This window comes from Gavia stellata, chromosome 34 (assembly GCF_030936135.1).
Source record: "Gavia stellata isolate bGavSte3 chromosome 34, bGavSte3.hap2, whole genome shotgun sequence".
Lineage (NCBI taxonomy): Eukaryota > Metazoa > Chordata > Aves > Gaviiformes > Gaviidae > Gavia > Gavia stellata.
The window spans coordinates 1,909,756-2,049,328 of NC_082627.1; the positions used below are offsets into that span (position 1 = coordinate 1,909,756).

Here is a 139,573-nt window from a genome sequence, read left to right on the forward strand (position 1 = left end):
GCACCAACCCCCCGAGCAGGTAACCTGTCCTCCTCACCAGCGTTGCGACTTCTCGGGCTCAGGCTGTGACCCAGAGCCAGAGGGAAGGGGATCCTTGCTGGGGTGTGAAGCTCCCGAGAGGAGGCACTGGGTAGCAGTGGAGGGGGTTGGGGAGGGCTCTCATTTTCCCATCAGGGTGGGAGCTTTGCCATCACTCACCCCTGGGGTTCCCTACCCCCGCTGTAATGGGGGTCAGTACTGGGGTGCCCTGGCCCCCCACCTCTCCCGAGCCTGGTGCTGCCCTTTCTGTGTTCCTGCCCACGCAGATCCCACGCGGGGCCGTCCGACCGGCAGCAGGAGTGTCTCATTGCCCGTCATCATCTGCATCATCCTGGGAGCCCTTCTCTGCCTGCTCCTGGCCCTCCTGGCAGGGCAAGTGCGAAGCGCCAGGGCTGGGCGCAGAGGTGGGTCCTTTCCCCACGGTCCCAGGGGAAGATGCCTCCTGGCAGGGCCAGGGGTGCTGTGGGGTGTCAGTGAGTGGTACAGGTAAAGCTGCGGGGAGGAGAGAGTGTGCTGCCTGCTGTCCCAATGTCCCATTGATGGGCTGGCCATGGGCCGTCGGCAGCAAGGCGTCGTAGAGAGAGTGCAGACGCGGGAGGAGCCAGGGATGGGGTGAAGAGAGAAATGGCAGAGCTGGGCTGGGGGAGATGGGAACAGAGGGGAAACAGAGGAGGACATGCCACCAGAAGTGCTCTGGACAGCTCTGGAGGGGGCTCTGTGTCAGGGGAGATGCCAGGAGGAACGTGGGGCAGCAGGGTCCATCCCCGTGGTTTCAGGCCCCTGGGCTGTTCCTCCATCCAACCCTGACCTCTTCTCCTCAGGGTATGGGCCGTGCTATGGATCCATGGGGCAGAGAGGAGGCAGGTCCAGGGGGAGAGGAAAGGTGGAGCTGCTCCAAGCTCAGCACCACGGACCTGACCCAGAGGCCAGAGGGGCACAAGGGCTATCTCTGAGGGGATGGTGGGAGGGTGTCGCTGTCCCAGACCATCTCCATGGGGACATTGCCCTCACTGAGGAAGTGGCAGTGGGGACTGGACAGTGCAGCGGGGATATGCTGTGGCGACAGCCCTGGGGTGGCCCAGGGGAACAGGGCTGGGGGAGCAGAGCGGGATCCCATCCCCTCTCTGTGTGTCCCTGGGCCAGCCCTGCCTCTGTCCGCAGTCTCCGAGAGAGCTTGGGAGCCCTTCCCTGAGGCCGTCTATGAGGAGATTGGTTACAGCCCAGCTTTGGAGAAGCAGGCAAGGTTCAGCGGCTCAGGTGGGTGTGCGTCCCTCCTGGAGGGCACATGTGCAGGGCTCTTTCCCCACTTCCTCACCCAGGGATGACCCCCTGCAGCCCCCTGACCCACAGTCCCTGCAGCGCTGGGGCTGTGGGGGCTGCGGGGAGAGCAGCCAGGTCCTTGGCCCAGGCCAGAAGCTTCCTCCCCACCAGCTCTGCCCGTCCCAGCTGGGGACAGCCCCTCACTGCCTGCCCCTGCATCCTGAGGGCTGAGGGAAGGGGCTGTCCCAGGGCATGTCTGGGAGCCCCTTTGAGACAGGGTTTGTCCCAGGGGAGCAGGGTGAGTCCTGAGCCCTCCTCTCCACTCAGCCCTGGCTCTGTGGGTCCCCCGTCCCCAGCAGCACTGACCATGAGCTGGGTCAGCAGAGCACACTCCCATCACACCTGCTGCACCTCTCGCCAGGCTCCTATTCAGAGGGGTCCTTGACCAAGCTGCAGCCCTACCCTGGGGACAGCAAGGAGGAGGATGGTCCAGGGTCAGCACCAGGTAACAGGGGGCCAGAAGGGGTGGATCTCTCCTCCCTGCAGACGTGTGGGGAACAGCAGTGTCACTGAGTGTCACCGTCAGAGTTGGTGAGGACATGGGGAGTCTTCTGTGGTGCTGCCAACACCAGTGCCTGAGCCCCATGTCCCTGTGCATCCTCCTGTCATTGCTCTGCAGGACATATCTTCTCACTGTCACCAGCTCCCCTCTCCTTTCAGACATCCCTGTCCTGGCCAGAGGTGACCCAGTGGATGGCTACGATGATGCCAGGGAGGCTTCTGACCCTGGGGAGGATCCTGCCCCTGGGCAGGAAGGCTGGGAAATGCCCAGGGCACCAGAGGAGGGAGAAGGGCCCAGGGGTGCACCTGGAGGTAAGAGGGAAAGATAGCGCTGCCGGTTCCTGGGGTGCCATCCCTGGTGCCAGAAGAATTGCTGTCGTACTGAAAGCTCAACCTCCTGGGACGGGGGAACCTGTCCATTCGAGTTTTGCTTGGGGGGACCATGGGTGGGAGAGGGAGCTGAACATCTCAGGACTGCTGAGGAGAAGGGAGGAAGGTGATGTACTGATGAGGAGGGGCAGCCCATGGGATGAACGTGCAATGGCCTGCCTTGCTGCTTGCAGGGACAAACCTGCACTCCCCGAGAAGTGCTGGGGCCCCTGGAGCTGAGGGAGATGCCTGGTGCCTGTCCCCAGAGAGCACGGGCTATGACAATGCTGAAGAGGTGTCTCTGGCACATCCCCCTGAGGACACAAAGGCTGTGACAGCAGAGCTCAGTGCACAGCAGTCCCTGAGCCGCGGGCCAGGAGAGCCCGTCCCTGCCGTGCAGCTGGGTGCAGCCGGGAGGGAGGAGAGGTCTGTGCATCTGGGAGAGCCGTGAGCACCAGGGAACTGTCTCCCTTTTCCATGGGCAGCAGAAACAGCCGGGCATGTCCTCCATTTTTATTCCCCTGCTTTTACATGATTCTTATTCTTTTACATGTTCTTATTAAAAGGCTTTGGGGTTTGAGCCAGAGCTGGCGCTTGCCTGCCCAGGTGTCGGGCTGTCTCCCTGAGGCTGACTGGGGGGAGCAGAGCACCAAGACATGGCAGTGGGGAAGGGGCACGTCTTGGGGACAGTGGGCTTGGGGTCAGGCTGTGGGGCTGTGAGAGCTCATGGTCCCTGGGGAATATTCCTGCTGACAGAGACATTTCCAGCCTGACAGCCACAGTTTCCAGCAAAAATGGCTCTCTGCAAGGTCCCGTGATACACCCCAGCGGGAGCACCCACCTCCTCACCCCGGGGTTCCCCAGTTGCTCTTTCCCCTGGCCCTGCCTGGGCCACACTGGTGCCACGGCACCGAGGTCACGACAGAGCTGCCATATTGGGGTGAGCTGTAGACCCACAGAAGGGAGTCCTAAGGTGGCTGTGGTGCCTTGAACACCCGAGCCAGCCCCAGGGGGGATCACAGCCCATGCATTACCTCCCACAGTGGTCCCTAGAGTTTTCCTGCTGGCAACCCCTGGCCCCAGAGCCAGCCCCTCCATCCCCAGCCCTGGGCGCATCTCTCCCTGTGGAGATGCAGGGCTGGAGCCTGCCCCGGTGGGAGTTTCCCAGGGGATGGAGGCTGTGTTTGCAGTCCCCATGTATGTCATCCACCACTTGGGGGTCTCACCTGGTAACGCTGCTCTCCCGTGGACTTTCCACAGCCGTACTCTGCCCAGAATGGGGCAGCATTGCAGAGGGTTGGGGTCTCACCATCATGCCACTCTGGTAGGTGCTTGGGGGTTGCAGGAGCAAGCACAGGTCTGGGGCACAGTGATGATCCTGCATTGCTCCAGGGAATGGACCCAGCCTGCAGGGCCAGACTGTTCAGGCCCCAAAATGTCATGGAATGGGCTCTTTCTGCTCAGATGAGCTGCCACCTCACACACACCCAGGGCCGGTGGCTCATCTCCCCAAGGAGGAGGCAAACCTCTGCCAGGTGCCAGAGTAAGGGAGAAACCTTACACTTGCGGGAGGGCAGAGCCGGCAGGGAGGTGGCATGGGACAGGTGCTGGGCTCTTCTCCACAGTACCCACCAGGGGTGGCTTGAGTTCGCAGGTCAGTGCCCATACTGGCACCCACCATCATGTTCAGAAGATATCCCCACACCCCTTCTTCTTTGCTTCACTTTTGTACATTATTTCTCAGAATCTGGGCCCACCGTTCCTGGGCCTGGGCACCCTGCAGTGAAACGCCATGGCTCACACCCCATTTTGGTTGCAGGCGGTTTTGCCAGGGGAGCAGCCAAGGCACCATGTCCTTGCCCTCCCGGTCTGTGCAAGGCTGTGCACTGGCTTGTGCCTCCCTGTTCCCACCAGCATGGGGTGGACGGTGAAACCAAACCCCCCAGGAACAAGAGGTGGGCACCGGCCCCACCAGTCCCACCTCTGCAGGGCTGTGCCTGACCTCGGGAGCTCCGGGTTCCCTGAGCTGAGGCTCTGCTCGAGCAGGGGGTGATGGCAGAGGGAAAAGGACCTGGAGACAGGGTCAGGGTAAGAAATGTCACTCTTCAGCTCAGACACCCTGACCCTCTGGCACCGACGGCTGCTTCCCACGTGGTATGGGTTCTCCACCTGGAGACAGGATAATCTCACACCCGTCCCTCTGGAAAGCCACAGGGGAAGTGTGGCCCTGGTGCCAAAGGACACCTGGGCTGGACCAGCACCCTCACATCCCATCTCTCAGTGCAGCCAGGAAGGATTGCCAGCACCCAGGGTACTGCTGATGTCTATCCCCTCCCTGAGGGCCACCCCTCGCCTTCCCACAGGGGCTGTGCTGCCAAGCAGGGACCCCGGCTGGTGTGTGGGGTGGGTCTGTGGTGCAGGGCAGTGACCTGCACTCAGGTCCAGCACAGCTGCCTGCCTCTCCTCTGGGAGGGGGCTCAGCAGAGGCAGCACACACAGCCCTCCTGACCCCATGACCAGGCCCTGGGAGGGCAGGGCAGGCCCACAGCACCTGGAGAGGAGCAGAGCCCCAGCTCCAGCCCTTGCCCACCGGAGCCTAGTGAGTCAGAGCAAAAACACCCCTGAAGATGGAACCCGGAACCTCTTGCATGGGAAGCGGGTGCTCTTCCACTGACCTACACCCCCTTGACACCTGCCAGCAGGCGGAAAACTCTCCTCCCATGGCATATCTACGATAAGCACAGCCCTCTTGTCCCCTGGGTGCCCAGGGACCCTCAGCAGAAAACAGCATTTGAACCCTCCTGAGATGGGGGAAGTCCAGACTGCCTCCCCACTGGGGCCTGATCCTGGCACGGGGATGCACTGCCGAGCACGGCCCCTTCACCGTCTCTGCAGGGTGATGGGGCAGAAGGCGGCTCTTGCTGCAGGCACCGCTCCCACCCTCTGGCCTACCCTGAGCCCCCTCTGCCACCCACAGAAACAACCCTCTGTGTCACAACTGTCCCCAACTCCACATCAGGAGCAGAACAACAGGGTGAGGGAAAGACCCTCCCTGGGATGAGGTGCCCCCACGCTCTGATGGCACCCCAGGGCATGCGGAAGGGGGACATGGGGACAGAAATCTCACACCCCCCTCATGCAGGCACCAGGTCTCCCCTGCACCCCTCTGCCCCCCAGCACCCCTGGAGATGGGGTGAAGGGTAAGCTTCCATCTCCCTGGGGCTGCGGGTTTGGGTTGGGCTCAGGGACCTTCCCATTCCTGCAGCACTGAGCACTGTCCTGAGGGCAAAGCCGTGCCCTGGGACAGCCCTGGCTGGGGTCTCTGGGGCAGGGTGGGTGCGCATGTTCAGCTCTTAATTGAGAGGTCGATGGATTGAGCACACGCAGGGATGGTGTCCTCGCGGTGCTACAGCTGGGACCATTGTCTTGCCCAATGCCATAGAATTTTCCCCACGGAGGCCCTGCCTGGCAGAGAGGGTTTGGGGGAATCCAAACCAGAGCACAGTCACTGTGAACTTCTGGAGTGGTTGAGTGGAGTGAAGGGGATGGACTACTCATCTGTTCTGCTTTACACACATGGCCCCAAAGCTCAAGAACAACCTTGAAGGACTTTTGGAGCAGTGATAGCTCTGCAGACACCTTCCCTGTGGCCAAGCATTTTCAAGCTCGTGCTCAAAGCTGGCAAGACAGTAACCTTGCTTGGACAGATGGTCTCTCCTTCTCCCTCCTTCACTTGTGCTCAGTCAGGACAAAAGCCAAACTTCTCTGAAGGAGAATCCCTAGGGAACTGGCTGAGACATCAGAGCTGCAGGGGTCTAGGACATGCCCATTGCTTTGGGACTATAGTCCAGGATGTGCCATTCCTTGGCCTGACTGGCTGACCTGGGAGAGGCTGAGACTGGAGACAGAGGGGGATGTGCTGGGTTGCCATCATCACTGTGTTCCTAATGGTCAAGCAGGGTTCCATAGCAGCAGGAGGTTGCAAGAGGGGACCCCAGCATCTTGTTGGAGCTCATGAGCAGGTCTTTCTTCCTCTGGGCAGGGACTGATGGCTCTGAGGGTCTGCAGCTGGGCTGGACTGTGCAGTCTAGTGGGTGAGCAGGTTGGGATAAGCAATGGGGGACAACTGAGACACTTGTGCTGTAGGCCCTGGGTCTGGTGCTGAGTGATTCTGTGATTCTGTGATTCTGTGGAATGGAAAACAGAGACACATGTGCGATGCCAGGATGTGCACAGGAAAGTAAATGTGGAGAGGTAAAGTGACATCCAGTGTTTGAGCTGGGGCTGTTGTGAAGACACTGTGACAGTTGGTGACCTTCTGTGCAGGACTCCAGGCAGCCACTGATGGCATTTCTGTCCCGACTTGTGCCCTTGCAGCAGGAAGGAACTGATGCAGAGGGATGTTCATGTGGGGCCCCAGAGGGATCCCCCTGTGCTTCGTGTGCCCTAGCTGATGCCCAGAGAGGAGCACATATGTATTTCACCGATCATTGTGGCAGGGGGCAACGGGGGCCAAGAAACTCTGCTCGGGACAGCGCATGACTAAACAACACTGGTGCCCAGGCACTACAGTGGATGATCCTCAGCACGGCTTTGTCAACTGTCCTGGGCACATCAGAGGTCTCGCTGCGACAGACACCTGGAGGGAGGATGCTGCCTTTCAGGCCTCAGCTCCAGGGAGTGCCTCTCCCTGGGACTCAGGGGATGGCGGCCTCTGGTCTGGGAACTGAGGAGCAGGTGAAGGTGTGTGAGGAGGGGAGCAGTCAGTGCAGCATCGAGAATGGCAAAGAGGAGAGAGACAGGGTCTTTGCGGAGACCCCGCAGAGGAGAGATCCCGGTCACTTTGGAGCAAGGAAGTTGGGACAGCAGGAGACCACCCCAACGGAGCACTGACTGGAGAGTCCTGCCCAGGGAGAGGCTGGGGACTTGTGCTGCTGGAGGAAGGCTCCTTCTAAGCTGCAGATCTGCAGCTGCAGAGCAGGGACTGTACTCTGGCAAGAGGTGAAGGAGCAAGCAGGGCTGGGGCAGGCTGGAAGAAGGCGGACGGGCTCTGCCAAAATCTAAGGGAGAAAATCATTGCTGAAGCCCGGGGTTGAACCAGGGACCTTTAGATCTTCAGTCTAACGCTCTCCCAGCTGAGCTACTTCAGCCCTGCCCCAGCAGCCCTTCTCCCTCTGCCACCCATGCCAGGCCACAGGCTGACACACAGGAGGAGCGCTCCTCAGGAGGCTTCCCAGGGAAAAGCTGTGCCCAGCCCCAGGCAGAGGGGACCTGGCCTCTCCCTGCCTCCAAGGCCAGGTGGGCTCCAGGTTTGGTGGAGGCCAGCTTACACTGGGTGTGCCAAGATGTCTGAGGGCCTTGCACAACCGTGACAGTGGCAAAGGCAAGTAGGCAGATGGGGCATGTGCAGTTGTAAAGGCTGAGGGTGGAAGAAGCGTGGGGCTGGTGGAAGACCTTGTCTCCTTCCCCATGGAAGGTGTCCTCCCACCCTTTTCTCCCTGGCTCAACTTAGTTCCTTCGTTCCCAACTCTTCTACCTCCTCCTTCCTGAGCAGTGCAGGGGGATGGGGAGTGGGGGTTGCAGTCAGTCCGTAACCATTCCTCTCTGCGTCTCCTTCCTTCTGACACTTCTCCCATGGGGTCCCTCTTACCGCTACAGTCCTTTGAGACAAACCTGCTCCAGCATGGGCTCTCCTCAAGCCACCATTCTTCCAGGAAATAGCCAACATCTCCAGTGTTGGGTCCTCCAGAGGCTGCAGGGCTTACCTTCTCCACTGTGGTCTTCTCCAGGGGCTGCAGGAGACTATCTGCTCTGGCACCTGGAGCACCTCTTCTCCCTCCTTCTTCACCAGCCTTGGTGTTTGCAGCTCTGGTTCTCACACTTTTTTTCCCTCACTCCTCTCCCACTCTGGCTGTTGTGTCCTTTCTTAAATACACTTTCACAGAGGTTCCACCAGCTTCATTGACGGGCTCAGTTTTGGCCAGCGGTGGGTCTGCCTTAGAGATGGCTGGAACCAGCTCTGTCTGGGACGGAGGCAGCCCCTGGTCTCTTCTCACAGAGGCCAGCCCTGCAGCCCCCCTGCTACCACAACTTGGACAGGGACACCTGTTGCGTTAAAAGGAATGCAGTAATAAACAAGTAATAAACAAGCTCCTAAAATAGCACAAACAATTCCTTTACCCTTACCATCTTTAACCTTCTGTTCACTCCTGCACTGTTGAATTCGCTCTATTATTTTATTTTCATTTTTCCAGAATTTCTGGGCCCACTCTAGTCCCCAATGGGACGGCGCACATTTGTATTTTTGTAGCAGTTTATCCATGGCAATCCTGCCCATGACACCAATTTTTACTGTCACGTTAAAAGGAATGTAGTTTCGAAATTTGTCTGTCAGAGTCCCAGGACTTTCACTGACCCATTTATCAGAGCCCCAACAAAAGGACTTTCACTGAGCAGATGCACAAAAATCGAAATTAGTTATTTTATTGAAAGCGACAGAAACAGATTCGAGATTGCTGTTGATAAATTCACTAACTATAATAGTGCTACTAATTAAGGTTAATATTGCTAGCAGACTTGATAGTAATACAAGAACCTGGGGATAACTTTCACCCAGAGGGTGAGAGGCACAGCGCTTACCCAGAGAGGCGTCCCTGCCTGGGGTGGAGGAGGAGAACACAGCCCGTCGACTGGTCCGTCAGGTATTGAGGTTCTTCTCTCCCACCTTAATAATCATTTTCTCCGTCTTTTATCCCCAAAACTATGAGGTTCCCCCCCATATGTGACGTGTAGCATGATTTGGGTGGAGAGACGAGTGCTATAGTCATATATGTTTAGCATGACCTCTATAATCTTCATTAGCATATGCAGGGGTGTGAGTTGTAATATGCATTTCACAGGTAATGAGGCAAAGGTCAGTTATCGGACACAAAGCTTTTTCGAAGAACAAAGGACCTCTCACATTCCTGTTATCTTACTGTCTTCGCTGACCATAAGCAGGGCTGTCCTGCCTCCACAGGGCCCCCTCCTTATCTGCACCCTGTGTTAGCCAGGCAAGTCTCCACTCCTCCGGGTCGCACAAGAGATAGCAAGGGCAGTCTTAACGGTTCTCTGTGCACAGGAATCCCACCTCATTATCCAAATTCCACATTATCCACCCCGTGACTATAGTCACTCGGATCGAAATCCAAATCACACTCGCATAAAATCGCTTTTGGGGGTATCCCTCACATTAGACTTCTTTTCCTCCACTCCAGGACTCACCTTTGATTCTGTACAGTCAGAGATCATACGCACCTGATGAGTTAACACCCGGGTAAACATAGGTTGGGCACAAGCCAGTATCATACAAAAAACAATTATTACAATAACTACAATAATCACAGATTGCAATAAAGAAGCAAGCCGTCCTGATAGTGAAAATCCCAATCCATGTAACAGCTTATTCAACCAGGTTGTTTCCAACCCTTCTCTCAATTCCCGGCTGGCCTTTGCCACACGTTTTATGTGATCTAGTTGTTCGTCAAGATCTTTAGTTACATTTGGTATATGAACACAAGTATCATTTGCTAAATCCAAATATCCGCATACTCCATTTTCATGCAGCAATAGCAGATCCAAAGCTAGTCTATTTTGCAATGTCATTCTCGACGTTGCCTGCAGTTGTTCATTTGATTTCTCCAGTCCAACCCGAGTTGCATTAGCCAATGCTTCAATTTGTCCTGTAAGGTTATACAGCATCATGCGATTCTGGAAAGCCGTTATCTGGGGTGTAAAGATAGACTCCAAAGTCCATCCAACTACCATTCCTGTGGTCGGATGCTGCCAAGGGTCTTCTGGTTCCCGTTTGACCCGCCCCCATAGGGGTGGCACAAGAGGTTGTTTTCGCCAGAGAGGACAAAGTGTCAACAATCCCAATGTGTGCTGACGTCGTGGACCTTCCACTGGCAGATCAGTAGTCCATGTTCCATCACTACTAACCCAAACAGTGCGTCCCATAGATGGCAATGTTAGCTTCTTACAATTTATATGGGTATCATTAACTGTCAAGCGTGACCAGGTGTCATCGATAGAGGTGGCATAGTTACGGCAAATACAACCCAGGCGAAGGGCTTGAGCTATCGGGCCCAATTTCTGAATTTCACTCTTTTTGCTATTGCAATTGTAAACTTTAGTACAGTTCCAATTATAGTGTTTTGGTTTAACCGAACGGGAAATCTTAAAATTGGTATATACATCAATGAGGGTATTTGATTGTCCAATAGTCCCATCCCAATCAATGCACCAGTCAGTGGTCTGCATGGAATGCCAGTCACCCGTTTGGGGTGCGTCCCATATTTTGGGTAAGTGCATTCCCCAGGGAAATTTGTCACATGTGGTTTTGATTGTTGCAGGAGAATATTTACGCTCCCAGCAGGTCTCCTTTTGACCAACGTACGACCAGCCAAGAGAATATATTGTAATGTTTCCAAACTTCATCTTGCCCACACTAGTTTTTGTCATGGCTGTGAAGGTTCGATTCAGATCAAGGCTTAAAATTCCCCAGTCCAAAGCTGAAGCAGCCGACTTGGGTAGAGGCAAACATGCAGTTATTTGACTGACATTATGTATGTGCCCAAAAGCACGGATCAATTGCAATATCAGGTTTGAGGAAAAACCCCATCCACAGCTAGTCAACAACAGAATACTCAAACTATTTTTTACCAGCATCATGGTTAAAACTTTCAGTTGCCAAACTATCATCAATACTATGAAAGCAAGTCAGATTGTTAGAGCTATTAGCAAGCCTTGAGGACGCTCCAACTCCATGTAGGATAGACCGTGGTTCCAGGTGTAATTTGTTGTTGTCAATGTTTCTGCAAGGAAAAACAAAAGAGAATGCTCGGTCGTATTCTGACCGACAGAGTTAAGTTAAAAGGTAGGTACCACCCATCTGGTAGTAATTCGGTGTATTTTCCCAGAACTGTCCTTTGCTTCCCAAGCATAGAGATTCTTTGGGATTGTTAATACCATTGCCACTGTTAAAAACACATCCTTTATATCTAGGGTTGCCATCCATGTGTGAGATGCTCCCTGGATTTGGGTCACTACCTCTGCAATAGTTGGTACAGCGGCAGTTAAAGGTGCTCTATTGGCATTCAATTGGCTATAGTCAATCGTAAGCCACCACTGTCCATTAGGCTTTTTTACCGGCCAGACAGGAGAATTATATGGGGAGTGAGTGTGAGTGATAATATCTCTTTTTTCCAAGTCTTGGAAGCAGAGAGTCAGTGGAGACAGTCTTTATCTCTAATATGTCTAAGTACCGGGTGCAGTTGTTACAAAGTATCTTCTCTACATTTTTCTTTCTTACTTTTAACCCTTGTTTCTCAAGATGCCCTGTAACAGTCAATGGCAGAGCCTTCCAGGATGACCTGGCCGACTGAGGATGGGGGTTTCCGCCTCTGGGGGTCATTTGGGAATTGTTCAAGACTCTCCATGGGATGTCTAGGAAAGAACCACAAGCAGGGAAAAACTCCATTTCCCAAAACGCTGTGGGATGAAGAGGTGCTCTGCTCTTTGTACGGATGGGGTGCCAGCCACTGCAGTGGGACTCATGGGGGACTTGGCTACCTGAATACCTGCTGAAAGGGGACCCATGACGAGGTACTCGCCACCCAGGACCTTTCTGGAGCTCCTTGATGAGATCTTTGTGACCAGGTTGACTAAGGAGGCAGTGAGATGAGGTGTCTTGTAGGACTTCCTACTTACCACCAAGGAAGAGCTGGTCCGGGCTGTAAAAGTCAGGGATGAGAAGGTCGAGTTGAGGCTCCTGAGAGAAGAGAAGGCAACAAAGAGCAGGATTTCAGGAGAGCAGGCTCTGGCTTGCTGAGGGACCTGCTTGGAAGAATCCAATGGGATACAGCCCTGCAGAGCAGAGGGGTACGGAGACTTGTTTGATGGTCAAAGATTTCCTCTTCAACATCAAGAATGGTCCACCTGGACGTGCAGAAAGTCACACAAAGCTGGCAGGAGACTGGCATGGCTGAGAAAGGAGCTCCTGCCTCAAACCAAGCGTGAAAGGAAGCACAGGGAAGGTGGAAGCTGGCTGCCCTCCAGCCTCAATGGTTCTGTGATTCTGTGCTGGAGGGAGACATTTGTGTGTGTGTCTGTGCTTGTCTGTGCGTGGGGGAACTGGGGGTATGAGGGGATCCTGGGGCCAGCTCCCAGGTAGATGGAGGATCTAAGACCAGCTCCTGGAGGGATCCATATTGTCTGAGTGTCTATATAGGTATACATTTCCACTAACATAGCCTAACCCACGAACAGCCCAGTCCTCATTTACCTTTTCTTCCCAAGTCCCAGTTTCACTGCCTTTGTACCCTCCTTTGGTGTTTCAGAGACAGTTGCCACGGTAATTCCTACGTGGGTCAGCAACTAAACTCGTATGTCCTTTTACTGTCTGTAGTGCCCTGCAACACCTCATGCTGTCATCTTGTGAGAGACATCCCCATCAGGGTGAGGCATCTGCACCCAAACATGAAGAGCTGACCAAATGGAGCTTGAGCCCAGGGGGACCTTGGGAAACTCAAGGATTTGACCGACAGAAACACCTTGAAGTTTTGCAAGGAGGAGTGGCAGTCCTGCCCTGGGGGGAAGAATAACCCTATACAGCAGTGCCAGCTGGGACCTGATGTGCTGAGCAGAGACCCTGAGGAGAAGGGCCTGGGCACCATGAGGGAAGCCCAGCGAGTCGGTGGCTCATGCTCACTATGACCAAGGCCAGCTGTAGAGGGGGCTGCATTAGGGGGAGCGTGGCCACCCAGACAATTTGAGTTACATCCCCGTCTACTCAGCACTGGTGTGTCCCAACACACCCAGGCATGTCCCAGTGTGCAGCTCCCCATTTTGGAGAAGAGGGGTAGAACTGGAGAGTGTCCAGAGGACGTCTGCCAAGATGGAGTTAAGGGCCTAGTGCACATGCGCTTTGTGGACAGGCTGAGGGACCCGGGCTTCTTTGGCCTGGTGGCAGGGAGGCTCCGGCTGCTCAGGGAATAGCCTCAAACTGGTACAAGAGGGCACCCAGGGGGAGTCTGAACCAGCCCATGGCCTTGTCTGTCAAGGAACAGTCAGGGAGGACTGGGGAGATGTCAGGAAGGGTGGTGAGATATTGGGGTGAAATTGAAAAGCGGATTGGGTGTCAACAGTCTTCAAAGGAAGAGGCGCAGGGGTGGGGCACAGCAGGGCAGCCTGTGCTGTAGATGGCTGAAGACAGTGGACAGGCTGAAAGCCGCCAACAGAGATGACCTCTTCGTCACCATGACTATGGCTATTGTCTCAGCAACCAAGGTCTACCAGAAGACACCTTAACCTTATTCAGGATGACCTCATTACCTCCTTGCCCCAACCAGGAGGGTCATGCCATAGTCTTGCACTTGGCATTGCACATCCCCACATCACACTGCCCCAGGAAAAGCCCTGAGCAATGTGTGAGGACAGGATCTCCTTTTGCAGAGGCTTCTTTTCAGGGCTTGTCCGTTTGGCTTAATGTAACACATCATTATTTACTCATCATCAGAGTCACCTTCACATCGCCTTTACCTACCTGTCATCACTCCCTCCAGTTTTCTGCGTTAACAAGCCCCTGGGGAGGCTTTGTTGGTAACAATCCTCAGTGGGACCCATTAACAGTCCGAGAAACTCTGGAGTTTACATCTGACTTTGCCTTCTTGAGAGGTTTCTTCAACTTCTTCTCAGTGTCTGAGGTTCATGGACTCGGCCCCAAACCCACCAGAGGGGTCATTAAAATGTCTTGGGCTGGTCCTCTGCTGCTGCGCTGGGCCAGGCTCCTGGGATGGAGGGAGCTCATGGCAAGTGGGTAGTGTTGCAGAGAGACAGCTCTGCCCAGGAGCAGCTCCTCTGCAAAGCACGGCAGGGCGACGGCAGTGCCCACAGGCACCGAGAAGAGACAAGCAAGGCAGAGAGAGGTTAAAGGCAACTGGGAGTGGGAGGACTCTGAGAGCTCACTGGGGGAGAAATCTTCACAGCCCTTGACACGGTAAGTCTCTGGCTGCAAGGCAATGCAGCTGCAGTTCCTGCAGGGAACTCCTAAAGCTGTCATAGCCCAAAACCTGTGGGATGTCGGTTCAGTGTAGAGGAGGAGGACATGCTCCAGATGAGGGATTCTCTGCTGCACCATCAGAGGGACAGGGCATGACGGCTGCCTTCTCCTGGGGAGGGCTGCAGGGGTGTGAGTGCGGGTGTGCATCCAGGGGTGCCCAGGGCTGTCCCTCAGAGCAGGGTCCCTGCACCCCAGGGCACTGTGTGCTGGAGCAGGGACTCTTCCACCTGCCAGGGTCAGCACTCAGCCTGCTCGGGGAGCTCCCCACAGCACTGTGGGGAGAAGCTGTGGGGGGAAGGAGAGACCCACATCAGGGCAGGGCAGGGTCCTTCTGCTGTTGAGAGGCTGCTGCGTGGGTCAGGTTTGCTCACAGCTCCAGATCACCTCAACCCATTTCCCAGGGCACTTTTCCAGAAGCACCTCAAGGCAGGGGCTACCTGGGAGTAAAGGTGCTTTCCAGGGTCTTTGCTTTCAGTTTCCTGCTGTGCTGGTGGTGGTGAAAATGGTGTAAGGTTTGCCCCAGAGTAGGAGACTTGTACAGCATTACAGTGCTTCATCTACAGCTCTTCAAAGAACCTTGTGTAAGCCCCTTCACCCACCTCAGCCTGCAGAATGCTCAAACATCACCTTTGCGTCCTCTTCAGTATAGATCTGACCTGCACTGTAGGACCTGCAACACGGAGATGCCCTGGGCAGTGCCCTGCTGCCAGGAGGTGTCTGCAGGGCAGAGCTGAGCACACGGCGGGTGGGATGGGGTCTGTGAGCGCTGGCAGGGAGGAGAGGTGGGGACAGTTTCCAGCAGGGACAGCTGCTGCAGGCAGATGCCTTCCCCAGAGCAATCCCTTGGTCTCCTCTCCTGCCCAGTAGAGCCTCTGCCATCAAGGGAGTGGGATCTCAGGCTGAGTCGCCTGCTTAGCAGCCTGACCCTCAAGGAGGAGAAACTTCCAAGTGCCATCTTGGTGTTGCCGTCCTCCCTCAGCAGGAGCATTGGGGCATTTCTCCACCTTCCCCTGCTGCCCGTGCTGCCCTTGCTCTTCCCTTCAGACTCTCTGGGGACAAGGGGGCTTCAGGGGCAGCTCAGACCCCTATGCTGCAGGTACTGCCATGCAGCTGCGTCCATGGGAGCAAAGCCTTTCAGCCCACCCTAACCTGTGGGTCTCTGGACAATGCAGTGTGGAGGGCTTGGGAGCGAGCTGGCTCTGCTCATGTCACTACAGTTTTAGGACATGCAGGAGTTTCCTTGAGGTTCTCCTGCAGGAATATGCTGAAGTAGATTACAGATGAGGGGAATAAGCTGCCACCCCCTTTCCCAGGTCCCCCCTGCAGTGGAGCAGGGATAACTCCTTGGGAGCCCACAGGCAGAGCTCCGCTCCTCACGGCACCCTTGGCCAGCATACACCAGAGCTCCAGGCAGCGAAAGGGAAGAAGTTTCTGAAAAAAAGGAGAGAGGCAGTGTGTGTTTTCAGGGGTTGGGTTTTGAAGGGCACAAATGGGAAGAGATTTGCTCAGAGCTGTCCTATCTTTTGAGTGTGCTTTCCTCCTTTGGCAGTAAACAAGGGGATCAGATGTCCAACAGCAGCTCCATGACCGAGTTCCTCCTCCTGGCATTCACAGACACACGGGAGCTGCAGCTCTTGCACTTCTGGCTCTTCCTGGGCATCTACCTGGCTGCCCTCCTGGGCAATGGCCTCATCATCACTGCCATAGCCTGGGACCACCACCTCCACAGCCCCATGTACTTCTTCCTCCTCAACCTCTCCCTCCTCGACCTGGGCTGCATCTCAACCACTGTCCCTAAAACCATGGCCAATTCCCTATGGGACACCAGGGCCATCTCCTATGGGGGGTGTGCTGCACAGGTCTTTCTGTTTCTCTTTTTGATATCATCAGAGTATTTTCTTCTCACTGTCATGGCCTATGACCGCTACGTGGCCATCTGCAAACCCCTGCACTACGGGACCCTCCTGGGCAGCAGAGCTTGTGTCCACATGGCAGCAGCTGCCTGGGGCAGTGGGTTTCTCTATGCTCTACTGCACACAGCCAATACATTTTCACCACCGTTCTGCCAAGGCAATGCAGTGGACCAGTTCTTCTGTGAACTTCCCCAGATCCTCAAGCTCTTCTGTTCAGAATCCTACCTCAGGGAAGTTGGGCTTCTTATATTAAGTTCTTTTTTAGCTTTTGGATGTTTTGTTTTCATTGTGTTGTCCTATGTGCAGATCTTCAGGGCCGTGCTGAAGATCCCTTCTGAGCAGGGATGGCACAAAGTCTTTTCCACATGCCTCCCTCACCTTGTTGTGGTCTCCCTGTTTGTCAGCATAGGCATCTTTGCCTATGTGAAGCCCCCCTCCATCTCCTCCCCATCCCTGGACCTGGTGCTGGCAGTTCTGTACTCGGTGGTGCCTCCAGCAGTGAACCCCCTTATCTACAGCATGAGGAACAAGGAAATCATAGAAGCCCTGTGGAAAGTATTTGAATATGCTCAACTTCAGATTAATAAGGTGCCCATTATCCCACTAGGGCTCCCACTGTATCTCAGGAAAAGCCAGAACTAACATTTCTTCGTATGTTTAGTTTTTCCTTTCTTGTTGTGGTATTTTCTTTTTGCATTTTGTTTTTTGTTTTGTACCTGTGATGTTATTATTCTTGGCTTTCTACTTGTTTTTTCTTGACCCAAATACCTCATGTACATGTGATCCAGGCTCTCTCTTTAGATAAACTCAATAAAGAAAGCAGTCGAAAATTATTTGTCTCAGTTCCTATCTCCCACATCTCCTCTGGAGCTGGGGGAGCAGCCCCAGTGTGCCGGAGAGGTTCAGGAAGCGAATGCCCAGCTGCCCCATGGAGGAGCAACCTCGGTGGTCATTGGGGCTACCCCTCTATGCCTCGGTGGGCACTCCCTCTCTGCTGCCTGTGAGTCGGGGCTGCTGCTTCCCTGGAGCCATGACCACGGCCAACAGCGGAACACGGCCTTTCCAGTGCTGGCCTCCCCTCACTTCCTCGCTGTCCTGCTGTGTCCTTGCCATCCTTGCCATTGTGTCACCCGTAAGGTCTTGTGTAATTTGTGACAGGTCTTCTGTCTCTACAGGGCCATCCCTGTGGCTGAAGGCACGGGTGGGCCATGGGAACCACTCTGTCAGAGCTGGCCTCTCTTCTAGCACCACCATAACCAAAAGGGCTCCTGAGGACAGGGCCAGAAGGCTGGCCAGCCCTTCCAAATCTGGTGTCAGGAATAGACCCAAGAAGCTGCTCTCTCAGAAGGACTTTGGCTCTTCTGGGGTTCTTGATGGATTCTGAGGGACAAGTTCAGAGTGCCAGGGGGATCTGTTTGTGACCAAGGGCTGGATGAAGACCTCCCTTCTTGGTTGCACATGTCAACTCAGAGAGCAACGGGTCTTTGACTTATCTGCCAGGCACTGTCCCACCTGCAGTGGGGCTGATGGCAGATGCCATCCTGGAGAGGAATCGGGAGCTGCCAGGAGAAGTCAGGGCATCTCCAGGGACAGTGTGAGTCTGGGTGGGCAGTGAGTGGCACCTCATGGAACGAATGACAATCCAAGGAGGAGTCTCGCAGACGAAATGTGAACCTGAGGAGACCATAGGTTGACAAGGGCTCTGCAATGCCAGGAGAGGCTGTGAGGAGCCAGAAGGCAAAGGGATGTACGACTAGACAGTGGTTTTTCACACTCTGATGGAAAGCCTGTGGGCTGGATCTAGTGCAGCCCTCCCCTGCCCCTAGTGCCATTGGAGATGCCCCATTGTCCTACCAAGGACTGTCCTTGGCTACTGAGCTGACAGGGAAGATGGAAAGGGGCTCAGAAGCAGTGACATCCTCCAGCTGGGTCTGCTTCCCACCCTGAGCAGCATGGCCAGTGCAGGGTCACCCCATGGCCCCAGGGCACCACAGCCCCCTCACCCTGCAGAGCAGCACTGCCAGCTTGGGGCCCTGCAGGGAGCATGGTGAGGGAACCAGGAACAGCCAGCCAGGCCAGCGCAGACGTGCTCACCTGGGGAAAGGCTCTCTGGAGAGCACGGATAACTCTGGAGAAGAGCAAGGGAGCATTTCTGTACCTGCAGGGAGGAACCAGTGAGAAAGAGAAACCTCTTTCTGCAGGCATCCACTCAGGGCAGGGTGCTCTCTCCCCTGGCCAGGACTCCTGTGCTGGTGTGGGGAGAGGGGCTGACACCGGAGGGCACGGTTAGGCTGTGGGGGGATCTTCTGGACTTGAGAGCAGGAGTCCTGCAGTTTCATTAACCTCCATTTCCTTGTGCCATTGTGAGCCTCCAGCCCGGGGGCTGATGGGGAGGCTGAGACCCCCCTCTCCCCCCCAGCAGCTGCTGTGCCCTTCAGAGGGGCTGGGGCTGTGGGCTTAATGCCCAGAGCTCTGCAGCACCCTGTGGTGGGCACTGCTGTGGGGCCAGCCCAGATTGGGCTGGGGAGCAGGCAAGGGAGGTGGGAAGAGGTGGGGAGGAGCAGGGCTGGGCTGGAAAATGCTCAGGAGATGACAGCACCAGTATTTTCTTAGACATTTGACCAGGCAGGGCGGGGACATGCTCCAGTGGGTGTGTGGTGCAGAGCCCGGTCTCCTTGTAGGGAGCAAAGACATGCAGGTGCAGGAGAAAGGAGCCTGGTCTGTGCCCTTGGTGGCATGGAGAGACTGAGAAGGTGCTCCAGGGCATTCATCACCCCCCCAGCCTCTCCCATCAGCCACTTCCAGCACTGGTCACTCACCCAGTTATTGGTGGTTTTGCTCTGTGGCCATCTCCTTCCGGCTGTTGGTCTTGGTGCCTGTGTTCAGGAAATGGCCAGCCCTGCCCCAGCCTCCTGCCTTGCCCAGACCTTGGCAGACCCCAGAGCAGGGCTGTCTGGGAGCCCTTGTATGGGACATGGCAGGGTCTTGCCCGGGGCTGGGCACTGGTGGGCTACAAAAGAAGGAGAGCTGGTGAGGATGGACATGGAGGTCTGGCGTGGGGATTTGTGGTGGAGGATGTTTCCCCACCCCATACATACACCATCCTGTGCAGCGTCTGATGATGGGGGCCCTGGGAGCACGTGTTGGGCAGTTGGGCTGCGCTGGTGCAGGGATGGGTCACAGATGGGAGCCACCACACAAAGATTAGGAGGTGGAAGCAGGGACAGGCTAGGAAGGAGGAATTTAGAAATGTGGCCTGAGCATGCGGACATGTGTTTAGGAAAGCCAAAGCTCAGCTGGAGCTGATGGGGAGTGCAGGCAGCATCGAGAGCAAAATGGAGAGCTTCAGTCCCTGTGTTTGCAGTAAAAGGCTGAACAGGGAAGATGAATGATGGGGGTGTGTGTCATACCAGCAGACCCAGACGGGGCTGAGGGACTCAATGCCTTCAGTGCCTTAGACGTTGGTATAAAGGTCTCCCAGGGCTCTGCTCAGCGAAAGGGCTCAAGGAGGAGGAGAGCACGTATTGGCAGGAACCTCATGAAATCCCACAAGGACAAGTGCCAGTTTCTGCCCCTGCAGGGGACTCAGCCTGGCGATGGCACAGGCTGGGGGCTGCCTGGCTGGGGACCAGCTCTGGGGGAAGGGTCTCAGTGGGCAGGGAGCTGGACAGGAGGCAGCCACGTGCCCTGAGAGCAAGGGAGGCCAGCAGGGCCCTGGGCTGTGTGACCAGGAGCATGGCCAGAAGATGGAGGGGAGGGACTCCCCTCCTCTGTTTAGCACTTGTGAGACCACATCCAGACCACTGTGTCCGGTTTTGGGAACCCCAGGACTGCAAAGGGGCCGGCAAGCTGGAGTGGGTTTAGCGAAGGGCCCCGAAGATGGTCCGGGGGCGGGATCGTTTTCCCTGTGAGGAAAGGCTGATGAAGCTGGTGTTGTTCAGCCTGGAGAAGGGATGGCTGAGGGGCACCTCACAGCAAGCGGGGGGCTCACCTTTTTCACCATGAGGCAAGCACTGGTCACCCTGAGAGACTGTGAAGTCCTCTGTCCTTGCAGGTTTTCAAGACTCAGATGGTCCAAGCCCTGAGAAACCAGGTCTGACCTACACCTGACCCCGCTTTGAGCAGAGGGGTTTTCTATAGACCTCCCAAGGTCTATTCTGAACCTCAATGCTCTTAGCATCTCTTGTCCGGTATCGTATCAGCAGATGAGACAGCAGGTGTTTATGGGGCACAAAACCTCCTGTGTTTTATTTGACCAGCAAAGACAAGTCAGGTGAACATCCACCCCACTGACTGCAAGGGGAGCACTGCCTCAGGTGGCTCTACATCACCCCTGAAGCTCATTGCATCCTGCTTTAACCACCTCAAAGGCCATGGTCTGGACCCTGAAGCTCCTACATGTCAGTTTTGGGCATCAGGGAAGCTGAATGACACCTGTGACTATTAAAAGCATTCCCGGTGTTCATGGACAGCAAGGAGTTTCTCTTTCTGGTGCATTCCCACATCCCATGGACTCCACCTGGGATTTGGCTCGCCCTGTTTAGCCAACAGCTGTTTGGGCGTCTTTCCACTCTTCCTTGTACAAGCTCCTCTTACAACTGACAGGGAGTCTTGACCCTTCTTCAGTGTAATTTTTCCTCCCAGCACTTTTAAATCACTTGCTTCCTTCATTGTCTTGGCCTCCAGGAGCCTGGTCAGCCCCCACACAGCTTGGGTATTACCTCCCTCCTGGGCTCTTCTTTCCAGGTGAACCCCATCCAAGCTGAATTCCCAGATCTGCTTCTGAGCCTACTTTGGCCCAAGGGGACCTTCTGAAAGGAGGGATAAAGCAAAGAAAGGGTCAATTACCTCTGCAGGATGCTAGTGCTGTCCCAGAAAGCTCTGCTCTGTTGTGCACACCCACCCACCTTCAAACTGTACCTCCGTGCACGCACTACGGACTCTTGCAGCACGCTATGAAAAACCTTCTGCCTGGTTATAATACATCACGTGCAACTTTGGGGAAGGTGGAGTGGCCAAAGCAAGCCTGCGGGTGATCCCCGTGTTGTGTCTGGGCATCAGGGGCAGAACGTGGGACTCAAGGAGACCTGGGCAAGGAGGTACGTGCTGCTTGCTGTCAGGTCTGCTCCGGAGGAGATAGGGCTGAGCAGGGCGTCCATGAGCGTGGCCTGTCCTCCTGCCTGCTGCAGCAGGTTGGGTGGCTATAACAGAGGTCTCCTCAGAGCCAGCACACAGACAGGTCCCTTTCACCTGCCTCACCCCGCTCTTTTTTGACACAGGCAGTCGATGACTGGCTAGGGCTGGACTTTGTTACTCACAAACCAGGCAGAACTGGATGAGGATGTCAATGCTGAGGGCAGCCATGGCTGCAGTGACCATGGCAGAGAAAAAAGACAAACAGAAGAATCTCAGCCTTGGGGTACAGAAGAGCGGATTTCAGTTTGTTCAAGACCTGCTTGGCGCAATCCTGGAGAGCCAAGGTCCATGGAGCCCTCTTGGATCTTCAGGGACAACAGCATGAAAGCCCAGAAGCACATCTGTCTGCTAGCCTGGGAGTCGAGCAGGGCCTGGCTGGAGGCTGGTGGGGATGAGCAGGGATCTTCTGGCTGAAGAGTTCAAACAGCAGAAGGCATTGCACAGGGGTGGAAGAGGGAGCAAGCTGTCGAGGAGGAAGATGGACACAGGGCCCGGGTGTGGTGGGGATGGGGACAGCAACCAGAAGGCCTTCTGTCAGTTCATGGGCAGCACAAGGAGTCAGCTGAGGAAAATGTGGTCTCATGGCTCAGAGGACAGGACATGGAGTGATAAGACCTGGAAAAGGCTGTATTCACTGGGTTTTTTCCATCCTCTTCTCCTGATAGGATCTGCCCCCAGACCTCCCTGGTCATTGAGTCTCCTACCGACATCTGTGCTGGCAAGGCTGCACTCATGGCAGGGGAAGATGTGTCTGGGGGGGCATTTATGCCAGCTGGGCAAACACAGGTCCGTGGGACCAGAGGAGATGTGCCCAAGGGTGCTGGGGGAGCTGGCTGGTGTCATTGCAAGGCTGCTCTCGGTCATCTTTGAAATGCCCGGGCAAACAGGGAGTTCCCTGGTGACTGGAGAAAGGCAAACATTGCACCCATTTTCAAGCAGGGCAAGAAGGAGCATCCAGGGAACTAGAGGCTGGTCAGCTGCATCTCAGTCCCTGGGAAGGTGATGGAGGAAATTAATTCTATTAGTTCCTTTGCCCACATCTGTCAACTGTTGCTCTCTGAGATGCCCTGGGGTGGATAAGTACCCATAGGGTGCTTGGAAACCTGACCCAGGACCTACCGGAGCCCTCCTGGAGCATTAGCTGGTCGCCAGGAAAAGTATCTCCAGGCACCTCAGTCAAGACAACTTCTTTCTCTCCATTGACTAGAACAGGAAATCTAGAAAACTTGACTTGCCACAGACATCTGCACTGAGGTGTCTGTTGCTGGAGGAGATCAGTCTCCTCCCTTTCTTCACCTAAAAAGGCGTCACTTTTCATTAACCTGGAGGGAATGAAAAGGGAGTGTTCATAGGTGATCTAGAGACCCCTTTAAGTCAACAATGTAAAAGGCATGTGTTGAGATGACTGCAAATCTGGCCACCCAAACCCAGGGTGTTTCACTGAAGCTGGTCACCCTGCTTCCCCATGTCAGCTGAGAGAGGCTGCCACCTTGGTGGGTGACTCTTTTTGTGCAGAGAGTGAGGAGTGGCATGGATGCTCCTGGGTGGGGAGGGTTTTTAGCACACTCGGAACTCTGCAAGACATAGAGATAACTTTTTTTTTTATGCTGCAGGCCTTATTGTGATAGAAATGTTTAGAAAATACCAATAAAAAAGAAACAAAGAAGAAATGAGGAAAGATCTTACAGAAAGACCTTTTTTAAAGTAGTTTTCAGTGGTTTTTTTGATTCTTTTTGTTTATTTCCTCCTAGTTTAGCTTTGTTTTGTTTTGATAAACCAGTCTTTGGGGGATTTCACAAACATTTCTTTTAATTACTATCTGGAAAGAAACGAGGACTTCCAGAACTGGGGTGGGATGTAGCTACAGGGACAGAGATGTCTTAAGTTACAGGGACAGAGATGGCTGTTGGCAGTGCAGGTGTCCTGGGACCCTCTGCCTGGCCTCTGTCAGCAGCTCTCAAGGGGCTCTGGTCTCCTGCAGGAGACCTCCTGTCCTGTGTAACAGTGACCAGCCATGGGGAACCACCTCAGACACACTGGGGCCTCTACAAGTGTCCCTCAGTGTCCATAGTGAGACAAATGAGCTCTGCCTGGAACTGCTTGCAACTTTTCAAAACACATGAGCACCTTTTCACCAGCTGAGATGACTCACTATTTTTTTATGAAATGACAATGTTTTCCCACCATGCAAGAATGGGAATTTCCAGGAAGAGTATTAATTGCAGGAGAAGAAATCTTGCCTTCCCCTCTACTTGTGTTGCCAGTACTTTGTCCATGATCCTCTGTATTTAACCGCTTGAATCTTTCCACCTGTCCTGACAAAATGGCCAGGTCTAAAGGCGACTTCTCGGCAGGCAATCTGGACCTATGGCCTTCCATTGCTCTCCAGTTTTCCCCTCCCCTTACTCCTTGCTCAGCCAGATCTCTTCAACTACCCAGGTGCTGCTTTGAGCTTCAGGGAGTTAGCAGCCTGCCCTTGTCTTTCAGCAGGCTAACTATCTCTTCAGCCAACTCCTTCATTCTGTCTATATCTATCATTTCCCATCTTTCTCGCTAAAACATTTCCAGTGAGTTTATCCCTTTTGGATGACGACCCTCACCGGAGGAGGTTCACCAGGTTGAAGAAGCCCGTGTCCCTCAGCCTTCCCACCCAGGGCACATGGTTTAGGCCCCAACCTTCAAAACCAGGAGATTCAACCTGAACTCAAGAAAATGGATTTCTGCATCACGGGTGCATGAGGCTGTCACCGGCTGCCTGGAGAGGCTGTGGAGTGTCCATTCATGGAGATACTCAAAACCAGCCTGGACACGGTCCTGGGCAACCTGCTCTAGCTGAGTCCCCTTAGGCAGGGGGATTGTACTAGATGATCTCCAAAGATCGTTTTCAATGTACATGATTCTGTGCGGACATGAAAGTCCAGCAAAAGGCTTTATGTCTAGGGTAGCTGCTGGTGAGGTCACTTCTGCTTGAGAACCCAGTAGGCCAGCAGCAGCCCAATGTCTGGCATGTTGAATGTGAGGTCTGTGCTGGTTTTGGCTGGGGTAGAGTTAGTTTTCTTCACAGCAGCTAGTATGGGGCTGTGTTTTGGATCTGGGCTGGAAACAGTGTTGATAAAGCAGGGACATTTTAGTAACTGCTGAACAGGGCTTACACAGAGTCAAGGCCTTTTCTGCTCCTCACACCACCCCACCAGCGAGGAGGCTGGGGGTGCACAAGAAGTTGGGAGGGGACACAGCTGGGACAGCTGACCCCAACTGACCAAAGGGATATTCCAGACCATATGATGTCACGCTCAGCATATAAAGCTGGGGGATGAAGAACGAAGGGGGGGACATTCGGAGTGATGGCATTTGTCTTCCCAAGTAACCGTTACGCGTGATGGAGCCCTGCTTTCCTGGAGATGGCTGAACACCTGCCTGCCGATGGGAAGTGGTGAAGGAATTCCTTGCTTTGCTTTCCTTGCCTGCACGGCTTTTGCTTCACCTATTAAACTGTCTTTATCTCAACCCATGAGTTTTCTCACATTTACTCTTCTGATTCTCTCCCCCATCCCACCTGGGGGGAGTGAGTGAGCGGCTGTGTGGGGCTTAGTTGCCAGCTGGGCTTAAACCATGAGAGGTCACTGCTGCTGTAGTCCCAGGTACCTGCACAGCTGGCTTACGCTTTGGATGCTCATTTGGAGTTCACCCCTGCCTCTGCAGGTGGCAGGCCAACCCCAGGCTCAAGGCTGGGTTCAGTGCCTATGAGGTCATTCCTTCAGGAGTACCGGACAGGCCAGCAGCAGGCACCTGGATTGGATGTTAATTTTGCGGCCAGTCCTGCCAGAAGCTCTGATAGGCCAGAAGCAGGCAGACCACTTGGACATTGATTTGGAGGTCACTGCTGCCTGAGTGCCTGATAGGCCAGCACCAGTCTCATGGATGAGCTAGGTGCTTGTGAGGTCACTTCTGCCTGAGTCTGTGACAGGCCAGCAGCAGACATATGGCCTGAATGCCACTTATGAGGGTGCTGCTGCCTGAGAACCTGAGAGACCATGAGCAAGCCCGTAGGTGTGTCAAGTCATGTGTTGCAGAGTTCCGCTTAGGCCAGCCAAGGGTTGGTGACTAGGCTTGGTACTTGTGAGGTCACTTCTGCCTGAGTATGTAACATGCCAGCAGCTAGAGGATGCTTATGGCGTCACTGATGCTTGGGCACTTGATTGGCCAGCAGAAGGCTCATGACTGGCATCTGTGTTTGTGAAGTCATTCCTTTCTGAAGGCCAGGATCAGGCTGGTGGCTGTGTTAGGTGCCTGTGAGGTCTCTTCTTCTGGAACCTTCCCTGAACTCTTCCACAGGTGGTGGGACACCTGCACTAGTGCTCCCAAGCCTTCAGCCAGCTTTTGCCTTCTCAGCAGTGAAATGTCTTGGCATTTCTTTTCTTTGGGTTGGGGTTTCTGGGCTCACTGGAGAGACGTCCAGCAGAGCCAAGATGCCTGGGCCCCTAACCCCTGGCCTGGGTCGGGGTGGGGATGGGGGGTGTTGCACCCACCATACTGTGTGGTCCCCATCACTGCCTGGTGGGCTTGTATCCCCCATCCTGCTGAAGCTATTGTATTTCCTGCAGCAGCAAGAGCCATTTCCCATTGCCCCTTATGTAGTCCTGTAGAGCTCAACCCCTGGACAAGATCTCCACTGGGACACAGGGGCCTCCTTTCTCTTTAGTCCTACCCATGGACGCCATGACCTGGACCTCAGATAAACACCCAAAGGTGCCTAAGTGTGGGAGCAATGTGACCACTGCATGGGGAAAGATGTTGGTAGGAGGCGTGTAGGATGCACCCAAACCCTCGCCCGCTGGAGAAGAGACTTTAGGTTGTTCCAGGCTCTGCTTGCAAGGATCCCATGGGAGACAGCAGTGGAAGCCATGGGGCCAGGAGAGCTGACAGACCAGCTGCTCAATGCATGGTAGGAAGTTCAGGGAAGATAGAGACATGGATTTTCTACCCTGGATGGAGACGTTGTCCAAGTCTTGGCATGTGTGGCATTAGGAAAGCTGAAGCATAGCTAGAGGTCAAAATTGTTAAAGGGGGAAGTAATGAACAAAGAAAAAAGCTCTTGCACTTTGGGGGAAAAAAAAAAGGTGAAGGAAAATGGGGACCCACTGGTCATTGGAGGAACATCAAGGTAGAGAGCACAGAAGCAAACTGGGCTCACATGTGTCTGGGAGCAGAGGGGATGCACTCAAGGTTGCCAGGGAAGCTGGGCGATGTCAAGGTGGGATTGTTCTCCAACAGGGTGGAAAGATCACGATGACAGGGAGGTTTCTGATGACTGGGAAAAATCCGATGTCACACCCACCTTCAAGCAAGGCAGGAATCAGGTGCCAGGCTAACCCAGCAACTTGTTGACATGGGGCTGGTCCCTTTCATTGGCCCTCCACTGTGGTTTCCCATGCTGTCTCCTCTCTGAGTGACCTGGATCCCTCCAGTTCCCCGCCTTTGGCCCTTCTGAACCACCTAGCATAATCTTGGTGTGCTCCTACAGTCCTCTTCAAACACCCCCAAACAAGCTTTATAAATTCCCACAAACCCCATTCAATATCCCACAAGGAGTTTGCTCTTTACAGGAGAGCGAGGATCATTTTATCCCTTTGTGACAAGGTTATAGACTCTCTCTTGAGCCTCTCCTAGGTTAAACCAGGGGAGGATCCTTCAGTGCCCATCTACCAGAGACCCAAGAGCTCTGGTCTCTGTTAGCTGCTGCTTGAGATTCTGGATTCGCTATTGAGGGGGATCTTGACATGCTGCAGAATGGGACTTTCAGGAGCATGCTGAAATCCAGCCAAGGCAGGGGCAGAGTCCTGCACATTGGGGTGGAGTAAACCCAAAAGCCCCATGCAAAAAGCCAGAGGGGCCAAGTGGTCAGAGAACAGCTTTGCAGAAGAGGCCATGGGGCTCTTGGTGAGGAAGCTGAAGAGGAGTCAGCTGTGTGCCCTGGTGGCAAAGGCTCCCATCCCAAAGGGGACCGAAGGAGTCAAGATCTGTGGGAATCCAGCCCCCAGGCCCACTCCTCTCCCTAGGCTCTGGAGGAAGGCTGAGTAAAGGCTTTCCGGTGGAGAAATATGGCTGAGAAGGAAAGCCTGACCCTCCAAGGGTGAAGGAGCTAGGGTGGGGGCTGTCCCTGTTTCCCTAACAGAAGGTGAAGAGAAAGGAACAAAGCTGCAGCTGGAGCCAGAGGAGCACAGCTGTGGCAGGGAAAGATGTGCCCCGACACTTGTCTGTGGAAGATACTCAGATGTCATCCCAAATCTCTTCTTCTACTTTCTTAGTAAAGGAGTACTTTGTCATTTCAATGGTTCACGTTGATAAGATCACCAACGCGTTTATTATGAAGGGAAAAGCCAACCCGTTACATTTTTCACAGTCTCTCCTATACAAGAATCTTTCTTTCTGAGAGCTCTCCTCTCATCCCCATACCAGTTTGAAGCAGGCTCAGAGGCACACACTTCTGGAGATGCACCCAGGCTGCAGCGCTTGCCCTTGTGAAAGACCTGCAAGTGGTTTGTCCCTACTGTCTCTCTCCTGCCAGGAGCTCTGGGTGCAGGCCTTGGCTTTCCTGAGCACCTTCCAGAGGGCCTCCCTGACCTCAAGCTGTAGATGAGGGGGTTGACCAGGGGCGTGAGGATGGTGCAGAAAAAGGAGAAGGCTTTGTTGAGCTGCCTCAGGGGGGCTGTTCTGGGCAGCATGTAGACGATGATGAGAGTGCCATTGAAGACAGTGACGACAGTAAGGTGAGAGGAGCAAGTGGAGAAGGCTTTTTGCCTGCCCATGTGGGACAGTATCCTCAGGATGGCAGCTGTGATGCACACGTAGGAGGCCAGCGTGAACAGAAAAGGGAATCCCGCATCCAAGAAGCCAAAGGTTAAAGCGACCTGTGTAAGCACCCTGGTGTCACTGCAGGAGAGCTCCAGCAATGGACTAAAATCACAGAAGAAGTGGTCAATTGCCTTGGGGCCACAGAACTGCAACTGAGATAAGAGGAAGGTGAGTGCTGCAAATAGCAGCAGTCCCCCCCAGCCAAGGCCCAGCTGCCAACTGGAGACTCACCTTCCAGGTCATGAGGCTTGCGTAGAGCAGAGGCTGGCCTATGGCCAAGTACCGATCATAGGACAAGGCCGCCAGCAGGTAACACTCAGTACCTGCAAAACTAGAAAAGAAGTAGAACTGGGCCATGCAGCCGTGAGTAGAGATGCTGCTGTCCCCAGTCAGGAAGCTGGCCAGCAGCCAGGGCAGGATGGTGGAGCTGTAGCAGGTCTCCAAGCAGGAGAGATTGCCCAGGAAGAAGTACATGGGGGTGTGCAGGTGCTGATCTGCCATCACCAGCACAACGATGAGGATGTTCCCAAAGACAGTCGCAGTGTAGATGCGATGAGCAAGAGGACGAAGAGCAGTGTCTGGAGGGAGGGGTGTGCTGGTTTTGGCTGGGATAGAGTTAACTTTCTTCATAGCAGCTAGTATGGGGCTGTGTTTTGGATTTGTGCTGGAAACAGTGTTGATAAAGCAGGGATGTTTTAGTTACTGCTGAGCAGGGCTTACACAGAGTCAAGGCCTTTTCTGCTCCTCATACCACCCCACCAGCGAGTAGGCTGGGGGTGCACCTGAACTGGTAGCTGAACACCTGCCTGCCGATGGGAAGTGTTGAATAAATTCCTTGTTTTGCTTTGCTTCTTTGCGCGGCTTTTGCTCTACCTATTAAACTGCCTTTATCTCAACCCACGAGTTTTCTTACTTCTACTCTTCCAATTCTCTCCCCCATCCCACCTGGGGGGAGTGAGCGGGCGGCTGTGTGGTGCTTAGTTGCTGGCTGAGACTAAACCATGACAGTTCTTTTTGGCGCCCATCGTGGGGCACGAAGGGTTTGAGATAATAACAGATTCAACAGAACTTCTATCTGTTAAAAGTTACAGGTCAACATTAGTTTATTTGATCTGCACCATGATCTTTTCTTTGCTGTACTTGTTAAAGATTGCTGTGCGCTTTTTCAGTTTGCTGTGCTCTGCAGTAATGAGTGATGTTTTGCCTGGGAGATTTGTTTTTAAAACACTGACCTTGAGCTGGGTAATCTGGTGTTTGGTCTCTGCGCTGAATCCATTACTGTACTTCGGGTACCATCTCATGGATGTATTTAACAATTGTGCTCCTTCCTCTGAGAGTTGTTTTGTGGAAGAAATACAGAACGGCACCCTTGCTTCCTCCTTCTGTGATGTTGTCTCCCTCGTTACAATGGCTTCTCAGTACCTTGAACATCCGTGGGTAGTTAAAATACCTCTGTTGGTATTCCTTAGACATATTGCTTCAGTTTTGTCTAAGGTCAACAAGCAATTTAGGAATATGAGCCAGGCTCCGCGAGAGTATGGTCATGGGTGGCACGGCATGTGGGAGAATATGGGCAGGTATCTAGAGAACTTCTCACCTCCAATGATCTGGACTTTCACCCCTGAACAACTACAGGATCCTGATGAAGTAGCAGACTGTTTGAAAAAAAATGCTGTGGCTACTCCAGAGAGGCACAACTTACCACGCTGTGCTGGGCCCTGGCCAGTATCTACCAAACACTGCTCGATACTATGCAGCACCCCCAGGAAGAAGAGAGGGGAAATAAACCAGGCACTGCATCAGTCACCCCTATAACTAAAAAGAAACAGTGGAAGCGGAAGTCAGCTCGTTCAGTAAGGGATGAAGAAGCTTCTCCTAAGAGGGAGCAGGAGAAAGAATCAGAAGAGGCAGCCTGTTCTGCAGCAGAGCAGCCACAAGAACAGGAGGAGGAAGAGACTGAGACAATCAATGAGACAGAAACCTCCCGCTCCCTATCCCTGAGTTAGCTGTGAGATATGCGAAAAGATATTAGCCATCAACCAGGTGAGCTAATTCTCAGCTGGTTGCTTTGATGCTGGGATATTGGGGCCAGGAGTCAGGAATTAGAGGGTAAGGAAGCCCAGCAGCTGGGATCCCTTGCTAAGGATAAGGCCATTGACAAATGTATTGGAAAAAAGGCAGGGGTCCTCAGTTTTTGGCGGCGACTCCTGTCAAGTGTGAAGGACAGGTATCCCTTCAAGGAAGAACTTGCAAATTCTCGAAGGAAATGGACCAACATTGAGAGGGGCGTCCAGTATCTGAGAGAATTAGCCGTGTTGGAGGTGATCTATAATGACCAGACATGCAAAGACCCGGATGAAATCCATTGCACACGGTCCATGTGGCAAAAGTTTGTACGAAATGCAGGGACGTCATACACCCACACCCTGGCGATAATGAACTGGATAGACACTGAGGCACCAACTAGAGATGAACTGGCCAGACAACTCCGAGAATACGAAGATAGTCTTGCTCCCTCCATGTGTGCTTGTGTCTCGGCTGTGGACAGACACAGACTGACCCAAAACATGTTTGAGCAAGCTGAGAAGGGTAGGTTTTCCTCATGCACTCCAACCAAAGCCTCAGCTATTAAGAGTCAGCTTTTCCCTGTTCAGGCGAAAGGGTACCGGTGGCGCACACCACTGTGGTTCTTCCTTCGTGAGCAGTGAGAGGACACGAGGAAGTGGGATGGTCAACCTCCCTGGAGACTAGAAGCTCGGGTGCAGGAACTGCAAGGGAAAACAACAGCCAAAAAGCATCCGTCCAGAAAAATGACTGCTCCAGTGTCTGTTGGGCAGAGTAGAAGGGCTGACTGTACCTTTGATCCTAAGGAAGGAACTTCGGGTTTTCACTTACAAAAACCAAGTAATGAAGACTCAGACCAGGAGTAGAGGGGCCCTGCCTTTGGTCAGGCGGAGGAAAGGGACAATCGGGTTTACTGGACTGTGTGGATTCGATGGCCTGGCACATCAGCCCCACGGGAGTAGAAAGCTCTAGTGGACACCGGTGCACAGTGTACTCTAATTCCATCAGATTACAAGGGGGCAGAATCCATCTGTATTTCTGGAGTGACAGGGGGATCCCAAGAACTGTCTGTGTTGGAGGCTGAAGTAAGCCTAACTGGGAATGAGTGGCAAAAGCACCCTATTGTGACTGGTCCAGAGGCTCCATGCATCCTTGGCATAGACTATCTCAGGAGAGGGTACTTCAGAGACTCAAAAGGGTACCGCTGGGCTTTTGGTATAGCTGCTTTGAGCACGGAGGAAATTAAAGAGCTGTCTAGCTTGCCTGGTCTCTCAGAGGATCCTTCTGTGGTGGGGTTGCTGCAAGTTAAAGAACAGCAGGTGCCAATTGCTACCATGACAGTGCACCGGCAACAATATCGCACCAATCGAGACTCCCTGGTTCCCATCCATAAGTTGATCCATCAACTGGAAAGTCAAGGAATGATCAGTAAGACTCATTCACCCTTTAATAGTCCCATATGGCCCGTGCAAAAATCTAATGGAGAGTGGCGGTTAACAGTGGACTATTGAGGCCTGAACGAAGTCACACCGCCGCTGAGTGCTGCCGTACCAGACGTGCAAGAACTTCAATATGAACTGGAGTCAAAGGCTGACAGCTGACCACAACTGACCAAAGGGATATTCCATACCATATGATGCCATTCTCAGTATATAAATTAGGGGAAAAGCTGGCCGGGGGACTGCTGCTTGGGCTGGGCATTGGTCGGAGGGTGGTGACCAATTGTTTTCATTTGCATCACTTGCCTTTCCTGTTTGTTGTTGTTATTTTCCTTTTCATTACAATTTTTATTATTATTGTCATTATTATTTTATTTTATTTCATTTCACTTATTAAACTGTTTTTATCTCAACCCACAACCTTTCTCGCTTTTACTTTTCCTATTCTCTCCCCCATCCAACCTCGGGGGAGGGAGTGAGCGGCTGTGTGGTGCTTAGTTGCCAGCTGGGACTAAACCACGACACCCATCCTTTGATATAGTACACAGATATCATTCCCTTAGTCTATGGATCACTCCTGTGAAATGTCTTTAAAGTGTCCATAAATATCCACAAATGTCCACAAAATGTCCATTGAGTTCATTTAGTCCATGACTTTGGGCTCCATCTCTTATGGTGGTCACTCAGGACAGGAGAGATGTTGTATTGCATGGAGTTATTGGGCACCACAGCCAGCTCAGGTCGGGTCACTGCTGCACTTGCACTGCTTCTTGTAAGGCTTGTCCTCCATTGGTTCAGGTGGTTCCTGCTACAGTAATTCCTCTAACATGCAACTCCAATCATGGGTTACAGCAATTTAAAGGTATTTCCATGACAATCTCCTCCCCTGGTCCCTTTGGGCCAGGTTTTAGGGTTTAGCATTGCAATGAACTCCTCCCCTTGCTCCTAGCCTGGCGAGCAACAAGGGGTTCTTGTTATAGGAATTCCTATAACATGCAACTCAGATCCCAGGTTACAACAATTTAAAGGTTTTTCTATTACAACCTCCACCCCTGGTCCCTTTGGAATAGACCATAGATTTTAACATTGCAATGAACTCCTCCCCTTGCCCCTGCTCTGTCTTGGACTTACCCACAGACTGCAGTCCCTTAGGGGTGTACCTGCTCCAAGTGGAGACTTATTCTGTGTGCCACAGTCTCTTCAGGGGTATACCTGCTGCGGCACAGAGCTATCCACAGCCACAGTCACCTTGAGGTGCACCTGTTCCAGCGTGGCCTTATCCATGGGTCACAAGGCCTTCAGAAGTAAAACTGCTCCAACATGACCTTACCCATGGCTGCAGTCTCTCCAGGGGTGTACCTGCTCTCTCGTGGGCTCCTCCATGGCCTCACACTTTCAAGTGCTCCAGCATGACCTCACACTTTCAAGTGCTCCAGCATGACCTCATGCACAGCCACAGATGCTTCCAGGTGTACCTTCTCCTGCATGGGCTTATGCTTGGGCCACAATCCCTTCAGAGGTACACCTGCTGCGGCACAGACATAACCACGGCCACAGACACTTCGAGGTGTACCTGCTCTGATATGGACTTATTCACGGACACAGATGCTTTGGGGTGTCCTGCTCCCACGTGGACTCATCCACAGGTCACAGTCCCTTCGACTCCAGTTCACACTGGATTTCCAGCCTGTCCAGTACAGCAGCACAGAACCAGCAGCGATGCCCTGGCCATCTGCCAGCCCAGGCGCATGGCCATTGCTGTTATCAACATGTTCCCAGGCACAGCAGAGGGAGATGATCAGCAGTATGGCAGTACAGAGAGCAGCGAAAGCAAAAAGCAGCCATTAACGAGCACTAGACTCTAATATACAGTGAGGCAAGCAAGCCCCATGGCAAGCCCAGGAGCCTGCCGATTAATAGCTGAACAGCAATAACAGCCATAATAAATTCGATCTAGCACATTCCAATCAAACCTGTCGTTATCTTGAACCCTTTGAGCCCCTGTTTGGGCACCAAAAAGGACTGTCGTGGTTTAACCCCAGCTGGCAACTAAGCACCACACAGCCCCAGGTGGGATGGGGGAGAGAATCGGAAGAGTAAAAGTGAGAAAGCTCATGGGTTGAGATAAAGACAGTTTAACAGGTAAAGCAAAAGCCACGCAGGCAGGCAAAGCAAAACAAGGAATTCATTCACTCCTTCCCATTGGTAGGCAGGTGTTCAGCCATCTCCAGGAAAGCAGGGCTCCATCAAGCATAACAGTTGCTTGGGAAGACAAACACCATCGCTCCATGCTAGCTGCTATGAAGAAAGTTAACTCTTCCCCAGCCAAAACCAGCACAATATCCCAGCACTGAAATGCATGTCCTCCTTCTTCTGCTGCCTCAAAATCCAAAATCAACCTGCTTCACTTCAGCATGACACCCCCTTCAGCCCCGCCACTACTTCAGGCCTTCTTCCTGCCTTTAACACACTCATGGGTGGGCACACTCCGCTCTCTCCCTGCACTCCCATGGATCTCACAAACCTTTCCCGCTTCCCCTGCAGTTATGGGACCTCACTCTGGGAGGGTCATGCATTTTGCAGCATCATGGATGTTTCCTGTGGTCCATTCAAGTGTGGGTCCATGCAGGAGCCCTGTCTGTGCACCACAAGCCCCCTGATGCGAGCCCTCACCCTGCGCAGTCATGCAGTACAAGCTGTACACTGATGTTTTTCTCTCGCAGGAACTTTCCAGCTCAGCCCAGCTCCCTCCAAGACCTCCTACCTTCCCTGCCCTCTCTCCAGCCCAGCCCACTCTGGTCTGGCCCCACAGCACTACTTGCCACAGGGTGCTGCAGAGCTCTGGCCACTCACCCCAGAGCCCCAGCCCCTCTGAAGGGCACAGCAGCCCCTGGGGGGCAGAGAGGAGTCAGCCCCAGAGGTTGGAGGCCACAAGGACAAGGAGGTCAGTGACACCCTGTGTCCCCTGTTCTCCTCTCCAGCATATCCTGAGAGCTCTGCAGCGCCTTTGTGCCATCCCGTCTCCCCAGGCTGGCACAAGAGCCCTGGTCCTTGTGGTCCTCAAGATCTCCTCATCCCCCCAGCACAAAGCAGCCTGCCCCAAGCTGGTGCAGCCAGAAAGGTGTTTCTGTTTCCCATTCAATTCTGCTATGCTGAGGATGGATCGTACACCAAGAAGTTGCTGCAGGTTCATTTATTTTCTTAAATGAAATGGTTTACTATTTATACAAATTCTCTGGGTCACACAAGATGGGAGGATCACTAAGGGGAGTAATAATTGCATTTATTTGAAGACAAAAAGATCAAAAGTGGAAAAAGGAAAAAAAAATGTAGGAAAGGCAGACTTGGCCTGTCACGACATACACTGGGAGTCAGCTGCAGAGGAATGCAGGCAGCCTATGGCTGCTGAAAGACATCCAGTTACCAGTTTCCTCAGGGCATCCTTGAGCTCCTGGTTCCTCATGCTGTAGATGAGGGGGTTCACTGCTGGAGGCACCACCGAGTACAGAAATGACACCAACAGATTGAGAAGTGGGGAGGAGGTGGAGGGTGGCTTCAGATAGGCAACCATGACAGTGCTAAGAAACAGGGATACCACGACCAGGTGAGGGAGGCAGGTGGAAAAGGCTTTGTGCCGTCCCTGCTCAGAGGGGATCCTCAGCACAGCCCTGAAGATCTGCACATAGGAGAGCACAATGAAAACAAAACATCCCAAAAGTAGAAAAACACTAAAAGCAATAAGCCCAGCTTCCCTGAGGTAGGTGTCTGAGCAGGAGAGCTTGAGGATCAGGGGGATTTCACAGAAGAACTGGTCCACAAAATTGCCTTGGCAGAGTGGTAAAGAAAATGTATTGGCTGTGTGCAGCAGAGCATTGAGAAACCCACTGCCCCAGGCAGCTGCTGCCATGTGGACACAAGCTCTGCTGCCCAGGAGGGTCCCGTAGTGCAGGGGTTTGCAGATGGCAACATAGCGGTCATAGGCCATGACAGTGAGGAGAGAATACTCTGCTGACATCAGAAAGGAAAAGACAAACACTTGAGCAGCACATCCCTTATAGGAGATGGCCCTGGTGTCCCACAGGGAATTGGCCATGGATTTGGGGAGAGTGGTGGAGACGGAGCCCAAGTCAAGAAAAGAGAGGTTGAGGAGGAAGAAGTACATGGGGGTGTGGAGGTGGTGGTCGCAGGCTATGGCGGTGATGATGAGGCCATTGCCCAGGAGGGCAGCCAGGTAGATGCCCAGGAAGAGCCAGAAGTGCAAGAGCTGCAGCTCCCGGGTGTCTGCGAATGCCAGGAGGAGGAATTCAGTCATGAAGCTTCCATTAGACTTTTGGTCCCTCATGGCATGGGAGCCTATTTATGGAAGAAAAGGCATCAATGAGTTATGAGAGAATTCTCTGAGAAAAATCTATTTAATTTCTTATAGAAACCCCCAAACCACCTGTCCCTAATCAAGAAGACGTTTGGCAGGTCCCTTTTGTGAGCTCTGGTTGGTGCTGGCTGAGGGTGTCCCTGGCAGCAGTGCACTCTGCGGTGGGCTCTGGGGGAGCCAGCGCTGCCCTACAGCGATAGGGAAATAGGAACGTGGGGTCTATGGTTAAATCCGCTCATGATATCAAAGAGCTTTTCCCCACTGTCTCTCCCAAGTCACCCAACCCTGGAGCAGAGCTGTGAGGATTTTGTTTTGTTTATTCTGCCCTAGTGGCCCCACCACCCCTGAGGAGTGATTTAAGGCAGAAATCCTTGGCATTAGTATTGCCCTTCAAGTGAAACCTTGTGGGTTCTGAGAAGCAAAGGGGCCGTCCCTTAGTGCAGAGTGAGGACAGCCAGTCTGTCCATCAGCCCTGGTCTCAGCTGCCTTGTGCTGGCACCTCTTTGAGCTGGAGGACGATAGCACTCAAGTGTTCCCCCCAAATGAAAATTGACACTGCTGAGAGCAAAAGAAATCCAGTTGCCAAGTGCAGACCTCCAAACCCCTCACCCTGCCTCAGCGTACCCAAGGAGGAGCTCAGCTCTCCCCTCCCAGCCAGGGGCACAGAGGGCTCACTGCCACTGCCTGCGTGGAGCCACCCAGCAGCATTTCTGTGGCCTTAGCGCTGACTTGTCTTCTCCATGGGGCTCCTGTATAACACAGAGATGCCATGGGTGAGCTGTGCCCTTCTGGAGGGCACCCTGCAGCCCAGCAGGACCCCCAGGGAAAGAGTCAAATGTCCTAAAGATGGGGCTTCCAAAAGCAGCGTTGGCTCTCTCCCAGACCTGAAAAATGCATTGCCACAGGCTGTGCTACATCTACATGGGAGAGGAGACCCGATGTGGGGGTGGTGTGTGCTCCAGGGGAGGTTTCTGCACTGCAGGGGATGGCAGGGAGGTACCCAGTTCCCCCTCCCACAGTGTTTCTGAGAGTAGCTCCCTCTCCCTCCCTGCCCATGTCTCTGCTGCCTGGAGCTCTCCCTGCCAGGAGCTATTTCCCTGTCCCCACGTGTCTGCTCCCTGCCAGTGCTCAGAGACCCCAACGCACCCGCTGTGTGCTCAGCTCTGCCCTGCAGACACCTCCTGGCAGCAGGGCACTGCCCAGGGGCATCTCTATGTGTGCAGAAGCTAAGGAGCAGCTCAAACAAGTCCCACAGACACCACCGAGGTGATGCTGTCCTGCTGTCTGTAGGCTGAGCAGTGCCTTAGGGGACTAGATGAGGTTCCTTGCAGACCTACCCATCTCTCAGGGCAATGCTCCTGGAGTCTCAGTGTCTTGTCCAAATTCAACACCTCCATCACTCTTTCCCTGCCCTCTCCCCTCTCCCTCAGTGCAGGACATGAACTGAGGGTCGGGAAAGCAACTTTGTCTCAAAGAGCACCTTCATTGACCTTCCTATGGCAAAGTCTCCTCTGGAAAGAGTCACTTGGTGAGCTTGACCTGGGATCTTTCAGTGTAACTGTTAAGGTGTCTCAGAGAGTTGTCCACACCTGACAGATCCATTTCCATTCCCACCCATCCAACTAGTATAACCTTTAATGCAAAGACTCAGGAATGCACAAGCTGAAGCAGGAAAGCCTTGCCTTGACTGTCATCTTTGAAAGATCCTCTACAGAAATGTGCTGGGGGTGATGTGGAGCTGTGAGCAGCCCTGACACACACGGCACCCTTTCAACAGCAGAAGGACCCTGCCTGGCTAGCGGTCACTCCTTCCACCCTGAGCTTCTCCCTGCAGTGCCCTGGGGAGCTCCCTGGGCAGGCTGAGTGCTGACCCTGGCAGGCAGCGGAGTCCCTGCCCCGGCTCACAGTCCCCTGGGGTGCAGGGACCCTGCTCGGAAGGACAGCCCTGGGCACCCCTGGATGCACACCCACCTTCACACCCCTGCAGCCATCCCCGGGAGAAGGCAGCCATCGTGCCCTGTCCCTCTGACAGTGCAGTGAGGAATCCCTGCTGTGGAGCACATCCTTCTCCTCCATACTAGGGAATCTGTGAGAGTCCTCCGGGAAGTTCCTACAGGCTATGGGATGAACCAGGTCTAGGAGACCCCTGCAGAATACTCATTATTATTGTCCTGCAGCTCAGAGACTTACCATATAGAGGGCTGTGAAGATTTCTTTGCCAATCAACTCTCCTCTGTCCTCCCACTCCACACTGCCTTTAAAGTCTCTCTGCCTCGCTCCTCTCCCCTCGGTGCTTACAGGCAGTGTCCTCAGCCCTGCTGCACTTTGAAGAAAAGCTGCTCCTGGGCAGAGCTGTCTCTCTGCAGCACTGCCCACTTGCCATCAGCTCCCTCCCTCCATCCCAGGAGCCCAGCCCAGCTCAGCAGCAGAGGACCAGCCCAAGGCAGCACTTTCTCTGCCCCCTCTGGGCTCCCTCCAGGTGTCCCTGGGGCTCCAGGGGAACCTGCTGTGAAACAGGCTGAAGGAATCACTGCTGTTCCCTTCCTCAGCTGGGGAGAGACGCTTCTCTCCAGCACTGTCATTTTCCTGCTCAGAGAGAGAGTTCAGTCTAAATATCACCTTTCCTTGTCCCATCAGTATGCAGAATACCCAGTGAGCGTGAGGGATCTCCTTTACCACTTCTGAGGGAAGAGATTCAGCTGAGGCAATCGAGGCATCTCATCCTGGGTTTGTAGTCCTGGGGCTGGAAGTGGTCTCAGCTCCCTCCCATGCCTGCCACAAACCCACAGGAGGTGGGATTTCTCTTGCCTCTCTTCAGGTGTGCAAAAACTGACATTTCCATGTGAGCTTTTTGTCTCAGCTCCCCTGCTAATTAATGGAGATGGAGGGCAGGAGTGAGTGCTTCAGATGCAAATACCTGGTGGCATCTGAGGTGCCAGAGGTGGCCCAAGGTATGTGCAGGAAACTGCAAGCTCTAGTGGAGCATTTCTCATGGACAGGGCAGTGTCCATCTTGGAGGCCATTGGGAAATTCCTTTGGCCAACTGAAATGACAGCAGATGGCCACATTTAGGAGAATGAACTTGTCCCCACTCGGTATGGACAGGGCAGCCTATAGAGGTATTTGTCTGCCCCAATGGTGTTATTTTGCACCAGAAGAGCTAAGTTTCTCTCTTTCGCTTCTCCATCACCTATATGTATTAGATCAGCATTGACTATGGTGTCTCATGGTGTCCTGCCAGGGCTGCACAGCCCAGGCCCTCTTCCATCTGGATTCAGTGGCAGCAGGGTTTGCTCACTCTCTGAGCACCTCATGTTGCTTTTCTCATCATCTACATCTACATCTACAGCTGCACCTACATCGCATATCATCTTTTACGTTGCCATCTGCAATCCATTTCGAGCACATCTCTGCCATGTAGCAAAGCCTTTACATATATGGGGTCTTGGGACTCAGTTCCAGTTTAGTTTGTGACAAGTCTGAGGTGGGCCCCAGCGGGCAGCAGCTGAGGTGCTGCAGCCCAAATGCGCACCAATGCCCTCAGCCTGGGGCACAGACAGGAGGAGCTGGAGCCCCGCGTGCCATCACAGAAGTGCCGCATTGATGGAAGAACTGCCAAGGTGTGGTGGGACAGCTCGCACAACTCGGGGGGTGTGCAGGATGGACACAGGCTCTTCAGGAGACACTCATCATCTGTTTGATGGAGCTGCTGGGAAGTATGGACCTCCACTATGGGACGGGCAAGAGGTGGACTTAGCGCTTGTGGGTGAGAGCCAGAGGAGAGGCCATTTAGGGTGATATTGTGGCAGGACATAAGGAAACTGCAGTCAGGGCAAAGAAATGGACAAAGCCTTCTTTGAAAACCTGAGGCTTTCTCTGGATCAATGACACCGGGTCTTACTGGGAACATCAACAACCCCGACATTCACTGGATTGGGATCGCAGTGCAGGAGGTTTCTGGAGGTTTTTGGGAAAACTTCTTCTCACAGCTTCCAGGGAGCCCAACAAAGGTGATGCTGGCTTGGGTCTGGTACTTGCAAACATGGAAGAGCTGGTCAGGGATGTGAAATCCAGCATCACACTCTGTTGTAGCGACCATGAAAATCAGGGTGTGTCCCAGCTCCTGAGCAGAGTGTTAAAAGGAGAGTACAAGTGCAGACGCAAGACCTCAGAGGGATAAACTGTGGCCTGTTCTGGGGGTTTTCAGTTGGGGAACTTACAGGCAGGAGCACTGAAGGGCAGAGCACAAGTACTGCGCACTGAGCAGAGCTCAGTACAGCCGGTCTTTAAGGACAGCCTCCTGCAATGGCCCATATGGACATCCAGTTGACTCTCTCAAGGGAATTCAACGGCACCAAGATGAGTTCTTACCACTGAAGTTAGAGTCAAAGAAGAAACCAAGACCATGTGGGGCCACTGCAGAATTTAGCAAGAGCAGGTGTAAATGGGTCTGAGGTGCTCTATGCTGTCTTTGGTTCAGCCTTCATCAGCAAGGTCTCCCAGACCCTGGTGCCTTGAGGCAGAACCCATGGAGAACAGCTATCAGTGGGTGGGGATCAAGTCACTCAAAGGAGTGAGAATACCTGAGAGAAACTACTCTACAGACACCAAGGTCAGTGAAGAAGGAGGGGGAGGAGGTGCTCCAGGCACCGGATCAGACATTCCCCTGCAGCCCCTGGTGAAGACCATGGTGAGGCAGGCTGTCTTACTGCAGCCCATAGAGGTCCACAGTGGAGCAGATATCCACCTGCAGTCCCGGGAGGACCTCATGCCAGAGCAGGTGGATGCACCCAAAGGAGGCTGTGACCCCGTGGAGAGCCCATGCTGAAGCAGGCTCCTGGACGCAGCTGTGGACACCTGGGGAGAGGAGCCCACACTGGAGCAGGTTTGCTGGCAGGACTTGTGACCTCATGGGAACCTCACATGGGAGCAGTCTGTTCCTGAAGGAGTGAACTCTGTGGAGATGACCCAAGCTGGAGAAGTATCTGGAGGACTGTCTCCCATGGGAGGGACCCTACTCTGGAGCAGGGGAAGAGTGTGAGGAGGAAGAAGCGTCAGAGAGAACATGTGATGAACTGACTCAACCCCCATTCCACATCCCCCTGTGCCACTCTGGGGGAGGAGGTAGAGAAACAAGGAGTAACTTGAGCCCAAGAAGAAGGGAGGGGTGGGGGGAAGGTGTTTTAAGTTTTAGTTTTATTTTCTCATTATGCTACACTGCTTTGATTCACGATGAAGTCAATTAATGTCCCCAAGTCGAGTCTCTTTTGCCTGTGGCGGTGATTGCTGAGTGATACCCCTGTCCTTATCTCAACCCACGAGCCTTTCATTATATTTTGTCTCCAGTGTCCAGTTGAGGCTGGGCAAAAAGGTGAGTAAAAGACTGATTGGATGCATTGGGTTCTCTCCTGGGACTTAATGATATTATCAATGTCCCAGAGGACCTGACAGAATTTGCAGATGACACAAAACTGAGGCAGGGGACCACTGTGTACACTGGAGGGCTGCCTTCGGGAGGAACTTCAACAGCTTGGAAGAGTGGGCCAACAAGAAGCTACCAGATTTCAGAAAGGAGAAATTCCAAGTCTTGCCGCTGGGGTTGCCTAACCCTGGGCAACAGCCCTGGCTGGGGCACAGCTCAGCAGAAAAGGCCCTGAGGGTCGTGGGGAACATGAAGGTGCATATAAGTATGTGGTGAGGCCTGGCAGCCAAGAAGGCCAACAGCATGGTGGCTGTATGAACAGGAGCAAGGCCAGGAGATGAGGGGGAGGGATTCTCCCCCTCTATCCAGTCCTCACTAGACCGCACGCACAGCACTGCACTGAGTTTGGGGCCTCCAGTCCCCAGTAGAGGCAAGAAGCGCTGCCAAGGGAAGGCGAGGGCCAGCAACAGCATTTAGTGCTTTAACCATCCATGTGGGAGAAGCTGCTGGATGTTCTCAATTTTGGAGCTGGGCTCTGGCGAGACTGAGAATGTGAGGGAACGTTAAGTGTCGAAGGAGGTGCAGATCTCCACGGTTGTTTTGCTTGCTTGAGATGGAGTCAGCTTTCCCCATCGGAGCCCTCATAACGCTATGCTTTGTTTTGATACCTTGAAAGGTGTTGATAACACACCAGTATTTTGGCTGAGCGGTGCTTGCACAGCATCCAGGCTGTCTCTCCAACATTCTCCCCCCTCATCCCCAAAGGCCACTCGGCTGGGGGTGGGCAAGATGTTGGGAGGGGACATAGCTGGGACAGCTGATCCAAACTGACCAAATGGATATTCCACACCGTATGATGTCTGGTCAGCAATGAAAGCTAAGAGAAAGAAGGAGGAGAGGGGAGCATTCGTTATGATGACGTTTCTTGTCCAGAGCAACCGCTACATGTACTGAAGCCCTGCTTCCCAGGAAGTGGCTGGACATCGCCTGCTGATGGGAAGTAGACAATAAACCTTTTGTTTTCCTTGGCTTCTGCGCATGGCCTTGGATTAAACTGCCTTTATCTTGACCCACAAGTTTTTTCCATCTTCTATTCTCTCCCCCGCCATCCTGCTGAGGAGGCCAGTGATAGAGCAGCTTGGTGGGCACCTGATGTTCAGCCAAGGTCAACCCACCACAGACAAGTAACCTGGGATCATTATAGAGACATTGTCTGAGAATCCAGGGACTAACACAGAAAAGCTAAAGCCCAAAAGGAATTCAATAATTAGATCTGGCCAGGAATGTCAAAGACAGCAAGAAGGGCTTCTGTAAAGACACGGGAAGCAACAGGAAGACTAGGGAAAGATGTAGGTCCATTGCTCATCAAGACAGGAGGCCTGATTACACAGGACATGGCAAAGGCTGAGGTACAGGGTTCCACCTTTGCCTCAGTCTTTGCTAGCAAGACTGGCCTTCAGTAATCCCAGGTCCCAGAGACCAGGGGAAAACGTTGGAGCAAGGAAGAGGTGCATTTGGTGGAAGGAGATCAGGTCAGCGAATGCTTAGGCAAACTGGACAGACATACGTCCATGGGCCCAGATGGGCTGTACCCACGAGTCTTGCGGGAGCTGTCAGATGTAGTTGTGAGGCAATACTCGATAATCTTGGTGCCATTGAATTCCCTTGAGACAGTCAACTTACTGTCCGTATGGGCCATTGCAGGAGGCTGTCCTTAAAGACCGGCTGTACTGAGCTCTGCTCAGTGCACAGTACTTGTGCTCTGCCCTTCAGTGCTCCTGCCTGTAAGTTCCCCAACTGAAAACCCCCAGAACAGTTTATCCCTCTGAGGTCTTGTGTCTGCACTTGTACTCTCCTTTTAACACTCTGCTCAGGAGCTGGGACACACCCTGATTTTCATGGTCGCTACAACAGAGTGTGATGCTGGATTTCACATCCCTGACCAGCTCTTCCATGTTTGCAAGTACCAGACCCAAGCCAGCATCACCTTTGTTGGGCTCCCTGGAAGCTGTGAGAAGAAGTTTCCCCACAAACCTCCAGAAACCTCCTGCACTGTGTTCCCAATGCAGTCAATGTCAGGGTCATTGAAGGTCCTGATAAGACCCGGTGTCATTGATCCAGAGAAAGCCTCAGGTTTTCAAAGAAGACTTTGACAACTGCTTTGCCCTGACTGCAGTTTCCTTATGTCCTGCCACAATATCACCCTAAATGGCCTCTCCTCTGGCTCTCACCCACAAGCGCTCAGCCCACCTCTTGCCCATCCCAGTGTGGAGGTCCATACTTCCCAGCAGCTCCATCAAACAGATGATGAGTGTCTCCTGAAGAGCCTGTGTCCATCCTGCACATCCCCCGAGTTGTGTGAGTTGTCCCACCACACCTTGGCAGTTCTTCCATCCATGTGGCACTTCTGTGATGGCACGCGGGGCTCCAGCTCCTCCTGTCTGTGCCCCAGGCTGAGGGCATTGGTGCACGTTTGGGCTGCAGCACCTCAGCTGCTGCCCGCTGGGGCCCACCTCAGACTTGTCACAAACTAAACTGGAACTCTGAGTCCCAAGACCCCATATATGTAAATACTTTGCTACATGGCAGAGATGTGCTCGGAATGGATAGCAGATGCAAAGTAAAAGATTATATAAGTTTTAGATGTAGATGCAGATGTAGATGCAGATGTAGATGTAGATGAGGATGATGAGAAAGATGACATGAGGGGTCCACAGAGTGAGCAAACCCTGCTCTCACTGAATCCAGATTGAAGAGGTCCAGGGCTGTACAGCCCTGGCAGGACACCATGAGACACCATAGTCAATGGTGATCTAATACATATAGGTGATGGAGAAGAGAAAGAGAGGAACTTAGCTCTCCTGGTGCAAAATAACTCCACTGGGGCAGACGAATACCTCTATAGGTTACCCTGTCCATACTGAGTGGGGACAAGTTTCATTGTCCTAAATGTGGCCATCTGCTGTCATTTCAGTTTACCAAAGGAATTTCCCAACAGACTCCAAGATGGACACTGCCCTGTCCATGAGAATTGCTCCACTAGAGCCTGCCTGCAGTTTCCTGCACATACCTTGGGCCACCTCTGGCACCTCAGATGCCACCAGGTATTTACATCTGAAGCACTCACTCCTGCCCTCCATCTCCATTAATTAGCAGGGGAGCTGAGACAAAAAGCTCACATGCAAATGTCCATTTTTGCACACCTGAAGAGAGGCAAGAGAAATCCCACCTCCTGTGGGTTTGTGACAGGCATGGGAGGGAGCTGAGACCCCTTCCAGGCAAAAAAACTACAAACCCAAAATAAGATGCCTCGATTGCCTCAGCTGAATCTCTTCCCTCAGAAGCGGTAAAGGAGATCCCTCACACTCACTGGGTATTCTGCTACTGATGGGACAAGGATAGGTGATATTTAGATTGAACTCTCTCTCTGAGCAGGAAAATGGCAGTGCTGGGAAGAAGCGTCTCTGAGCTGCAGGGCAATAATAACAAGTATTCTGCAGGGGTCTCCAAGACCTGGTTCATCCCATAGCCTGTAGGAACTTCCCAGAGGACTCTCACAGATTCCCTAGTATAGAGGAGAAGGATGTGCTCCACAGCAGGGATTCCTCCCTGCACTGTCAGAGGGACAGGGCACGATGGCTGCCTTCTCCCGGGGATGGCTGTAGGGGTTTGAAACCAGGTGTGCATCCAGGGGTGCCCAGGGCTGTCCTTCCGAGCAGGGTCCCTGCACCCCAGGGCACTGTGAGCCGGGGCAGGGACTCCGCTGCCTGCCAGGGTCAGCACTCAGCCTGCCCAGGGAGCTCCCCAGGGCACTGCAGGGAGAAGCTCAGGGTGGAAGGAGTGACCGCTAGCCAGGCAGGGTCCTTCTGCTGTTGAAAGGGTGCCGTGTGTGTCAGGGCTACTAACAGCTCCACATCACCCCCAGAACATTTCTGGAGAGGATCTTTCAAAGATGACAGTCAAGGCAAGGCTTTCCTGCTTCAGCTTGTGCATTCCTGAGTCTTTGCATTAAAGGTTATACTAGTTGGATGGGTGGGAATAGAAATGGATCTGTCAGGTGTGGACAACCCTCTGAGACACCTTAACTGTTACACTGAGAGATCCCAGGTCAAGCTCACCAAGTGACTCTTTCCAGAGGAGACTTTGCCATAGGAAGGTCAATGAAGTTGCTCTTTGAGACAAAGTTGCTTTCCCGACCCTCAGTTCATGTCCTGCACTGAGGGAGAGGAGAGAGGGCAGGGAAAGAGTGATGGAGGTGTTGAATTTGGACAAGACACCAAGACTCCAGGAGCATTGCTTTGAGGGATGGGTAGGTCTGCAAGGAACCTCATCTAGTCCCCTAAGGCACTGCTCAGCCTACAGACAGCAGGGCAGCAGCACCTAGGTGGTCTCTGTGGGACTTGTTTGAGCTGCTCCTTAGCTTCTGCACACGCAGAGATGCCCCTGGGCAGTGCCCTGCTGCCAGGAGGTGTCTGCAGGGCAGAGCTGAGCACACAGCGGGTGCGTTGGGGTCTTGAGCACTGGCAGGGAGCAGACACATGGGGACAGGGAAATAGCTCCTGGCAGGGAGAGCTCCAGGCAGCAGAGACATGGGCAGGGAGGGAGAGGGAGCTACTCTCAGAAAGACTGTGGGAGGGGGAACTGGGTACCTCCCTGCCATCCCCTGCAGTGCAGAAACCTCCCCTGGAGTACACACCACCCCCCATCAGGTCTCCTCTCCCATGTAGATGTAGCACAGCCTGTGGAAAGCATTTTGCAGGGCTGGGAGAGAGCCAATCCACTTTTTGGATGCCCCATTATTAGGATGTTTGACTCGTTCCCTGGGGGGTCCTGCTGGGCTGCAGGGTGCCCTCCAGAAGGGCACAGCTCACCCATGGCATCTCTGTGTTTTGCAGGAGCCCCATGGAGAAGACAAGTCAGCGCTAAGGCCACAGAAATGCTGCTGGGTGGCTCCACGCAGGCAGCGGCAGTGAGCCCTCTGTGCCCCTGGCTGGGAGGGGAGAGCTGAGCTCCTCCTTGGGTACGCTGAGGCAGGGTGAGGGGTTTGGAGGTCTGCACTTGGAAACTGCATTTCTTTTGCTCTCAGCAGTGTCCAGTTTCATTTGGGGAGAACACTTGAGTGCTATCGTCCTCCAGCTCAAAGAGGTGCCAGCACAAGGCAGCTGAGACCAGGGCTGATGGACAGACTGGCTGTCCTCACTCTGCACTAAGGGACGGCACCTTTGCTTCTCAGAACCCACAAGGTTTCACTTGAAGGGCACTACTAATGCCAAGGCTTTCTGCCTTAAAAACACTCCTCGGGGGTGGTGGGGCCACTACAGCAGAATAAACAAAACAAAATCCTCACAGCTCTGCTCCAGGGTTGGGTGCCTTGGGAGAGACAGTGGGGAAAAGCTCTTTGATATCACGAGCGGATTTAACCATAGACCCCATTCGCAGACACCCAGGAGCTGCATCTCTTGCAGTTCTGGCTCTTCCTGGGCATCTACCTGACTGCACTCCTGGGCAATGGGATCATCATCACCACCATCGCCTGTGACCACCACCTCCACACCCCCATGTACTTCTTCCTCCTCAACCTCTCCCTCCTTGACCTGGGCTCCATCTCCACCACTCTCCCCAAATCCATGGCCAATTCCCTGTGGGACACCAGGGCCATCTCTTATGGGGGATGTGCTCTCCAGGTCTTTATGTTTCTATTTTTTCTATCATCAGAATATTTTCTTCTCACTGTCATGGCCTATGACCGCTACGTTGCCATCTGCAAACCCCTGCACTACGGGACCCTCCTGGGCAGCAGTGCTTGTGTCCACATGGCAGCAGCTGCCTGGGGCAGTGGGTTTCTCAACACTCTGCTGAACACGGCCAATACCTTTTCACTGCCACTCTACAAAGACAATGCCTTGTACCAATTCTTTTGTGAAGTCCCCCAGATCCTCAGGCTCTCCTGCTCAGACACCTACCTCAGCGAGGTTGGGCTTATTGCTTTTATTGCTTTTCTAGTTTTCGGGTGTTTTGTTTTCATGGTGCTGTCCTATGTGCAGATCTTCAGGGCTGTGCTGAGGATCCCCTCTGAACAGGGACGTCATAAAGCCTTTTCCACCTGCCTCCCTCACGTGGTCGTCGTCTCCCTGTTTATCAGCACTGCCATGGTTGCCTACCTGAAGCCGCCCTCCATCTCCTCCCCACTTCTCAATCTGATGGTGTCATTTCTGTACTCAGTGGTGCCTCCAGCAGTGAACCCCCTCATCTACAGCATGAGGAACCAGGAGCTCAAGGATGCCCTGAGCAAACTGGTAACTGGATGTCTTTCAGCAGCCATAGGCTGCCTACCTTCCTCTGCAGCTGCCTCCCAGCGTCTGTCGTGACAGGCCAAGTCTGCTTTTCCTACATTTTTTTTTTTTCCCCACTTTGGAAGTTGTTGTTTTCAATTAAATATAAGTATTCCTCCCCTTAATGATTCACCCCATTTTGTGTGACCCAGAGTCTTTGTATAAATAGGAAACCATTTTCTTTAAGAAATTAAAAGTACCTGCAGCAACTTCTTGGTCTATGATCCATCCTCAGCATAGGAGAAATAAATCGGAAACAGAAACGCCTTTCTGGCTGCACCAGCTTGGAGAAGGCTGCTTTGTGCTAGAGGGATGAGGAGCTCTTGAGGACTGCAAGGACGAGGGCTCTTGTGCCAGCCTGGGGAGACGGGATGGTCCGGAGGGGCTGCAAACCTCTCAGGATATGCTGGAGAGGAGAACAGGGGACACAGGGTGCCACTGATCTCCTTGTCCTTGTGGCCCCCCATCTCTGTGACTGCCCCTCAAAGTCTGCTGTGCCCTTCAGAGGGGCTGGGGCTCTGGGGTGAGTGGCCAGAGCTCTGCAGCACCCTGTGGCAAGTAGTGCTGTGGGGCCAGACCAGAGTGGGCTGGGCTGGAGAGAGGGCAGGGGAGGTAGGAGGTCTTGGAGGGAGCTGGGCTGAGCTGGAAAGTTCCTGCAAGAGAAAAACATCAGTGTGCAGCTTGTACTGCATGACCGTGGAGGATGAGGGCTCGCATCAGGGGGCTTGTGGTGCACAGACAGGGCTCCTGGATGCGAGCTGAGACACGCAGGTGCAGGAGAGAGGAGGCCAGTCTGTGCCCTTGGTGGCACGGACAGACCAGGAAGGTGGCCCAGGGCCTTTTTCACCTCCCAGCCTCTCTCACCAGTCATTTCCAGCACTGGCTGTTCACCCAGTTTATGGGTAAGTCTGGCTGTGAGGCCATCTCCATTCTCCTGCTGAGCTCAGTGCCTGCATCGGGGAAATGGCCAGCTCTGACCAGCTGCTGCTGAAGAGTGAGTGGCCCTGAGCAGCAGTGATTGGCCATGTGTAGGCCTGGGAGAGAGGGTCGGGAGATGTCCCTGAGAAAAAAAGTGATGGCTCATGGCATTAGCAAATCCTTCCAGCCATGCCTGAGCCCAGAAATGGAAAGCAGTGGATCTGTGCGGGTGGAGGAGGAAGAGGAGTTTTTTCCTGGGAAGGTGTCAGGAAGAAAGTCCCCTCTTGTGCACAGCAAAGATAAGGAAGATGTCTCCATGTTGTGTGCATGCCTCACCCTGGCAGAGAGGGAATGCCCGCTGCTGGGGGTGGCTGTGTTCAGTCACACCTCATGAGCTGGCCTTGCTCTCTTCCCCTCCTTCACTGCCCACACTTGGATGGACCACAAGAACCATCCATGATGCTGGAAAATGCATGACCCTCCCAGAGGGAGGTCCCATAACTGCAGGGGAAGCGGGAAGGGTTTGTGAGACCCATGGGAGTGCAGGGAGAGAGCGGGGTGTGCCCAGCAGTAAGTGTGTTAAGGGTAGGAAGAGGATCTGAAATAGCAGGGGAGGTGTGTGGGTGTGTGTGCTGTCATGCTGAAGTGAAGTAGGTTGAGCGTTGACTTTAAAGGATGCAGGAGAAGATCGATGTGCATCTCAGTGCTGGGATGTGGATATACATAGAGGATTCAAGCAAGTGTGGGGCTGGGACATCTTGGGAGCTAGAGGAGCATCAGGAGGGCTTTGAAGGAAACCGGATAGGTTGTGGGGAACTCACAGGCACTGGCAAATCTTCAGCTTTGTGTTTGAAGCAACAGCCAGTGAGGACAGAACGCCATCAGTAAAACTTGGGATAACATGGGGTCAGAGCAAGGTGGGAAGCAGCGGGGTGGCTAAAATCTGCAGGGAAACAGGCAGAGGCATAGGACAGTGTAGGACTGTCTGTGGTGGGGATGGCCGAGAGGCTGGACTGATTTCAGCAGAGCTGAAGTGTTTATCCTCCCTGTTATGGCAACTGTCTCTTCCACTGACACCCGTGAGAAAACAGTGATTCCATACAGCCCAGAGCCTCATTGCCTCCTCACCCTCACTCCACAGAGCCTAGGAAATGGCCTACCGCTCTCCTGCACTCAGCATCACACACCTCCATATCCCACTGCTCCCAGGAAGAGCCATTAGCATTACATCATGGGGGAAAGGCAGGGGACGACGGCCAGGCCTTGGCCATCGTGATTGCTGAAACACATATAGGGCTTTCACAGCCACCTCCACATGGAGGTGGGCCACGTGGTCGTTCCCTCCATGGTCTCTTCAGTGACGGTCTTCAGTGGAGCCCACTAACAGTCTCAGAAACTTGGACAATTGCTGCTGACTTCTACTTCTTCAGAGGCTTGTCCAATCTTTCAGTATCTGCAGTTCAGAAGCTTGGCACCAGAGGGCTCATTAACATGCAAAACTCCCTAAGGAGCCAAGGCTCTGTGCATCATTTTCCTTTAGGGCTTCAATTCTTATGTGGTTAATAGGAGAGGTTTCAGGAGTGCAGTCAAAGTCAAAAGATGTCAATACTAAACAGTAAGAAAGGATTCATTTTTTCCCCACTTTTCTTCATTTTTCTGCTTATACATTCTGTGAGATCAGGAATCTTCAGTCCATATTGATCCTGAGCATCTCCAGTGGAGTTTGAATGTATACAAAAATCAAGACCCTTTATGTTGACAATCTGTGGCCATTCTTCAGCCCTACCCCCAGCCCCACCTTTTCTCTCATCAACCACCTGGCACTTACAGCAGCCTCGTTCAAATCAGAGCTTTCTGCACTGAAGTCTGTAGCTGCATGTTTCAGCCTGTGGGCACCAACTCCCACCTGCTTTATTGGAGATGCGCCAGAGGATGGAGCTGGCCATGTAGCACCCCACAGCCGGGCTGAGCAGACAGCACTGGAAACGAACGATGTGAGGGGCTGCCCTGGGACAAGTAACTTATCATCTGCTCTTTCTCAAGGGAAGAAATTGGCCTCTTGGGTGATGGGGGAGGAGTGGGGTGGGAATCCTTTCCTTCTTGTGCAAGTGTTTAAGAGAGCTGTTGCTACTCACCCTGCGATGTGCCCGTCCCTTGCTTTGGAGGAAGGGTGGTGTCTGGCATGGCGTTTCACACAACAAGGCTCTTTTGGAGAGTGGGGTTTGTTTTCCCTGGCACACCTTCTCTTTCCTGAGAGCAGAAGGATGTCGATCCTCGACACCTGTAACACGTCTTCCTGGGCATGCCCACAGGCATATCAAATTGTCTGTTTCTGTGTGAGCAAATGCACATCACAGATTTATTCTGCAGTGAGAAAGACCTTCCATTGGGCAGCTCCCCTCTCGAGTCTGCAGTGGTTCTGCTGCAATGAGTGTTCTTTACCCATCAGGAAGAACATTTATTTTGTGCTTTCACTAGGCAGGAAACACATACAGCTACTGTGAGGAGAGCAATGTCCTACAAAAAAAAAAAATATTGACAGTAAATGCTGAAATGTGTTTCTTTCTCATAGCCCCTCTTTGTGGCTATTGAGGAAATAAAAGACAAACGACACTGCAAGGCAAAGGGGAAAGGGACAACGGGACATCATCCACGGATTTTGTGCTGCTGGGAATACGTGATGTCCCCATGCTCCAGAACCTGCTCTTCCTCCTCTTGCTTATGATCTACTCAGTCACCATGGTTGGGAACATCCTCATCGTTGTGCTGGTGGTGGCTGACCAGCATCTGCACACCCTCATGTAATTCTTCCTGGGCAATCTGTCTTCCTTGGAGACCTGCTACAGCCCCACCATCCTGCCCCAGCTGCTGGCCAGCTTCCTGACTGGGGACAGCAGCATCTCTGCTCAGTTCTACTTCTTTGCTTCCTTTGCGACTACTGAGTGTTACCTGCTGACGGCCATGTCCTACGATCGGTATTTGCCCATATGCCAGCCCTTGCTCTATGCAAGCCTCATGACCTGGAAGGTCTCTCTACACCTGGCAGCTGCATCTTGGCTGGGGGGTTCACTGCTGCTGGTGGTAGTCACAGTCTTGTTATCGCAATTGCAGTTCTGTGGCCCCAAGGCCATTGACCACTTCTTCTGTGATTTAACACCATTGCTGGAGCTTGCCTGCAGTGACACCAGAGCAATCACAATTGTTTCTTTCATATTTGGTATCTTCGATGTAGTTTTTCCCTTCCTGTTCACACTGGCCTCCTACATTTGCATCATAGCTGCCATCCTGAGGATCCCATCCAGCACTGGCAGGCAGAAGGCCTTCTCCACTTGCTCCTCTCACCTCATTCTTGTCACCATTTTCTATGGCTCCCTTTTTGTTGTCTATATGCTGCCCAGAACAGACACCCTGAGACACCTCAACAAAGCTTTCTCCTTTTTCTACACTGTCCTCACACCCCTGGTCAATCCCTTCATCTACAGCCTGCGGAACAGGGAGGTCAGGGAGGCCATCAGGAAGGTGCTCAGGAAAGCCCTGCCTTGCACCCAGAGCTCACGCTACCTTGGTGACACAGGCAAAAGACACTTCTAGCTCCTTTGAAATCTCTGGATACCAGCTGGCACTTCAGAAGTGCAAGCCACTGAGATCGCTTGTGGAGTGGCAAGGGCAAGAAAGCAAAAAGTCCTTGGAGGTAAATACCGTTGTTTAAAAAACAATGTTGAAAGTGTCATGGGTTTGCTTGTGCCTTGATAGTAAACACCTTGTTGGTCTTATGTGTGGCAACTGTTGAAGTGTCAAGATTTTCTTTTCTAGAGGACACAAGAATGTGTATTTGGCCTAATAATTGAATCCTTGTAAGGACCATTGCGAGGGCATCTTTCTGACTCTGCGTTCCCAGTATGGGAATCATCTTCCCCTGTGATGCACATTTCCAGAGCATGAACCTCACATGTCAGCCACAAATGAAGGTCTACTCTCAGCGCATCACTTAGAAAAGCCGGCCATTTCTTAGGCATCAGTTGGGGATGCAGCAGGTGAGCAGCTGAGGAAGAAGCCTTTTCTTCTCCTGCTGCAAGGGGAGGTGGAGAGGCTGGAGTGGGGGGAGCAGTTCCTCTTTCTGAGAGCTAAAACAAGATCATCCCCTGGATCTCCCTTCCCCCACTTTTTCCTCCCCTCTTCCCAGAGAAAGGAGCAAATCCTGGCTCCAGCTGTGCTCCTCCTCTGCTACAGAGACCGGGACAGCCACTGCCTTGCCCCAGCTCCTTCATCCTTGGGGGATCAGGCTTTCCACCTCAGCCCTCCTTCCCCACTGGCTGGGGCTGCCTGCGATGGAGCTCATTTTCCTCCGAGCAGCCCATAAGGTGCTGTGTTTTGGATTGGGGACCAAAGCCATGTTGATAACACACCAATGTTTTAGCTATTGCTGAACAGTGTCTGCACAGCATCAAGACCATCTCTGTTTCTCACACTGCCTTACAGTGAGGAGGTTGAGGGGGCACAAGAAGTTGGGAGGGGACACAGCCAGGACAGCTGACCCAAACACACCCAACAGGTCTTCCGTGCCATATGGCTTCATGCTCAGCAATAAAAACAGAGAAGAGGGGTGTTTTGGCTGGGTCCCCATCTGGGGACTGGTGGGGCACTAGTGTACTTGTGGGAGGTTGGTAGTGATTGTAATGTCATCACTTATTATTTTAAGGTTTCTGTGTTTTTTCTTTCTTCTTTGTTCCTCTTTCCTTCACTTATTAATCTCTTTCTGTCCTAACACATAACTTTCCTCCCTTTTGCTCTTCCTATTCTCTGCCCCCATCCTGCTGGGGTGGGGAGTGAGTGAGGCACCAGTGGGAGGAAGCCAACTAGGAGGCTGCTTGGGGAGGAAGCAGAGAGGGCTGCCACAGGGACTGTGCTGGGGAGATGATCTTGTATCCCCTAATGCACCCTGGTCCATGCAGTGCCTGCACCACAAGGCTGTGGGGCCATTGGGGCAGTGGGACTTGGCTGGCCCAGCTGAGGTCTTCTCACCCCACAGTCCCCAGCTCTGTCACCCGCAGGCACTGCCACAGTCCATCTGTGCTGGGCGGTGAGGTGTTTCTGTGTGCCCTTCTCTGAGCCCATGCAGGCACCCACACTGCCTGCCTCTGCTTTGAGCAGTCACCATAGCTAGATTGCAGGGTCTCAGGAGACCCTGGCCAGGCTGTCCTTGGAGGTGGGCTGTGGTGCTCCTCAGCCCACAGCATGTGCTGAGTGCCAGCCCAGCAATGCTTCTTGCAGAAGAGCTGAGAGTGTGCGGGGAGCATGTGTGAGCCCTGCAGGATGTCCTCACCCCAGGATTCTCCTTGGTGTAAATGGGAACCATTGGATCCCAAAGTAATTTCTGCTGAGTGAGACCTGTGAGGTCTGCACAAATGCTCACAGCTGTTTTAAAAGGAAAAAATAATGCCTTGTGCTCTAAGAGCTTCAGTGCAGTGGGGGTGCACACAGGCACTACTCTGATACCCTCCTCCACCACCATCATGACCAAAGAACAAGCCACTTCCATACTGACACTCAGACCCGATATGCCACAGCTCCTGCCAAAGTTTGTCTCTACTCCAAGCCCATTTCCACACAGCTTGTGCTAGATCAGGTGCTCTCGACATTTTCTCAACAAATTCAGAATATCTCCATTGACTGACCTCCCACAACCTTTCCTGGGCCCTTCCTCTTTTGATTGGCTCTTGAAAGATTTCTCAAACAGCCCCTAAAAACAAGCTCTCTCAACCTCTTCTGGTACGTAATGTGCTTCAAGTCAAAACCACCTTTCTATCCTCTGCTGGACTATCCAAAGTCTATCAGGGACTTCCTCGTGCTGGAGAGCCCCACACTAGACTTGGCAGTCCTGATGTGGTCCCCAAATAGAGGGGAAGTGTCACTTTCCTTTCCCTCCTGGCTGTGATTTTGCTAATCCCACCGAGGGTGCAGTTGGCATTCCTCATCCCAAGGACACACTGCTCCCTCCTGTCCCACTTGCTGTCCACCCAGACTCCCAGGTCCTTTTCTGCAGCGCTGCCTTCCAGCCAGTCATCCCCAGCCTGGTCTGTTGCACGGAGCTGTCCCAGCACAGCGACAAGATGAACGTGACATTTGTCTTGCTTCAACTTTGTGCAGGTTAGAGGCAGCCCATTTTCACAAAGTTGTCAAGGGCTATGATATCCACATTTTTCCTCATTCAGAGGGCCCATCATGTTATCTTTCAAAGAATTCAGGTTAGTCAGGCACAATTTTTCTTCTTGAGTTCATGCTGCCAATTCCCAATCCCCTTCTTGGACTTCAGGTGTTTGGAAATGGCTTCTGGAGGATTTGCTCCATCACCTTGCCAGGGACGGATATCAAGCTGACCAGCCTGTAGTTCCCTGACCTACTTTTTGCTCTTCATGAAGATGGGTGGGATGTTTGCCTTTTCCCAAGCATCAGGAACCTCCCTCACTGCCATGGTTTTCCCAGAATGACAGCAGCAGACACACAATGACTTTAGCCAGCACCCCCTGATCCCTTGGCTGCAACTCCTCACCTCGTGCATGACTGAGACTCGTGTATGACCAATGAGCTCACTGATGCTCTCTCCACATGCTCTTGGTCACTAGGCACCCTGCCCCACTGAGCAGTGGGCCCACATTTTTCTTGGCTTTCCTTGGGCTTCCAGCACTCTTACCTTCTTGCTACTCTTTGCATCACTCAAGCAGTGCCCAGCCTGGGGGAAGCTCTGCCCTGGGCATGAGGAGGGTGGAGGGACAAGGAGCAGGGAAGGTTGGAAGAAGACAGAGCAGCTCTGCAAAAGACCAAGGGCTCCAGAAGGTCACGACAGGCCACCTCAAGCCTCTCATCGAGTTGGGCCCATTCCTGGAGGAAAAGAGAAGTGACAGGATTTGACAGTTCTCTTCCCAGTGCTGAGGCAGGACTGTATTCTCCACGCCTTTGTGCGTGGTGGCAAAATTTGCTCATTCTCTTAGTAGTATCCTCAACTGGATGAGAAGGAAGGAGAAGGTAGAAGTAAACTGAAGGCATCTGCAGATGGTATGCGCATATCCTGTGCTTTTCAATGAGTGCAGGTCCTGTATGACCTGATTCCCAGTTCCTAAGTCAGTTGGGTATTTTTGAACATAGATTTCTGTTAGTAGTAAAGAGGGGTAGGCCATATGGGCAGTATACTTAAATGGGATGCTTGTTTACTGGCAATTGTCTGATCCACTTTTACGCAGTTCCTGTGATCAGAGCAGTATTTTGATAAAATAATTGGGCCAGTCTGGCAGAGATCTGGATCCAGGTAACACTATTTGTCTTCAGAAAACCTGCTGTGATCCTTCAGCAGGACAGCAGCACCCTGGATTTCCAAGTGTTCATCTGTGCAAAAGAGGACTTCACAGATTGCCTTTCTTGGGAAGACTGGCTCCTTGCAAGCATTTTTGCCAAGTAGGCAAGTTCTTATGGGCCCCACTGCCCTCTGCATCTGTCACGCATATCCCATTCAACCGGTTTGATCGTTCGATCTCTAGGACCAAAAGCTCGTGAGTAACGCTAATGATCCAGGCCATTTGCTAGCACACATTTCCTTTGTGTTGTCCTTTGTAGTAACACGAACTAGTCTTGAAAGAGTCAGGCTGTGCTCTGCCTGTTGTGACAAACTACTCGGCCCTTCCCACCGTCCTTCTTCAACCAAAAAGGTTTGTCAGCACACACAAAATGTTCTTGTCAGGGTGGCTTCTGCATCCGTGCCCCTCTGCTGCCTGCTGGCAGGAGCCTGCTGCAAGTTCTGGAAAGCACCAAATGCTGCTTTTTGTCACTCCTGTCACTGAACTTGACCCTGTCCTTAAAAGATGAACAGTGGTAGTGCCCATGTGAGGCACGTAGATCTAGGTCAACCTCACTGCTCGTTGTGAAGTTCCTGTGAGGTTCAGTGTGATTGAGGATTAGCTGGCTTAGTGTTACAGTGGTACTTCCCACCTTCATCATCACTTGCATTAAACTCGCATTTCTTTCTCTTACCTGTGCTGTCCCACCTCTACTCAAGTTGTCATGTTAGAGGAACCATGACTCCTCGTAAGCCATCTGCACACATGTACCTTAAATGCTGACGTGCTGGAGCGTCAGTGCACCGGGCCCTTGAGACACTTGGGGATTGGGCCAGCAGAAACCTCCTCAAGTTTTAGAAGGAGAAGGGGCAAAGTGGGACAGGACTGGAGTCTGAGGAGAAGGCCCTGGGCATTATGAGGGATGCCATATGAGCCACTGGGAAAGGCTCACCATCAATACAGGCAGCTCCTGCATACGGAGCTGCATTGTAGCATGACCGCCCAGACACGGGGAGTCATCATCCCCCTCAAACCAGCACTGGTGTGGCCACACCTGTAAAAGCCTGTGGGGCTTTCCATTCTGAAGAGTGGGAAGGAACAGGAGAGTGTCCAGAGGATGCCTGCAAAGGTGGGTTTAACATGAAGCACATGTCCTGTGTGGAGAGGCTGAAGGACCTGGGCTTCCATGCCCTGGTGATGTGGAGGCTCGTGCGGGAGTAAGAGAGTAGCCTGAAATTAGGAGTTTCAGGTGGTTTCAGGGTGTTTTCAGAGATGGTGGAGCTTTCCTCTGCAGTGGGAAACCACATGAGAAAGGAAAAGCATGACAAAGTGCAGCTTGGGAGGCTGAGGCTGGACAGGAAGAGAAAGAGATGTGCCTTGAAGGGTAGTGCTGTGGTGCCAGAGGTCACGCAGAGGGAGCCTGGATCAGCGCAATGCTTTGTGTTTCAAGGCAAAGGCAGGGAGGAAGAAGAGATATCAGAAAAGGCAGGGAGATGCCACGGTGGGTGCAAGGTGAGGACCTAAGTTTGGTGTCCACAGCCTGCAGGTCTTTGTCCCCTTGGCTATGGCAGCTGGCTCTGCTACAAGGGCCTGAGAGCAGACATGTTAGTCTCATGGAACTGGGGCCTCCTTACTTCCTTGCACCCCCCAGGGAGGCTGGGAGGTGTGGTACCTTCTCTCAGCATTGCCCACCCCACATCACACTGCTCCAGGAAGAGCCCTGAGCTCTTTGGTGAGGGACAGGGTCCCCCTTCGCAGGGCTGACCACTTGCCATGATAAAATAGATCAAGTTTTACTCAGCGTCAGATCCCCCTGCACAGTGCCTTTGCCTCCCTGTCATCACAGCCTCCAATTTTTTACTCAAACAAATGCAATGGGAGGCTTGGTCTGTAATGGCCCTCAGAGGGGCCAATTAATGCTCCAAGACACTTTGGCTTTTCCTTCTGACTTTAACTCCTTGAGAGCTTCTTCAATCATCTCCTCTCAGTATCTGAGGCTCATGGACTCAGCACCAAATACCCCATGGGGCTCGTTAAAGTGCAGAAAGCCCTAAGGAGGCACATGTCTTCCGTAATTTTCTTCAGGGCTTCCAGACTTGTACAGCTAATTGGAAAGGTCTCAGGAGTCTAATTAAAGTGGAAGATTTCAATCAGAACTCAATTAAAAAGCAGGCTGTTCTTTTTTTTTTTACTTTTAAAGGGTTTTAAAATTATTGTTTCATTCTACAGAAGAAGTGATAGCAGCTTTCTCCAATTGATATTGATGCAGAAGGTCTCCTAAGGAGGTCTGGAGAGGTAGCAGCAGCCATCTCCTCGAGGTCCCCCACTGTATGGACACCTTTCCTCCCCACCTCCCCAGCCCCACCATTTCTCTCAGGGGCTGCCTGGTACTTGCATTCTTTTCCTACATCAGACTTCCACACTGAAGTCTGCAGCTGAGTGTTACAGCTCCTTTGCACCAATTCCCACCCGATTTACCCTGAGACTTGCCTGTAAATTGACAGAGGATTCTTATTAATTTTGAACAAACAGAAGTAAAGGGTGAAAAAAAAAAATGAAAAGACCCAATGGACTCCTCAACTGTATGCCAAGTCCAAGCCTCCAATAAGGTCGACCTTCCTCAAGTAACAAACCACCATAAAAGAAATATGTTTGGCAGACAGATAAGAAATGATAAATATACACACAATTAGTGAATTGGCTAAAGGGACAGTTTGGCAGATTCAATCAACTTTGCCTTATTCTTGGCCAAATTTCCATCCCAGAGCCTTGGCAACAACTCATGTCTTTAGTGATGTCCTTGCCCATCCCCCTGTGGTCACATCTACCTGGCTGCCTGTGCCTCCTCATCCCATGCCCACCTCCAGCAAATGAAGTTGGGGTGTTGTGTGGGAACATTTTACAGTCAATGTTCAAAGCATTCCTGAGTTAGGACTGAGAAAGAAATGAACCTGTGTGGCATCAGGTGCTTGTTAACATCATTACACTTAGCAAAAGCCTTCCTGCAAGATGGTCTCTCCTGGAAGTCCCTCTGCAAGCATGCCGAAATTGAGATGCAAGACTAAACTCCTTACAGTTGCTGCACACTAACAAGCTCCCAGGGGAGAGTCAGTGAGCGCGGAGGGCCATGGCAGGAATCAAGAGCCCTGGAGGTTTAGTAGGGCCTGCCGAGGGCTGTGGGTGATGAAGCTGCTTCAGGAAATTGAAGCGTGCCTCCCTGGGGGCTGATTAGAGCAGAAAATCAGAGGCAGAGATTTCAGGATGACAAAGAAAGGAGACAGAGGCGTCATGTGTCAGGTAGCCCCTTGGATGTGCCCGTGCTCATCCCCAGCCCATCACAGTGATGATGCTTTTGGTCTTCAGCAGCTGAGGTTTCCCTCTGGTCTCAACAAGGGCTGATACAGGCAGAGTGCCTACCCACCCTTGCCCCTCAGACGTGGCACTGTGCAGCTCACCTTAAGCCTTTGCCTGTACCCTAAGCCTAGTACCTAAGCTGGAGCTCTCATCTTTAGCCCTTCCCTCAACACGAATTCCAAAGCAGAAACACTCACCACATGTCTGCAGCCTAAACCCAAACCCAACTCCCTAGCCCGGTCTCCAACTCAGAGAAACGTATTGGAGAGGCCAAGATTAGTGGGAGCCTGGGCTGCAGGGATCATACCCTGGTGGGATTCATGATCTGAAGGGTTATATGCCAGGGGAAAAATATAGTCAGGACCCTAAACCTTGGGAAAGAAACATTCAGTTGTTTAAGTAATTGGTAAATGGGACCCATGCGCCCCTCTTGAAGGTCAACAAGTCCAAGTGCAAGGCCCTGCACCTGGGTCGGGGCAAAGCCCAGTATCAATACAGACTCGTTGATGACTGGATTGAGAGCAACCTCTGGAGAAGGACTGGGGCACACTGGTGCGTGATAAATTGGACAAGAGCTGGCAATGTGCACTTGCAGCTCAGAAAGCCAATCATACCCTGGGCTGCATCAAAAGAAGTGTGGCCAGCCAGTGGAGGGAGGGGATTCTCCCTCTCTACTCCAATCTCATACTATTTCATCTGAAACACTGTGTCTGGCTCTAGGGGCCCCAGCACAATAAAGACATGGACCTGTTGGAGCGGGTCAAGAGGAGCATCACAAAAAATGTTTTGAGGGCTGGAAGACCACTCCTATGAAGAAAAGCTGCGAGCGTTAGAATTCACAGAATCACAGAATCACGAAGGTTGGAAAAGACCTGTAAGATCATCAAGTCCAACCATCAACTAACACCACCATGCCCACTAAACCATGTCCCACAATGCCACGTCCACATGTTCCTTGAACATCCCCAGTGAGAGTGACTCCACCACCTCCCTGGGCAGCCTGGTCCAGTGTTTTACCACTCTCTCAGTAAAGATATTTTTCCTAATATCCACCCTGAGCCTCCCCTGGCGCAAACTGAGGCCATTTCCTCTTGTCGTGTCATTAGCCGCTTGGGAGAAGAGACCAACACCCACCTCTCTGCAACCTCCTTTCAGGTAGTTGTAGAGAGTGATGAGGTCTCCCCTCAGCCTCCTCTTCTGCAGACTGAACAACCCCAGCTCCCTCAACTGCTCCTCATCAGACTTGTGCTCCAGACCCTCACCAGCTTCGTCGCCCTTCTCTGGACACACTCCAGCACCTCTATGTCCTTCTTGTAGTGAGGGGCCCAAAACTGAACACAGGATTTGAGGTGTGGCCGCACCAGTGCTGCATACAGGGGCACGATCACCTCTCTACTCCTCCTGGCCACACTGCTTCTGATACAGGCCAGGATGTCGGTGGCCTTCTTGGCCACCTGGGCACACTGCTGGCTCATCTTCAGCCAGCTGTCAATCAACACCCCCAGGTCCTTTTCCACCGGGCAGCTTTCCAGCCACTCATCCACAAGCCTCTAGAGTTGCATGGCGTTGTGACCCAAGTGCCGAACCCGTCACTTGGCCTTGTTGAGCCTCATACAATTGGCCTGGGCCCATCGATCCAGCCTGTCCAGATCCCTCTGCAGAGCCTTCCGACCCTCCAGCAGATCAACACTCCCTCCCAACTTGGTATCGTCTGCAAACTTGCTGAGGGAGCACTCAATCCCCTCATCCAGATTATGGATAAATATATTAAACAAGACCGGCCCCAAAACTGAGCCCTGGGGGACTCCGCTTGTGACTGGGTGCCAACTGGATTTCACTCCATTCACCACAACTCTCTGGGCTTGGCTGTCCAGCCAGTTTTTAACCCAGCGAAGAGTGCGCCTGTCTAAGCCACGAGTCGCCAGCTTCTCCAGGAGAATACTCTGGGAGACAGTGTCGAAAGCTTTACTAAAGTCCAGGAATTGTTCAGCCTAAAGACAAAAGGCTCCAAGGAGGCCTTACTACAGCCTTCCAATGTATGAAGGAGTCTAATAAGAGAGAGTGATATTTTAGCAGGGCCAGTAATGAGAGGACAAGGGGCAATGGTTTTAAACTGAAAGAGTGTAGATTTAGATGGGACATATGGAAGACATTTTTCATAATGAGGGTGGTGAGACACTGGAAAATCATGCCCAGAGAAGTTGTGGATGCCCCATCACTGGCAGTGCTCAAGGTCAGTTTGGACGGGACTTTGAGCAATCCGATCTAGTTGAAGATGTCCCTGAAAAGAAGGGATTGGACTAGATGATCTTTAAAGGTCCCTTCAAACCCAAACCATTCTGTGAGACTATGATTGCAGATGTGGCCACACCAGTGCTGAGTCGAGGGAGATGATAACTCCCCTTGTCTGGGTGGCCACGCTCCTCCTAACACTGCCCCGTATGCAGCTGGCCTTATTCATGCTGAGCCTTTCCCAGTGGCTCATATGGCATCCCTCATAATGCCCAGGCCCTTCTGGTCAGAGTCCAGGCCATCCAGTGCCACTTTGCCCCTTCACCCCTTCTCCTTGTAAAACTTGAGGAGGTTTCTGTTGGCCAAATCCCCAGGTGTCTCAAGGTCCCTGTGCACTGAAGCTCCAGCACATCTGCCTTTAAGGTACATGTGCAGACACCTCATACTGAGTCGTGGTTCCTCCAGCACAACAACTTGAGCAGATGTAGGACAGTACAGGTAAGAAAAAGGGGTTACTAGTGTAATGGAAGGGGTGATGAATGGAAGTTCCACTGTAACAATCTCAGAAACACCATGGCAAGAACCAAGCATCAGAATGCAGGGACAATGAGGACACCTTATACAGGCACAGGGCCTGGGAGACACCCGTATGCTGTCCCACTTGTCAATGACCTCTGGGTAAGGTGCAACTTTATAATCAATGGAGATGAAAATACAGAGAATGGAGAAGGCAAAACTCACAAAAGGAGAGGTGGAAGTCAGTGGGGCCACATAAGACCATACCTGACAGCCAGGAGGTGTTGGCCAGCATGGCCAGGGCCCCACTGATCCATGGCCCAGCTGCCAGCTGCAGGCAGGATCTGGCCCTCCTCAGGGCTGCATAGAGCAGCAGTCTGCAGCCAGGCATGTGGTGATGAGAGGACATCACAGCCAGGAGTGAGCACTCTGCTCCTGTGAGAGAAGCAAAGCAGGAGAATTGCAGGATGCAGCAGCAGATGGAAACAGCCCTGTCCCCTGTCAGGACAGTAGCCTCGGCAGGGTGGTGGAGCTACAGCAGGACAAGTGTCCCAGGAAGAGGTACCTGGGGGTGTGGAGATGCCCATCAACAACCCCCAGCACAATAGTGGAGAGGTTTGCAGCCAGGGTCATGGTGTGGGTCATCAGGAAGAGCAGGAGGAGAGGAACCTGCAGCCCAAGGTGACTGCTGCATCCCAGGAGCACTGTTGTTTCATCCAATCCATGCAAAGGCATCCTGCATGCTGTGGGGTGTTTCACAATCACGTGCAATAGTTGCATGGGAGCCTCACTATGGAGGCAGCCCAGGAAGCAGGAACCAGGTGGGGAGCTGGAGCTACATTTTCTGATAGTGCTTACACAGCCCTGAGTATTACAGCAGGGAGTGAGAGTTGGCCCTTACACCAGCTACCACTGTGAAGTAGAGGACCTACTGTGGGTGTGTTTGGGGCCCAGATGGTGTCACCTGTTGTCCTGAGACATGTGTGGACACTCTGGTTATGGCCTCATTGAAGAGGAGCCCAAGCACCCCCAGCACTCTGTGAATATCCAGAGGAGTGAGGGTGACAGCAATGGGCAGCCCTGAAGCATGTCTTCGAATCCTAGAGGTGTTTCTTTCCAAAGAGCGGCAGGGCATGAGGTAGAGACATTTGTGTGTAGAAGTGTGCCAGGGAACTCTGCCTCTGTGTAGGAGAGTGGCCTGATCGTGCAGTGGCAGGCAGAGCACCCAGCCCAGGGGTGCAGAAGTCAGGAGACTCAGACCATAAGTGTCTACAGGAGAGCATCCTGCCAGCACTCAGTTTGGGAGATGCTTTAGCAGGGCTTTCTAAGGGCTGATACAAAGAAGACAGTTCCTGGTGGCACAAGGTCAGTGTAACTCTTCATGCCTACCTTCCCTCTCCCCTACAGCCACTGTTACAGAGGCTGTTGGTCACCTGGGAGTGGCTCTCAGCGAGGCAAGAGTCGACTCTGGAAGGAACAGAAGGTGCTGATGGTGAGAAGGGCGATGAAGCTGTGGTTGGGTTGAGAGCAGGTGGAGCAAGAGCCAGCAATGGCTGTTGGCTAAAAGAAGCAAGTCCCCAGAGAAGATGGGTGGCATCTGGAACCTGAGCTGGTTGCCCAGCAGATGATCTATCCCCACATGTGAGCGAGATGAGGGTGCTGATGCAGGGGGAAGCACCATGGGAAGAGGACTGTCAAATCCTGCCACTTCTCTTTTCCTCCAGGAATGGGCCCAGCTAGATGAGAGGCTTGAGGTGGCCTGTCGTGACCTTCTGGAGCCAATATCTGAGACAGAGCCATAGGCACTTGGAACCACGGGTACGTGAGCTCTTCTGCAGAGGGTCGGTGTCAGGTGGCTGCAGTGAACTGCAGATGGTGGGGTCTAAATTCCCAAGAGAGGAGTGCAAGGCAAATGCCAGCATCAGAGCTCGGACTTTGAGTTATCCACTCCAATAATCAGGAAAACAGATTTAGGAGCAATGAGACATGGCATTAGAACTGAAGGAAGGGGAAGCTTGTTGAGAATTGGCTGTGCCATGGAGGGACTTATGTTAAGGCACCTAAACTGAGCCAAGGTACCTTGAGCCTGGCATTGTTCCTCTGAAGCTAAGAGAGAAGAATTTCATTCTTCACGGCACTGGGAGTCTCATCCTTCCTGACACTGAAGAAGACTTTCCCTCTCCCCTCGTACAGGCAGGCTCTTGGTCCACCTCTCTCCACAGGGCTCATGAAAGTAGGACCTTTTTTGCAGGCAGCGTTGGCAGCCCAGCCCAATCCTCTGGCACCATCCAGCACAGCACAAGTCTCCACCCATGGACTTATTCCTGATCTCCCATGTTCACGGTGGATGGTGTGACCCTGTGCTTGTCTAAACTGGGCCCAGAGCCCTTCTCACTTCAACCCATTTCTCCATTTCCCAGTGCATGCAGCGAGTGGAGAGTGGGGGCTGACGCAGCCCGGTGCTCCCTCCATTTCCTCACAAGTCTTCCAGGAATGATGTACCCGTGTCATTGCACTTCCAGCTGACGTATCACTTTGTGACCAGCTGGCAGACAGAGATGGTCCTCCCACATCCAGAGATCCATTTTGATCACGGCCCTTTGTGTGCAAAGGGTTCCCGTTAGGGGGAGGTGAAGAATGTGGAACGTGTGATGGGAGTAGTTGCCCACATGAAGTGTACCCACCTGTCTCAGCATCCTTCCGTAACTGTAAGGTGCAGCCATTCCTGGTAGGGGCCTCCCTGGTTCAATCTCTGATCACACCTAGAGCCCTGCTCCAGATGTGCCCCAGCTGTGGTGCATTTGGCAGAGCTACATCCATCACCCGGGGTTCATCTTGGGGCTGCTGGGCTGTGGGGAAGCAAGTGCCCCTGGCAGCTCACAGCGTGATCTCTGGGTGTGCAGGAGCGTGTCCAAGTGCCGATGGGAGCCCCTCCTCCTGCATGAGGCCAGACTGGGAGGATGAGGGGCCCATGAGCAGCCATGGCTCAGCAGATCCCACCACCCATCAGGCACCTGAGCTGAAGAGGGGTTTAGCAGGTGGGTGGGACAAGAGAGTCTCCAGAGATCCTTCCCAAGCCCAGCTATTGCCTGATTCTGCGATTCGGCGAGTGATCTGTTTTGATCCAGTGCACCTGAAGGAATTTTCTTTTCCTGGATAATATTCACACTCACTCTTGGCTCTAGTTAAGATCTCACCCACACTTCAACTCCAGATGAACTTGCTTTTATTTTTCTTTCTGTCAAAAATGAAGGCAATTTTTCCTTTCACGCTTGGCTTTAGTGACTCCATGACACCTTGTTGGTCTTCTTCTGCCACAACATGCCTTGCCTCCAGAGACTGCTCCCCTGACTGAAGTAGGAGCTGGGGGTCCTCACTGCTGCCCACCTGATGTTGGTGGCAGCTGGAAAATGGTAACCTGATCAACCTGAGCAGGTATGGGGTGGAAAGCCAAGCCTGGCAAGGACTTAGAGCCTGCTTTGCCAAGTTGAACCCAGCTGCTCCTCCACGAGTTCCTAAGCTCTTGCAGCAGTGAGACCTATGGTTGGCAGGCCCTGTGAGTCTCGTGCTGCTGGTGGGAAGCAGGAAGCCAATCAACTTCCTCCAGCCCAGCAGTGTCTCCAGCAGAAGACCCAGGTCTGTCTTAGGCACTCACTCTACCCAGCACAGGCATCCCTATGGCCATGGTCCTGCCTGTTGCACGCACCCAAACATTGGTGTCCCAGATGTTGGCAGCCCTGCTCCAGCTGCTGGAACACAGACCTGGGTGTGGGACTCCCCAGGTGGGTCAAAGGCAGAGCCTTCCAAGATGACCTTGCTGACTGAGGATGGGGGTTTCTGCCTCTGGGGGTCATCTGGAAATTGTTCAAGACTCTCCATGGGATGTCTAGGAAAGAACCACAAGCAGGGAAAACCTCCATTTCCCAAAATCCTGTGGGATGAGGAGGTGCTCTGCTCTTGGTATGGATGGGGTGCCAGCCACAGCAGTGGGACTCATGGGGGACATGGATACCTGAATACCTGCTGAAAGGGGACCCATAGCGAGGTACACACCACCCAGGACCTTTCTGGAGCTCCTTGATGAGATCTTTGTGACCAGGGTGACTGAGGAGGCAGTGAGATGAGATGTCTTGTAGGACTTCCTACTTACCACCAAGGAAGAGCTGGTCCGGGCTGTAAAAGTCAGGGATGAGAAGGTCGAGTTGAGGCTCCTGAGAGAAGAGAAGGCAACAAAGAGCAGGATTTCAGGGAATCAGGCTCTGGCCTTCTGAGGGACCTGCTTGGAAGAATCCAATGGGATACAGCCCTGCAGAGCAGAGGGGTAGAGAGACCTGACTGATGGTCAAAGATCTCCTCTTCAAGACCAAGAATGGTCCACCTGGACCTGCAGGAAGTCAAACAAAGCTGTCAGGAGACTGGCATGGCTGAGAAAGGAGCTCCTGCCTCAAACCAAGCGTGAAAGGAAGCACAGGGAAGGTGGAAGCTGTCTGCCCTCCAGCCTCAATGCTTCTGTTATTCTGTGCTGGAGGGACACATTTGTGTGTGTGTCTGTGCTTGTCTGTGCGTCGATGAACTAGGGGTGTGAGGAGATACTGGGGCCAGCTCCTGGTAAGAGGGCGGATCTAAGACCAGCTCCTGGAGGGACCCATATTGTCTGAGTGTCTATATAGGTATACATTTCCACTAACATAGCCTAACCCACAAACAGCCCAATCGTTTACCTTTTCTCCCCAAGTCCCAGTTTCACTGCCTTTGTACCCTCCTTTGGTGTTTCAGAGACGGTTGCCATGGTAATTCCTATGTGGGTCAGCAATTAAACTCATATCTCCTTGTATTGTCTGTAGTGCCCTGCAACACCTCATGCTGTCATCTTGTGAGAGACATCCCCATCAGGGTGAGCCATCTGCACCCAAACGTGAAGAGCTTGAGCCCAGGGGGCCTTGGGAAACTCTGGGATTTGAGCAACAGAAACGCCTTGAAGTTTTGCAAGGAGGAGTGGCCAGTCCTGCCCTGGGGGGAAGAATAACCCCATACATCAGTGCCAGCTGGGACCTGATGTGCTGAGCAGAGACCCTGAGGAGAAGGGCCTGGGCACCATGAGGGACGCCCAGCGAGCCAGTGGCGCATGCTCACTATGACCAAGGCCAGCTGTAGAGGGGGCTGCATTAGGAGGAGCGTGGCCACCCAGACAGCTTGAGTTACATCCCCGTCTACTCAGCACTGGTGTGTCCCAACACACCCAGGCATGTCCCAGTGTGCAGCTCCCCATTTTGGAGAAGAGGGGTAGAACTGTAGAGGGTCCAGAGGACGTCTGCCAAGATGGAGTTAAGGGCCTAGTGCACATGTGCTTTGTGGACAGGCTGAGGGACCCGGGCTTCTTTGGCCTGGTGGTGAGGAGGCTCCGGGTGCTCTGGGAATAGCCTGAAACTGGTACAAGAGGGCACCCAGAGGGAGTCTGAACCAGCCCATGGCCTTGTCAAGGAACAGCCAGGGAGGATGGGGAGATGTCAGGAAGGGTGGTGAGATATTGCGGTGAAATTGAAAAGCGGATTGGGTGTCAACAGTCTTCAAAGGAAGAGGCGCAGGGGTGGGGCACGACAGGGCATCCTGTGCTGTAGATGGCTGAGGACAGTGGACAGGCTGAAAGCCCCCAACAGAGATGACCTCTTCATCACCATGACTATGGCTATTGTCTCTGCAACCAAGGTCTACCAGAAGACACCTTAACCTTATTCAGGATGACCTCATTACCTCCTTGCCCCAGCCAGGAGGGTCATGCCATAGTCTTGCACTTGGCATTGCACATCCCCACATCACACTGCCCCAGGAAGAGCCCTGAGCAATAACAGGATCTTCTTATGCAGAGGCTTCTTTTCAGGGCTTGTTCGTTTTGCTTAATGTAACACATCATTAATTACTCATCATCAGATTCACCTTTACTTCGCCTTTACCTACCTGTCATCACTCCCTCCAGTTTTCTGCTTTAACAAGCCCCTGGGGAGGCTTTGTTGGTAACGATCCTCAGTGGGACCCATTAACACTCCAAGAAACTCTGGAGTTTACATCTGACTTTGACTTCTTGAGAGGTTTCTTCAACTTCTTCTTAGTGTCTGAGGTTCATGGACTCGGCCCCAAAACCCACCAGAGGGGTCATTAAAATGTCTTGGGCTGGTCCTCTGCTGCTGCGCTGGGCCAGGCTCCTGGGATGGAGGGAGCTCATAGCAAGCAGGCAGTGCTGCAGAGAGACAGCTCTGCCCAGGAGCAGCTCCTCTGCAAAGCATGGCAGGGCTGAGGGCACTGCCCGCAGGCACCGAGAAGAGACGAGCAAGGCAGAGAGGTTGAAGGCAACTGGGAGTGCGAGGACTCTGAGAGCTCACTGGGGGAGAAATCTTCACAGCCCTTGACACAGTAAGTCTCTGGCTGCACGGCAATGCAGCTGCAGTTCCTGCAGGGATCTCGTAAAGCTGTCATAGCCCAAAACCTGTGGGATGTTGCTCTGGTGTAGAGGAGGAGGACATGCTCCAGATCAGGGATTCTCTGCTGCACCATCAGAGGGACAGGGCATGACGGCTGCCTTCTCCTGGGGAGGGCTGCATGGGTGTGAGTGCGGGTGTGCATCCAGGGGTGCCCAGGGCTGTCCTTCCAAGCAGGGTCCCTGCACCCCAGGCCACTGTGTGCTGGAGCAGGGACTCTTCCACCTGCCAGGGTCAGCACTCAGCCTGCTCGGGGAGCTCCCCACAGTGCTGTGGGGAGAAGCTGTGGGTGGAAGGAATGACCCCCGGCAGGGCAGGGCAGGGTTCTTCTCCTGTCGAGAGGGTGCTGCGTGGGTCAGGTTTGCTCACAGCTCCGGATCACCTCAACCCATTTCCTAGGGCACTTTTCCAGAAGCACCTCAAGGCAGGGGCTACCTGGGAGTGAAGGTGCTTTCCAGGGTCTTTACCTTCAGTTTCCTGCTGTGCTGGTGGTGGTGAAAATGGTGTAAGGTTTGCCCCAGAGTAGGAGACTTGTACAGCATTACAGTGCTTGATCTACAGCTCTTCAAAGAACCTTGTCAAGCCCCTTCACCCCCCTCAGCCTGCAGAACGCCCAAACATCACCTTTGTGTCCTCTTCAGTATAGATCTGATCTGCCCTGTAGGACCTGCCAACACGGAGATGCCCTGGGCAGTTCCCTGCTGCCAGGAGGTGTCTGCAGGGCAGAGCTGAGCACACAGCGGATGGGATGGGGTCTGTGAGCGCTGGCAGGGAGGAGAGGTGGGGACAGCTTCCAGCAGGGACAGCTGCTGCAGGCAGTTCCCTTCCCCAGAGCAATCCCTTGGTCTCCTCTCCTGCCCAGTAGAGCCTCTGCCATCAAGGGAGTGGGATCTCAGGCTGAGCCTGACCCTTCAGGAGGAGAAACTTCCAAGTGCCATCTCGGTGTCACCGTCCTCCCTCAGCAGAGGCATTGGGGCATTTCTCCACCTTCCCATCCTGCCCATGCTGCCTTTGCTCTTCCCTTCAGACTCTCTGGGGACAAGGGGGCTTCAGGGGCAGCTCACACCCCGACGCTGCAGGTACTGCCATGCAGCTGTGACCATGGGAGCAAAGCCTTTCAGCCCACCCTAACCTGTGGGTCTCTGGACAATGCAGTGTGGAGGGCTGAGGAGCGAGCTGGCTCTGCTCATGTCAATACAGTTTTAGGACATCCAAGATTTTCCTTTATGTTCTTGCGCAGGAATATGCTGAAGTGGATTACAGATGAGGTGAACAGTGACTTTCAGAAGCTGTCACCCCCTTTCCCAGGTCCCCCCTGCTGTGGAGCAGGGATAACTCCTTGGGAGCCCACAGGCAGAGCTCCACTCCTCACGGCACCCTTGGCCAGCATACACCAGAGCTCCAGGCAGCGAAAGGGAAGAAGTTTCTGAAAGAAAGGAGAGAGGCACTGTGTGTTTTCAGGGGTTGGGTTTTGAAGGGCACAAATGGGAAGCGATTTGCTCAGAGCTGTCCTAACTTGTGAGTGTGCTTTCCTCCTTTGGCAGTAAAGAAAGGGATTAGATGTCCAATGGCAGCTGCATCACCGAGTTCCTCCTCCTGGCATTTGCAGACACACGGGAGCTGCAGCTCTTGCACTTCTGGCTCTTCCTGGGCATCTACCTGGCTGCCCTCCTGGGCAATGGCCTCATCATCACCACCATAGCCTGCGACCACCACCTCCACACCCCCATGTACTTCTTCCTCCTCAATCTCTCTCTCCTCGACCTGGGCTGCATCTCCACCACTGTGCCCAAATCCATGGCCAATTCTCTGTTGGCCACCAGGGCCATCTCCTATGGGGGATGTGCTGCACAGGGCTTTATGTTTCTATTTTTTATATCATCAGAATATTTTCTTCTCACTGTCATGGCCTACGACCGCTACGTTGCCATCTGCAAACCCCTGCACTACGGGACCCTCCTGGGCAGCAGAGTTTGCATCCACATGGCAGCAGCTGCCTGGGGCAGTGGGTTTCTCTGTGCTCTGCTGCACACGGCCAATACCTTTTCACTACCACTCTGCCAAGGCAATGCTGTGGAGCAGTTCTTCTGTGAAATCCCCCAGATCCTCAAGCTCTCCTGCTCAGACTCAGACTACCTCAGGGCAGTTGGGCTTCTCATGTTCAATGCCTCTTTTAGTTTTGCATGTTTTGTTTTCATTGTGCTGTCCTATGTGCAGATCTTCAGGGTTGTGCTGAGGATCCCCTCTGAGCAGGGATGGCACAAAGCCTTTTCCACATGCCTCCCTCACCTGGTCGTGGTCTCTCTGTTTATCAGCACTGGCATGGTTGCCTACATGAAGCCCCCCTCCATCTCCTTCTCATTCCTGAATCTAGTGGTGTCATTTCTGTACTCGGTGGTGCCTCCAGCAGTGAACCCCCTCATCTACAGCATGAGGAACCAGGAGCTCAAGGATGCCTTGAGGAAACTATTTCCATATACTATATTTCAACATCAGTGATGTAGCTGTCTTTCTCCTATGACTCCCACCATAGTCACAGAAAATAGCTGCATGATCTCTTGTTCATAAGCTTTTTCCTTCCTTCCTTCCTTCCTTCCTTCCTTCCTTCCTTCCTTCCTTCCTTCCTTCCCTCCTTCCTTCCTTCCCTACTTCCTTCCTTCCTTCCTTCCCTACTTCCTTCCTTCCCTCCCTCCCTCCCTCCCTCCTTCCTTCCTTGTTAGACCTGTGGTAATATTATTCCTAATCTCGATTCTTAAGCATTTCAGTGTTCTGTTCTTGCCCAAAGACCTGATGTACATGAGAAGCCAGACTCCCTCTGTAATTTAAAAAAAAAGAAAGGCACCAGCAGAAAATCCAGTTTCTCAGCTCCTTTTCCTGATAAATTTTCTGGAGCTGAGTGTGAAGCTCCTCTGACTCTGCAGTCCCAGAATGGGCTTTAGCAAGCCGAAGGGCAAGGGATGTAATACTGGAACGTGATTCATGATGCCCTGTTGTACTGGCTTTGGATGGGATGGAGTTAAATTTCTTATGGAGCTATGTTTTGGATTTGTGATTAAAGCTGTGTTGATAACACACCGATGCTTTAGTTACTGCTGAGCAGGGCTTACAAAGCATCACGGCCTTTTCTGCTCCTCGGGCTGCCCTGCCAGCAAATAGGCACTGCGCATACCCCAACCGGCCAAAGGGTTAGTCCATACCACATGACGTCACGTTCAGCAATTCCAGCTGGGGGAAGGAGAAGGAAGTGGGGGATACTCGGATTTATAGCGTTTGTCTTCCCTGGAGCCCTGCTTTCCTGGACATGGCTGAACACCTGCCTGCCAATGGGAAGTAGTGAAGGAATTCCTTGTTTTGCTTTGCTTGCCTGCGCGGCTTTTGCTCTACCTATTAAACTGTCTTTATCTCAACCCACGAGCTTTCTCACTTTTACTCTTCTGATTCTCTCCCCCATCCCACCTGGGGGGAGTGAGCAAGTGGCTGTGTGGTGCTTAGTTGCCAGCTGGGCTTAAACCACGACAGACTCCAAGACCATTCTATTCTCCAGGCTGAACGAGCTGAACAAATGGACACTTCCATTGGAGAAAATCATCTTGCTGGAAATTACCTCCTCTGGAAGGGGTTCTCTGTGCTGTTGGCTATAGCGTGTTGTAAGGCTACCCTGGTCCGACTCAGTCATCCATTTCTCAGGCAAACAGCATAGTGACATGACAAGGTCCTTTTTTACCTTCCCATGCACTCTTCTCAAACATGAGATTTCTCTCCATGCTCTTCCTGAGTGCGAATGCAAGTGAATAAACCATGAATAGTCTTTTTTTTCTGCAAACGAAAAATGTTTGTCTGTGCATGATACACCCTTGTATTCCTAATACTTGAGCTATCCAACATTTCAGCCAGGAGATTTTATTCTGCTTCCACAGATTTACAGCACAAATAACCCCTTCTAGCAGAGAGTATCTCCAAGAGCATGGTTTTCTCCAATGGAAATGTCCATTTGTTTCAGAAAAGCATGGAGGGATGAGTCTAAGAAATCCGACTTTTAAAGACGTCCTCCAGTGGCTACAAAGGAAACAGAAATTACTCCATTACATCTATACATTGCAGATGTTCAAACCAAATTCTACCCAACATTTTACTAATCACAGTCATTCTGTCGTCTTTGAACTTTGAACTTACTTGCTTCATCATGCTAGCTCTGTGCTACCACTCTGCCAAGGCAATGCCCCGGAGCAGTTCTTTGGTGAAATCCCCCAGATCCTCAGGCTTTCCTGCTCAGACACATACCTCAGGGAAATTGGGTTTCTTGTGGTTAGTGCTTTTCCATTTTTGGGGTGTTTTGTTTTCATCATTGTCTCCTATGGGCAGATCTTCAGGGTGGTGCTGAGGATGTCCTCTGAGCAGGGAAGGCACAAAGCCTTTTCCACGTGCCTCCCTCCTGTGCTCATCGTCTCCATGTTTCTTAGCACTGACATGTTTGCCTACCTGAAGCCCCCCTCCATCACCTCCCCACTTCTCAATCTGGTTGTGTCATTTCTGTACTCAGTGGTGCCTCCAGCAGTGAACCCCCTCATCTACAGCATGAGGAACCAGGAGCTCAAGGACGGTATTAGGAAACTGATTCCATGAACTCCTATTTAGCAGCAAGAAACACCATCGTTCCCAAGGGGAAACTGGAGCTGCCTGGAGATCCCCCAGGCTCTCCGGGGGCAGAGGGTGCCCAAGGTGGGCAGTGAATGGAGCCCCACAAAGGGAGAGAGCAGCCAAGGTGGAGTCACCAAAGGTGAAGTGCTGACTTGGTGTGTCCACAGGGAAACAAGGACTCTGCAATGCCAGAAGAGACAGCGTGGACCCGGCAGCATGGGGAAGGGAGGCTGGAGAGTGATTAATGTCACCCTCATTCAGTGGAGGCCCACTCATCTCTGGTGCTGATGCAGAGGAAGGCTGTGGGTCACTCCAAATTGCTCTGTCAGGGCTTGAGACACTTGTACATGTCTTGGATGGCCCCGGCACCTCAAATGCCACCAGGACTTTTGCGTGAGTAACTACCTGCCCCCCTCCATCCCCACTGATTCGAGAAGGAGCTCAGGCCAGGACCTCGCAGGCAGGAACTTCTCTTGTGCACATCTGCACTGCAGATGTGCACAAGACCTCGCAGGCAGGAACTTCTCTTGTGCACATCTGCAACCATCCAGTCCGAGGGTTTCCAACCAGGCCTTGGATACCTGCACTGGCTCAGCGGGGTCACTGCCCTACAGAAGGGGAAATGGACCTCTTGCTGTCCCTGCCTAGGGACAGAAAGAGGGGTTAACAGAGGGGGACATCTCCATCTCTTTTAGACACTTGTTCTCTGTCAAATCATGCTCTTGGAATTCGATGCCCTCCACTCTTTGGAGAGAGAATTCAAGGACGCAGTGAGAAAAACGATTTCGTAGCCATGTATCATCTCTCATAACTTGCCCAGCCCTATGCAGTCATGACATTGCACATGGTACCTAAGGGCAGGTCTGCAATCTGCTTGGTTTTCCTTGTGGTTATGGTCTCTGTCACCCTTATGTTCCTACAGAAATGTTTGGATCCATCCCAGCTCTGCTAGTGGCTAAACCTGCTGTGTCTGGCCTTGAAGCATTTGGTAAATGTTGACAACATTATCAGAGCTGGCTCCCCAATACTATGTCTTTCAAAAGAGTCATATCACCACAGAGACCTTCAGTGCAGGTCCTGAAGACCAGGCTAGAAGTCAAAAGATCATGAAAGGACATTGTAATTCAACCGCACCCTGAAAGATCCTCTGGCTTTCGTCTGGTTCCCCACTGACCTGGAGGATGAGCTCAGCACCCCAGTGTGCTCTGTTGGGGACCCAGGTCTGGATCCAGGGCTCAGGTGTCAGTGCCGAGTGCAAAGAGAGTTGGAGAGTTGTCCCGCGGTTGCCTGCCTTGGGCTGCCACACATGCTATAGGCTGATGGCCAACACTCCTTCTTTCTGGAGGTGCATGGGGAGAGCTCAGGGGATGTGAAGGGACAGCGTGTGCCCAGGGGTGAGTAGGAAGCTTCACAAAATGAGAGACCACCCAAGGCATAGTCATAAAAAGGGAAAACACTAAATCCAAGTGTGCAAAGGTAATTGAGGACTCTGCAATCCCAGGGGAGGCCACAGGGACCCAGCAGGCACAGGGAGGGATGCTGGAGAGTGATTCATGCACCTTCAGTAAAGAAACTTTGGCCTGGATCTGGTGTAGCACGCAAACACCTCTCATGCTTGTGGATTAAAGAAGAAAGAGAAATCCATTTCTGCACATGCAAGTCCAGGGCTGGCTGCTCTATGGCTGGGGCAGCAGGAGCTGATGGAGGAGTCCCAGGATCACGGCTTTTGTGCTGTCCTGGGGAGCAAGGCTGGCAGCGGGAATGGAGGGAAGGCAAAGGATATCTTGTTTAGGATTTTCCAGGATACAAGGAGCCTGTGTACATTGGCCTCCACTTCTTCATGCCATTGTTGGCCTCCTGTCTTGGGGCTGATGGGAGGGCTGATACCCGCCTCCCTGATGCCCCTCCTCCCCATCTTCCTGGGACTGCTGTTCCCTTCAAAGGAGCTCAGGCTTTGGTGGGAGATCGCAGAGCTCTGTAACTCCCTGTGGTGGGTACTGGGGAGAGGTGGGAGTGGGGCTGACCTTGTCTGAAAAATGGAGCTGAGCATCGCGCTCTTCAGTGTGACCGGGCAGTGTGTGGGCTAAAAGCATTGCACTCACAGTGAAGAGCCAGGACTTGCTGGAGAGAAACCAGGTGTGGAAGGTGCAGAAGAGAAGCTCGGTCTGATCCCTTGCTCCCTGGACACGCGGGGAAGCTGCTGGGGGACACTTGTGCCAGGGCAGCCCCTCACATCACTCGTTTCCAGTGCTGGCTGCTCAGTCCGGCTGTGGGGCGGTCCATGGCCAGCTCCATCCTCCAGCACATCTCCATATCCTGACTAAGGAACAAAGGCCAGCCCAGCATGGCTCCTCTTCTGGACCAGAGCCCAAGAGGTCCTGGAAGATGGCTGTCTCCTGGGCCCGTGTGGGACGCAGCTGGGCTGTGCAGGGACTGGGTGCTCAGGTCCCACACTTTCTGCTGGGAGGCTTGGGAAACTGGGAAGCCTCAGGCAGAGCTTGTCAGTGAAAGCTGAGGGGAAAAAGGTGCTGAATACCTCAAATCATTCCATGTCCTTGCTTACAAGGTCCCCTGCCCCACTCAGCAACAGCTACATATCTTCCTTAGCTGGTACCAATAGCTTTTGGTATTGCTTTCCTCAGAGAAGCTGTTCTGGTTACCCAGCCCTTGCTGGTTCCAGCTCCAGCTGAGCTCTAACTCAAGTTGCCCTAACTCTACCCCTGCATGCACAGACACAGTCTCGGTGTTCCCCCTGGGCAGCCTGTCCCTCTTTCACTGCCTGTGCACATCCACCCAGCAGCCTGAGCTTGGCTGCTCCTGACAGGGCAGAGGTGGAGGATCACCAGGAGCAGCTCCTGAGGGAGCTCCCAGGGTAAAGCTGTGCCCAGCCCTGGGCAAACTCTGCCCTGAGCACAGGGAAGGCAGGGGCAGGCTGGAAGAAGAGCAAGATGCTCTGTAAAAGCCCAAGGGAAAACGTTGCCAGACCCTGGGCTTGAGGCAGGGACCTTTAGCTCTTCCCTCTAACACTCTCCCAGCTGAGCTTCTTCCGCTCTGCCCCAGGAGCCCTAGTCCCCATGCCACCTGTGCAAGGGCACAGAAAGATACAGAAGACGTGTGCTCCTCAGGGAGGTTCCTGGGAACAAGCTGTGCCCAGCCCCAAGAGAGGGGAGCTGGCTTCTCCCTGCCCAGGCAGTGCCAAGGGCCCATCTCCTGCCACCCCACCTCAGCCTGCTGCTGAAAGGTTTCATCACAGCCCCCGAGGCAGCTGGGGCTGTCTGGGGCTCCTGGGCACTCTGTGGCAGAAGGACAGGACATGGGCACTGCATCAGCGGTGCTGGCAGTGGAGTGACAAAGTCTGCCCTGGGTGGCACAGCTGGGGCACTGCATGACTGATGCCTCCATGACCGGTTGGGATCCAGGTTTGTGGTGAACGCCAGATCGATGTTAGGAGTTCCAGGAGTCTCGTGGGCTTCCAGGTCAAATGTGATCAGAGCAAAGACAAGATAGAGGCAACTGCAAAGGCTGAGGGTGGAGAAAGAAGCGTGGGGCTGATGAAAGACCTCTCTCCTTCCCCGTAGGGAAGAGAGGTCTCAGGGGATGCAGAGTCTGTGCTGGTGCCATGGCTCTCTTGCTTGGCTCCTGCAGGAGCAAGACTGTTTTGGTCAATGGGAGGAGATGACAGGCAGGGTGGAAGAAGACTTGAATACCTGCACGAATAGGGATGGCACAACCTCTCTTGGCAACTGACCTCATGGGGAAAACATTTCTTCTTATCCCCTGGTGCCTTCTTTGCTCCAGGCTGAACAAGCTTTGCTCCCTCACTCTTGCCTTAGATGGCAAGTGCTCCAGCCTGCCCCCAACCCAACCATCTCATAGCCCTCCGCTGAGCTTGCTCCAGCTGATCTATGTCTTGCATGTCCCAGGACAGACCTTTGCGGTGCTTCACTTACTCCTGGCCCCGAGGCAGAGTGTTACCTGTTCAGGATGATCCTCTGTCCTCTTTCAGCAGATGGGGATCAAGACACAGAGATTAGTATGTGTCAAGTTCTCTCCTTGATCATTGTGCAATGCTGGGATTTCTTCTCCTCTTTGAACAAATTATGAAGAATGTCAATGTATTTCATAAGAGGAGAGAGTCAGACATGAAACTGAGAAGAAAATTACCTTGTCCAAAAGGCTGGAACTTCCAGGAAGCTTCCAGTTTTAAGGAAATACTTCAGGAATGGCCACCAGCTCAATCATGAGGCACAGTTAGTGTCTGCTGCACTGGCTGAGCTTTGCTGGAGCTCCTTTTGGGCGTACGTGGCCATCTGCAAACCCCTGCACTACGGGACCCTCCTGGGCAGCAGAGCTTGTGTCCACATGGCAGCAGCTGCCTGGGGCAGTGGGTTTCTCTATGCTGTGCTGCACACAGCCAATACATTTTCTCTACCGCTCTGCCAAGGCAATGCCCTGGACCAGTTCTTCTGTGAACTTCCCCAGATCCTCAAGCTCTGCTGCTCAGAATCCTACCTCAGGGAAGTTGGGCTTCTTATATTAAGTTCTTTTTTAGTTTTTGGCTGTTTTGTTTTCATGGTGCTGTCCTATGTGCAGATCTTCAGGGTGGTGCTGAGGATCCCCTCTGAGCAGGGACGTAACAAAGCCTTTTCCACCTGCCTCCCTCACCTGGTTGTGGTCTCCCTGTTTATCAGCACTTCATTTTTTGCCTACCTGAAGCCCCCCTCCATCTCCTCCCCATCCCTCGACCTGGTGCTGGCAGTTCTGTACTCGGTGGTGCCTCCAGCAGTGAACCCCCTCATCTACAGCATGAGGAACAAGGAAATCATAGAAGCCCTGCAGAAACTGTTTGAATACGCTCGACTTCAGATTAATAAGGTGCCCGTTATCCCACTAGGGCTCCCACTGTATCTTAGGAAAAGCCAGGACTAACTTTTCTTCATATGTGTCTTTATTTTTACTTTGTGGTTGTTTTTTTTTATTTTATTTTGCATTTGATTTTTGTTTTGTACCTGTGATGTTATTATTCTTGGCCTTCTACTTGTTTTTTCTTGACCTAAATACTGAATGTACATGTGGATCCAGGCTCTCTCTTTCGATAAACTCAATAAAGAAAGCAGTAGAAAATTATTTGCCTCAATTCCTATCTCCCGCATCTCCTCTGGAGCTGGGGGAGCAGCCCCAGCATGCAGGAGGATTTCAGGAGGCAAATGCCCAGCTGCCCCATGGAGGAGCAATCCCCGTGGCCAATGGGGCTGCCCCTTGCTGCCTCGGTGGGCACTCCCCCTCTGCTGCCTTTGAGTCGGGGCTGCTGCTTCCCTGGAGCCATGGCCATGGACAGCAGCAGAACACGGCCTTTTCAGTGCTGGTCTCTCCTCACTTCCACACTGTCGTGCTGTGTCCTTGCCTTTGTGTCACCCCTAAGATCTTGTGTAATTTGTGACAGTCCTGTTGTCTCTACAGGGCCATCCCTGTGGCTGAAGGCACGGGTGGGCCATGGGAACCATTGTGTCAGAGCTGGCCTCTCTACTAGCACCACCATAACCAAAAAGGCTCCTGAGGACAGGGCCAGAAGGCTGGGCACCCCTTCCAAATCTGGTGTCAGGAATAGACCCAAGAAGCTGCTCTCTCAAAAGGACTTTGGCTCTTCTGGGGTTCTTGATGGATTCTGAGGGACAAGCTCAGAGTGCCAGGGGGAACTGTTTGTGACCAAGGGCTGGATGAAGACCTCCCTTCTTGGTTGCACATGTCAACTCAGACAGCAACGGGTCTTTGACTTATCTGCCAGGCACTGTCCCACCTGCAGTGGGGCTGATAGCAGATGCCATCCTGGAGAGGAATCGGGAGCTGCCAGGCGGAGTCAGGGCATCTCCAGGGACAGTGTGTGAGTCTGGGTGGGCAGTGAGTGGCACCTCATAGAACGAGTGACAATCCAAGGAGGAGTCTTGCAGAGGAAATGTGAACCTGAGGAGACCATAGGTTGACAAGGGCTCTGCAATGCCAGGAGAGGCTGTGAGGAGCCAGCAGACAAAGGGACGTACGACTAGGCAGTGGTTCTTCACACTCTGATGGAAAGCCTGTGGGCTGGATCTAGTGCAGCCCTCCCCTGCCCCTAGTGCCATTGGGGACACCCCATTGTCCTACCAAGCAGGAACCTCACGAAATCCCACAAGGACAAGTGCCAGTTTCTGCCCCTGCAGGGGACTCAGCCTGGCGATGGCACAGGCTGGGGGCTGCCTGGCTGGGGACCAGCTCTGGGGGAAGGGTCTCGGTGGGCAGGGAGCTGGACAGGAGGCAGCCACGTGCCCTGGCAGCAAGGGAGGCCAGCAGGGCCCTGGGCTGTGTGACCAGGAGCATGGCCAGAAGATGGAGGGGAGGGACTCCCCTCCTCTGTTTGGCACTTGTGAGACCACATCCAGACCACTGTGTCCGGTTTTGGGAACCCCAGGACTGCAAAGGGGCCGGCAAGCTGGAGTGGGTTTAGTGAAGGGCCCCGAAGATGGTCCGGGGGTGGGATCATTTTCCCTGTGAGGAAAGGCTGATGATGCTGGCCTTGTTCAGCCTGGAGAAGGGATGGCTGAGGAGCACCTCACAGCAAGCAGGGGGCTCACCTTTTTTACCATGAGGCAAGTATTGGTCACCCTGAGAGACTGTGGAGTCCTCTGTCCTTGCATGTTTTCAAGACTCAGATGGTCCAAGCCCTGAGAAACGAGGTCTGACCTACACCTGACCCCGCTTTGAGCAGAGTGGTTTTCTATAGACCTCCCAAGGTCTAATCTGAACAAATCTGGCCACCCAAACCCAGGGTGTTTCACTGAAGTTGGCCACCCTGCTTCCCCCTGTCAGCTGAGAGAGCCTGCCACCTTGGTGAGTGACTCATTTTGTGCAAAAAGTGAGGAGTGGCATGGATGCTCCTGTGTGGGGAGGCTTTTTAGCACAGTGGGAACTCCGACAGACATAGAAATAACATTTTTTATGCTGCAGGCCTGATTGTGATAGAAATGTTCAGAAAACATCAATCAAAATGAAACAAAGAACAAATGAGGAAAGATCTAAATCAAAGATCTTTTTAATGGAATTTTCAGGTGTTTTTAAATTCTTTGTGATTATTTCCTCCTAGTTTAGCCTTGTTTTGTTTGAAATACAAGTCTTTGGAGGACTTAATGAACATTTATTTTAATTACTATTTTGAAAGAAAAAAGGGTTTCCAGAACTGGGGTGGGATGTAGCTACAGGGACAGAGATGTCTTAAGTTACAGGGACAGAGATGGCTGGTGCCAGTGCAGGTGTCCTGGGACCCTCTGCCTGGCCTCTGTCAGCAGCTCTCAAGGGGCTCTGGTCTCCTGCAGGAGACCTCCTGTCCTGTGTAACAGTGACCAGCCATAGGGAACCACCTCAGACACACTGGGACCTCTACAAGCGTCCCTCAGTGTCCATGGTGAGACAACTGAGCTCTGCCTGGAACTGCTTGCAGTTTTTCAAAAGAGCACCTTTTCACCAGCCGAGACGACTCAGTATTTTTTTATAAAATGACAATGTTTTCCCACCATGTAAGAATGGGAATTTCCAGGAAGAGTATTAATTGCAGGAGAAGAAACCTTGACTTGCCCCGTACTTGCTTTGCCAGTTCTTTGTCCATGGTCCTCTGTATTTAACCGCTTGAATCTTTCCACCTGTCCTGACAAAATGGCCAGGTCTAAAGGCGACTTCTCGGCAGGCAGTCTGGACCTATGCCCCTCCATTGCTCTCCAGTTTTCCCCTCCCCTTACACATTGCTCAGCCAGATCTCTTTGACTACCCAGGTGCTGCTTTGAGCTTCAGGGAGTTAGCAGCCTGCCCTTGTCTTTCAGCAGGCTAACTATCTCTTCAGCCAACTCCTTCATTCTGTCTATATCTATCATTTCCCATCTTTCTTGCTAAAACGTTTCCAGTGAGTTTATCCCTTTTGGATGACGACCCTCACTGGAGGAGGTTCACCAGGTTGAAGAAGCCCGTGTCCCTCAGCCTTCCCACCCAGGGCACATGGTTTAGGCCCCGAACCTCAAAACCAGGAAATTCAACCTGAACTCAAGCAAACGGATTTCTGCATCACGGGTGCATGAGGCTGTCACCGGCTGCCTGGAGAGGCTGTGGAGTGTCCATTCATGGAGATACTCAAAACCAGCCTGGACACGGTCCTGGGCAACCTGCTCTAGCTGAGTCCCCTTAGGCAGGGGGATGTACTAGATGATCTCCAAAGATCCTTTTCAATCTACATGATTCTGTGCGGACATGAAAGTCCAGCAAAAGGCTTTATGTCTAGGGTAGCTGCTGGTGAGGTCACTTCTGCTTGAGAACCCAGTAGGCCAGTAGCAGCCCAATGTCTGGCATGTTGAATGTGAGGTCTGTGCTGGTTTTGGATGGGGTAGAGTTAATTTTCTTCACAGTAGCTAGTATGGGGCTGTGTTTTGGATTTGTGCTGGAAACAGTGTTGATAGCACAGGGGTTATAGTAACTGCTGAGCAGTGCTTACACAGAGTCAAGGCCTTTTCTGCTCCTCACACCACCCCACCAGTGAGGAGGCTGGGGGTGCACAAGAAGTTGGGAGGGGACACAGCTGGGACAGCTGACCCCAACTGACCAAAGGGATATTCCAGACCATATGATGTCATGCTCAGTAATTAAAGCTGGGGGAAGAAGAAGGAAGGTGGGGACATTCGGAGTGATGGCATTTGTCTTCCCAAGTAACCGTTATGCGTGATGGAGCCCTGCTTTCCTGGGGATGGCTGAACACCTGCCTACCGATGGGAAGTGGTGAAGGAATTCCTTGCTTTGCTTTGCTTGCCTGCACGGCTTTTGCTTTACCTATTAAACTGTATTTATCTCAACCCTTGAGTTTTCTCACTTTTACTCTTCTGATTCTCTCCCCCATCCCACCTGGGGGGAGTGAGTGAGCGGCTGTGTGGTGCTTAGTTGCCAGCTGGGCTTAAACCACAACAGGTCACTGCTGCTGTAGTCCCAGGTACCTGCACAGCTGGCGTACGCTTTGGATGCTCATTTGGAGTTCACCCCTGTCTCTGCAGGTGGCAGGCCAACCCCAGGCTCAAGGCTGGGTTCAGTGCCTATGAGGTCATTCCTTCAGGAGTACCGGACAGGCCAGCAGCAGGCACCTGGATTGGATGTTAATTTTGCGGCCAGTGCTGCCAGAAGCTCTGTTAGGCCAGAAACAGGCGGACCACTTGGACATTGATTTGGAGGTCACTGCTGCCTGAATGCCTGATAGGCCAGCACCAGTCTCAAGGATGAGCTAGGTGCTTGTGAGGTCACTTCTGCCTGAGTCTGTGACAGGCCAGCAGCAGACATATGGCCTGAACGCCACTTATGAGGGTGCTGCTGCCTGAGAACCTGAGAGACCATGAGCAAGCTCATAGGTGTGTCAAGTCATGTGTTGCAGAGTACCACTTAGGCCAGGCAAGGGTTGGTGACTAGGCTTGGTACTTGTGAGGTCACTTCTGCCTGAGTATGTAACATGACGGCTGCTACAGGTTGCTTATGGCGTCACTGATGCTTGGGCACTTGATTGGCCAGCAGAAGGCTCATGACTGGCATCTGTGTTTGTGAAGTCATTCCTTTCTGAAGGCCAGGATCAGGCTGGTGGCTGTGTTAGGTGCCTGTGAGGTCCCTTCTTCTGGAACCTTCCCTGGACTCTTCCACAGGTGGTGGGACACCTGCACTAGTGCTCCCAAGCCTTCAGCCAGCTTTTGCCTTCTCAGCAGTGAAATGTCTCAGCATTTCTTTTCTTTGGGTTGGGGTTTCTGGGCTCACTGGAGAGACGTCCAGCAGAGCCAAGATGCCTGGGCCCCTAACCCCAGTCCTGGGTCGGGGTGGGGATGGGGGGTGTTGCACCCACCATACTGTGTGGTCCCCATCACTGCCTGGTGGGCTTGTATCCCCCGTCCTGCTGAAGCCATTGTATTTCCTGCAGCAGCAAGAGCCATTTCCCATTGCCCCTTATGTGGTCCTGTAGAGCTCAACCCCTGGACAATATCTCCACTGGGACACAGCGGCCTCCTTTCTCTTTAGTCCTACCCATGGACGCCATGACCTGGACCTCAGATAAACACCCAAAGGTGCCTAAGTGTGGGAGCAGTGTGACCACTGCATGGGGAAAGATGTTGGTAGGAGGCGTGTAGGATGCACCCAAACCCTCGCCCGCTGGAGAAGAGACTTTAGGTTGTTCAAGGCTCTGCTTGCAAGGATCCCATGGGAGACAGCAGTGGAAGCCATGGGGCCAGGAGAGCTGACAGACCAGCTGCTCAATGCATGGTAGGAAGTTCAGGGAAGATAGAGACATGGATTTTCTACCCTGGATGGAGAGGTTGTCCAAGTCTTGGCATGTGTGGCATTAGGAAAGCTGAAGCATAGCTAGAGGTCAAAATTGTTAAAGGGGGAAGTAATGAACAACGAAAAAAGCTGTTGCACTTTGGGGGAAAATAAAAGGTGAAGGAAAATGGGGACCCACTGGTCAATGGGGGAACATCAAGGTAGAGAGCATAGAAGCAAACTGGGCTCACATGTGTCTGGGAGCAGAGGGGATGCACTCAAGGTTGCCAGGGAAGCTGGGCGATGTCAAGGTGGGATTGTTCTCCAACAGGGTGGAAAGATCATGATGATGGGGAGGTTTCTGATGACTGGGAAAAATCCGATGTCACACCCACCTTCAAGCAAGGCAGGAATCAGGTGCCAGGCTGACCCAGGCACGTGTACCAATCAGTACCTTGTTGACATGGGGCTGGTCCCTTTCATTGGCCCTCCACTGTGGTTTCCCATGCTGTCTCCTCTCTGAGTGACCTGGATCCCTCCAGTTCCCCGCCTTAGGCCGTTCGGAACCACCTAGCATAATCTTGGTGTGCTCCTACAGTCCTCTTCAAACACCCCCAAACAAGCTTTATAAATTTCCACAAACCTCGTTCAATATCCCACAAGGAGTTTGCTCTTTACAGGAGACCGAGGATCATTTTATCCCTTTGTGACAAGGTTACAGACTCTCTCTTGAGCCTCTCCTAGGTTAAACCAGGGGAGGATCCTTCAGTGCCCATCTACCAGTGACCCAAGAGCTCTGGTCTCTGTTAGCTGCTGCTTGAGATTCTGGATTCGCTATTGAGGGGGTTCTCAACATGCTGCAGAATGGGACTTTCAGGAGCATGCTGAAATCCAGCCAAGGCAGGGGCAGAGTCCTGTACATCGCGGTGGAGTAAACCCAAAAGCCCCATGCAAAAAGCCAGAGGGGCCAAGTGGTCAGAGAACAGCTTTGCAGAAGAGGCCATGGGGCTCTTGGTGAGGAAGCTGAAGAGGAGTCGGCTGTGTGCCCTGGTGGCAAAGGCTCCCATCTCAAAGGGGACCGAAGGAGTCAAGATCTGTGGGAATCCAGCCCCCAAGCCCACTCCTCTCCCTGGGCTCTGGAGGAAGGCTGAGTAAAGGCTTTCCGGTGGAGAAATATGGCTGAGAAGGAAAGCCTGACCCTCCAAGGGTGAAGGAGCTAGGATGGGGGCTGTCCCTGTTTCCCTACCACAAGGTGAAGAGAAAGGAACAAAGCTGCAGCTGGAGCCAGAGGAACACAGCTGTGGCAGGGAAAGATGTGCCCCGACACTTGTCTGTGGAAGACACTCAGATGTCATCCCAAATTTCTTCTTCTACTTTCTTAGTAAAGGAGTACTTTGTCATTTCAACGGTTCACGTTGATAAGATCACCAACGCGTTTATTATGAAGGGAAAAGCGAACCCGCTACATTTTTCACAGCCTCTCCTATACAAGAATCTTTCTTTCTGAGAGCCCTCCTCTCATCCCCATACCAGTTTGGAGCAGGCTCAGAGGCACACACTTCTGGAGATGCACTCAGGCTGCAGCGCTTGCCCTTGTGAAAGACCTGCAAGTGGTTTGTCCCTACTGTCTCTCTCCTACCAGGAGCAGGCCTTGGCTTTCCTGAGCACCTTCCAGAGGGCCTCCCTGACCTCCATGTTTCTCAAACTGTACGTGAGGAAGTTGACCAGGGGCGTGAAGATGGTGTAGAAAAAGGAGAAGGCTTTGTTGAACTGCCTCAGGGGGGCTGTTCTGGGCAGCATGTAGACAATGATGAGAGTGCCATAGAAGACAGTGACGACAGTAAGGTGAGAGGAGCAAGTGGAGAAGGCTTTTTGCCTGCCTGTGCGGGACGGTATCCTCAGGATGGCAGCTGTGATGCACACGTGGGAGGCCAGCGTGAACAGAAAAGGGAATCCCACATGCAAGAAGCCAAAGGTTAAAGCGACCTGTGTAAGCACCCTGGTGTCACTGCAGGAGAGCTCCAGCAATGGACTAAAATCACAGAAGAAGTGGTCAATTGCCTTGGGGCCACAGAACTGCAACTGAGATAAGAGGAAGGTGAGTGCTGCAAATAGCAGCAGTCCCCCCAGCCACGACCCAGCTGCCAACTGGAGACTCACCCTCCAGGTCATGAGGCTTGCGTAGAGCAGAGGCTGGCCTATGGCCAAGTACCGATCATAGGACATGGCCGCCAGCAGGTAACACCAAGTACCTGCAAAACTAGAAAAGAAGTAGAACTGAGCCATGCAGCCGGGAGCAGAGATGGTCTTGTCCCCAGTCAGGAAGCTGGCCAGCAGCCAGGGCAGGATGGTGGAGCTGTAGCAGCTCTCCAAGCAGGAGAGATTGCCCAGGAAGAAGTACATGGGGGTGTGCAGGTGCTGATCTGCCATCACCAGCACAACGATGAGGATGTTCCCAAAGACAGTCGCAGTGTAGATGATGAGCAAGAGGATGAAGAGCAGTGTCTGGAGGGAGGGGTGTGCTGGTTTTGGCTGGGATAGAGTTAACTTTCTTCATAGCAGCTAGTATGGGGCTGTGTTTTGGATTTGTGCTGGAAACAGTGTTGATAAAGCAGGGATGTTTTAGTTACTGCTGAGCAGGGCTTACACAGAGTCAAGGCCTTTTCTGCTCCTCATACCACCCCACCAGCGAGTAGGCTGGGGGTGCACCTGAACTGGTAGCTGAACACCTGCCTGCCGACGGGAAGTGTTGAATAAATTCCTTGTTTTGCTTTGCTTCTTTGCGCGGCTTTTGCTCTACCTATTAAACTGCCTTTATCTCAACCCACGAGTTTTCTTACTTCTACTCTTCCAATTCTCTCCCCCATCCCACCTGGGGGGAGTGAGCGGGCGGCTGTGTGGTGCTTAGTTGCTGGCTGAGACTAAACCATGACAGTTCTTTTTGGCGCCCATCGTGGGGCACGAAGGGTTTGAGATAATAACAGATTCAACAGAACTTCTATCTGTTAAAAGTTACAGGTCAACATTAGTTTATTTGATCTGCACCATGATCTTTTCTTTGCTGCACTTGTTAAAGATTGCTGTGCGCTTTTTCAGTTTGCTGTGCTCTGCAGTAATTAGTGATGTTTTGCCTGGGAGATTTGTTTTTAAAACACTGACCTTGAGCTGGGTAATCTGGTGTTTGGTCTCTGCGCTGAAGTCATTACTGTATTTTGGGTACCATCTCGTGGAGATACTTAACAATTATACTCCTTCTTCTGAGAGTGTTTTTGTGGAGGAAATACAGAACAGCACCCTTGCTTCCTTCTTCTGTGATGTTGTCTCCCTCATGACAATAACCTTTCAGTACCTTGAACATCCATGGGTAGTTAAAATACTTCTGTTGGTATTACTTAAAAATATTGCTTCAGTTTTGTCTAAGGTCAACAAGCAATTTAGGAATATGAGCCAGGCTCCGCGAGAGTATGGTCATGGGTGGCACGGCATGTGGGAGAATATGGGCAGGTATCTAGAGAACTTCTCACCTCCAGTGGTCTGGAACTTCACTCCCAAACAACTACAGGATCCTGATGAAGTGGTAGAATGTTTGAAAAAAAATGCTGTGGCTACTCCAGAGAGGCACAACTTACCACGCTGTGCTGGGCCCTGGCCAGTATCTACCAAACACTGCTCGATACTATGCAGCACCCCCAGGAAGTAGAGAGGGGAAATAAACCAGGCACTGTATCAGTCGCCCCTATAACTAAAAAGAAACAGTGGAAGCAGAAGTCAGCTCGTTCAGTAAGGGATGAAGAAGCTTCTCCTAAGAGGGAGCAGGAGAAAGAATCAGAAGAGGCAGCCTGTTCTGCGGCAGAGCAGCCACAAGAACAGGAGGAGGAAGAGACTGAGATAATCAGTGAGACAGAAACCACCCACTCCCTATCCCTGAGTGAGCTGTGAGATATGCGAAAAGATATTAGCCATCAACCAGGTGAGATAATTCTCAGCTGGTTGCTTTGATGCTGGGATATTGGGGCCAGTAGTCACTAATTAGAGGGTAAGGAAGCCCAGCAGCTGGGATCCCTTGCTAAGGATAAGGCGTTTCACAAAGGGATTGGAAAAAAGGCAGGGGTCCTCAGTCTTTGGCGGCGACTCCTGTCAAGTGTGAAGGACAGGTATCCCTTCAAGGAAGAACTTGCAAATTCTCAAAGGAAATGGACCAACATCGAGGGGGGCATCCAGTATCTGAGGGAATTAGCCGTGTTGGAGGTGATCTATAATGACCAGGCATCCAAAGACCCGGATGAAATCCAGCGCACACGGTCCATGTGGCGCAAGTTTGTACGAAATGCAGCGACGTCATGCACCCACACACTGGCGATAATGAGCTGGACAGACACTGAGGCACCAACGAGAGATGAACTGGCCAGAAAACTCCGAGAATACGAAGATAATCTTGCTCCCTCCATGTGTGCCTGTGTCTCGGCTGTGGACAGACACAGACTGACCCAAAACCTTTTTGAGCAAGCTGAGAAGGGTAGGTTTTCCTCATGCACTCCAACCAAAGCCTCAGCTATTAACAGTCAGCCTTTTCCTGTTCAAGGGAAAGGGTACGGGTGGTGCACACCACATGCAGCCCTGTGGTTCTTCCTGCGTGACAGGGGGAGGACATGAGGAAGTGGGATGGTCAACCTCCCTGGAGACTAGAAGCTTGGGTGCAGGAACTGCAAGGGAAAACAACAGCCAAAAAGCATCCACCCAGGACAATTACTGCTCCAGTGTCTGTTGGGCAGAGTAGAAGGGCTGACTGTACCTTTGATCCCGAGGAAGGAACTTCTGTTTTGCACTTACAAGAACCAAGTAATGAAGACTCCGACCAGGAGTAGAGGGGCCCTGCCTTCGGTCAGGCAGAGGAAAGGGACAATCGGGTTTACTGGACTGTGTGGATTCGATGGCCTGGCACATCAGCACCACGGGAGTAGAAAGCTCTAGTGGACACCGGTGCACAGTGTACTCTAATTCCATCAGATTACAAGGGGGCAGAATCCATCTGTATTTCTGGAGTGACAGGGGGATCCCAAGAACTGTCTGTGTTGGAGGCTGAAGTGAGCCTAACTGGGAATGAGTGGCAAAAGCACCCTATTGTGACTGGTCCAGAGGCTCCATGCATCCTTGGCATAGGCTATCTCAGGAGAGGGTACTTCAGAGACCCAAAAGGGTACTGCTGGGCTTTTGGTATAGCTGCTTTGAATACGGAGGAAATTAAAGAGCTGTCTAGCTTGCCTGGTCTCTCAGAGGATCCTTCTGTGGTGGGGTTGCTGCAAGTTAAAGAACAGCAGGTGCCAATTGCTACCATGACAGTGCACCGGCAACAATATCGCACCAATCGAGACTCCCTGGTTCCCATCCATAAGTTGATCCATCAACTGGAAAGTCAAGGAATGATCAGTAAGACTCATTCACCCTTTAATAGTCCCATATGGCCCGTGCAAAAATCTAATGGAGAGTGGCGGTTAACAGTGGACTATCGAGGCCTGAACGAAGTCACACCGCCGCTGAGTGCTGCCGTACCAGACGTGCAAGAACTTCAATATGAACTGGAGTCAAAGGCTGACAGCTGACCACAACTGACCAAAGGGATATTCCATACCATATGATGCCATTCTCAGTATATAAATTAGGGGAAAAGCTGGCCGGGGGACTGCTGCTTGGGCTGGGCATTGGTCGGAGGGTGGTGACCAATTGTTTTCATTTGCATCACTTGCCTTTCCTGTTTGTTGTTGTTATTTTCCTTTTCATTACAATTTTTATTATTATTGTCATTATTATTTTATTTTATTTCATTTCACTTATTAAACTGTTTTTATCTCAACCCACAAGCTTTCTCGCTTTTACTTTTCCTATTCTCTCCCCCATCCAACCTCGGGGGAGGGAGTGAGCGGCTGTGTGGTGCTTAGTTGCCAGCTGGGACTAAACCACGACACCCATCCTTTGATATAGTACACAGATATCATTCCCTTAGTCTATGGATCACTCCTGTGAAATGTCTTTAAAGTGTCCATAAATATCCACAAATGTCCACAAAATGTCCATTGAGTTCATTTAGTCCATGACTTTGGGCTCCATCTCTTATGGTGGTCACTCAGGACAGGAGAGATGTTGTATTGCATGGAGTTATTGGGCACCACAGCCAGCTCAGGTCGGGTCACTGCTGCACTTGCACTGCTTCTTGTAAGGCTTGTCCTCCATTGGTTCAGGTGGTTCCTGCTACAGCAATTCCTCTAACATGCAACTCCAATCATGGGTTACAGCAATTTAAAGGTATTTCCATGACAATCTCCTCCCCTGGTCCCTTTGGGCCAGGTTTTAGGGTTTAGCATGGCAATGAACTCCTCCCCTTGCTCCTAGCCTGGCGAGCAACAAGGGGTTCTTGTTATAGGAATTCCTATAACATGCAACTCAGATCCCAGGTTACAACAATTTAAAGGTTTTTCTATTACAACCTCCACCCCTGGTCCCTTTGGAATAGACCATAGATTTTAACATTGCAATGAACTCCTCCCCTTGCCCCTGCTCCGGCTTGGACTTACCCACAGACTGCAGTCCCTTAGGGGTGTACCTGCTCCAAGTGGAGACTTATTCTGTGCGCCACAGTCTCTTCAGGGGTATACCTGCTGCGGCACAGAGCTATCCACAGCCACAGTCACTTTGAGGTGCACCTGTTCCAGCGTGGCCTTATCCATGGGTCACAATGCCTTCAGAAGTAAAACTGCTCCAACATGACCTTACCCATGGCTGCAGTCTCTCCAGGGGTGTACCTGCTCTCTCGTGGGCTTCTCCATGGCCTCACACTTTCAAGTGCTCCAGCATGACCTCACACTTTCAAGTGCTCCAGCATGACCTCATGCACAGCCACTGATGCTTCCAGGTGTACCTGCTGCAGCATGGGCTTATCCACAGCCACAGATGCTTCCAGGTGTACCTTCTCCTGCATGGGCTTATCCTTGGGCCACAATCCCTTCAGAGATACACCTGCTGCGGCACAGACATAACCACGGCCACAGACACTTCGAGGTGTACCTGCTCTGATATGGACTTATTCATGGACACAGATGCTTTGGGGTGTCCTGCTCCCACGTGGACTCATCCACAGGTCACAGTCCCTCCGACTCCAGTTCACACTGGAGTTCCAGCCTGTCCAGTACAGCAGCACAGAACCAGCAGCGATGCCCTGGCCATCTGCCAGCCCAGGCGCATGGCCATTGCTGTTATCAACATGTTCCCAGGCACAGCAGAGGGAGATGATCAGCAGTATGGCAGTACAGAGAGCAGCGAAAGCAAAAAGCAGCCATTAACGAGCACTAGACTCTAATATACAGTGAGGCAAGCAAGCCCCATGGCAAGCCCAGGAGCCCAGGAGCCTGCCGATTAATAGCTGAATCGGAAGAGTAAAAGTGAGAAAGCTCATGGGTTGAGATAAAGACAGTTTAACAGGTAAAGCAAAAGCCGCGCAGGCAGGCAAAGCAAAACAAGGAATTCATTCACTCCTTCCCATTGGTAGGCAGGTGTTCAGCCATCTCCAGGAAATCAGGGCTCCATCATGCATTACGGTTACTTGGGAAGACAAACACCATCGCTCCATACTAGCTGCTATGAAAAAAGTTAACTCGTCCCCAGCCAAAACCAGCAAAATATCCCAGCACTGAAATGCATGTCCTCCTTCTTCTGCTGCCTCAAAATCCAAAATCAACCTGTTTCACTTCAGCATGACATCCCCTTCAGCCCCACCACTACTTCAGGTCTTCTTCCTGCCTTTAACACCCTCACGGCTGTGCACACCCCGCTCTCTCCCTGCACTCCCATGGGTCTCACAAACCCTTCCCGCTTCCCCTGCAGTTATGGGACCTCCCTCTCGGAGGGTCATGCATTTTGCAGCATCATGGATGTTTCCTGTGGTCCATTCAAGTGTGGGTCCATCCAGGAGCCCTGTCTCTGCACCACAAGCCCCCTGATGCGAGCCCTCACCCTGCGCAGTCATGCAGTACAAGCTGTACACTGAAGTTTTTCTCTCCCAGGAACTTTCCAGCTCAGCTCAGCTCCCTCCAAGACCTCCTACCTCCCCTGCCCTCTCTCCAGCCCAGCCCACTCTGGTCTGGCCCCACAGCACTACTTGTCACAGGGTGCTGCAGTGCTCTGGGCACTCATCCCAGAGACCCAGCCCCTCTGAAGGGCACAGCAGCCCCTGGGGGGCAGAGAGGAGTCAGCCCCAGACATGGGGGGCCACAAGGACTGGGAGGTCAGTGACACCCTGTGTCCCCTGTTCTCCTCTCTAGCATACCCTGAGAGATCTGCAGCCCCTCCGTGCCATCCCGTCTCCCCAGGCTGGCACAAGAGCCCTCCTCGTTGCATTCCTCAAGAGCTCCTCATCCCCCCAGCACAAGGCAGCCTGCCCCAAGCTCGTGCAGCCGTAAAGGTGTTTCTGTTTCCCATTCATTTCTGCTATGCTGAGGATGGATCGTAAACCAAGAAGTTGCTGCAGGTTCCTTTCTTTTCTTAAAGAAAATGGTTTGCCATTTATAAAAAGTCTCTGGCTCACACAAGATAGGTGGATCATTAAGGGGAGGAAAAATTATATTTAATTGAAAACAGCAACTTCCAAAGAGGGAAAAGGAAAAAAAAAAATGTAGGAAAGTCAGACTTGGCCTGTCACGACGTACACTGGGAGTCAGCTGCAGAGGAAGGTAGGCAGCCTATGGCTTCTGAAAGATGTCCAGTTACCAGTCTCCTCAGGGCATCCTTGAGCTCCTGGTTCCTCATGCTGTAGATGAGGGGGTTCACAGCTGGAGGCACCACCGAGTACAAAACAGCAAACACCACATCCAGGGATGAGGAGGAGATGGATGGGGGCTTCAGGTAGGCAAATATGCCAGTACTGAGATGGAGGGAGACGACAGCCAGGTGAGGGAGGCAGGTGGAAAAGGCTTTGTGCCGTCCCTGCTCAGAGGGGATCCTCAGCACGGCCCTGAAGATCTGCACATAGGACAGCACAATGAAAACAAAACACACCAAAAATAGAAATGTACTAACCACAATAAGCCCAACTTCCCTGAGGTAGGTGTCTGAGCAGGAGAGCCTGAGGATCTGGGGGATTTCACAAAAGAACTGGTCCAGGGCGTTGCCTTGGCAGAGTGGTAGTGAAAAGGTATTGGCCGTGTGCAGCAGAGCATAGAGAAACCCACTGCCCCAGGCAGCTGCTGCCATGTGGACACAAGCACTGCTGCCCAGGAGGGTCCCATAGTGCAGGGGTTTGCAGATGGCAACGTAGCGGTCATAGGCCATGACAGTGAGAAGAAAATATTCTGATGATAGAAAAAAGAGAAACAGAAAGACCTGTGCAGCACATCCCCCATAGGAGATGGCCCTGGTGTCCCACAGGGAATTGGCCATGGACTTTGGGAGAGTGGTGGAGATGAAACCCAGGTCAAGGAGGGAGAGGTTGAGGAGGAAGAAGTACATGGGGGTGTGGAGGTGGTGGTCGCAGGCGATGGTGGTGATGATGAGGCCATTGCCCAGGAGGGCAGCCAGGTAGATGCCCAGGAAGAGCCAGAAGTGCAAGAGCTGCAGCTCCCGTGTGTCTGCAAATACCAGGAGGAGGAACTCAGTCATGGAGCTTCCATTGGACTTTTGGTCCCTCATGGCATGGGAGCCTATTTATGGAGGAAAAGCCATCAATGAGTTAGGACTGATTTCTCTGAGCAAAATCTATTCCATTTCTTATAGAAACCCCCAAACCACCTGTCCCTAATCAAGAAGACGTTTGGCAGGTCCCTTTTGTGAGCTCTGGTTGGTGCTGGCTGAGGGTGTCCCTGGCAGCAGTGCACTCTGTGGTGGGCTCTGGGGGAGCCAGCGCTGCCCTACAGTGATAGGGAAATAGGAACGTGGGGTCTATGGTTAAACCCGCTCGTGATATCAAAGAGCTTTTCCCCACTGTCTCTCCCAAGTCACCCAACCCTGGAGCAGAGCTGTGAGCATTTTGTTTTGTTTATTCTGCTCTAGTGGCCCCACCACCCCCGAGGAGTGTTTTTAAGGCAGAAATCCTTGACATTAGTACTGCCCTCCAGGTGAAACCTTGTGGGTCCTGAGAAGCAAAGGGGCCGTCCCTTAGTGCAGAGTGAGGACAGCCAGTCTGTCCATCAGCCCTGGTCTCAGCTGCCTTGTGCTGGCACCTCTTTGAGCTGGAGGACGATAGCACTCAAGTGTTCTCCCCAAAAGAAACTGGACACTGCTGAGAGCAAAAGAAATCCAGTTTCCAAGTGCAGACCTCCAAACCCCTCACCCTGCCTCAGCGTACCCAAGGAGGAGCTCAGCTCTCCCCTCCCAGCCAGGGGCACAGAGGGCTCACTGCCGCTGCCTGCGTGGAGCCACCCACCAGCATTTCTGTGGCCTTAGCGCTGACTTGTCTTCTCCATGGGGCTCCTGCATAACACAGAGATGCCATGGGTGAGCTGTGCCCTTCTGGAGGGCACCCTGCAGCCCAGCAGGACCCCCAGGGAAAGAGTCCAACATCCTAAAGATGGGACATCCAAAAGGAGCATTGGCTCTCTCCCAGCCCTGCAAAATGCATTGCCACAGGCTGTGCTACATCTACATGGGGGAAGAGACCTGATGGGGGGTGGTGTGTGCTCCAGGGGAGGTTTCTGCACTGCAGGGGATGGCAGGGAGGTACCCAGTTCCCCCTCCCACAGTCTTTCTGAGAGTAGCTCCCTCTCCCTCCCTGCCCATGTCTCTGCTGCCTGGAGCTCTCCCTGCCAGGAGCTATTTCCCTGTCCCCATGTGTCTGCTCCCTGCCAGTGCTCAGAGACCCCAACGCACCCGCTGTGTGCTCAGCTCTGCCCTGCAGACACCTCCTGGCAGCAGGGCACTGCCCAGCGGCATCTCTGTCTGTGCAGAAGCTAAGGAGCAGCTCAACCAAGTCCCACAGAGACCACTGAGGTGATGCTGCCCTGCTGTCTGTAGGCTGAGCAGTGCCTTAGGGGACTAGATGAGGTTCCTTGCAGACCTACACATCTCTCAGTGCAATGCTCCTGGAGTCTCAGTGTCTTGTCCAAATTCAACACCTCCAGTACTCTTTCCCTGCCCTCTCTCCTCTCCCTCAGTGCAGGACATAAACTGAGGGTCGGGAAAGCAACTTTGTCTCAAAGAGCAACTTCATTGACCTTCCTATGGCAAAGTCTCCTCTGGAAAGGGTCACTTGGTGAGCTCGACCTGGGATCTCTCAGTGTAACAGTTAAGGTGTCTCAGAGGGTTGTCCACACCTGACAGATCCATTTCCATTCCCACCCATCCAACTAGTATAACCTTTATTGCAAAGACTCAGGAATGCACAAGCTGAAGCAGGAAAGCCTTGCCTTGACTGTCATCTTTGAAAGATCCTCTCCAGAAATGTGCTGGGGGCAATGTGGAGCTGTGAGCAGTCCTGACACATGCAGCACCCTCTCAACAGCAGAAGGACCCTGCCTGGCTAGCGGTCACTCCTTCCACCCTGAGCTTCTCCCCGCAGTGCCCTGGGGAGCTCCCTGGGCAGGCTGAGTGCTGACCCTGGCAGGCAGCGGAGTCCCTGCCCCAGCTCACAGTGCCCTGGGGTGCAGGGACCCTGCTCTGAAGGACAGCCCTGGGCACCCCTGGATGCACACCCACCTTTACACGCCTGCAGCCATCCCCGGGAGAAGGCAGCCATCATACCCTGTCCCTCTGACCGTGCAGGGAGGAAACACTGCTCTGGAGCACACCGTTCTCCTCTATACTAGGGAATCTGTGAGAGTCCTCCGGGAAGTTCCTACAGGCTATGGGATGAACCAGGTCTAGGATAGTCCTGCAGAATACTCATTATTATTGCCCTGCAGCTCAGAGACTTACCATATAGAGGGCTGTGAGGATTTCTCTTCCAGTGAACTCTCCTCTGTCCTCCAACTCCACGCTGCCTTTAAAGTCTCTCTGCCTCGCTCCTCTCTCCTCCGTTCTTACAAGCAGTGCCCTCAGCCCTGCTGTGCTTTGAAGAAAAGCTGCTCCTGGGCAGAGCTGTCTCTCTGCAGCACTGCCCACTTGCCATCAGCTCCCTCCCTCCATCCCAGGAGCCCAGCCCAGCTCAGCAGCAGAGGACCAGCCCAAGGCAGCACTTTCTCTGCCCCCTCTGGGCTCCCTCCAGGTGTCCCTGGGGCTCTGGGGGAACCTGCTGTGAAACAGGCTGGAGGAATCACTGATGTTCCCTTCCTCAGCTGGGGAGAGACGCTTCTTTCCAGCACTGCCATTTTCCTGCTCAGAGATAGAGTTTGGTCTAAATGTCACCTTTCCTTGACCCATCAGTAGGCAGAATACCCAGTGAGTGTGAGGGATCTCCTTTACCACTTCTGAGGGAGGAGATTCAGCTGAGGCAATCGAGGCATCTCATCCTGGGTTTGTAGTCCTGGTCCTGGAAGGGGACTCGACTCCCTCCCATGACTGCCACAAACCCACAGGAGGTGGGATTTCTCTTGCCTCTCTTCAGGTGTGCAAAAATGGACATTTGCATGTGAGCTTTTTGTCTCAGCTCCCCTGCTAATTAATGGACATGGAGGGCAGGACTGAGTGCTTCAGATGCAAATACCTGGTGGCATCTGAGGTGCCAGAGGTGGCCCAAGGTATGTGCAGGAAACTGCAGGCTCTAGTGGAGCAATTCTTATGGACAGGGCAGTGTCCATCTTGGAGGCTGTTGGGAAATTCCTTTGGCCAACTGAAATGACAGCAGATGGTCACATTTAGGAGAATGAAACTTGTCCCCACTCGGTATGGACAGGGCAGCCTATCAAGGTATTTGTCTGCCCCAATGGTGTTATTTTGCACCAGGAGAGCTAAGTTTCTCTCTTTCGCTTCTCCATCACCTATATGTATTAGATCAGCATTGACTATGGTGTCTCATGGTGTCCTGCCAGGGCTGCGCAGCCCAGGCCCTCTTCCATCTGGATTCAGCGAGAGCAGGGTTTGCTCACTCTCTGAGCACATCATGTCGCTTTTCTCATCATCTACATCTACATCTACAGCTGCACCTACATCGCATATCATCTTTTACGTTGCCATCTGCAATCCACTCCTAGCATATCTCTGCCATGTAGCAAAGCCTTTACCTATATGGGGTCTTGGGACTCAGTTCCAGTTTAGTTTGTGACAAGTCTGAGGTGGGCCCCAGCGGGCAGCAGCTGAGGGGCTGCAGCCCAAATGGGCACCAATGCCCTCAGCCTGGGGCACAGACAGGAGGAGCTGGAGCCCCGCGTGCCATCACAGAAGGGCCACATTGATGGAAGAACTGCCAAGGTGTGGTGGGACAGCTCGCACAACTCGGGGGGTGTGCAGGATGGACATAGGCTCTTCAGGAGACACACGTCATGTGTTTGATGGAGCTGCTGGGAAGTATGGACCTTCACTATGGGATGGGCAAGAGGTGGGCTGAGCGCTTGTGGGTGAGAGCCAGAGGAGAGGCCATTTAGGGTGATATTATTCCAGGACATAAGGAAACTACAGTCAGGTCAAGGAAGTGGACAAAGCCTTCTTTGAAAACCTGAGCATTTCTCTGGATCAATGACACTGGGTCTTACTGGGAACTTCAATGACCCTGACATTCAGTGGATTGGGAGCACAGTGCAGGAGGTTCCTGGAGGTTTTTGGGAAAACTTCTTCTCACAGCTGCCAGGGAGCCCAACAAAGGTGATGCTTGCTTGGGTCTGGTACTTGCAAACATGGAAGAGCTGGTCAGGGATGTGAAAACCAAAGTCACACTCTGTTGTAGCGACCATGAAAGAGGGGTGGGTCCCAGCTCCTGAGCAGAGTGTTAAAAGGAGAGTACAAGTGCAGACGCAAGACCTCAGAGGGATAAACTGTGGCCTGTTCTGGGGGTTTTCAGTTGGGGAACTTACAGGCAGGAGCACTGAAGGGCAGGAGCACAAGTACTGCGCACTGAGCAGAGCTTTAAGGACAGCCTCCTGCAATGGCCCATACGGACAGTCAGTTGACTCTCTCAAGGGAATTCAATGGCACCAAGACGAGCTCTTACCACTGACGTTAGAGTCAAAGAAGAAACCAAGACCATGTGGGGCCACTGCAGAATTTAGCAAGAGCAGGTGTAAATGGGTCTGAGGTGCTCTATGCTGTCTTTGGCTCAGCCTTCATCAGCAAGGTCTCCCAGACCCTGGTGCCTTGAGGCAGAACCCATGGAGAACAGCTATCAGTGGGTGGGGATCAAGTCACTCAAAGGAGTGAGAATACCTGAGAGAAACTACTCTACAGACACCAAGGGCAGTGAAGAAGGAGGGGGAGGAGGTGCTCCAGGCACCGGAGCGGAAATTCCCCTGCAGCCCCTGGTGAAGACTATGGTGAGGCAGGCTGTCCCACTGCAGCCCATGGAGGTCCACAGTGGAGCAGATATCCACCTGCAGTCCATGGAGGACCCCTTGCCGGAGCAGGTGGATGCACCCAAAGGAGGCTGTGAACCCGTGGAGAGCCCATGCTGAAGCAGACTCCTGGATGCAGCTGTGGACCCATGGGGAGAGGAGCCCACACTGGAGCAGGTTTGCTGGCAGGACTTGTGACCTCGTGGGGACCTCACACGGGAGCAGTCTGTTCCTGAAGGAGTGAACTCTGTGGAGATGACCCACGCTGGAGAAGTATCTGGAGGATTGTCTCCCATGGGAGCTACCCTACTCTGGAGCAGGGGAAGAGTGTTAGGACGAAGAAGCGTCAGAGAGAACATGTGATGATCTGACTCAACCCCCATTCCCCATCCCCCTGTGCCACTCTGGGGGAGGAGGTAGACAAATCAGGAGTAACTTGAGCCCAAGAAGAAGGGAGGGGTGGGGGGAAGGTGTTTTAATTTTTGGTTTTATTTTCTCATTACTTTAATTGTTTTGATTCGCAATGATGTGAATTAATGTCCCCAAGTCGAGTCTCTTTTGCCTGTGATGGTGATTGCTGGGTGATACCCCTGTCCTTATCTCAACCCATGAGCCTTTCATTATATTTTGTCTCCCCTGTCCAGTTGAGGCTGGGCAAAAAGGCGAGTAAAAGACTGACTGAATGCATTGGGGTCTCTCCTGTGACTTAATGACATTATCAATGTCCCCGAGGAGCTGACAGAGTTTGCAGATGACACAAAACTGAGGCAGGGGACCACTGTGTACACTGGAGGGCTGCCTTCGGGAGGAACTTCAACAGCTTGGAAGAGTGGGCCAACAAGAAGCTACTACATTTCAGAAAGGAGACATTCGAAGTCTCCCCGCTGGGGTTGCCTAACCCTGGGCAACAGCCCTGGCTGGGGCACAGCTCAGCAGAAAAGGCCCTGAGAGTCGTGGGGAACATAAAGCTGCAAATAAGTAGGTGGTGAGGCCTGTCAGCCAAGAAGGCCAACAGCATGTTGGCTGTATGAACAGGAGCAAGGCCAGGAGATGAGGGGGAGGGATTCTCCCCCTCTATCCAGTCTTCACTAGACCACACACACAGCACTGCACTGACTTTGGGGCATCCAGTCCCCAGTAGAGGAAAGAAGCGCTGCCAAGGGAAGGTGAGGACCAGCAACAGCATTTAGTGCTTTAACCTTCCATGTGGGAGCGGTTGCTGGATGTTTTCAATTTTGGAGCTGGGGTCTGGCGAGAGTGAGAGTGTGAGGGGACGTTAGGTGACGAAGGAGGTGCAGATCTGCAGGTTTTTTTTGCTTGCTTGAGATGGAGTTAGCTTTCCCCATAGGAGCCCTCATAATGCTGTGCTTTGTTTTGATAGCTTGAAAGGTGTTGATAACACACCAGTATTTTGGCTGAGTGGTGCTCGCACAGCATCAAGGCTGTCTCTCCAACATTCTCCCCCCTCACCCCCAAAGGCCACTCGGCTGGGGGTGGGCAAGATGTTGGAAGGGGACATAGCTGGGACAGGTGACCCAAACTGACCAAACGGATATTCCACACCATATGACATCTGCTCAGCAATGAAAGCTAAGAGAAAGAGGGAGGAGAGGGGAGTATTCATTATTATGACGTTTGTCGTCAAGAGCAACTGCTACGCGTACTGAAGCCTTGCTTCCCAGGAAGTGGCTGGACATCTCCTGCTGATGGGAAGTAGAGAATAAACCTTTTGTTTTTCTTGGCTTCTGCGCATGGCCTTGGCTTAAACTGCCTATTTCTGGACTCACAATTTTTTTCCATCTTCTTTTCTCTCCCCCACCATCCTGCTGAGGAAGGGAGTGATAGAGCAGTTTGGTGGGCACCTGATGTCCTGCCAAGGTCAACCCACCACAGACAAGTAACCTGGGATGATTATAGAGACATTGTCTGAGAATCCAGGGAGTAACACAGAAAAGCTGAAACCCCAAAGGAATTCAATAATTAGATCTGGCCAGGAATATCAAAGACAGCAAGAAGGGCTTCTGTAAAGACATGGGAGACAGCAGGAAGACTAGGGAAAAGTGTAGGTCCATTGCTCAACAAGACAGGAGACCTGATTACACAGGACATGGCAAAGGCTGAGGTACTGGGTGCCACCTTTGCCTCAGTCTTTGCTAGCAAGACTGGCCTTCAGTAATCCCAGGTCCCAGAGACCAGGGGAAAACGTTGGAGCAAGGAAGATGTGCATTTGGTGGAAGGAGAACCGGTCTGGGAATGCTTAGGCAAACTGGACAGACATAAGTCCATGGGCCCAGATGGGCTGCACCCACGAGTCTTGCGGGACCTCGCAGATGTTGTTCTGAGGCAATAGTCGATAATCTTTGATCAATGCCAGAGACTGATCTCCCAGAGACTGAGAGAAGTCCCCGGAGATTGAAGGAAAGGAAATGTTACCCCCATCTACAAGAAGGGCAGGAAGGAGGACCCAGGGAACTACAGCCCAGTCAGCCTCACCTCGATCCCTAGGAACCTGATAGAGCAACTAATCCTGGAAACCATTTCTGGGCACATGAAGGACAGGAAGGTCATCAGGAAGAGTCTGCATGGATTCATCAAGGGGAAGTCATGCTTGACCTACTTGATAATCTTATGAGGGGGAGAACAGTGGCTATTGTCTACCTGGGCTTCAGGAAGGCTTTCTACACTGTCTGCCCTAAGATCCTAGTAAAGAAGCTGTTAGTGTGTGCGCTGGATTAGCAGACGGGGAGGTGGATTGAAAATGGGCTGAATGGCTGGGCCCAGAGCGTGGTGATCAGTGGCATGAAGTCTAGTTGGAGGCCAGTAACTAGTGGTTCACCCCAGGGGTCAATACTGGTTCCAGGCAATGATCTGAGTGATGGGGCAGAGGAGTGGCTGATACATCAGAGGGTCGTGCTGCAAACCAGAGGCACCTTGACAGGCTGGAGAAATGGACCAACAGGAACCTCATGCAGGTCAACAAGGAGAAGTGCAATGTCCTGCCCCTGGGGAGGAGTAACCCCAGGCACCAGTCCACGCTCAGAGCCACCCAGCAGGCAAGCAGCCTGGCAGAGAAGGCCCGGGGTGTTTCTGGTGGACACCAAGCTGACCCTGAGCCAGCAATGGGCATTTGTGACAAAGGAGGCTAATAGCATCCTCGCCTGCATTGAAGTATTGCCAGCAGGTCGAGGAAGGGGATGGGTCGCGGGAGGCACTGTAGCATCTCTCCTATGAGGAAAGGCTGAGAGAGGCAGGACTGTTCAGTCTGGAGAACAGAAGGCTCTGGAAGGATCTTCTGATTGGCTATAAATACATGAAGGGCGGGTGCAAAGAGGGTGGCGCAAGCTCTTCTCAGTGGTGCCCAGCGACAGAACAAGAGGTAATGGGCATAAAAAGAAACATAGGAGCACCAGCAGAGGTGGCCCAGGGATGTTGAGGATTCTTTATTCTTGGACATATTCTAAAGCCTCTGGGCATGATCCTGCATATCTGGCTCTAGGTGGCCCTGCTTGAGCAGGGAGGTTTGCAGAGGTCCCTTCCAACCTCAACCATTCTTTGATACTGTGATTCTGTAATTCCGTGGTTCTGTGATTCTCAGACGGGGTTGAGCTAGAGGTCTGGGATTCAGTTGTGATCATGGGGAGGATGAGCCCTTTCTTGGCTTCTCTGTGGGGCTGGTGGTCTTTGTGAGAGCCGTAGGAGGAGGGAGCATGTGGAGGAAAACCTGGGGCCCTGTACACCACCCCGATAGGGGCCTTCAAGCAGCCCTGACCAGGCTCAGGGCTGTTTCTCACTTGGCAGCTCCAGCCCTAGGTCTCTCCAGTTCCTGGTGTCCTCCTCCAGCCAGCCCCACCTGGAGCTGGCCAGAAAAACATGTACATACATGCACCCCAAACACACACCCAACAGTGACTACACTCACTCAACCAATACCCGGGAGCAGAGTTTAATAAGAAAGCAAGACTATGGTGATCAGGCTTCTTCCTCCCAGTCCATCTTGACCTCTCCCTCTCTCTGCCCCAGTCTCCTCCACATTTAATACCCCTCACCAGTTGTACCCTCCTTTGCTGGTTCAGATACCATTGCCTTGGCCATCTGGGCCTTAAATGGCACCACTGAGGGGTTGCCTTGGCACTGCTGGCCTTTCGAGTCTTGTCTGCCTAGAAGCTCCTCAACACTCCTCTCCAGTTGTCAGTGCTGTTTGGCTGCTTCTCACATCTCTACAGTTTAATGAATGGCATGTGAGATCCAGCCGGGGCACATGGTCTTGCCTGTACTTCTGGTCCCTTCTCACTCTCTTCTCTGCCACATCCTGAAATTTCTCATGCCATGGCCCATAGGTTCCCATGTCCTGTACAGGTGGCTTCACCCCAGGGCAGGACCTCACCAGGGGCCTACTCATCTGCCTGCAGCTTTTGCCTCTGGAGTTCTTTAGGACCTCATGATGCCTGACTGCTCCTGCCCAATCACATTGCTGTGATGAGATGACCTCACAGGCAACAGCCCAACTCTGTTGGCTTTAGCCACCTCTCTCCCTCTCCCCTCTCTGAGGTGTCATCTGTGTCACACTGGGGTTTCTGGTGTGCTTGATGGTGTCATGGTATCTCCCTGCAAGTCACCCAGGTTACTGCAATAGAAATGGCATCACACTCCACCTTCCAGCCATGTCACCTTCACCTTCTTCTACCTCTCCCCTCTCCTCAGCTCTTAGCACTGCTGGGGAGGTTTTCTGATACTCCAGGTGACATCACTAGACCTGCCTCAGCACCTGACCAATTGAGTTGTTGCAAAAAAAAGTGCCTTCAAACCCATTTCATGGCTGCCTCTCCTTGCATCTCCCTGTTCAAGCAACAGAAGTAACCTTCCAGCCAAACTCCCAGGCACTTCCCCTTTTCCGGCCTCTCCTCTCCCCTCACCGGTGCTGTCATTGCTGCTGCACAGGCAGAAACGGACTCGCCCACAGGGACTGCAGAGTCGTGGTGGACAGCTCGGGTGGTGGGAGGGAAGCCGTGGGTGGTGATGGCTTGTCAGGAAGGCAGGCAGGAGGGTGAGGAGGTGGAGGTGAGCTCGGGGCAAAGGGAAGGCTGGTGTGCACAGAGCCTTGCCTTGGAGGAAGCCTCATGGTCACAGCTCCTCAAAACCACAGGCAGCTGAAGCACCCCACAGCCTGCTGGAAGGGCAGTAGGACAGGCACAAGCAACCCAGGAGGTTCCTGGAGGGTGTTGAAGGCAACATTTTGGCACAGACGGTCAATGAGCTGATTAGAGTTGGTATCTTACTCAGAGACAAGGTGGATCTGGATGGGGATGTGAACTCTGAGGGCAGCCATGGCTGTAATGACTGTGAGATGGTATCAAAGCAGGACAACCAGAAGAATCACAGTGCAGGACTGCAGGAGAGCTGATTTCAGTTGGCGGAGGGTGTGCTTGGACTGTGACTGGAGGGCAAATGGGCTGTGAGGCCCTTTTAGCTCCTCACGGACAACATCCTCAAAGCCTGGGAACACATCAGTCTGATGTGGAGGGAGCAGAGCAGGACCCGGCAGGAGGTTGGTGTGTATGAACAGGGACCCCCTGATTTGGGATTTCACACACCAGAAGGAAGTGCAGAGAAGGTAGAGGAGGAACAGGCTACCCAGGAGACAGCTAGAAACCTGGCGTGGGGGTGCAGAGGTGGAGCCAGGAAAGCCAAAGCTCATCTGGAAATGGTGAGGGGTGGGGAGGGTGACCAAAAGGGCTTCTTAAATTTGATACAGGCACAAGGAAGGCAGCTAAGGAAAACATGGTCCCAGTGCCCACTGAGGCATGGTCGAAGGCATGTGCAGGTAACTGCAAACTCAAATGGAGAAGTTCATAGAGACAGGGCAGCATCTGGAGGCATCCTCTTGGAGGGTGTTGGGAATTTCCTTTGGCCACCTGAAACGACAGCTGATGCCCAAATTAAGGGCAGCTCAACTCATTATGTTCAGGACAGCTTATAGAGTTATTCATTGGAATGCTTGGAGCCCTGTGCCATAGGGAGAGCTCAGTCTCTCTCTTTCCCTTCTCCATCAGCTCGGTTTACTAGATCTCCATTGGCTACCTTGGCATTTGCCTCATGCTCAACCCCATAATGCCTGACAGAATTCAGGGCAGCTACTCAATTTAATACTCAGACCCAGGCCCACAGAGCTACATGAGATGCCAGGGCTTGCAGGAACTGCATAGGACTTACAGGAAAGCAGTTCCCATTCAGACACCCCAGACAGCATTGCAGGGAGTGTGATTTGCTGCCTGTGTGCCATTGACTGAAGCCGTCAGTCAGAGGCATCAGTCATCAGATGCCCTCAAAGAGGGAAGGTCTGTCCCTTCTCTACACAATAGCTACAGGCACTGTGTGAACGTGAAGCACATCACACTGGGGTCTGTACTCACACCCATGAGGTTACAGTCCTGGGACATATAACCATTTTCCTAATGTACCTGGATACATCTTGTCTTCAAGGACAGCATCCTTCAGGCACAGCAATGATCCTTATAAGAACTCAATTGAAACTGAAAAGGAAATACAACGGAAACCAAGATGAGCTGTGGCTACAGCAGCAACAGTTGAAGAAGAAACAGAGAGAATGTGGGAGCCTGCTGAATTTGGTAAGCGTAGGTATAGATAGATCTGACATACTGTATGTCCTCTTTGCTTCAGGTACCACCAGTGAGGTCTCCCAGGCCTTTGAGTATTGAGGGAGGACTCTGCAGAAGAATAACCAGTGGTGGATGGGGATCAAGCCAGCAGTTGCTTGAGCAAACTACACCCTCACCAGTCCACGGGATGGGAGAAGTTGCATCCAAGGGTGCTGGTCAGCAAGGTGAGCTCATGTGGATGACTGAGCACAGCCACCCCCAGTAGCTGGCATGCCCCATCTGCATGGCCGAGGCATGCACGCAAGGTGGAAATGTCCGTATCAGCCCTGACTGGCACAGGAGGGACCTTCCTTCCTGCTGGATTCTCAGGACAATCCTCTTCCTCCTCCCCTACCTGCAGACATCCACTGCTTTCCACTTCTGGGATCAGACATGTTGTAAGGATTTGCTAAAGCCATCAGCCATCAGCTTATTTCTCACTGACATCCCCCCAACCTCTCCCCCAGACCTACAACCAGCCAGTCACTGCTGCTCAGGGCCACTCACTCTTCGGAAGAGGCCTTCCTTCCGTATGGGCCATTGCAGGAGGCTGTCCTTAAAGACCGGCTGTACTGAGCTCTGCTCAGTGTGCAGTACTTGTGCTCTGCCCTTCAGTGCTCCTGCCTGTAAGTTCCCCAACTGAAAACCCCCAGAACAGGCCACAGTTTACCCCTCTGAGGTCTTGCGTCTGCACTTGTACTCTCCTTTTAAAAGTCTGCTCAGGAGCTAGGACCCACCCCTCTTTCATGGTCGCTACGACACAGTGTGATGCTGGTTTTCACATCCCTGACCAGCTCTTCCATGTTTGCAAGTACCAGACCCAAGCCAGCATCACCTTTGTTGGGCTCCCTGGAAGCTGTGAGAAGAAGTTTCCCCACAAACCTCCAGAAACCTCCTGCACTGTGTTCCCAATGCAGTCAATGTCAGGGTCATTGAAGGTCCTGATAAGACCCGGTGTCATTGATCCAGAGAAAGCCTCAGGTTTTCAAAGAAGACTTTGACAACTGCTTTGCCCTGACTGCAGTTTCCTTATGTCCTGCCACAATATCACCCTAAATGGCCTCTCCTCTGGCTCTCACCCACAAGCGCTCAGCCCACCTCTTGCCCATCCCATAGTGGAGGTCTATACTTCCCAGCAGCTCCATCAAACAGATGATGAGCATCTCCTGAAGAGCCTGTGTCCATCCTGCACATCCCCCGAGTTGTGTGAGTTGTCCCACCACACCTTGGCAGTTCTTCCATCAATGCGCACTTCTGTGATGTCACGCGGGGCTCCAGCTCCTCCTGTCTGTGCCCCAGGCTGAGGGCATTGGTGCACGTTTGGGCTGCAGCCCCACAGCTGCTGCCCGCTGGGGCCCACCTCAGACTTGTCACAAACTAAACTGGAACTCTGAGTCCCAAGACCCCATATATGTAAATACTTTGCTACATGGCAGAGATGTGCTCGGAATGGATTGCAGAGGTCAATGTAAAAGATTATATAAGTTTTAGATGTAGATGGAGATGTAGATGCAGATGTAGATGTAGATGAGGATGATGAGAAAGATGACATGAGGGGTCCACAGAGTGAGCAAACCCTGCTCTCACTGAATCCAGATTGAAGAGGTCCAGGGCTGTACAGCCCTGGCAGGACACCATGAGACACCATAGTCAATGGTGATCTAATACATATAGGTGATGGAGAAGAGAAAGAGAGAAACTTAGCTCTCCTGGTGCAAAATAACTCCACTGGGGCAGACGAATACCTCTATAGGTTACCCTGTCCATACTGAGTGGGGACAAGTTTCATTCTCCTAAATGTGGCCATCTGCTGTCATTTCAGTTTACCAAAGGAATTTCCCAACAGCCTCCAAGATGGACACTGCCCTGTCCATGAGAATTCCTCCACTAGGGCTTGCAGTTTCCTGCACATACCTTGGGCCACCTCTGGCACCTCAGATGCCACCAGGTATTTACATCTGAAGCACTCACTCCTGCCCTCCATCTCCATTAATTAGCAGGGGAGCTGAGACAAAAAGCTCCCATGCAAATGTCCATTTTTGCACACCTGAAGAGAGGCAAGAGAAATCCCACCTCCTGTGGGTTTGTGACAGGCATGGGAGGGAGCTGAGACCCCTTCCAGGCAAAAAAACTACAAACCCAAAATAAGATGCCTCGATTGCCTCAGCTGAATCTCTTCCCTCAGAAGTGGTAAAGGAGATCCCTCACATTCACTGGGTATTCTGCTACTGATGGGACAAGGATAGGTGATATTTAGATTGAACTCTCTCTCTGAGCAGGAAAATGGCAGTGCTGGGAAGAAGCGTCTCTGAGCTGCAGGGCAATAATAACAAGTATTCTGCAGGGGTCTCCAAGACCTGGTTCATCCCATAGCCTGTAGGAACTTCCCAGAGGACTCTCACAGATTCCCTAGTATAGAGGAGAAGGATGTGCTCCACAGCAGGGATTTCTCGCTGCATTGTCAGAGGGACAGGGCATGATGGCTGCCTTCTCCCGGGGACGGCTGCAGGGGTGTAAAGGTGGGTGTGCATCCAGGGGTGCCCAGGGCTGTCCTTCAGAGCAGGGTCCCTGCACCCCAGGGCACTGTGAGCCGGGGCAGGGACTCCGCTGCCTGCCAGGGTGTAGCACCCAGCCTGCCCAGGGAGCTCCCCAGGGCACTGCGAGGAGAAGCTCAGGGTGGAAGGAGTGACCGCTAGCCAGGCAGGGTCCTTCTGCTGTCAAGAGGGTGCTGCGTGTGTCAGGGCTACTAACAGCTCCACATCACCCCCAGCACATTTCTGTAGAGGATCTTTCAAAGATGACAGTCAAGGCAAGGCTTTCCTGCTTCAGCTTGTGCATTCCTGAGTCTTTGCATTAAAGGTTATACTAGTTGGATGGGTGGGAATAGAAATGGATCTGTCAGGTGTGGACAACCCTCTGAGACACCTTAACTGTTACACTGAGAGATCCCAGGTCAAGCTCACCAAGTGACTCTTTCCAGAGGAGACTTTGCCATAGGAAGGTCAATGAAGTTGCTCTTTGAGACAGAGTTGCTTTCCCGACCCTCAGTTCATGTCCTGCACTGAGGGAGAGGAGAGAGGGCAGGGAAAGAGTGATGGAGGTGTTGAATTTGGACAAGACACCGAGACTCCAGGAGCATTGCTTTGAGAGATGGGTAGGTCTGCAAGGAACCTCATCTAGTCCCCTAAGGCACTGCTCAGCCTACAGACAGCAGGGCAGCAGCACCTCGGTGGTCTCTGTGGGACTTGTTTGAGCTGCTCCTTAGCTTCTGCACAGACAGAAATGCCCCTGGGCAGTGCCCTGCTGCCAGGAGGTGTCTGCAGGGCAGAGCTGAGCACACAGCAGGTGCGTTGGGGTCTTGAGCACTGGCAGGGAGCAGACACATGGGGACAGGGAAATAGCTCCTGGCAGGGAGATCTCCAGGCAGCAGAGACATGGGCAGGGAGGGAGAGGGAGCTACTCTCAGAAAGACTGTGGGAGGGGGAACTGGGTACCTCCCTGCCATCCCCTGCAGTGCGGAAACCTCCCCTGGAGTACACACCACCCCCCATCAGGTCTCCTCTCCCATGTAGATGTAGCACAGCCTGTGGAAATGTATTTTGCAGGGCTGGGAGAGAGCCAATCCACTTTTTGGATGCCCCATTATTAGGATGTTTGACTCGTTCCCTGGGGGGTCCTGCTGGGCTGCAGGGTGCCCTCCAGAAGGGCACAGCTCACCCATGGCATCTCTGTGTTTTGCAGGAGCCCCATGGAGAAGACAAGTCAGCGCTAAGGCCACAGAAATGCTGCTGGGTGGCTCCACGCAGGCAGCGGCAGTGAGCCCTCTGTGCCCCTGGCTGGGAGGGGAGAGCTGAGCTCCTCCTTGGGTACGCTGAGGCAGGGTGAGGGGTTTGGAGGTCTGCACTTGGAAACTGCATTTCTTTTGCTCTCAGCAGCGTCCAGTTTCATTTGGGGAGAACACTTGAGTGCTATCGTCCTCCAGCTCAAAGAGGTGCCAGCACAAGGCAGCTGAGACCAGGGCTGATGGACAGACTGGCTGTCCTCACTCTGCACTAAGGGACGGCACCTTTGCTTCTCAGGACCCACAAGGTTTCACTTGGAGGGCACTACTAATGCCAAGGATTTCTGCCTTAAAAACACTCCTCGGGGTTGGTGGGACCACTAGAGCAGAATAAACAAAACAAAATCCTCACAGCTCTGCTCCAGGGTTGGGTGCCTTGGGAGAGACAGTGGGGAAAAGCTCTTTGATATCACGAGCGGATTTAACCATAGACCCCATTCGCAGACACCCAGGAGCTGCATCTATTGCAGTTCTGGCTCTTCCTGGGCATCTACCTGACTGCACTCCTCGGCAATGGGATCATCATCACCACCATCGCCTGCGACCACCACCTCCACACCCCCATGTACTTCTTCCTCCTCAACCTCTCCCTCCTTGACCTGGGCTCCATCTCCACCACTCTCCCCAAATCCATGGCCAATTCCCTGTGGGACACCAGGGCCATCTCTTATGGGGGATGTGCTCTCCAGGTCATTATGTTTCTATTTTTTCTATCATCAGAATATTTTCTTCTCACTGTCATGGCCTATGACCGCTATGTTGCCATCTGCAACCCCCTGCACTATGGGACCCTCCTGGGCAGCAGTGCTTGTGTCCACATGGCAGCAGCTGCCTGGGGCAGTGGGTTTCTCAACGCTCTGCTGAACACGGCCAATACCTTTTCACTGCCACTCTACAAAGACAATGCCTTGTACCAATTCTTTTGTGAAGTCCCCCAGATCCTCAGGCTCTCCTGCTCAGACACCTACCTCAGCAAGGTTGGGCTTATTGCTTTTATTGCTTTTCTAGTTTTCGGGTGTTTTGTTTTCATGGTGCTGTCCTATGTGCAGATCTTCAGGGCTGTGCTGAGGATCCCCTCTGAACAGGGACGTCATAAAGCCTTTTCCACCTGCCTCCCTCACCTGGTCGTGGTCTCCCTGTTTATCAGCACTGCCATGGTTGTCTACCTGAAGCCGCCCTCCATCTCCTCCCCACTTCTCAATCTGGTGGTGTCATTTCTGTACTCAGTGGTGCCTCCAGCACTGAACCCCCTCATCTACAGCATGAGGAACCAGGAGCTCAAGGATGCCCTGAGCAAACTGGTAACTGGATGTCTTTCAGCAGCCATAGGCTGCCTACCTTCCTCTGCAGCTGACTCCCAGCGTCTGTCGTGACAGGCCAAGTCTGCTTTTCCTACATTTTTTTTTTTTTCCCACTTTGGAAGTTGTTGTTTTCAATTACATATAAGTATTCCTCCCCTTAATGATTCACCCCATTTTGTGTGACCCAGAGTCTTTGTATAAATAGGAAACCATTTTCTTTAAGAAATTAAAAGTACCTGCAGCAACTTCTTGGTCTATGATCCATCCTCAGCATAGGAGAAATAAATCGGAAACAGAAACGCCTTTCTGGCTGCACCAGCTTGGAGAAGGCTGCTTTGTGCTAGAGGGATGAGGAGCTCTTGAGGACTGCAAGGACGAGGGCTCTTGTGCCAGCCTGGGCAGACGGGATGGTCCGGAGGGGCTGCGGACCTCTCAGGATATGCTGGAGAGGAGAACAGGGGACACAGGGTGCCACTGATCTCCTTGTCCTTGTGGCCCCCCGTCTCTGTGACTGCCCCCCAGGGGCTGCTGTGCCCTTCAGAGGGGCTGGGGCTCTGGGGTGAGTGGCCAGAGCTCTGCAGCACCCTGTGGCAAGTAGTGCTGTGGGGCCAGACCAGAGTGGGCTGGGCTGGAGAGAGGGCAGGGGAGGTAGGAGGTCTTGGAGGGAGCTGGGCTGAGCTGGAAAGTTCCTGCAAGAGAAAAACTTCAGTGTACAGCTTGTACTGCATGACCGTGCAGGATGAGGGCTCACATTGGGCAGCTAGTGCTTCACAGACAGGGCTCCTGGATGCGAGCTGAGACACGCAGGTACAGGAGAGAGGAGGCCAGTCTGTGTCCTTGGTGGCACGGACAGACCAGGAAGGTGGCCCAGGGCCTTTTTCACCTCCCAGCCTCTCTCACCAGTCATTTCCAGCACTGGCCGTTCACCCAGTTTATGGGTAAGTCTGGCTGTGAGGCCATCTCCATTCTCCTGCTGGGCTCAGTGCCTGCATCGGGGAAATGGCCAGCTCTGACCAGCTGCTGCTGAAGAGTGAGTGGCCCTGAGCAGCAGTGATTGGCCATGTGTAGGCCTGGGAGAGAGGGTCGGGAGATGTCCCTGAGAAAAAAAGTGATGGCTCATGGCATTAGCAAATCCTTCCAGCCATGCCTGAGCCCAGAAATGGAAAGCAGTGGATCTGTGCGGGTGGAGGAGGAAGAGGAGGTTTTTCCTGGGAAGGTGTCAGGAAGAAAGTCCCCTCTTGTGCACAGCAAAGATAAGGAAGATGTCTCCATCTTGTGTGCATGCCTCACCCTGGCAGAGAGGGAATGCCCGCTGCTGGGGGTGGCTGTGTTCAGTCACACCTCATGAGCTGGCCTTGCTCTCTTCCCCTCCTTCACTGCCCACACTTGGATGGACCACAAGAACCATCCATGATGCTGGAAAATGCATGACCCTCCCAGAGGGAGGTCCCATAACTGCAGGGGAAGCGGGAAGGGTTTGTGAGACCCATGGGAGTGCAGGGAGAGAGCGGGGTGTGCCCAGCAGTAAGTGTGTTAAGGGTAGGAAGAGTACCTGAAATAGCAGGGGGTGTGTGGGTGTGTGTGCTGTCATGCTGAAGTGAAGTAGGTTGAGCGTTGACTTTAAAGGATGCAGGAGAAGATCGATGTGCATCTCAGTGCTGGGATGTGGATATAAGTACAGGATTCAAGCAAGTGTGGGGCTGGGACATCTTGGGAGCTAGAGGAGCATCAGGAGGGCTTTGAAGGAAACCGGATAGGTTGTGGGGAACTCACAGGCACTGGCAAATCTTCAGCTTTGTGTTTGAAGCAACAGCCAGTGAGGACAGAAGGACATCAGTAAAACCTGGGATAACATAGGGTCAGAGCAAGGTGGGAAGCAGTGGGGTGGCTAAAATGTGCAGGGAAACAGGCAGAGGCATAGGACAGTGTAGGACCATCTGTGGTGGGGATGGCCGAGAGGCTGGACTGATTTCAGCAGAGCTGAAGTGTTTATCCTCCCTGTTATGGCAACTGTCTCTTCCACTGACACCTGTGAGAAAACAGTGATTCCATACAGCCCAGAGCCTCATTGCCTCCTCACCCTCACTCCACAGAGCCTAGGAAATGTCCTAACACTGTCCTGCACTCGGCATCACACACCCCCATATCCCACCGCTCCCAGGAAGAGCCATTAGCATCGCTTGGTGGAACGGATCGCCCTCCTCGGGGGACGACGGCCAGGCCTTGGCCATCGTGATTGCTGAAACACATATAGGGCTTTCACAGCCACATCCACATGGAGGTGCGCCACATGGTCTCTTCAGTGACGGTCTTCAGTGGAGCCCACTAACAGTCTCAGAAACTTGGACGTTTGCTGCTGACTTCTACTTCTTCAGAGGCTTGTCCAATCTTTCAGGATCTGCAGTTCAGGAACTTGGCACCAGAGGGCTCATTAACATGCAAAACTCCCTAAGGAGCCAAGGCTCTGTGCATCATTTTCCTTTAGGTCTTCAATTCTTATGTGGTTAATAGGAGAGGTTTCAGGAGTGCAGTCAAAGTCAAAAGATGTCAATACTAAACAGTAAGAAAGGATTCATTTTTTCCCCACTTTTCTTCATTTTTCTGCTTATACATTCTGTGAGATCAGGAATCTTCAGTCCATATTGATCCTGAGCATCTCCAGTGGAGTTTGAATGTATACAAAAATCAAGACCCTTTATGTTGACAATCTGTGGCCATTCTTCAGCCCTACCCCCAGCCCCACCTTTTCTCTCATCAACCACCTGGCACTTACAGCAGCCTCGTTCAAATCAGAGCTTTCTGCACTGAAGTCTGTAGCTGCATGTTTCAGCCTGTGGGCACCAACTCCCACCTGCTTTATTGGAGATGCGCCAGAGGATGGAGCTGGCCATGTAGCACCCCACAGCCGGGCTGAGCAGCCAGCACTGGAAACGAACGATGTGAGGGGCTGCCCTGGGACAAGTAACTTATCATCTGCTCTTTCTCAAGGGAAGAAATTGGCCTCTTGGGTGATGGGGGAGGAGTGGGGTGGGAATCCTTTCCTTCTTGTGCAAGTGTTTAAGAGAGCTGTTGCTACTCACCCTGCGATGTGCCCGTCCCTTGCTTTGGAGGAAGGGTGGTGTCTGGCATGGCGTTTCACACAACAAGGCTCTTTTGGAGAGTGGGGTTTGTTTTCCCTGGCACACCTTCTCTTTCCTGAGAGCAGAAGGATGTCGATCCTCGACACCTGTAACACGTCTTCCTGGGCATGCCCACAGGCATATCAAATTGTCTGTTTCTGTGTGAGCAAATGCACATCACAGATTTATTCTGCAGTGAGAAAGACCTTCCATTGGGCAGCTCCCCTCTCGAGTCTGCAGTGGTTCTGCTGCAATGAGTGTTCTTTACCCATCAGGAAGAACATTTATTTTGTGCTTTCACTAGGCAGGAAACACATACAGCTACTGTGAGGAGAGCAATGTCCTACAAAAAAAAAAATATTGACAGTAAATGTTGAAATGAGTTTCTTTCTCATAGCCCCTCTTTGTGGCTATTGAGGAAATAAAAGACAAACGACACTGCAAGGCAAAGGGGAAAGGGACAACGGGACATCATCCACGGATTTTGTGCTGCTGGGAATACGTGATGTCCCCATGCTCCAGAACCTGCTCTTCCTCCTCTTGCTTATGATCTACTCAGTCACCATGGTTGGGAACATCCTCATCGTTGTGCTGGTGGTGGCTGACCAGCATCTGCACACCCTCATGTAATTCTTCCTGGGCAATCTGTCTTCCTTGGAGACCTGCTACAGCCCCACCATCCTGCCCCAGCTGCTGGCCAGCTTCCTGACTGGGGACAGCAGCATCTCTGCTCAGTTCTACTTCTTTGCTTCCTTTGCGACTACTGAGTGTTACCTGCTGACGGCCATGTCCTACGATCGGTATTTGCCCATATGCCAGCCCTTGCTCTATGCAAGCCTCATGACCTGGAAGGTCTCTCTACACCTGGCAGCTGCATCTTGGCTGGGGGGTTCACTGCTGCTGGTGGTAGTCACAGTCTTGTTATCACAATTGCAGTTCTGTGGCCCCAAGGCCATTGACCACTTCTTCTGTGATTTAACACCATTGCTGGATCTTGCCTGCAGTGACACCAGAGCAATCACAATTGTTTCTTTCATATTTGGTATCTTCGATGTAGTTTTTCCCTTCCTGTTCACACTGGCCTCCTACATTTGCATCATAGCTGCCATCCTGAGGATCCCATCCAGCACTGGCAGGCAGAAGGCCTTCTCCACTTGCTCCTCTCACCTCATTCTTGTCACCATTTTCTATGGCTCCCTTTTTGTTGTCTATATGCTGCCCAGAACAGACACCCTGAGACACCTCAACAAAGCTTTCTCCTTTTTCTACACTGTCCTCACACCCCTGGTCAATCCCTTCATCTACAGCCTGCGGAACAGGGAGGTCAGGGAGGCCATCAGGAAGGTGCTCAGGAAAGCCCTGCCTTGCACCCAGAGCTCACGCTACCTTGGTGACACAGGCAAAAGACACTTCTAGCTCCTTTGAAATCTCTGGATACCAGCTGGCACTTCAGAAGTGCAAGCCACTGAGATCGCTTGTGGAGTGGCAAGGGCAAGAAAGCAAAAAGTCCTTGGAGGTAAATACCGTTGTTTAAAAAACAATGTTGAAAGTGTCATGGGTTTGCTTGTGCCTTGATAGTAAACACCTTGTTGGTCTTATGTGTGGCAACTGTTGAAGTGTCAAGATTTTCTTTTCTAGAGGACACAAGAATGTGTATTTGGCCTAATAATTGAATCCTTGTAAGGACCATTGCGAGGGCATCTTTCTGACTCTGCGTTCCCAGTATGGGAATCATCTTCCCCTGTGATGCACATTTCCAGAGCATGAACCTCACATGTCAGCCACAAATGAAGGTCTACTCTCAGCGCATCACTTAGAAAAGCCGGCCATTTCTTAGGCATCAGTTGGGGATGCAGCAGGTGAGCAGCTGAGGAAGAAGCCTTTTCTTCTCCTGCTGCAAGGGGAGGTGGAGAGGCTGGAGTGGGGGGAGCAGTTCCTCTTTCTGAGAGCTAAAACAAGATCATCCCCTGGATCTCCCTTCCCCCACTTTTTCCTCCCCTCTTCCCAGAGAAAGGAGCAAATCCTGGCTCCAGCTGTGCTCCTCCTCTGCTACAGAGACCGGGACAGCCACTGCCTTGCCCCAGCTCCTTCATCCTTGGGGGATCAGGCTTTCCACCTCAGCCCTCCTTCCCCACTGGCTGGGGCTGCCTGCGATGGAGCTCATTTTCCTCCGAGCAGCCCATAAGGTGCTGTGTTTTGGATTGGGGACCAAAGCCATGTTGATAACACACCAATGTTTTAGCTATTGCTGAACAGTGTCTGCACAGCATCAAGACCATCTCTGTTTCTCACACTGCCTTACAGTGAGGAGGTTGAGGGGGCACAAGAAGTTGGGAGGGGACACAGCCAGGACAGCTGACCCAAACACACCCAACAGGTCTTCCGTGCCATATGGCTTCATGCTCAGCAATAAAAACAGAGAAGAGGGGTGTTTTGGCTGGGTCCCCATCTGGGGACTGGTGGGGCACTAGTGTACTTGTGGGAGGTTGGTAGTGATTGTAATGTCATCACTTATTATTTTAAGGTTTCTGTGTTTTTTCTTTCTTCTTTGTTCCTCTTTCCTTCACTTATTAATCTCTTTCTGTCCTAACACATAACTTTCCTCCCTTTTGCTCTTCCTATTCTCTGCCCCCATCCTGCTGGGGTGGGGAGTGAGTGAGGCACCAGTGGGAGGAAGCCAACTAGGAGGCTGCTTGGGGAGGAAGCAGAGAGGGCTGCCACAGGGACTGTGCTGGGGAGATGATCTTGTATCCCCTAATGCACCCTGGTCCATGCAGTGCCTGCACCACAAGGCTGTGGGGCCATTGGGGCAGTGGGACTTGGCTGGCCCAGCTGAGGTCTTCTCACCCCACAGTCCCCAGCTCTGTCACCCGCAGGCACTGCCACAGTCCATCTGTGCTGGGCGGTGAGGTGTTTCTGTGTGCCCTTCTCTGAGCCCATGCAGGCACCCACACTGCCTGCCTCTGCTTTGAGCAGTCACCATAGCTAGATTGCAGGGTCTCAGGAGACCCTGGCCAGGCTGTCCTTGGAGGTGGGCTGTGGTGCTCCTCAGCCCACAGCATGTGCTGAGTGCCAGCCCAGCAATGCTTCTTGCAGAAGAGCTGAGAGTGTGCGGGGAGCATGTGTGAGCCCTGCAGGATGTCCTCACCCCAGGATTCTCCTTGGTGTAAATGGGAACCATTGGATCCCAAAGTAATTTCTGCTGAGTGAGACCTGTGAGGTCTGCACAAATGCTCACAGCTGTTTTAAAAGGAAAAAATAATGCCTTGTGCTCTAAGAGCTTCAGTGCAGTGGGGGTGCACACAGGCACTACTCTGATACCCTCCTCCACCACCATCATGACCAAAGAACAAGCCACTTCCATACTGACACTCAGACCCGATATGCCACAGCTCCTGCCAAAGTTTGTCTCTACTCCAAGCCCATTTCCACACAGCTTGTGCTAGATCAGGTGCTCTCGACATTTTCTCAACAAATTCAGAATATCTCCATTGACTGACCTCCCACAACCTTTCCTGGGCCCTTCCTCTTTTGATTGGCTCTTGAAAGATTTCTCAAACAGCCCCTAAAAACAAGCTCTCTCAACCTCTTCTGGTACGTAATGTGCTTCAAGTCAAAACCACCTTTCTATCCTCTGCTGGACTATCCAAAGTCTATCAGGGACTTCCTCGTGCTGGAGAGCCCCACACTAGACTTGGCAGTCCTGATGTGGTCCCCAAATAGAGGGGAAGTGTCACTTTCCTTTCCCTCCTGGCTGTGATTTTGCTAATCCCACCGAGGGTGCAGTTGGCATTCCTCATCCCAAGGACACACTGCTCCCTCCTGTCCCACTTGCTGTCCACCCAGACTCCCAGGTCCTTTTCTGCAGCGCTGCCTTCCAGCCAGTCATCCCCAGCCTGGCCTGTTGCACGGAGCTGTCCCAGCACAGCGACAAGATGAACGTGACATTTGTCTTGCTTCAACTTTGTGCAGGTTAGAGGCAGCCCATTTTCACAAAGTTGTCAAGGGCTATGATATCCACATTTTTCCTCATTCAGAGGGCCCATCATGTTATCTTTCAAAGAATTCAGGTTAGTCAGGCACAATTTTTCTTCTTGAGATCATGCTGCCAATTCCCAATCCCCTTCTTGGACTTCAGGTGTTTGGAAATGGCTTCTGGAGGATTTGCTCCATCACCTTGCCAGGGACGGATATCAAGCTGACCAGCCTGTAGTTCCCTGACCTACTTTTTGCTCTTCATGAAGATGGGTGGGATGTTTGCCTTTTCCCAAGCATCAGGAACCTCCCTCACTGCCATGGTTTTCCCAGAATGACAGCAGCAGACACACAATGACTTTAGCCAGCACCCCCTGATCCCTTGGCTGCAACTCCTCACCTCGTGCATGACTGAGACTCGTGTATGACCAATGAGCTCACTGATGCTCTCTCCACATGCTCTTGGTCACTAGGCACCCTGCCCCACTGAGCAGTGGGCCCACATTTTTCTTGGCTTTCCTTGGGCTTCCAGCACTCTTACCTTCTTGCTACTCTTTGCATCACTCAAGCAGTGCCCAGCCTGGGGGAAGCTCTGCCCTGGGCATGAGGAGGGTGGAGGGACAAGGAGCAGGGAAGGTTGGAAGAAGACAGAGCAGCTCTGCAAAAGACCAAGGGCTCCAGAAGGTCACGACAGGCCACCTCAAGCCTCTCATCGAGTTGGGCCCATTCCTGGAGGAAAAGAGAAGTGACAGGATTTGACAGTTCTCTTCCCAGTGCTGAGGCAGGACTGTATTCTCCACGCCTTTGTGCGTGGTGGCAAAATTTGCTCATTCTCTTAGTAGTATCCTCAACTGGATGAGAAGGAAGGAGAAGGTAGAAGTAAACTGAAGGCATCTGCAGATGGTATGCGCATATCCTGTGCTTTTCAATGAGTGCAGGTCCTGTATGACCTGATTCCCAGTTCCTAAGTCAGTTGGGTATTTTTGAACATAGATTTCTGTTAGTAGTAAAGAGGGGTAGGCCATATGGGCAGTATACTTAAATGGGATGCTTGTTTACTGGCAATTGTCTGATCCACTTTTACGCAGTTCCTGTGATCAGAGCAGTATTTTGATAAAATAATTGGGCCAGTCTGGCAGAGATCTGGATCCAGGTAACACTATTTGTCTTCAGAAAACCTGCTGTGATCCTTCAGCAGGACAGCAGCACCCTGGATTTCCAAGTGTTCATCTGTGCAAAAGAGGACTTCACAGATTGCCTTTCTTGGGAAGACTGGCTCCTTGCAAGCATTTTTGCCAAGTAGGCAAGTTCTTATGGGCCCCACTGCCCTCTGCATCTGTCACGCATATCCCATTCAACCGGTTTGATCGTTCGATCTCTAGGACCAAAAGCTCGTGAGTAACGCTAATGATCCAGGCCATTTGCTAGCACACATTTCCTTTGTGTTGTCCTTTGTAGTAACACGAACTAGTCTTGAAAGAGTCAGGCTGTGCTCTGCCTGTTGTGACAAACTACTCGGCCCTTCCCACCGTCCTTCTTCAACCAAAAAGGTTTGTCAGCACACACAAAATGTTCTTGTCAGGGTGGCTTCTGCATCCGTGCCCCTCTGCTGCCTGCTGGCAGGAGCCTGCTGCAAGTTCTGGAAAGCACCAAATGCTGCTTTTTGTCACTCCTGTCACTGAACTTGACCCTGTCCTTAAAAGATGAACAGTGGTAGTGCCCATGTGAGGCACGTAGATCTAGGTCAACCTCACTGCTCGTTGTGAAGTTCCTGTGAGGTTCAGTGTGATTGAGGATTAGCTGGCTTAGTGTTACAGTGGTACTTCCCACCTTCATCATCACTTGCATTAAACTCGCATTTCTTTCTCTTACCTGTGCTGTCCCACCTCTACTCAAGTTGTCATGTTAGAGGAACCATGACTCCTCGTAAGCCATCTGCACACATGTACCTTAAATGCTGACGTGCTGGAGCGTCAGTGCACCGGGCCCTTGAGACACTTGGGGATTGGGCCAGCAGAAACCTCCTCAAGTTTTAGAAGGAGAAGGGGCAAAGTGGGACAGGACTGGAGTCTGAGGAGAAGGCCCTGGGCATTATGAGGGATGCCATATGAGCCACTGGGAAAGGCTCACCATCAATACAGGCAGCTCCTGCATACGGAGCTGCATTGTAGCATGACCGCCCAGACACGGGGAGTCATCATCCCCCTCAAACCAGCACTGGTGTGGCCACACCTGTAAAAGCCTGTGGGGCTTTCCATTCTGAAGAGTGGGAAGGAACAGGAGAGTGTCCAGAGGATGCCTGCAAAGGTGGGTTTAACATGAAGCACATGTCCTGTGTGGAGAGGCTGAAGGACCTGGGCTTCCATGCCCTGGTGATGTGGAGGCTCGTGCGGGAGTAAGAGAGTAGCCTGAAATTAGGAGTTTCAGGTGGTTTCAGGGTGTTTTCAGAGATGGTGGAGCTTTCCTCTGCAGTGGGAAACCACATGAGAAAGGAAAAGCATGACAAAGTGCAGCTTGGGAGGCTGAGGCTGGACAGGAAGAGAAAGAGATGTGCCTTGAAGGGTAGTGCTGTGGTGCCAGAGGTCACGCAGAGGGAGCCTGGATCAGCGCAATGCTTTGTGTTTCAAGGCAAAGGCAGGGAGGAAGAAGAGATATCAGAAAAGGCAGGGAGATGCCACGGTGGGTGCAAGGTGAGGACCTAAGTTTGGTGTCCACAGCCTGCAGGTCTTTGTCCCCTTGGCTATGGCAGCTGGCTCTGCTACAAGGGCCTGAGAGCAGACATGTTAGTCTCATGGAACTGGGGCCTCCTTACTTCCTTGCACCCCCCAGGGAGGCTGGGAGGTGTGGTACCTTCTCTCAGCATTGCCCACCCCACATCACACTGCTCCAGGAAGAGCCCTGAGCTCTTTGGTGAGGGACAGGGTCCCCCTTCGCAGGGCTGACCACTTGCCATGATAAAATAGATCAAGTTTTACTCAGCGTCAGATCCCCCTGCACAGTGCCTTTGCCTCCCTGTCATCACAGCCTCCAATTTTTTACTCAAACAAATGCAATGGGAGGCTTGGTCTGTAATGGCCCTCAGAGGGGCCAATTAATGCTCCAAGACACTTTGGCTTTTCCTTCTGACTTTAACTCCTTGAGAGCTTCTTCAATCATCTCCTCTCAGTATCTGAGGCTCATGGACTCAGCACCAAATACCCCATGGGGCTCGTTAAAGTGCAGAAAGCCCTAAGGAGGCACATGTCTTCCGTAATTTTCTTCAGGGCTTCCAGACTTGTACAGCTAATTGGAAAGGTCTCAGGAGTCTAATTAAAGTGGAAGATTTCAATCAGAACTCAATTAAAAAGCAGGCTGTTCTTTTTTTTTTTACTTTTAAAGGGTTTTAAAATTATTGTTTCATTCTACAGAAGAAGTGATAGCAGCTTTCTCCAATTGATATTGATGCAGAAGGTCTCCTAAGGAGGTCTGGAGAGGTAGCAGCAGCCATCTCCTCGAGGTCCCCCACTGTATGGACACCTTTCCTCCCCACCTCCCCAGCCCCACCATTTCTCTCAGGGGCTGCCTGGTACTTGCATTCTTTTCCTACATCAGACTTCCACACTGAAGTCTGCAGCTGAGTGTTACAGCTCCTTTGCACCAATTCCCACCCGATTTACCCTGAGACTTGCCTGTAAATTGACAGAGGATTCTTATTAATTTTGAACAAACAGAAGTAAAGGGTGAAAAAAAAAAATGAAAAGACCCAATGGACTCCTCAACTGTATGCCAAGTCCAAGCCTCCAATAAGGTCGACCTTCCTCAAGTAACAAACCACCATAAAAGAAATATGTTTGGCAGACAGATAAGAAATGATAAATATACACACAATTAGTGAATTGGCTAAAGGGACAGTTTGGCAGATTCAATCAACTTTGCCTTATTCTTGGCCAAATTTCCATCCCAGAGCCTTGGCAACAACTCATGTCTTTAGTGATGTCCTTGCCCATCCCCCTGTGGTCACATCTACCTGGCTGCCTGTGCCTCCTCATCCCATGCCCACCTCCAGCAAATGAAGTTGGGGTGTTGTGTGGGAACATTTTACAGTCAATGTTCAAAGCATTCCTGAGTTAGGACTGAGAAAGAAATGAACCTGTGTGGCATCAGGTGCTTGTTAACATCATTACACTTAGCAAAAGCCTTCCTGCAAGATGGTCTCTCCTGGAAGTCCCTCTGCAAGCATGCCGAAATTGAGATGCAAGACTAAACTCCTTACAGTTGCTGCACACTAACAAGCTCCCAGGGGAGAGTCAGTGAGCGCGGAGGGCCATGGCAGGAATCAAGAGCCCTGGAGGTTTAGTAGGGCCTGCCGAGGGCTGTGGGTGATGAAGCTGCTTCAGGAAATTGAAGCGTGCCTCCCTGGGGGCTGATTAGAGCAGAAAATCAGAGGCAGAGATTTCAGGATGACAAAGAAAGGAGACAGAGGCGTCATGTGTCAGGTAGCCCCTTGGATGTGCCCGTGCTCATCCCCAGCCCATCACAGTGATGATGCTTTTGGTCTTCAGCAGCTGAGGTTTCCCTCTGGTCTCAACAAGGGCTGATACAGGCAGAGTGCCTACCCACCCTTGCCCCTCAGACGTGGCACTGTGCAGCTCACCTTAAGCCTTTGCCTGTACCCTAAGCCTAGTACCTAAGCTGGAGCTCTCATCTTTAGCCCTTCCCTCAACACGAATTCCAAAGCAGAAACACTCACCACATGTCTGCAGCCTAAACCCAAACCCAACTCCCTAGCCCGGTCTCCAACTCAGAGAAACGTATTGGAGAGGCCAAGATTAGTGGGAGCCTGGGCTGCAGGGATCATACCCTGGTGGGATTCATGATCTGAAGGGTTATATGCCAGGGGAAAAATATAGTCAGGACCCTAAACCTTGGGAAAGAAACATTCAGTTGTTTAAGTAATTGGTAAATGGGACCCATGCGCCCCTCTTGAAGGTCAACAAGTCCAAGTGCAAGGCCCTGCACCTGGGTCGGGGCAAAGCCCAGTATCAATACAGACTCGTTGATGACTGGATTGAGAGCAACCTCTGGAGAAGGACTGGGGCACACTGGTGCGTGATAAATTGGACAAGAGCTGGCAATGTGCACTTGCAGCTCAGAAAGCCAATCATACCCTGGGCTGCATCAAAAGAAGTGTGGCCAGCCAGTGGAGGGAGGGGATTCTCCCTCTCTACTCCAATCTCATACTATTTCATCTGAAACACTGTGTCTGGCTCTAGGGGCCCCAGCACAATAAAGACATGGACCTGTTGGAGCGGGTCAAGAGGAGCATCACAAAAAATGTTTTGAGGGCTGGAAGACCACTCCTATGAAGAAAAGCTGCGAGCGTTAGAATTCACAGAATCACAGAATCACGAAGGTTGGAAAAGACCTGTAAGATCATCAAGTCCAACCATCAACTAACACCACCATGCCCACTAAACCATGTCCCACAATGCCACGTCCACATGTTCCTTGAACATCCCCAGTGAGAGTGACTCCACCACCTCCCTGGGCAGCCTGGTCCAGTGTTTTACCACTCTCTCAGTAAAGATATTTTTCCTAATATCCACCCTGAGCCTCCCCTGGCGCAAACTGAGGCCATTTCCTCTTGTCGTGTCATTAGCCGCTTGGGAGAAGAGACCAACACCCACCTCTCTGCAACCTCCTTTCAGGTAGTTGTAGAGAGTGATGAGGTCTCCCCTCAGCCTCCTCTTCTGCAGACTGAACAACCCCAGCTCCCTCAACTGCTCCTCATCAGACTTGTGCTCCAGACCCTCACCAGCTTCGTCGCCCTTCTCTGGACACACTCCAGCACCTCTATGTCCTTCTTGTAGTGAGGGGCCCAAAACTGAACACAGGATTTGAGGTGTGGCCGCACCAGTGCTGCATACAGGGGCACGATCACCTCTCTACTCCTCCTGGCCACACTGCTTCTGATACAGGCCAGGATGTCGGTGGCCTTCTTGGCCACCTGGGCACACTGCTGGCTCATCTTCAGCCAGCTGTCAATCAACACCCCCAGGTCCTTTTCCACCGGGCAGCTTTCCAGCCACTCATCCACAAGCCTCTAGAGTTGCATGGCGTTGTGACCCAAGTGCCGAACCCGTCACTTGGCCTTGTTGAGCCTCATACAATTGGCCTGGGCCCATCGATCCAGCCTGTCCAGATCCCTCTGCAGAGCCTTCCGACCCTCCAGCAGATCAACACTCCCTCCCAACTTGGTATCGTCTGCAAACTTGCTGAGGGAGCACTCAATCCCCTCATCCAGATTATGGATAAATATATTAAACAAGACCGGCCCCAAAACTGAGCCCTGGGGGACTCCGCTTGTGACTGGGTGCCAACTGGATTTCACTCCATTCACCACAACTCTCTGGGCTTGGCTGTCCAGCCAGTTTTTAACCCAGCGAAGAGTGCGCCTGTCTAAGCCACGAGTCGCCAGCTTCTCCAGGAGAATACTCTGGGAGACAGTGTCGAAAGCTTTACTAAAGTCCAGGAATTGTTCAGCCTAAAGACAAAAGGCTCCAAGGAGGCCTTACTACAGCCTTCCAATGTATGAAGGAGTCTAATAAGAGAGAGTGATATTTTAGCAGGGCCAGTAATGAGAGGACAAGGGGCAATGGTTTTAAACTGAAAGAGTGTAGATTTAGATGGGACATATGGAAGACATTTTTCATAATGAGGGTGGTGAGACACTGGAAAATCATGCCCAGAGAAGTTGTGGATGCCCCATCACTGGCAGTGCTCAAGGTCAGTTTGGACGGGACTTTGAGCAATCCGATCTAGTTGAAGATGTCCCTGAAAAGAAGGGATTGGACTAGATGATCTTTAAAGGTCCCTTCAAACCCAAACCATTCTGTGAGACTATGATTGCAGATGTGGCCACACCAGTGCTGAGTCGAGGGAGATGATAACTCCCCTTGTCTGGGTGGCCACGCTCCTCCTAACACTGCCCCGTATGCAGCTGGCCTTATTCATGCTGAGCCTTTCCCAGTGGCTCATATGGCATCCCTCATAATGCCCAGGCCCTTCTGGTCAGAGTCCAGGCCATCCAGTGCCACTTTGCCCCTTCACCCCTTCTCCTTGTAAAACTTGAGGAGGTTTCTGTTGGCCAAATCCCCAAGTGTCTCAAGGTCCCTGTGCACTGAAGCTCCAGCATGTCAGCATTTAAGGTACATGTGCAGATGGCTCATGGTGAGTCATAGTTCCTCTAACAGGACAACAACTTCAGCAGACGTAGGACAGTGCAGGTAAGAAAAAGGGGTTACTAGTGTAATGGAAGGGGTGATGAATGGAAGTTCCACTGTAACAATCTCAGAAACACCATGGCAAGAACAAAGCATCAGAATGCAGGGCCAATGAGGACACCTTATACAGGCACAGGGCCTGGGAGACACCCGTATGCTGTCCCACTTGTCAATGACCTCTGGGTAAGGTGCAACTTTATAATCAATGGAGATGAAAATACAGAGAATGGAGAAGGCAAAACTCACAAAAGGAGAGGTGGAAGTCAGTGGGGCCACATAAGACCATACCTGACAGCCAGGAGGTGTTGGCCAGCATGGCCAGGGCCCCACTGATCCATGGCCCAGCTGCCAGCTGCAGGCAGGATCTGGCCCTCCTCAGGGCTGCATAGAGCAGCAGTCTGCAGCCAGGCATGTGGTGATGAGAGGACATCACAGCCAGGAGTGAGCACTCTGCTCCTGTGAGAGAAGCAAAGCAGGAGAATTGCAGGATGCAGCAGCAGATGGAAACAGCCCTGTCCCCTGTCAGGACAGTAGCCTCGGCAGGGTGGTGGAGCTACAGCAGGACAAGTGTCCCAGGAAGAGGTACCTGGGGGTGTGGAGATGCCCATCAACAACCCCCAGCACAATAGTGGAGAGGTTTGCAGCCAGGGTCATGGTGTGGGTCATCAGGAAGAGCAGGAGGAGAGGAACCTGCAGCCCAAGGTGACTGCTGCATCCCAGGAGCACTGTTGTTTCATCCAATCCATGCAAAGGCATCCTGCATGCTGTGGGGTGTTTCACAATCACGTGCAATAGTTGCATGGGAGCCTCACTATGGAGGCAGCCCAGGAAGCAGGAACCAGGTGGGGAGCTGGAGCTACATTTTCTGATAGTGCTTACACAGCCCTGAGTATTACAGCAGGGAGTGAGAGTTGGCCCTTACACCAGCTACCACTGTGAAGTAGAGGACCTACTGTGGGTGTGTTTGGGGCCCAGATGGTGTCACCTGTTGTCCTGAGACATGTGTGGACACTCTGGTTATGGCCTCATTGAAGAGGAGCCCAAGCACCCCCAGCACTCTGTGAATATCCAGAGGAGTGAGGGTGACAGCAATGGGCAGCCCTAAAGCATGTCTTCGAATCCTAGAGGTGTTTCTTTCCAAAGAGCGGCAGGGCATGAGGTAGAGACATTTGTGTGTAGAAGTGTGCCAGGGAACTCTGCCTCTGTGTAGGAGAGTGGCCTGATCGTGCAGTGGCAGGCAGAGCACCCAGCCCAGGGGTGCAGAAGTCAGGAGACTCAGACCATAAGTGTCTACAGGAGAGCATCCTGCCAGCACTCAGTTTGGGAGATGCTTTAGCAGGGCTTTCTAAGGGCTGATACAAAGAAGACAGTTCCTGGTGGCACAAGGTCAGTGTAACTCTTCATGCCTACCTTCCCTCTCCCCTACAGCCACTGTTACAGAGGCTGTTGGTCACCTGGGAGTGGCTCTCAGCGAGGCAAGAGTCGACTCTGGAAGGAACAGAAGGTGCTGATGGTGAGAAGGGCGATGAAGCTGTGGTTGGGTTGAGAGCAGGTGGAGCAAGAGCCAGCAATGGCTGTTGGCTAAAAGAAGCAAGTCCCCAGAGAAGATGGGTGGCATCTGGAACCTGAGCTGGTTGCCCAGCAGATGATCTATCCCCACATGTGAGCGAGATGAGGGTGCTGATGCAGGGGGAAGCACCATGGGAAGAGGACTGTCAAATCCTGCCACTTCTCTTTTCCTCCAGGAATGGGCCCAGCTAGATGAGAGGCTTGAGGTGGCCTGTCGTGACCTTCTGGAGCCAATATCTGAGACAGAGCCATAGGCACTTGGAACCACGGGTACGTGAGCTCTTCTGCAGAGGGTCGGTGTCAGGTGGCTGCAGTGAACTGCAGATGGTGGGGTCTAAATTCCCAAGAGAGGAGTGCAAGGCAAATGCCAGCATCAGAGCTCGGACTTTGAGTTATCCACTCCAATAATCAGGAAAACAGATTTAGGAGCAATGAGACATGGCATTAGAACTGAAGGAAGGGGAAGCTTGTTGAGAATTGGCTGTGCCATGGAGGGACTTATGTTAAGGCACCTAAACTGAGCCAAGGTACCTTGAGCCTGGCATTGTTCCTCTGAAGCTAAGAGAGAAGAATTTCATTCTTCACGGCACTGGGAGTCTCATCCTTCCTGACACTGAAGAAGACTTTCCCTCTCCCCTCGTACAGGCAGGCTCTTGGTCCACCTCTCTCCACAGGGCTCATGAAAGTAGGACCTTTTTTGCAGGCAGCGTTGGCAGCCCAGCCCAATCCTCTGGCACCATCCAGCACAGCACAAGTCTCCACCCATGGACTTATTCCTGATCTCCCATGTTCACGGTGGATGGTGTGACCCTGTGCTTGTCTAAACTGGGCCCAGAGCCCTTCTCACTTCAACCCATTTCTCCATTTCCCAGTGCATGCAGCGAGTGGAGAGTGGGGGCTGACGCAGCCCGGTGCTCCCTCCATTTCCTCACAAGTCTTCCAGGAACAATGTACCCGTGTCATTGCACTTCCAGCTGACGTATCACTTTGTGACCAGCTGGCAGACAGAGATGGTCCTCCCACATCCAGAGATCCATTTTGATCACGGCCCTTTGTGTGCAAAGGGTTCCCGTTAGGGGGAGGTGAAGAATGTGGAACGTGTGATGGGAGTAGTTGCCCACATGAAGTGTACCCACCTGTCTCAGCATCCTTCCGTAACTGTAAGGTGCAGCCATTCCTGGTAGGGGCCTCCCTGGTTCAATCTCTGATCACACCTAGAGCCCTGCTCCAGATGTGCCCCAGCTGTGGTGCATTTGGCAGAGCTACATCCATCACCCGGGGTTCATCTTGGGGCTGCTGGGCTGTGGGGAAGCAAGTGCCCCTGGCAGCTCACAGCGTGATCTCTGGGTGTGCAGGAGCGTGTCCAAGTGCCGATGGGAGCCCCTCCTCCTGCATGAGGCCAGACTGGGAGGATGAGGGGCCCATGAGCAGCCATGGCTCAGCAGATCCCACCACCCATCAGGCACCTGAGCTGAAGAGGGGTTTAGCAGGTGGGTGGGACAAGAGAGTCTCCAGAGATCCTTCCCAAGCCCAGCTATTGCCTGATTCTGCGATTCGGCGAGTGATCTGTTTTGATCCAGTGCACCTGAAGGAATTTTCTTTTCCTGGATAATATTCACACTCACTCTTGGCTCTAGTTAAGATCTCACCCACACTTCAACTCCAGATGAACTTGCTTTTATTTTTCTTTCTGTCAAAAATGAAGGCAATTTTTCCTTTCACGCTTGGCTTTAGTGACTCCATGACACCTTGTTGGTCTTCTTCTGCCACAACATGCCTTGCCTCCAGAGACTGCTCCCCTGACTGAAGTAGGAGCTGGGGGTCCTCACTGCTGCCCACCTGATGTTGGTGGCAGCTGGAAAATGGTAACCTGATCAACCTGAGCAGGTATGGGGTGGAAAGCCAAGCCTGGCAAGGACTTAGAGCCTGCTTTGCCAAGTTGCACCCAGCTGCTCCTCCACGAGTTCCTAAGCTCTTGCAGCAGTGAGACCTATGGTTGGCAGGCCCTGTGAGTCTCGTGCTGCTGGTGGGAAGCAGGAAGCCAATCAACTTCCTCCAGCCCAGCAGTGTCTCCAGCAGAAGACCCAGGTCTGTCTTAGGCACTCACTCTACCCAGCACAGGCATCCCTATGGCCATGGTCCTGCCTGTTGCACGCACCCAAACATTGGTGTCCCAGATGTTGGCAGCCCTGCTCCAGCTGCTGGAACACAGACCTGGGTGTGGGACTCCCCAGGTGGGTCAAAGGCAGAGCCTTCCAAGATGACCTTGCTGACTGAGGATGGGGGTTTCTGCCTCTGGGGGTCATCTGGAAATTGTTCAAGACTCTCCATGGGATGTCTAGGAAAGAACCACAAGCAGGGAAAACCTCCATTTCCCAAAATCCTGTGGGATGAGGAGGTGCTCTGCTCTTGGTATGGATGGGGTGCCAGCCACAGCAGTGGGACTCATGGGGGACATGGATACCTGAATACCTGCTGAAAGGGGACCCATAGCGAGGTACACACCACCCAGGACCTTTCTGGAGCTCCTTGATGAGATCTTTGTGACCAGGGTGACTGAGGAGGCAGTGAGATGAGATGTCTTGTAGGACTTCCTACTTACCACCAAGGAAGAGCTGGTCCGGGCTGTAAAAGTCAGGGATGAGAAGGTCGAGTTGAGGCTCCTGAGAGAAGAGAAGGCAACAAAGAGCAGGATTTCAGGGAATCAGGCTCTGGCCTTCTGAGGGACCTGCTTGGAAGAATCCAATGGGATACAGCCCTGCAGAGCAGAGGGGTAGAGAGACCTGACTGATGGTCAAAGATCTCCTCTTCAAGACCAAGAATGGTCCACCTGGACCTGCAGGAAGTCAAACAAAGCTGTCAGGAGACTGGCATGGCTGAGAAAGGAGCTCCTGCCTCAAACCAAGCGTGAAAGGAAGCACAGGGAAGGTGGAAGCTGTCTGCCCTCCAGCCTCAATGCTTCTGTTATTCTGTGCTGGAGGGACACATTTGTGTGTGTGTCTGTGCTTGTCTGTGCGTCGATGAACTAGGGGTGTGAGGAGATACTGGGGCCAGCTCCTGGTAAGAGGGCGGATCTAAGACCAGCTCCTGGAGGGACCCATATTGTCTGAGTGTCTATATAGGTATACATTTCCACTAACATAGCCTAACCCACAAACAGCCCAATCGTTTACCTTTTCTCCCCAAGTCCCAGTTTCACTGCCTTTGTACCCTCCTTTGGTGTTTCAGAGACGGTTGCCATGGTAATTCCTATGTGGGTCAGCAATTAAACTCATATCTCCTTGTATTGTCTGTAGTGCCCTGCAACACCTCATGCTGTCATCTTGTGAGAGACATCCCCATCAGGGTGAGCCATCTGCACCCAAACGTGAAGAGCTTGAGCCCAGGGGGCCTTGGGAAACTCTGGGATTTGAGCAACAGAAACGCCTTGAAGTTTTGCAAGGAGGAGTGGCCAGTCCTGCCCTGGGGGGAAGAATAACCCCATACATCAGTGCCAGCTGGGACCTGATGTGCTGAGCAGAGACCCTGAGGAGAAGGGCCTGGGCACCATGAGGGACGCCCAGCGAGCCAGTGGCGCATGCTCACTATGACCAAGGCCAGCTGTAGAGGGGGCTGCATTAGGAGGAGCGTGGCCACCCAGACAGCTTGAGTTACATCCCCGTCTACTCAGCACTGGTGTGTCCCAACACACCCAGGCATGTCCCAGTGTGCAGCTCCCCATTTTGGAGAAGAGGGGTAGAACTGTAGAGGGTCCAGAGGACGTCTGCCAAGATGGAGTTAAGGGCCTAGTGCACATGTGCTTTGTGGACAGGCTGAGGGACCCGGGCTTCTTTGGCCTGGTGGTGAGGAGGCTCCGGGTGCTCTGGGAATAGCCTGAAACTGGTACAAGAGGGCACCCAGAGGGAGTCTGAACCAGCCCATGGCCTTGTCAAGGAACAGCCAGGGAGGATGGGGAGATGTCAGGAAGGGTGGTGAGATATTGCGGTGAAATTGAAAAGCGGATTGGGTGTCAACAGTCTTCAAAGGAAGAGGCGCAGGGGTGGGGCACGACAGGGCATCCTGTGCTGTAGATGGCTGAGGACAGTGGACAGGCTGAAAGCCCCCAACAGAGATGACCTCTTCATCACCATGACTATGGCTATTGTCTCTGCAACCAAGGTCTACCAGAAGACACCTTAACCTTATTCAGGATGACCTCATTACCTCCTTGCCCCAGCCAGGAGGGTCATGCCATAGTCTTGCACTTGGCATTGCACATCCCCACATCACACTGCCCCAGGAAGAGCCCTGAGCAATAACAGGATCTTCTTATGCAGAGGCTTCTTTTCAGGGCTTGTTCGTTTTGCTTAATGTAACACATCATTAATTACTCATCATCAGATTCACCTTTACTTCGCCTTTACCTACCTGTCATCACTCCCTCCAGTTTTCTGCTTTAACAAGCCCCTGGGGAGGCTTTGTTGGTAACGATCCTCAGTGGGACCCATTAACACTCCAAGAAACTCTGGAGTTTACATCTGACTTTGACTTCTTGAGAGGTTTCTTCAACTTCTTCTTAGTGTCTGAGGTTCATGGACTCGGCCCCAAAACCCACCAGAGGGGTCATTAAAATGTCTTGGGCTGGTCCTCTGCTGCTGCGCTGGGCCAGGCTCCTGGGATGGAGGGAGCTCATAGCAAGCAGGCAGTGCTGCAGAGAGACAGCTCTGCCCAGGAGCAGCTCCTCTGCAAAGCATGGCAGGGCTGAGGGCACTGCCCGCAGGCACCGAGAAGAGACGAGCAAGGCAGAGAGGTTGAAGGCAACTGGGAGTGCGAGGACTCTGAGAGCTCACTGGGGGAGAAATCTTCACAGCCCTTGACACAGTAAGTCTCTGGCTGCACGGCAATGCAGCTGCAGTTCCTGCAGGGATCTCGTAAAGCTGTCATAGCCCAAAACCTGTGGGATGTTGCTCTGGTGTAGAGGAGGAGGACATGCTCCAGATCAGGGATTCTCTGCTGCACCATCAGAGGGACAGGGCATGACGGCTGCCTTCTCCTGGGGAGGGCTGCATGGGTGTGAGTGCGGGTGTGCATCCAGGGGTGCCCAGGGCTGTCCTTCCAAGCAGGGTCCCTGCACCCCAGGCCACTGTGTGCTGGAGCAGGGACTCTTCCACCTGCCAGGGTCAGCACTCAGCCTGCTCGGGGAGCTCCCCACAGTGCTGTGGGGAGAAGCTGTGGGTGGAAGGAATGACCCCCGGCAGGGCAGGGCAGGGTTCTTCTCCTGTCGAGAGGGTGCTGCGTGGGTCAGGTTTGCTCACAGCTCCGGATCACCTCAACCCATTTCCTAGGGCACTTTTCCAGAAGCACCTCAAGGCAGGGGCTACCTGGGAGTGAAGGTGCTTTCCAGGGTCTTTACCTTCAGTTTCCTGCTGTGCTGGTGGTGGTGAAAATGGTGTAAGGTTTGCCCCAGAGTAGGAGACTTGTACAGCATTACAGTGCTTGATCTACAGCTCTTCAAAGAACCTTGTCAAGCCCCTTCACCCCCCTCAGCCTGCAGAACGCCCAAACATCACCTTTGTGTCCTCTTCAGTATAGATCTGATCTGCCCTGTAGGACCTGCCAACACGGAGATGCCCTGGGCAGTTCCCTGCTGCCAGGAGGTGTCTGCAGGGCAGAGCTGAGCACACAGCGGATGGGATGGGGTCTGTGAGCGCTGGCAGGGAGGAGAGGTGGGGACAGCTTCCAGCAGGGACAGCTGCTGCAGGCAGTTCCCTTCCCCAGAGCAATCCCTTGGTCTCCTCTCCTGCCCAGTAGAGCCTCTGCCATCAAGGGAGTGGGATCTCAGGCTGAGCCTGACCCTTCAGGAGGAGAAACTTCCAAGTGCCATCTCGGTGTCACCGTCCTCCCTCAGCAGAGGCATTGGGGCATTTCTCCACCTTCCCATCCTGCCCATGCTGCCTTTGCTCTTCCCTTCAGACTCTCTGGGGACAAGGGGGCTTCAGGGGCAGCTCACACCCCGACGCTGCAGGTACTGCCATGCAGCTGTGTCCATGGGAGCAAAGCCTTTCAGCCCACCCTAACCTGTGGGTCTCTGGACAATGCAGTGTGGAGGGCTGAGGAGCGAGCTGGCTCTGCTCATGTCAATACAGTTTTAGGACATCCAAGATTTTCCTTTATGTTCTTGTGCAGGAATATGCTGAAGTGGATTACAGATGAGGTGAACAGTGACTTTCAGAAGCTGTCACCCCCTTTCCCAGGTCCCCCCTGCTGTGGAGCAGGGATAACTCCTTGGGAGCCCACAGGCAGAGCTCCACTCCTCACGGCACCCTTGGCCAGCATACACCAGAGCTCCAGGCAGCGAAAGGGAAGAAGTTTCTGAAAGAAAGGAGAGAGGCACTGTGTGTTTTCAGGGGTTGGGTTTTGAAGGGCACAAATGGGAAGCGATTTGCTCAGAGCTGTCCTAACTTGTGAGTGTGCTTTCCTCCTTTGGCAGTAAAGAAAGGGATTAGATGTCCAATGGCAGCTGCATCACCGAGTTCCTCCTCCTGGCATTTGCAGACACACGGGAGCTGCAGCTCTTGCACTTCTGGCTCTTCCTGGGCATCTACCTGGCTGCCCTCCTGGGCAATGGCCTCATCATCACCACCATAGCCTGCGACCACCACCTCCACACCCCCATGTACTTCTTCCTCCTCAATCTCTCTCTCCTCGACCTGGGCTGCATCTCCACCACTGTGCCCAAATCCATGGCCAATTCTCTGTTGGCCACCAGGGCCATCTCCTATGGGGGATGTGCTGCACAGGGCTTTATGTTTCTATTTTTTATATCATCAGAATATTTTCTTCTCACTGTCATGGCCTACGACCGCTACGTTGCCATCTGCAAACCCCTGCACTACGGGACCCTCCTGGGCAGCAGAGTTTGCATCCACATGGCAGCAGCTGCCTGGGGCAGTGGGTTTCTCTGTGCTCTGCTGCACACGGCCAATACCTTTTCACTACCACTCTGCCAAGGCAATGCTGTGGAGCAGTTCTTCTGTGAAATCCCCCAGATCCTCAAGCTCTCCTGCTCAGACTCAGACTACCTCAGGGCAGTTGGGCTTCTCATGTTCAATGCCTCTTTTAGTTTTGCATGTTTTGTTTTCATTGTGCTGTCCTATGTGCAGATCTTCAGGGTTGTGCTGAGGATCCCCTCTGAGCAGGGATGGCACAAAGCCTTTTCCACATGCCTCCCTCACCTGGTCGTGGTCTCTCTGTTTATCAGCACTGGCATGGTTGCCTACATGAAGCCCCCCTCCATCTCCTTCTCATTCCTGAATCTAGTGGTGTCATTTCTGTACTCGGTGGTGCCTCCAGCAGTGAACCCCCTCATCTACAGCATGAGGAACCAGGAGCTCAAGGATGCCTTGAGGAAACTATTTCCATATACTATATTTCAACATCAGTGATGTAGCTGTCTTTCTCCTATGACTCCCACCATAGTCACAGAAAATAGCTGCATGATCTCTTGTTCATAAGCTTTTTCCTTCCTTCCTTCCTTCCTTCCTTCCTTCCTTCCTTCCTTCCTTCCTTCCTTCCTTCCTTCCTTCCCTCCTTCCTTCCTTCCCTACTTCCTTCCTTCCTTCCTTCCCTACTTCCTTCCTTCCCTCCCTCCCTCCCTCCCTCCTTCCTTCCTTGTTAGACCTGTGGTAATATTATTCCTAATCTCGATTCTTAAGCATTTCAGTGTTCTGTTCTTGCCCAAAGACCTGATGTACATGAGAAGCCAGACTCCCTCTGTAATTTAAAAAAAAAGAAAGGCACCAGCAGAAAATCCAGTTTCTCAGCTCCTTTTCCTGATAAATTTTCTGGAGCTGAGTGTGAAGCTCCTCTGACTCTGCAGTCCCAGAATGGGCTTTAGCAAGCCGAAGGGCAAGGGATGTAATACTGGAACGTGATTCATGATGCCCTGTTGTACTGGCTTTGGATGGGATGGAGTTAAATTTCTTATGGAGCTATGTTTTGGATTTGTGATTAAAGCTGTGTTGATAACACACCGATGCTTTAGTTACTGCTGAGCAGGGCTTACAAAGCATCACGGCCTTTTCTGCTCCTCGGGCTGCCCTGCCAGCAAATAGGCACTGCGCATACCCCAACCGGCCAAAGGGTTAGTCCATACCACATGACGTCACGTTCAGCAATTCCAGCTGGGGGAAGGAGAAGGAAGTGGGGGATACTCGGATTTATAGCGTTTGTCTTCCCTGGAGCCCTGCTTTCCTGGACATGGCTGAACACCTGCCTGCCAATGGGAAGTAGTGAAGGAATTCCTTGTTTTGCTTTGCTTGCCTGCGCGGCTTTTGCTCTACCTATTAAACTGTCTTTATCTCAACCCACGAGCTTTCTCACTTTTACTCTTCTGATTCTCTCCCCCATCCCACCTGGGGGGAGTGAGCAAGTGGCTGTGTGGTGCTTAGTTGCCAGCTGGGCTTAAACCACGACAGACTCCAAGACCATTCTATTCTCCAGGCTGAACGAGCTGAACAAATGGACACTTCCATTGGAGAAAATCATCTTGCTGGAAATTACCTCCTCTGGAAGGGGTGCTCTGTGCTGTTGGCTATAGCGTGTTGTAAGGCTACCCTGGTCCGACTCAGTCATCCATTTCTCAGGCAAACAGCATAGTGACATGACAAGGTCCTTTTTTACCTTCCCATGCACTCTTCTCAAACATGAGATTTCTCTCCATGCTCTTCCTGAGTGCGAATGCAAGTGAATAAACCATGAATAGTCTTTTTTTTCTGCAAACGAAAAATGTTTGTCTGTGCATGATACACCCTTGTATTCCTAATACTTGAGCTATCCAACATTTCAGCCAGGAGATTTTATTCTGCTTCCACAGATTTACAGCACAAATAACCCCTTCTAGCAGAGAGTATCTCCAAGAGCATGGTTTTCTCCAATGGAAATGTCCATTTGTTTCAGAAAAGCATGGAGGGATGAGTCTAAGAAATCCGACTTTTAAAGACGTCCTCCAGTGGCTACAAAGGAAACAGAAATTACTCCATTACATCTATACATTGCAGATGTTCAAACCAAATTCTACCCAACATTTTACTAATCACAGTCATTCTGTCGTCTTTGAACTTTGAACTTACTTGCTTCATCATGCTAGCTCTGTGCTACCACTCTGCCAAGGCAATGCCCCGGAGCAGTTCTTTGGTGAAATCCCCCAGATCCTCAGGCTTTCCTGCTCAGACACATACCTCAGGGAAATTGGGTTTCTTGTGGTTAGTGCTTTTCCATTTTTGGGGTGTTTTGTTTTCATCATTGTCTCCTATGGGCAGATCTTCAGGGTGGTGCTGAGGATGTCCTCTGAGCAGGGAAGGCACAAAGCCTTTTCCACGTGCCTCCCTCCTGTGCTCATCGTCTCCATGTTTCTTAGCACTGACATGTTTGCCTACCTGAAGCCCCCCTCCATCACCTCCCCACTTCTCAATCTGGTTGTGTCATTTCTGTACTCAGTGGTGCCTCCAGCAGTGAACCCCCTCATCTACAGCATGAGGAACCAGGAGCTCAAGGACGGTATTAGGAAACTGATTCCATGAACTCCTATTTAGCAGCAAGAAACACCATCGTTCCCAAGGGGAAACTGGAGCTGCCTGGAGATCCCCCAGGCTCTCCGGGGGCAGAGGGTGCCCAAGGTGGGCAGTGAATGGAGCCCCACAAAGGGAGAGAGCAGCCAAGGTGGAGTCACCAAAGGTGAAGTGCTGACTTGGTGTGTCCACAGGGAAACAAGGACTCTGCAATGCCAGAAGAGACAGCGTGGACCCGGCAGCATGGGGAAGGGAGGCTGGAGAGTGATTAATGTCACCCTCATTCAGTGGAGGCCCACTCATCTCTGGTGCTGATGCAGAGGAAGGCTGTGGGTCACTCCAAATTGCTCTGTCAGGGCTTGAGACACTTGTACATGTCTTGGATGGCCCCGGCACCTCAAATGCCACCAGGACTTTTGCGTGAGTAACTACCTGCCCCCCTCCATCCCCACTGATTCGAGAAGGAGCTCAGGCCAGGACCTCGCAGGCAGGAACTTCTCTTGTGCACATCTGCACTGCAGATGTGCACAAGACCTCGCAGGCAGGAACTTCTCTTGTGCACATCTGCAACCATCCAGTCCGAGGGTTTCCAACCAGGCCTTGGATACCTGCACTGGCTCAGCGGGGTCACTGCCCTACAGAAGGGGAAATGGACCTCTTGCTGTCCCTGCCTAGGGACAGAAAGAGGGGTTAACAGAGGGGGACATCTCCATCTCTTTTAGACACTTGTTCTCTGTCAAATCATGCTCTTGGAATTCGATGCCCTCCACTCTTTGGAGAGAGAATTCAAGGACGCAGTGAGAAAAACGATTTCGTAGCCATGTATCATCTCTCATAACTTGCCCAGCCCTATGCAGTCATGACATTGCACATGGTACCTAAGGGCAGGTCTGCAATCTGCTTGGTTTTCCTTGTGGTTATGGTCTCTGTCACCCTTATGTTCCTACAGAAATGTTTGGATCCATCCCAGCTCTGCTAGTGGCTAAACCTGCTGTGTCTGGCCTTGAAGCATTTGGTAAATGTTGACAACATTATCAGAGCTGGCTCCCCAATACTATGTCTTTCAAAAGAGTCATCTCACTGCAGAGACCTTCAGTGCAGGTCCTGAAGACCAGGCTAGAAGTCAAAAGATCATGAAAGGACATTGTAATTCAACCGCACCCTGAAAGATCCTCTGGCTTTCGTCTGGTTCCCCACTGACCTGGAGGATGAGCTCAGCACCCCAGTGTGCTCTGTTGGGGACCCAGGTCTGGATCCAGGGCTCAGGTGTCAGTGCCGAGTGCAAAGAGAGTTGGAGAGTTGTCCCGCGGTTGCCTGCCTTGGGCTGCCACACATGCTATAGGCTGATGGCCAACACTCCTTCTTTCTGGAGGTGCATGGGGAGAGCTCAGGGGATGTGAAGGGACAGCGTGTGCCCAGGGGTGAGTAGGAAGCTTCACAAAATGAGAGACCACCCAAGGCATAGTCATAAAAAGGGAAAACACTAAATCCAAGTGTGCAAAGGTAATTGAGGACTCTGCAATCCCAGGGGAGGCCACAGGGACCCAGCAGGCACAGGGAGGGATGCTGGAGAGTGATTCATGCACCTTCAGTAAAGAAACTTTGGCCTGGATCTGGTGTAGCACGCAAACACCTCTCATGCTTGTGGATTAAAGAAGAAAGAGAAATCCATTTCTGCACATGCAAGTCCAGGGCTGGCTGCTCTATGGCTGGGGCAGCAGGAGCTGATGGAGGAGTCCCAGGATCACGGCTTTTGTGCTGTCCTGGGGAGCAAGGCTGGCAGCGGGAATGGAGGGAAGGCAAAGGATATCTTGTTTAGGATTTTCCAGGATACAAGGAGCCTGTGTACATTGGCCTCCACTTCTTCATGCCATTGTTGGCCTCCTGTCTTGGGGCTGATGGGAGGGCTGATACCCGCCTCCCTGATGCCCCTCCTCCCCATCTTCCTGGGACTGCTGTTCCCTTCAAAGGAGCTCAGGCTTTGGTGGGAGATCGCAGAGCTCTGTAACTCCCTGTGGTGGGTACTGGGGAGAGGTGGGAGTGGGGCTGACCTTGTCTGAAAAATGGAGCTGAGCATCGCGCTCTTCAGTGTGACCGGGCAGTGTGTGGGCTAAAAGCATTGCACTCACAGTGAAGAGCCAGGACTTGCTGGAGAGAAACCAGGTGTGGAAGGTGCAGAAGAGAAGCTCGGTCTGATCCCTTGCTCCCTGGACACGCAGGGAAGCTGCTGGGGGACACTTGTGCCAGGGCAGCCCCTCACATCACTCGTTTCCAGTGCTGGCTGCTCAGTCCGGCTGTGGGGCGGTCCATGGCCAGCTCCATCCTCCAGCACATCTCCATATCCTGACTAAGGAACAAAGGCCAGCCCAGCATGGCTCCTCTTCTGGACCAGAGCCCAAGAGGTCCTGGAAGATGGCTGTCTCCTGGGCCCGTGTGGGACGCAGCTGGGCTGTGCAGGGACTGGGTGCTCAGGTCCCACACTTTCTGCTGGGAGGCTTGGGAAACTGGGAAGCCTCAGGCAGAGCTTGTCAGTGAAAGCTGAGGGGAAAAAGGTGCTGAATACCTCAAATCATTCCATGTCCTTGCTTACAAGGTCCCCTGCCCCACTCAGCAACAGCTACATATCTTCCTTAGCTGGTACCAATAGCTTTTGGTATTGCTTTCCTCAGAGAAGCTGTTCTGGTTACCCAGCCCTTGCTGGTTCCAGCTCCAGCTGAGCTCTAACTCAAGTTGCCCTAACTCTACCCCTGCATGCACAGACACAGTCTCGGTGTTCCCCCTGGGCAGCCTGTCCCTCTTTCACTGCCTGTGCACATCCACCCAGCAGCCTGAGCTTGGCTGCTCCTGACAGGGCAGAGGTGGAGGATCACCAGGAGCAGCTCCTGAGGGAGCTCCCAGGGTAAAGCTGTGCCCAGCCCTGGGCAAACTCTGCCCTGAGCACAGGGAAGGCAGGGGCAGGCTGGAAGAAGAGCAAGATGCTCTGTAAAAGCCCAAGGGAAAACGTTGCCAGACCCTGGGCTTGAGGCAGGGACCTTTAGCTCTTCCCTCTAACACTCTCCCAGCTGAGCTTCTTCCGCTCTGCCCCAGGAGCCCTAGTCCCCATGCCACCTGTGCAAGGGCACAGAAAGATACAGAAGACGTGTGCTCCTCAGGGAGGTTCCTGGGAACAAGCTGTGCCCAGCCCCAAGAGAGGGGAGCTGGCTTCTCCCTGCCCAGGCAGTGCCAAGGGCCCATCTCCTGCCACCCCACCTCAGCCTGCTGCTGAAAGGTTTCATCACAGCCCCCGAGGCAGCTGGGGCTGTCTGGGGCTCCTGGGCACTCTGTGGCAGAAGGACAGGACATGGGCACTGCATCAGCGGTGCTGGCAGTGGAGTGACAAAGTCTGCCCTGGGTGGCACAGCTGGGGCACTGCATGACTGATGCCTCCATGACCGGTTGGGATCCAGGTTTGTGGTGAACGCCAGATCGATGTTAGGAGTTCCAGGAGTCTCGTGGGCTTCCAGGTCAAATGTGATCAGAGCAAAGACAAGATAGAGGCAACTGCAAAGGCTGAGGGTGGAGAAAGAAGCGTGGGGCTGATGAAAGACCTCTCTCCTTCCCCGTAGGGAAGAGAGGTCTCAGGGGATGCAGAGTCTGTGCTGGTGCCATGGCTCTCTTGCTTGGCTCCTGCAGGAGCAAGACTGTTTTGGTCAATGGGAGGAGATGACAGGCAGGGTGGAAGAAGACTTGAATACCTGCACGAATAGGGATGGCACAACCTCTCTTGGCAACTGACCTCATGGGGAAAACATTTCTTCTTATCCCCTGGTGCCTTCTTTGCTCCAGGCTGAACAAGCTTTGCTCCCTCACTCTTGCCTTAGATGGCAAGTGCTCCAGCCTGCCCCCAACCCAACCATCTCATAGCCCTCCGCTGAGCTTGCTCCAGCTGATCTATGTCTTGCATGTCCCAGGACAGACCTTTGCGGTGCTTCACTTACTCCTGGCCCCGAGGCAGAGTGTTACCTGTTCAGGATGATCCTCTGTCCTCTTTCAGCAGATGGGGATCAAGACACAGAGATTAGTATGTGTCAAGTTCTCTCCTTGATCATTGTGCAATGCTGGGATTTCTTCTCCTCTTTGAACAAATTATGAAGAATGTCAATGTATTTCATAAGAGGAGAGAGTCAGACATGAAACTGAGAAGAAAATTACCTTGTCCAAAAGGCTGGAACTTCCAGGAAGCT

At 52.6% G+C, this 139,573-nt stretch overlaps 9 protein-coding genes, 1 non-coding gene and 2 pseudogenes across 10 annotated transcripts in view; 7 read left to right on the forward strand and 5 right to left on the reverse strand.

The window, feature by feature from the left end:
• The window catches only part of LOC132320245 (antigen WC1.1-like), a 6,358-nt gene extending 4,486 nt beyond the window's left edge, over positions 1 to 1,872 (forward strand). The window contains exons 8-10 of the mRNA XM_059832517.1: positions 306 to 443; positions 1,201 to 1,296; positions 1,721 to 1,872. Coding sequence (XP_059688500.1) covers positions 306 to 443; positions 1,201 to 1,296; positions 1,721 to 1,872 — 386 coding nt within the window. The remainder of the gene's footprint in view (positions 1 to 305; positions 444 to 1,200; positions 1,297 to 1,720) is intronic.
• Positions 1,873 to 7,306: 5,434 nt separating this feature from the next.
• Positions 7,307 to 7,379, reverse strand: TRNAF-GAA (transfer RNA phenylalanine (anticodon GAA)). Its single transcript has one exon. It is a non-coding gene; the product is annotated as a tRNA-Phe (tRNA).
• An 8,515-nt stretch (positions 7,380 to 15,894) lies between these two features.
• Positions 15,895 to 16,884, forward strand: LOC132320246 (olfactory receptor 14A16-like). The gene has a single exon (XM_059832518.1). It carries the CDS (start codon positions 15,895 to 15,897, stop codon positions 16,882 to 16,884), a length of 990 nt encoding a protein of 329 aa, XP_059688501.1.
• Positions 16,885 to 26,628: 9,744 nt separating this feature from the next.
• LOC132320247 (olfactory receptor 5AP2-like) lies at positions 26,629 to 28,794 on the reverse strand. The gene is made up of 3 exons (XM_059832519.1): positions 28,525 to 28,794; positions 28,063 to 28,439; positions 26,629 to 26,638 (listed from the first exon to the last, which is right to left on the reverse strand). The coding sequence occupies exons 1-3, from the start codon at positions 28,792 to 28,794 to the stop codon at positions 26,629 to 26,631; spliced, it is 657 nt and encodes a 218-aa protein (XP_059688502.1).
• Positions 28,795 to 35,148: 6,354 nt separating this feature from the next.
• Positions 35,149 to 36,117, reverse strand: LOC132320248 (olfactory receptor 14A16-like). Its single transcript, XM_059832521.1, has one exon. The coding sequence runs from the start codon at positions 36,106 to 36,108 to the stop codon at positions 35,149 to 35,151; it is 960 nt and encodes a 319-aa protein (XP_059688504.1). The 5' UTR covers positions 36,109 to 36,117.
• A 12,768-nt stretch (positions 36,118 to 48,885) lies between these two features.
• LOC132320249 (olfactory receptor 5AP2-like) lies at positions 48,886 to 52,431 on the forward strand (annotated as a pseudogene).
• A 17,872-nt stretch (positions 52,432 to 70,303) lies between these two features.
• LOC132320250 (olfactory receptor 14A16-like) lies at positions 70,304 to 71,242 on the forward strand. The gene has a single exon (XM_059832522.1). It carries the CDS (start codon positions 70,304 to 70,306, stop codon positions 71,240 to 71,242), a length of 939 nt encoding a protein of 312 aa, XP_059688505.1.
• Positions 71,243 to 85,315: 14,073 nt separating this feature from the next.
• On the reverse strand, positions 85,316 to 90,501 carry LOC132320251 (olfactory receptor 5AP2-like). The gene is made up of 2 exons (XM_059832523.1): positions 90,478 to 90,501; positions 85,316 to 86,185 (listed from the first exon to the last, which is right to left on the reverse strand). Exons 1-2 carry the CDS (start codon positions 90,499 to 90,501, stop codon positions 85,316 to 85,318), a joined length of 894 nt encoding a protein of 297 aa, XP_059688506.1.
• A 1,864-nt stretch (positions 90,502 to 92,365) lies between these two features.
• Positions 92,366 to 93,334, reverse strand: LOC132320252 (olfactory receptor 14A16-like). The gene has a single exon (XM_059832524.1). It carries the CDS (start codon positions 93,323 to 93,325, stop codon positions 92,366 to 92,368), a length of 960 nt encoding a protein of 319 aa, XP_059688507.1. The 5' UTR covers positions 93,326 to 93,334.
• Positions 93,335 to 110,876: 17,542 nt separating this feature from the next.
• On the forward strand, positions 110,877 to 114,412 carry LOC132320253 (olfactory receptor 5AP2-like; annotated as a pseudogene).
• A 17,875-nt stretch (positions 114,413 to 132,287) lies between these two features.
• On the forward strand, positions 132,288 to 133,226 carry LOC132320254 (olfactory receptor 14A16-like). Its single transcript, XM_059832525.1, has one exon. It carries the CDS (start codon positions 132,288 to 132,290, stop codon positions 133,224 to 133,226), a length of 939 nt encoding a protein of 312 aa, XP_059688508.1.
• Positions 133,227 to 136,093: 2,867 nt separating this feature from the next.
• Positions 136,094 to 139,573, forward strand: part of LOC132320255 (olfactory receptor 14J1-like) — a 4,762-nt gene continuing 1,282 nt past the window's right edge. Inside the window, exons 1-2 of the mRNA XM_059832526.1 lie at positions 136,094 to 136,147; positions 139,554 to 139,573. The exon at positions 139,554 to 139,573 is cut by the window's right edge and continues 586 nt beyond it. Of these exons, the coding sequence (XP_059688509.1) occupies positions 136,094 to 136,147; positions 139,554 to 139,573 (74 nt within the window). The remainder of the gene's footprint in view (positions 136,148 to 139,553) is intronic.

Bases quoted from the DNA above. Each gene is read 5' to 3' on its own strand.
- LOC132320246 (XM_059832518.1), top strand. From the start codon at position 15,895: ATGTCCAACAGCAGCTCCATGACCGAGTTCCTCCTCCTGGCATTCACA.
- LOC132320247 (XM_059832519.1), bottom strand. From the start codon at position 28,794: ATGGCAGATCAGCACCTGCACACCCCCATGTACTTCTTCCTGGGCAAT. The intron at 28,440-28,524 runs GTGAGTCTCCAG...TCTCAGTTGCAG, and splicing joins CAAGCCTCATGACCTGGAAG to TTCTGTGGCCCCAAGGCAAT.
- LOC132320248 (XM_059832521.1), bottom strand. From the start codon at position 36,108: ATGACTGAATTCCTCCTCCTGGCATTCGCAGACACCCGGGAGCTGCAG.
- LOC132320250 (XM_059832522.1), top strand. From the start codon at position 70,304: ATGTCCAATGGCAGCTGCATCACCGAGTTCCTCCTCCTGGCATTTGCA.
- LOC132320251 (XM_059832523.1), bottom strand. From the start codon at position 90,501: ATGGAGAAGCCCACGAGAGAGCAG. The intron at 86,186-90,477 runs GTACACCCCTGG...CCCTCCCTCCAG, and splicing joins AGAAGCCCACGAGAGAGCAG to ACACTGCTCTTCATCCTCTT.
- LOC132320252 (XM_059832524.1), bottom strand. From the start codon at position 93,325: ATGACTGAGTTCCTCCTCCTGGTATTTGCAGACACACGGGAGCTGCAG.
- LOC132320254 (XM_059832525.1), top strand. From the start codon at position 132,288: ATGTCCAATGGCAGCTGCATCACCGAGTTCCTCCTCCTGGCATTTGCA.